At 38.4% G+C, this 138,184-nt stretch overlaps 3 protein-coding genes across 3 annotated transcripts; 1 reads left to right on the top strand and 2 right to left on the bottom strand.

Annotated features, from left to right (window-relative positions):
• Positions 1–86,167: 86,167 nt before the first annotated feature.
• On the bottom strand, positions 86,168–110,919 carry MTRR (5-methyltetrahydrofolate-homocysteine methyltransferase reductase). Its single transcript, XM_069853467.1, has 14 exons — positions 110,740–110,919; positions 106,135–106,288; positions 104,788–104,905; positions 102,963–103,335; positions 99,932–100,054; positions 98,277–98,430; positions 95,222–95,310; positions 93,409–93,589; positions 91,607–91,649; positions 91,014–91,200; positions 88,638–88,756; positions 87,549–87,641; positions 87,283–87,462; positions 86,168–86,411 (listed from the first exon to the last, which is right to left on the bottom strand). The coding sequence occupies exons 1-14, from the start codon at positions 110,881–110,883 to the stop codon at positions 86,267–86,269; spliced, it is 2,103 nt and encodes a 700-aa protein (XP_069709568.1). The 5' UTR covers positions 110,884–110,919; the 3' UTR covers positions 86,168–86,266.
• Positions 110,920–113,846: 2,927 nt separating this feature from the next.
• Positions 113,847–125,291, top strand: FASTKD3 (FAST kinase domains 3). Its single transcript, XM_069853466.1, has 7 exons — positions 113,847–113,926; positions 115,119–116,582; positions 120,600–120,685; positions 121,208–121,370; positions 122,386–122,455; positions 124,465–124,579; positions 125,009–125,291. Exons 2-7 carry the CDS (start codon positions 115,148–115,150, stop codon positions 125,105–125,107), a joined length of 1,968 nt encoding a protein of 655 aa, XP_069709567.1. The 5' UTR covers positions 113,847–113,926; positions 115,119–115,147; the 3' UTR covers positions 125,108–125,291.
• A 3,018-nt stretch (positions 125,292–128,309) lies between these two features.
• On the bottom strand, positions 128,310–137,934 carry CFAP90 (cilia and flagella associated protein 90). Its single transcript, XM_069853073.1, has 3 exons — positions 137,700–137,934; positions 132,993–133,109; positions 128,310–128,552 (listed from the first exon to the last, which is right to left on the bottom strand). The coding sequence occupies exons 1-3, from the start codon at positions 137,835–137,837 to the stop codon at positions 128,373–128,375; spliced, it is 435 nt and encodes a 144-aa protein (XP_069709174.1). The 5' UTR covers positions 137,838–137,934; the 3' UTR covers positions 128,310–128,372.
• Between the last annotated feature and the right edge of the window lie 250 nt (positions 137,935–138,184).

Genomic DNA, 138,184 nt, shown 5'->3' with positions numbered 1-138,184 from the left:
GTAATTTTAGATCAAATTATCTAAATATTTTGTGGTTTGTGTTTATTTGCTTTACTGAACATGCTTAGATACAAAGAAAGTTTCTATTCTTCCCTGGAAGGCATGAGATACCATTAGAATATTTCAGAAAGAAAGAGGGAAAGTAAACTGTTTATTTCAAAGGCACCAGGATACTCATTTGGGAAGTTAAAGATCCAAATTCATGTTGTTGTTTTAAACCCACCAATTTTGCCTTTACAAGAGAAGTATGATAGGCACCACTCTAACCACTGTCTTATACTGAGGTGAGAAACTTTCCCTTTCATTAGGGATGTAGGATACACTGACAGAGAATCATAGAATTATAGAATAACCAGGTTGGAAGAGACCCACTGGATCATCGAGTCCAACCATTCCTATCAAACACTAAACCATGCCCCTTAGCACCTCGTCCACCCGTGCCTTAAACACCTCCAGGGAAGGTGACTCAACCACCTCCCTGGGCAGCCTGTTCCAGTGCCCAATGATCCTTTCTGTGAAGAATTTTTTCCTAATGTCCAGCTTAAACCTCTCCTGGCGGAGCTTGAGGCCATGAAGCATTTCACAGGATTAGTAACAGAAAACACAAATGTGGAAAAAAAATGAGAATATAAATAATCGTATTACTGACCTTTGCTACCCAGGTAAGGATTCAGACCACAGCCAAAAAGTGACATGAATCCAAGCTCTTCTACACAATTTATTTCAGGAGATATTTTTGAATGATATATAGAAATTTGAGAAATGATTCCCAGAAAAACTAACAGAAACTATGCTTCCAGTTCTGCTGCATTGCTTTGAAGGTCTTGGTCACTGAATTGTCAAAAAAAACCCAACCCAAGAATGTTTGAATCATTTGCAAAGAAACTAAATTATCTTCACAAGCTCATTTTCAAAGTTGAGAAGAAAAATTGAATAAAGTCTTTGGATAAAGTTTTCAATTAATCCTAATCTTTAGTAAGAGAAGTTTCTAACAAAGTTTTGGGATTTTTATAAAATTAATTTTTATTGATTTCAAAATATGCGTCAAAACCCAGCAAATTTAGAGACCAGTGACATCAACACCTGTTTCCCTGTAGAGACTGGGCTTCTCTCATTGCAATGATTCTTACGTCTATTCTGCATAAATTTTTTTCACAGCGTGTAATTATTTTACAAATAAAACACATTCAAAATATCTGGGAAACAAATACAATTTCAGCAGGATAAAAGCTCACGTACAAATTCTCCAGAAACTAAAACATTGCCATATGCGTAACACCTAAGAAAAATCTCTTTTCATCATTAGCAGATACCAGAGAAAGATTTGAGCAAACTCTGTCATTTAGCCAGTGCTCAAGTCCTTGACCTCAACAATTTTTATAATGACTTGAGTTAAGGTTACAACATTACGATTACTTCAGTTAATCTACTCAGTTAGATAAAACATACGAGGACAGTTAATGTGTCATCTCTCTTCAAGTGAAAATTTACATTACTTTCATGAATATTATTGCTTTTTTTTTAGGTTAAAATAACTTCTTGCGTATGGAAGTACTACATGTGTTGTCTCAGACGAGTGATTTAAGTTTTCTGTCTAATTATCTTCTTTTACTGGCCTTTACCACACCTCTTTCTACATTATACCTGACATTCCTCTGCTAATGAAGAAGATTAATAATTTGAAGGAGTTTGGGTATGTCAGCTCAGTAAGTTTTTTTGCTGACTTAGCACAATGTATGCTGAATTACTACTTTCACATGCTCGCTCGAATCAAGACAAGTGAACAGAAGCATATTTTGAACATTCATCATTTTTCTAGCAAGCTTCAGCCACATGAGAAACTGTTTATCATGCACAGAAAGGTTACAATTAATTTTTATATATTTGGTTAAGCTCAACAAACCCTTGCTTCACAGCATAATGTGACCACCTCTAAATTTAAGAAATAGTTAACGTACTTACAAGATGGATGCAAAATATAAAAATGGTCAAGCTTTCATCTTTTCCTAGTAGTGTCATCTACAGCAAGTTATAGCAATGTTTTATTTGCCCTTGAAAGCATTAGTGTCCCCTCCACTAGTCACTGCACTTTTGAAACCAAAATGAAGTGCACCATTGGACAAACCATGATATATCAAGGAAAAAAGTGCTGATACAAAGGTCAGATGCGATAGACTATTTTCCTTGGCTGAAACTCCAAAATGGTTTGGGGTTTTTTTACTGGGTATTTATATGTTTGCTTTTCTGAAAATGTACATGTCTTATTTATGATTGTAGCTTCCATCATATAGTCTGTAAAAAAACGCAGTTCATCTTGTTGAGGCGTATCTATTCCTTGCTTTTTTAGTTGCTTCTATAAATACAGCTAAATGCATGTTAACTTTGCACCTTAACAGGAATTACAAACAAATTTCATGGTGGTTCATCAAATAAGCAAAACTCATATGATGGGTTATAGTGGGTTCTGATGGAAATGACACTTACATGTTCAATTTTAGCTCAAACTGCTAAGTGCAGAGTAAAGAGGAAGAAGACGGAAAAGAGAAGCAAGGTTGAAAGTCATTGCATGCTGAGAAGAAGCAAAAAACATCTCCAAACTAAAGACATGGTTGTTTGTTTTTTTTCCCTTGGGAATATTCTTCCAAGGATAGGACTGTGGAATGATCTTTCACCTGAATCTCAACACCAACTGTGGTGTAACCCAGGCAACAGAAATAAACTCCCTACACAGTACGAGGTTTCGCTTGTTCTGATAGTAGTGACTATGGTGTAGCTGTGGGGTAGAACACTTAACTAGCAGGATGGGGGTGATTTTGACCAAGAAGGACAGGAAGGTGGCAAAAAGTGAGATGAGCTCAACAAAGCTCAGTAATATATATTTTCTCTGCCAGAGTTCTCTCTTTATATCCCTACACCCCAGGACAGTTCTTGGCATGGACCATAATTTCACTGTAAATCCTCACATCCTCAGGACTTTTTCTTTCCGGGCTGCTGAACACTTTACACCACCCAATGCCCTCCCCACAGGCTGATATCCTCCAGTTGCTCTTTTATTATCCCTAGTGTGTAGCACAGCAGAAGTCCAAATGGAAACAGGAAGAGGCAGCATCCCCCTTTCCAAGTCACTGCCACGTTGCTAAGCGGCTATAACACTGCCAATTTTAGCAGCATGAAATGGAGCAAAAAATAAATTCCACATATATACAAGTTTAGCTTTTGCTGTCTGTACTTACAGCCTACTCCTTCTTAAAAATAACCAGGCTTTTACTGTTGCTAAGGGTCAATACACCTTTCTTTTTGCAGAACAGTTGTTGAGGTAAAACTTGCAATCTGCTTTCAATCTTCCCAGATGCCACATCTCAAAGTAACATGGAATTTATAAGCAATGTAAAATGCTCAACAATTTCAGAACATTGAATATTTCTTATTATAAACTGCATAAGAGTTAAAGTTGCTTCACTCAAGGCCAAGTGTATCAATTCCTTAGAGACTAAATAAATGACACAGACAGGTCAGACAGATCCGTTGTCAGGATGAATTAATGGGCTTGATTCTTCTTTCATGATGTATTTACACAGCTTCTATTCATTGTAGTGGTTAGCCATTTCCCCTTACACCTATTAAAAAGAGCATTGACGTAAGAACTCAATGGCAATTTTATTTAGGGTACCAGGAAGGGAAAAAAAGAGAATTATTCTGAGCTCAGCAAGAGCCAAGAGACACTATCCTGAACGGGACAAGATTGTGCTGTCATGTCTGGAGCAATGCTTTGTATGTCTAGAGAAAGTATCCTATAGCTAAAGGTGATCCTATAGCAGATAAAAACCAGCAATATGACTACGAGGTGTGCTATGGATACTGTTCATTATGTTATCCATGCTCTGTGTGCTCCAGTATTTCTCAATGGCCCTGACAAGCCGTGTCTGGGGCCTTCACCCTTGTGTGTTCAGGGGCTCCATTTTGCTTCAGTTCTGCTTGTGCCTAGCCATGGATTTGAATATTTCAGCAAATGCATTTGCATCTGACCATCTTTTCCAGTGAAAAAATGTGACAGCAAGGGCGGAAAAATCTGCAAGACTTGGCTCACAGACTTACTGCTTCAAGGAAAGTAGATCAAGGGAGTGTAATATCTTTATGGACAACTGCTTTTTAAAGATATACAGGAGGAGGCTGAACTAGGACTATGAAGAGGCTGCATCTTCTAGAAAATGAGTATCAGTGAGGTAAACAGACTTTAAGAAATTCACTGTTAGTCCTGCACCACCTTACCTCTGGCAGCAGGAGACTTCATGAACTGTCCTGATACTATTGTTTCTAGATTTTGTTCCTAGGTCTTGAATAAGAAGATAAAGGGTGAAACCTAATGGCACTAAAATAAAGATTAATTTATATGAATTTTTCAATCTTCTGTTTCAGTAGTGTATTAGAAGCCAGAAACTAATGTCACATTCTGCGTATCTGCCCCTAACCAGCTGAGGAAAACAGTGTGGGGGTTCTTATTTGCACTTTGTTACTGGTACTTTGCCACTGTTCCTGTTGTTCAGTGCAATAGCAGGCTCAGTCAGAATAAGATTTTACCGTGTTGTGTCCCATAAAATCTATAAGCCAGAGTTCCTGCTCTAGAATTGATTTATTCAAAAGCTAAAATCTGACAAGGACACAATGCAAACATCACCACAAGTCTAGAGGCAGAAGTATTAAAATTCCACTTATCTTTCACTGAAATCATGTTTAATTAACAGCAATTCAGTTATTTGCTAGGAATCAGCTTGCAAATTAAGACAAGGAGTATGAAAAGCTAACAGAAATACTAATTATATATATATTGTTCATATCACTTTTCCAGACTATAAATCTTCATAGTGGTGTTTGCTCCCAAATTCAGTTCCAATTGGTCTTTTTTCAATGTCTGTAATGTTGCCTTGTTTATTGCTGTAAATGTATCACCATTTTCCTGCTCACTGAGATGAAATTGCACCTTTTTTTTTGTTGCTGCTGCTTCCCAGAAATATGAAACACAAATGAGTTACACCTCATCAAACCTCACATTTTTCTTCTGTGATATAACTGGTCATGTCTTCCTGCTGGAACATAATTCAACTTGCAGATCCCTCCCTCTCTCCTTGACACCTGTCAACTCTCTGTAGTCTTGGTGAAGGTGTTTAGTGCAGTATTACTCCAATCTGAGGCAAGTCCTTGGGAAGTGTCTGTCAATTGGGTGTGTATGATCACTGAAATATAAACTTATACCTCTTTCTAAGCCACTATTCAGAAATGATGACATGAGTCAGAATGTTAAGGCTATACTATAAATAATTATTAAATCCCTTATACATTAAACAGTCAAATCGTACTGTGACATGTTCTGAGTATCCTGATCCTGCAGTGAGCTCAATGAGTGTATGGGGAACCTTGAACTGCTAAATTTGCATAGCTGGCTGTAAGATTAAATTTTGAATTACCTGAACTCAGTGAAAATACTCAGCAAGTGACCAAAATGGTGTTTTTTATTTCATTCTCTGAAGCAGGGCCTCCAAGAAATATTCTTCAGCATATTTATTACCTGACATGAAAGGCAGAAATAGGAAGTGTGAAAAAATAGTAAAGGTTAGAAAAAGCAAAGGTAAGATAAGTTAATGACAAGGACTGATGGCTTAAGCAGAAACATCGCTGAGTCTTACAGATAAGCAAAGGACAAATGCTGGACAAATGCTGACAGGTGAGATCATCACATTTTTGACAGAAAATTAGGACATTCAAGATTTATGCAGTAACTTTTTCTAGGCATGTGATCTCTCCTAAAGTTAATGCAGCATTTCTGAGTTATGTTAGATTGACAGGCACAGAGAAGGAAGTCCTCAGCCCAGAAAACAGGAAAAGCAGTCTGGGATCAGGGACCTCAGGCCTGATCTGAAATGACTGAGTCTTGGAGCAAAAGAACCATTTAGTCTCCAAACTGTTTCAACACTCGACCTCTGCTGAAATTGCCAAATAGACATCAATGCCAGTTGTAACATCTACTTGTAATGTAGACAACTGTGAGCTGAGAACTAGCTACCATGTACATTTAAGTTGTCACTAAAGCGCCATCATTCAGCAGTCTGCCCAAGCCTCAACTGAAATGTACATTAAGTTTGCTTCAATGGGGTTTTTACCATTTCAAACAAACTAAAAGATGCTGCGTTGAGTATAAGCAAACAGAAAAAAATGCATCAAACAGCTCTGCAAAGAGGAGTAGCCACAGAGGGCTTTAAAATTGAGAAGATACAGACAAAGATGTGAGAGACCATTGGAAAACAAAGGAAGCAAAGAGGCAATCAGATCAACATGACCTCAGAGACTGAATTTTACAAGGGGCTGGGTGATGGGTGCATTTGGAAAAGCAGCAAGTAGAAAAGGTGATGATAGTAATTGAAGAATAGTTTGACAGCCTAAATGAGAGATTTGGAATAAAGTGATAAAGTGAGGAGACTTGGAGAAATGTTGAACAACAAAAAGCAGCTGCACAGGGACATCTCATGGTTGTCTGATGAATATAAGCAAAACACAGCCTTCAAGTTTTGTTGTTCAAAGTTGTTAACTGGAACAGAGACAGAGAAGAAGAGAATCTATGACAGATATTTAAGGCATTAATTTTTAGTCATACCAAGTTAAAAGAGATGATGACTCATCCCAAGTGAGATACTAGGGATGCCAACATCAGCATTAGAAAATTCATAAATCAGCACTGAGCAGATGAGTATGGATGAACTGTCAGAAATAATGTACTTAGCTTGAGAAACAGAGTGAATGATAACATTTTAGAGTACCTTAGAGACAACCAAAGGAAAGGGATGCCACCAAAATAGTTGATAAAAGATAAACAGTTAAAGGAAAACAGAGTGAATAGGCTATAATCTGAAAACAAGTGACCTGCAAGAAGCACCAGTAACCTTGCTAACAATTCTCAAAGAGAAGAAATAAAGCCAATTCTCCCAAATGCAATACCTTCTGATATATTACCAGCTTCTCCTTCAGCTTAGGGCAGTACTCAGATATCCAGCAACAGGAGGGCAGCAGAAAATCAGCAATATCCATCTCATCTGAAATCAAGAAAGATGACAGTGTATTTGGGGCTCTGACTTTTGGGCAGAAATGAACATTACAAACAGTAGATATGTGTAATGAACGTTTAGAAGAGGAAAGTCAGCATGCACTCACAGTGCCTGAGGAACAGGCTGGAACACCATATGAAGAGGCTGTACTTAAACTAAAATATTTTTACTTGTTTTTAAAGGAAAAAACAGAACTCAGTTGAGTTGGTTGGTGCTATAACTCAGTATTTCACAAATTTCAGATAATAAACAGCACCTCTAAAAGTATTCATCTATCTATTGCATAGCAATAAATGCAGTTTATGAGTATGTGCATCTGTTTGTATAAAAATATATCCATTTGGTCCACATTTATGTCAAGAGAATAAATGATAATGTCAAAGGAAAATAGCTTACAGGTCACAGAAGAGATTTTAACGTGGTTATACAGAAGGACAACTAGAAATGAGTCTGGAGTTTTAAAATTAAGGATGCTTGTGGTCTTGAAGCACTTGCAGAGTTGGAAAGAAGCAGAGTGTTCTGTGAAGGGAATCTTAACTACAGTAGACCAACACAGTTAAAACCTTGCGTTTCGCTCTGCTTGTTGCAGAAAATTACTATTTGCTCCAGAAATGTTTGACAACCACCTTGCCTGAATTCTGCATGGCTCTAGGGCCTTCACAAAGGAGTTTTGTACTTTTGGTACTATAGAAAATGAATGCTAAGGGTCATCTGTGACACAAATTCAGCTTTCTGCAGTACTGTGATTAGTCCTAATTTTGTGCTGGAAAAATCCAGAACAGCCTGTGTACCAGAAACTGTTCCACCTGTCAGGTGTTCTACTATATTATTTGTAACTTCTTGTGTATTTATACTCCGAGTGCCTCTCTCCATATAAATTTGTTCTACATGTGTTACATTAAAATAAATTCTTTTTTTATCTCAAAAAGTATTCCAAGACTACTCTGTCTAAAAATAAGTATTTAGTATCTTCCCCATACCGAATAGAAAAGAATTATAATAAAATAGTATAATTCTTCTTAACTGAAAGATAAAAGGACTATGGAACAACTCCACAGGGCTCTCACTGCTAATCTTCTTCAATTTAAATGCACCCTGCCTGTAGCCTCAGCTGGAGCAACAACAAGCCTTCAGTTATTTCTTCTCAGTTAAGGTTTCAATAAAGTTTGATTGGCATATGTACACTTTTCTGAAGTCATCAGTACAGCATGGTAATCAATAATTGTGTAAGTAAGCTGCTATTTTAAAAACACCTTCCTGTCATAACAAATTTTAAATATTCTTAGAGAACAGTCTGTTCATTTTGAATAGCTCTGGAAACAAAAACTCAAGTTGCATCTATCTGTTTATTTTTATTTAATGTGAAACACTTGAATAAAAAACATTTCCAAAACCTAAACAATCTCCTATTCCTTATTTTCATTATACTAAAATTAACTTTCACTTTTCAAGATAATTCTTGGAAAATGCAAGCAGTTGTTATTTTATCAAAATCACTGAGCAAAACTAGATTTGAGTATTAAGTTTAGAATACAAAGCCAAGGGAAGATCAACACAAATCTATCCCACAGGGGATTTGCACAGAATGCTGAGCTTAGACACACGTCATGAAAATTTCTATGCAAGAGACGTACTGTGAATTGTAAACACTGTATCACAGATCTGCTAGCTTCAGCCTTCAGGCTTGCTTTCTTTTTTGATAGGCCATTCACTGGTAGCTTCAGAAGACAACATATTATTCTCTCATATCCAGTCCAGTTGAAAAGTTAGCCTAGACACGGCGTTCTGTATCATTTGGGTTTGAGTCAGTTAATTCATTTAAAGCTAACAAAGTCATTTAATGAGCAAATACCTTGGTATGCGTGGGTTAGTCAGCCTAGTACTCAAAAAGCTATTGTGGCTTGAATGCTAAGGACAGTGTCACCCCAGCATGAAGAAAGGGATAACATTCTTCTCAACTGATCTACTGCAAAGCATTTATAAAGAATGATTATCTTTCTCTGTAATAAGAACACAAGAGCAAAGCAAGCTGTTACTTCTGTGAAATGTCTTTGGATACCTAGGCAAGAATCATAGAATCATAGAATCATAGAATAACCAGGTTGGAAGAGCCCCACCGAGTCCAACCATGACAACTTTTTTAATGACAACTTTAGGTCAAAGCCAAAATAAGTTAAAACCTGCTCCAAGCTTTAAGATTTTGAGACTAAACTCAAATAAGTAATGAAATGTAAAGAATGGGTTGTGATTTTTTTACTTCTAAACATACTTCTACAGCTATGTACTTCTATCCTGTAGATAAGAATAATAGGAGGAATGTGGAGAATATCAGAAGAAATCTTCTGTTCTAAATACTGTCAATAAGGTTATAAGTGATGGTCACACCTGATTCATGGTCCAGGCAAAAAAAGAGATAAAGTAGCTCAAGATAAATCCCCAGAAACTCCTCCACTTGAGCACTTCATACAGAAATTAACTAATGGCTTATTTTGCCAAGACTTGCTTGAATCCAGTCACTCCATCCACCTATCAGTGCTTGACTTGCCTAGGACCTTCCCAAAAGAGATTAAACTAGGAAAAACTTCTCTTGAAAATCAGACTGGCTGGCACAAACATGCTTTCATCAGCTTCTTAGCATCAGTAAATGGGGAACATTTCTTTCAGCAACTATCACATAATTAATTGCAAGTTGGTATGCTAACATTAATCTTAAAATACCTTCCACTCTAGTGTAAGTGGACTGCTAAGGGCTAACCATCAAAGAAAAATGCAAGATTGTAAAATGTGAGATATTTGTCAAGTGCTAGCGCTCAGCAAAGAGTTTTGGGACTCTAAGTTTTGGAAAAAAGATCAGAGATCTTTGAATTTCTTACTTTTTTAGTCAGTGTGATCTTTAAGTAAACTGAAAGATTTTAGTATCATCTAATCAGTAGTCATGGGGAAGCTCTATATAACCAGCTATGTCCTGGACAATGTGTATTCATAAATACTTATAGGCCATCACAGCCTATGAATGTCAAATTTTGCCCATTCAGTTCAATGGTCAAAAGCATTTCAGATACACAGACAAATTCTTTATTAGACTGACATTTCTGGATGTAATTGTGACCACACTGTATGCTTTCAAATCAGATCTAAATGTGGAGTAAATAAATCAGGGATATGAATTATACTTAAAGAGAGCCTGATATTGATCCAATGCATTTTAACTTAATAAGGTCATAATGCAGAAGCAATACGTGCATTCTTGGAAATCTGGGATTCAACATTCTCTAGGATGTAATATTTAGAGTAATATTTTAAATAAAATATCCCAATTACATTTGACTATCTATTCCTATTATGTTTAATGAGGCAGGGGAAATGAACATAAACTAAAAGATAATAATGAAATACAGCGTTATATATATTGTATGTGTTATTTTGATTTTAAATGTCTATACACGAGTTCAGCCTGAAGCAGAAGATTTCACTGTACGTCATATTTTCCAGATAAAATATTAATAATAAATATGTTCATTAACTGGACAAATAGAAGTTGTCTTCTATCAAATTTTTTTTTATTCATGTTCTGATTTACCTTAATACTCACTATCTGATTCCCAGCCATCCAGTGTTTTGCCTTTCCTTTTTTTTTGTCTTTCAAGTTAATTACTTGCAAATTAAGTTGATATGTTCTTAACTGATAGTCGAGCTATTTAACAACCATTTTTTTCCAGGACTGTGAAAAAATAATATAAATGAAATCAAATTCATGCTGTCTTCCAAAATAAATCATAAACATTTTTATTTCAGAACAAGGGGGATGACGTGATTGAGAGCTGCCCTGCATAGAAGGACTCAAGGGTGCTGGTCAATGAGAAGCTCGACATGAGCTTCAAAAGAAGCATGGCCAGCAGGGTGAGGGAGGTGATTCTGCCCCTTTGTTTCTCTCTTGTGAGACCTCACCTGGAGTACTGTGTCCAGTTCTGGAATCCTGAACATAAGAAGGATATGGAGCTGTTGGAACGGGTCCAGAGGAGGGCTACAAAGATGATCAGAGGGCTGGAGCACATTCTGTATGAAGACAAGCTGAGAGAGTTGGGCTTGTTCAGCCTGGAGAAGAGAAAGCTTAGAGGAGATATTACTGCAACCTTCCAGTACCTGAAAGGGGCTACAAGAAAGCTGGAGAGGGACTATCCATAAAGGCTTGTGGTGATAGGACGAGGGGCAATGGGTATAAACTGGAAAGGGGCAGATTTAAACTAGACATTCGGAGGAATTTCTTCATCATGAGGGTGGTGAGGCACTGGCACAGGTTGCCCAGGGAAATTGTGGATGCCCCATCCCTGGAGGTGTTCAAGGCCAGGTTGGATGGGGCCTTGAGCAGCCTGACCTAGTGAGATGTCACTGCCCATGGTAGAGGGGTTGGAAATAGATTATCTTTAGGGTTCCTTCCAACCCTAACTATTCTATGATTCTATGTGCTCAGTAACTTCCAAAATTAGAGGAAATTTTAATTAATGCATTTCTTTCCACAAAAATATTTTTGGCCATTCCAGAAAACACATCTAATGATTTTCTGTCTCTCTTTTTTATTTTAAATTTATGTGTTTCTTATAGGTAGGCATATGCAATAGCAATGAGACAGTTACTAACAATGCAAGCTTTTTGTCCCCGGTAAATTCACTCTCATTGCTGATGGGTATTTTCCATGGATCAGGAAAAGTAAATATATATATGAATGACATCCCCTATTGACTGCTTGCAGCTGAGAATTGCCACATGACCCAAAACTCGTAACAGTCTTTATGGACCCACCTTTACATCAGGCAATAGGAGCTTCAGGCATGACTGACACCAGTTTTACAGCAGTTTTTACGCTTCTCCTTACTTCAAAGTACAAAGAGCAGCTTCAGGTCTTTAGGCTCAAACAGCTGCAAAATCTTATAAAACAGAACATTACTTCAGTCCTTCACTAGGAACTACTATATGCTGAAGCATTTGGAAAAATCTATATTAAATTTGCCTATCAGAATCTTATGAGTTCTCCCTTCTGCCTCAGACATTATGAAACTTGGTTTCCTGCATACATTCCTCAAACGCTTTTCTGGCAGATTTCGCCTGATGGTTTCTGTGGTGATATTGAAGAATGAGACAGCTTGAATAACTTTAATTTTTCAGATGTGGTGTTAATAAAATTGCCTACCACTGATCACTATAAAATGTCTCTGGATTTTTCCTTTTTAATTTGCTTAGCTAAATTAATAGCAGCTAAGTTCGCGTCCTGATTAATTTTTTTCTGTTCTCACAACTTAATACATTTGCATAAAGCAAATGAGGAAACATTGACTAAACTTTCCGCAATTTTAATAACCCCTGAGGTCACGTTATGATTATGCTAAGAGACTCAGGGGCAGGTGCTAATATTAAATAATCATATTCATACTATATGGGCCACAGATTCATGTTTGGATTAATCTCTCACAGGAAAACCAAGGAATAGACTTGTGTGATTTTTTTCCCCCTATAATAATACAGATGCAATTTTTAAATATTCTCAGCTACCAGTGAAAGAACACTTGTTTCATTTTGTATCCTTACAAGCTTTTAAATATTCATGTCTCAATTTATGTACAAATAATTCAATCAAGAGAAAAGGCATCATCTGCCTTTGGAATACTCTATTCTCGAAGATTTATTTTTCATTGATAAACCAGATTAAATAAGAGAACACAAGTAGGAATACTGTTCTGGTTTCTTGGTTTGCCCAGTTCAGGTCTCTCCTGCACTCACAGATGCCTCTCATACCTGCCTAATCTCCTTCCTGTTCTCTTTCCAACATATGCATTCTCTGTAACTGTCACTTGTTCTGCCTAGTCCCAGTCTTCTCTGTAACCTATTTCCCACTAGCCAGGGAAATCTTTCCTCTCTTTACGTCTTCACACCAATCTCTCTTTTATGAGATTAGTAGTCTTGCTAACTCTGTCACTTCAGTAACAAGTTGGAACTAAAGCACCTGATTGAAAACTTTCGAACATTTCTACAGGTGAACATCCACTAAAGTTAATAAATGACCATGATTTTCTAAGCTTATTAGAATAACCTAATTTCTTGCAGCAAATACCATTATTTTGGTAGTAGCAGAAAGGGTAAACCATGTTGCGTGCTGTATTTTGGAAGTCATCAGCAGAGAATGTGGACTGTAAGACAGTCATTGACTTTTTTGAAGGTCCTTTATTTTTTACAAGTTTTAGGGTTAAGATCTTATGCAGTAGAACAAAGAAATTCCAGTTCTATTCAGGTAGAAACAATTAATTGATACTCCATGGTAGTGATCACAAACAATCATCATTATGATTTTTTTTTTAAGGGAATGATTTTCTATTACATTATCCTAATAGATGAGTGTTGCAATTATCTAGGGGAAGAAGAATATGAAGAGTGACCTTGTGTCTTTTTTTCCGGTTGATTTCACCATATCATTGTGCTATGTAAGTAGTTTCCAACTACCCATCGCATTATCTTCTCTCTTGTTCAGAAGCATGCCCTTCCATTCAGTGAACAATCATGTCTTTTTGTTGTGGTGTTTTCTGCTTTCTCTTGCTTACTCTTCCTGTAGATTTGTTATTGCTTCACTGTCTTTCTTTTCAAGAAGGGTCTGACCAGCTGAACCTATTATATAAGGCTATCATGTATATGTCAAAAACATGCTTAAATTAAAGCATTAATGCACTGCTTCTCACCAAAGTGAGGACATCTGTATTGTTAGGCACCCTGACACAGGGATCTATAAAGTAATAATTATTGTTTGATTCCTTCAAATCTATACTATATATAGCTCTTTCTTCATCCTTTTAGTTAGGGTTTAGGACGGTCTGTTCACAAAATGACAATTTATATGTGCCTTCTGGCTTTTAGTGGAGACACTAATGCAAATTAGCTTCTTCTTGCATAACTGCACTTCTCCGTTTGGCTTATAAAGGGATGCACAAATATTACTGGTTATAAAGGTATTAGGTTTGTTATCTCTCCTCTTTCTCAGGTTCAATTAATTGTTCTTTACCCAGTTTTTACTATCTCCTATATATGCAAGCAGCCTAATGCAGATTGCAGCCTGTAAGTTCCACTTTCCTTCCGCTGCTCCCCCTCCTTAATCTGGATGCCAAGCCTGTACTATTACACAGTCTCAAGTAATTTTCCTAGGTGTTGCAATCAAATTTCTGCAGAGCTACATTGTTAGAATGGTCCCTGGCATAGTTTTGGTCTGGGCCAACTAGGACACTTCTGAAAAATTCTGGTGTATGGTTCAGGAATTAAAATGGATAAGTGGCTACTCCTAGTAGAGTGTTTGAAAGTGGTCACATTATTTCAAAGACTAGATTTCATCAGAATGTTTTTGGAGCCAGGAAGTATTCACATTTAATTCACTGCCATAGACATTGCAGATCTGTGGAAAAGTTCAGATCAGACATCAGTGGCAAGTAGTAAAAGTTTTCAAGCTGAATGGTAAAAATGCTGATTATTCTTCAAATTTTCAACTCAGCCAATGAATCATCTCTTTATAGCAGGCTTTGTGACATTCTTCTTTCCACATTATTTCAGTAAGAGCTGGTGGACATGATGGTGGTAATGAATAATATCATAAGTAATAGAAAGATTTACAAGAGTTCCTATTTAGGATGAGTGAAAGAGGTGCAATCATTTTTTGCCTGGGCTTATATGACAATATGTGTTTGTACGAGACATGAGTTTGTCTTTCCCCAGCAGACCAGGAATTCACAGACTGTATGTCTGTTACTTTCCTTTTATAAGGAACTTTCCCATACACTCTCCGCTAGCTTTGGAGGCTAGTGCTTATATATTTGTCTGTAATTCTTCCTATCTATACCTTCTTTTAGATGTTCAGAGTACTAGAAAGAGCAAGAATAGACTAGACCACAGCCGTGCATCAACTATAAGCCTTGTGCTCTCCCCCTGGCAACTACATACTTGAATAATGGAATCCAGCAATGATTCGTACAGTACAGGTACCAGTTCTGCCTTCATTAAAGGTTTGTATTGCAGCAAGTTATGGATTCTTCTGTTGCAGTGGGAAAGAATGCCTTCAGTTTAACACTTTCTCATCATTGGCTTCCAGAATTAGGAACTACTATCTAGCTGACAACAGAAATTTCCAGTCTTGTAATTTCTTCTCACCCAGGCTGCAGAGTTTCTGATTGCTCCTTCTCCTGAGAGATGCTGGGCTGATTCACGCTTCCCTGGTTGCTTGTCTGTTTTGTTTTATTTTGTTGTTTGGATTGGGTTTTGGGTAGGGTTTGTTCTTCTTTTTTTGAGGATAACGTGGTATGTGGAGGAGCAGGCTATCTGCATAATCATTCATCAGGTTTTTCCTTCTTGGACTTTCTGAACCTCTTATTTTATTCGTTCAAAGTTTTTCCTAGTTTTGAATATTTTGATTGTTCATCTGAATGTCTTCCATCATTTAACTGACAGCAGTCCTTCAGTGCACATTCACATTCTCTGCCTTACTTGTTGGACACTTCATAACTTGCCTTAGTTCCAGCATATACTGTTACTTTAAATTAGAGCTGCTGCAAGCAATTCAACAACAGGCTGGTGGCTGATGAAAAAAGCTTCCTCACATTCTTGTAAAATATGATTATGGCTGTTCTGTTATTTTCTGAGTGAGGGAAAATATGCAGACCACTGCAGGACGAAGGAGGGATCGAGGGGAGAATAAGTTAGAAATAAGCTGGAATCACTCTAAACAAGCTTGGCAAATCAAACTACAACAGTATGAAATTCAGTGAATCAGAACAACTGCCTGTACTTGCAATTACAGACTTATAATGTAATTGTCTGTTAATGGCTCAATTAAATTTTGAAGTAGATCAAAATATACTAGTTACAGAGATAATAGCAAACATCTCAGGCTATGAATTTTCTTTATATGTGGACTTTTTTCCATTACTTGGTCAATGCATCAGTACAAAAAGTCTTCTCAGAAAATAGTTGTTGAGCTGGTACCTCCATCATCCATTCTCTATTATTCTGTTTGGGAAAGAGTAGGACTCACTTCTTCCATGGATCATTACTGTTGCCTTTAGAAATGTGGCAGGGGTTTACTCAGTAAATCTATGCGTATCTATAATTTTCTCATGGACTTCTCTACAACTACCAGCTGATTAAAAGGTAGAGGTGGATCCTCTTACATTTACATCATTGTATTTGGTTTGTGATAGCCACCTTATTAAATTAATGAGGACTTTTATCCAACAAAGATACCTAGAGAAACAGATCATATTTCTAGGAGTCCCTTGAACACCACATAAAGAATTATCTAGCTATAAGGAAAAAAATCGCATCTAGCACATTTCATCCTGTCCTGGAACTTGCATGGAAAGACATTAAACAGTGCCTCTATTGGAAGAAAATCCTGAAAAGACATCTTTCCACAGCCACATTCCTGAGCCTTTAAACAGCTTCAAAGCCTCATGAAAACAATAAACAAAAGTAAATTCTTTATAGTCCCAAGTGTACTGATTATAGACTGTACCTATGCAGTGAAAGTGAGACTCACTAACATGTTTGTACTACTTTCTATGAATACTTCCTAAAGCAGAACCATGAGCTTCTCTGAATTCTACACCCGCACTTGGACAAACGTATTATAAAATGTTTCAGCCAGTGCAACAGATGTTATCAACGCATATATGTAGTTGATACTAGGCAACCATTATGCAGCAGCATGAAAACATATATCCAGGCTACGCATGATGTAAATATCCAGCTGTCAAGGAAAGACATATCCCGGAAAACAACTACCCCATTTCCACCTCTACAGAGACGTTTACATCTCCACAAAGGAAATATAACAAATACCTTCTAAAGACAGACCAAAGAACTGTATTTATAGTATATAACAAAGTCTCATTCCAGCATTGAACTCTCCATATTCCACAGATTACAGAGTATGTTTCTCTTTCTCTTAAATGATCAATAGCTCTCACAGCTTCCCTTGTTCTTGCTTTTCCTCTCTATGTTTCTCTCCCTCTCAATGTTCCCTCGTCTCCTTAGACAACAAGGTCTATTTTCTTCCAGGGATGGTTTAACTAGTAGATAATTAAGTAAACTCTGATTCTTAACATGTATTCTGCTTTTAAAACTGTTACTTCTATGTTGAGACTTGGCAGAGGACTTGAGTACATGCCCAAGTTTATTTTTTTAAGTCTAATAAAGAGCACTGTCACTGTCTACCAAAATTTGTCCTTTCTATGTATTCTCAGAAAATCATGGCAAATAGGTAAAATATTCTCCTTATTAGTTTTCCTAAATAGTAGATTTCCTAAATAAATTTCCTATGTACGTTCCATAATACACAATTTATGAAGTTATCAATTTTTTTTTTGCTTGTTCTGTGTAATATATTCATGATGGACTAGCAAAGACATGAATAGTCAAGTGAGAAATTTTTGCTGAAAGTATTAACTTATTCAAGATAATAAAGATGGGGAATGGTTATGAAGCAGAACTTCTTGATACTGAGTAAATGGGCAATAAAACAGTAGATGAAATTTAGTGTAGATAAATGAAAAATTATGTACATTGGTAAAAAAACACAAATTATCTTTATGGAGTGCTGCACTCTGATCTGATGAGATTGTGGGGTTGTGATAGATAGTTGGATTTAAAAAGGACATTCAGCAATAGTCAAGACAGAAAATTAAATGTTAGGGACTATTAAGGAAGTAATAGAGAATAAAATAGAAATCATCATTGTGTTATGGTGTAAATCCACAGTACACAGCCTGCTGAGATACAGTGTGCAGTTTGGGTCTTTCCATAAGAAAGGGTAAACAGAATTTGAAAGGGAGAAAGAAAATGTAGTGTGAGAACTTAAAGATTTGTAAGGTATTCTGTAAAAGCAATGATTAACTAGATTAAATAAGACTCTTCAGGATAAATAAATGACAAGGAGGAGAATGATGTGGCTATAAAATCGAATGTGACAAGGAGTCTCTAAAAAGGACTGACTGATGATAGAAAAATACATTGAGAGATATTGACTTCATCAGAGTTAACTCAGAACAGCTATCCTCTGGGCAAGTTATTTGTCAAGTTGATAATTTTTTAAGCATTCAGTCTCTTTTGATGGCAGCTGGAACGTTAGTCAGAATGCTCACATTTCAGTGGTGAAACCTTTAAACTGATAACCTTGCATTGGTAGTTTTATATTGCCTGGCTCTAAACCATCAGCACTCTAAGTCTCTCAGGAGTTTTAGCCCAAAAAGCTTTTGCAAAAGAGAAAGCAGAGTGGAGCCTTCCATCTTGCAAAATATACACTAACCACTTTGAACCAGTATGTATGAAGCATGTGTTTCCACAAGCTGTCACAACCCAGGATGGTTAAATACCTTTAAAAATTATACATGAGCTACAGGAAGGTGATGTTAGCTTGTTTTCCATAATATTTGCTGTGTCTTAGGGATACAAAACGTCCCATGCACATTTTAATTAAACACCCCATAAGGGCTTCAAATTAGAATTCTTAATGTACATTAATTATTAAAATTATTAATGTCATTAATAGGCTCAAAAAATGTTGTTCTTCAAAGAAAAAAATCCCAATACTTATGAGCTCATCTTAAACTAAAATACACTATTTGCATTTATATTAAGAGCTTAATTTTGTCTCAGTGACACTATTCATTACGAGAAAGATTAAGATTGCACTCAACAATTCTCTTAAGAGCCTTTTCTAGTCCATGGCTGAACAGTATGATTTTCCCAGTCCTGGAACAGAATTTGACTGCCATGCAGTCCTGCGTATATTCATGTGTATATTTATATATATAGGCACATGGGCACATAGCTGTATGGTTGTCCACTATTAACCCTGAGCTAACTATAATAAGGTCAGGAACCTCTGAGTCTGCCATTCAGAAGTCTTTGGTAAATACAAGAAATTCTTAAAACTAAACATTGTGAATGTTTAAGCATAGTATTAGGACATAAAGGACTTTCAAAACAACAACTGAGTTATCTTATCTAAATCTCCATTGTCCTGCAACCACGATTTAAGCAAAACCTCATTTCTTGAGGTGCCCTGCAAAATCTTATGTCTCCACCTCTTTTCTCCTTAAATAACTTCACTTTCTCCAGAGACAATCCTTTTCAAATTTCTTTTAACTTCTTTTAAAGTGTGTGTGTTCTATTGTTGGGTTTCTTTTAATTTCTGTAAGGATAGTTTGCACATTTTGTGGCACAGAAGAAAAGATGTCAGTAACAAATTAATCAGGCAGAAATACTTTCACGTTAGAGAGCTAATGGATGAATTCTGTGAAGTCACATATATCATCTAGATCTTTTCAGAGAACATCTTAATGGTGGTCTATAGTACTCCACCTAGGGAAAAACATAGCTCCCATGTATTTCTACCATTCTGTTCAACCCAGCTTAGGGACCAGGTTCTTGGTCCATGCACATTGAAAACATCTGCTAGTACTGAAGCGACTGAGAATCAGGTCTCCAAAAGTCATATCTAATTCCACTTCAGCCTCCTCTTTTTTCATGTCAGGGTTCACCTTTTTATTTCTTGGCCTCTGATCAAAAACTAGATAATTACCAAAGCAGCATGGAGCTTGGATGATTGGCAGATAACATCCCATGAGAGAAAAAAAAGCTGCATTTTCAAAGGATAAGTCGACAAGAAGTCAAACAGCAAGCTTCCAACAGGGAGTGCAAAAAGTCTCCCAGATCATCAAGTCAGAATGGGTCTTTGTCAGCTGGCTTCATGAGAAGTGACAACCTCAGCTCAGAGTATTTGATGTGCTTCAGCTCATTTGTTGAACATACGAGGCAACTGGTGCTCCAAGATCACCGCAGGAGAGGGGAAAATTTAGCAAGAGCCTTGCGGAATTGATTGAAAAATATAGTTGAGGCTTTGCTAGAGGCTGTATGAGAAAGGAGAGGTAGAGCACAATAAAGTGTTAAATGTATTTCTTTGTTACCACTTGGATTGAGCAAGGAATGTATCTGAAATGAGTTAACTAACACAGACACACAGAAAACACTCTCATACCTAAAACTGCATACAGGAAAAATACACTGCTATAATGAAGCATTCAATCCATTAAGCATGGGTTTCGGTATAGGCATTTTTAAGCCAATTCCAATAATTCTTCTTGTTTCAAAATTATATTTTAAATTATATTACGTGAGGAACACTAGGAGCAGAGGTTTTGTTTGTGTGGAATGCTGATTTTATCAGAAGTTTCTTTGTGGTGATGTTATTGCAGTTACTCATGACTGCAACAGTCAAAACAAACTGGATTTACTAATTTTACAAATTCAGGATGGCAAAGCCATCACAAGTTAGAAGTTGACACTCCATTCAAAATTGTATTTTCAGGACTGCAGTGGTCCTCTTTGGTTATATGTGAAAGAGTATATTTCAAATAAATCACTAGATCCAAAGCCAAGCTCTATCACTGCAGTCAGTTTTTTAATCAAACTGTCTATCCTTAATAACCTGTTGTGCCATAATACCTATAAAACTCTTCAGGACACAAATCTGTTTCTATCTGAGATGTTTGCATTTGAGAAACTGAATTCAAAGCAAAACTTCTGCTGCCTACCAAGTCCATTACATAATTGGAAAGTAAATAAACATGAGCAGAATAAGCATGCTCTTTTTATCCAGTACTAGCCAAGAGCTAGCCCGTGTCCAGATGAAATATTTTCCTTTCTCTACAGCAGAATAAGTTTTCTGTGATATTTTGTGAGTAGGTCTTAAAACAGAAAGAAACTTTTAGATGTGTTTTTGTTTCTCTTAGGGTATTTTAACCATGTTTTGGTCTGCCATGAAAGCTGTCTGATATATCACTAATGAATATTGTCTGGTTTGCAGGACAGCCTCTCATGTCAAACGATCTCAAGATCCTTCTTGGTTCATGAAATTATATTCCGTAATTGCAGCAGATTAAAGTTATGCAGTGTGCTAGTAACCATATTAAAACACAGTGTGGGCCTTGGTTTAGCAGATCATTTTCTGATTTTTAAAACGTACCAGAGCAAAACCATAAATGTGAATATATAGGACCAAACACAGCTCTGAGGAAATAAACACATTTGAGAAACCTGATGCTTTCTTTAAACCAATATTAAATTTCTATTTAACTTACATTTCGGAGAATGTACAAAATTATTTTGGTAATTCCCAAAAATTTGTTAGTATTGTTCCAAACACTAAAGAAAAACATATGTGAAACTGAGGTAAAGAAAACCAAAGAGGAACAGAAAATATATTCTGCAAGTCATCAGAAACAGTTGTACTGGCATACTGCTATAATGCTTGTGTATACATGGCTGAGGAAAAAACTCACTCAACTAGATTTCTTAACATTTACGACAATTCTGGGGAAAAAAGTTAACAGGGTGTGCCAGTATCCTATACCCCATTTGCTATTACATGTATATTTCCTGTTTGGAGCATCACCCAAGTGCAAGTATTTGCTTCTCCAAGTGCTTTGAACTCCTCTGACGCATTACTTACCTATATACAGAGAGAAAAGAGTTATGGTTAAGTATTTTGTCTTTATAATGAGAAAAGAGACATACTGGATTCATACACATCATAGAGGCTTAGGAGGAGGTCAAATCCAAAACAATATATGACTGAACTCTCAGTATTATTTCATGTTCTTTGGATGGTGCCAGCACACCTAAGAAGAATGAAAAATCACTACTTCTGTCACATTTTCTCTATTTATAAACCGGAGTAGTAATTTAACTTAAGAGCCAAATGCTATTCCTTATCCAAAGTATGTCTCCTAAATCTTAAACAGTCTTCATGCTGTTCCACAGGTTTTCTGCCCAATCTTCCAGTTAAAAGTCTTGGCTGAATATTCTGTATATTAAATTTCTTCTTTTTACTCAGAAGGGAAAAATGCCAGAAAATGGCTCCTGAACCTCATATTATTTGAGCACAAATTACATCTGTTGTTAAAGAGATGTCCAGGTTCAGGGATAAGGAACCTTATCAATGCTTGGATAAGAAGGGGATCTACTCTACTTGGAGTTCGTAATACTGGAACAGCTGTGACTTCTCTTCTCAACATTGCTATCCATAATGTGCTGAAATAGGAATCCCCAAAAAACTAAACTAGGAATAGAAGAACAGAAATAGAAAAAGTAGAGACTGAAACAGGACTGTCTATCTAGCATATGTATTGCTTTACAACAACTAGACCTAGCAGCACTACTAACAATGATGAGGTTTGTATGCCAATGAAGTTTTGAATGCAAATACAAGGAGCTTAAGATTTTATTCCCATTTCCCTATATTTTTTTTGTAAAATATAAATGACTTTCAGATATATCTATTTTTAATCTGAATAAAATACCTGTAAAAATTCTATGCCTGGCTTCACACAGTATCTTGGATCACAACAAGTAATATTTTACCTTAACATAGGCAGCCATGGAATTATAACAAATTAAATGATATATTTCAATTGAGATTGAAAAGCTGAAACAAATGGAACTGAAAAAAAGATTACATTCAGATTAAGGTGAACAAACAGATTTCAAAATCTACCCTGCACATAGAAAAACAAAACACAATTTTGCATTTTTTTTTCCTCAGCATAGTCACTTTGACCACTGTCACGGAGCCTAAATAAAGTTTCAGTAGGTTTGTCTGTCACCTTCATTTCCTGGTTAGAATAAAATTTGCAACGAGAGCTGAAATCAAGCCAACTGTTTCCCATTCTCTTCTATCTCCTCTCAAAAAAAAAAGTTATGCTGAACTCTATTCACATCATTCAGTTTTATTACATTCTCTCATGTTTGTTCTAGGAGGTCACAGCAAATTTTGGAAGTCTTAAATAAGATTTAGCGTAAAATAAAAGATTTTCACTTCATAAGTTGGATTTCTTACTTCACCTTCCGCAGTATTGAGTTTGGCCAGAGAAATTCACAGTGGTCATCAGAGCATAAATCACTCTCTTTGCCAGCAGAGCTCACATTAGGAAGGACTTCATCAGTATGTCTTTTCATTTCTTTCTACCCCAAAGATATCTGACAGATTAATAAATCTTTTTGCATTAGCATGTAAATTAGAAACACATGTATTATTCCAAAGTACATGATTCCATATTTCTTAATAATAGGCTTAAAATAAACATGAAAACATGTCCACAGTTGCAATTCCCCATAATGGACTCTTTATAATTCTCAAACTTCAACTTGAGATTCTCCTTACTGAGTCAATAACTCTCCCATCTTTCATATCTCTTCTAATAGCTGCTGACAAGAAATTACTCCAAAGCCTCAACCCAGTTCTGCATCCATAAATCACTAATCCAATCTAGTGTCATTAAGTCATAGGAAATAATCTACATGTCTTGATACAGAAAGTTACATTGGAATATGAGTGTAGAGATACTTCTCTAGAAACATCTTACATGCACTGGCTAAGCCTTCATCTGCTTCTTGTGGTGGTTCCTGACAGATGCAAGATAAGAAATCTTTATTTTTCTACAAAATCAATAATCTAGAACAGAAAATAGAATTTCATTGTTGCAGTCCTGATTTTCCCTTTAAGAATCATTTACACTTCCCTTGTGAGACTGCTTACCACAAAAGTCTTTCTTTCTATGGTATCTTTTATTATTCAGAAGCTTTCTTACCTTAGTACTATTTTATGTGTTTATCCTGAAGACAAGTCCTAAAGCAACTGATATATAGACAAACTGTAATACAGTACTAAAAGTTAGAAGTTTTAATTTCCGTTTCCTTTCTTTTTTCCAATGTTGTTCAAAATCATTTCTCAATCAACATGTCTATAAATTCTGACATCAGCTTTAGTAAAGATCCAATGCTTATCCTGTACAGTCTTCAAAGAAAATATTATATTTCATATAACCTGTAAGTTCTATTCTAAAAAGCTCTTACTTATTTAATAAAATAAAAATTACAATTGAAAATTCTTCAAGGAAACAAAGTCACTGAACCTTATTCTCTGCATTTGTGTCTTCATGAATGTATTCCAAAATGGCTTATGTAGCAATTGCTTTTGTTTTTCTCTTTGCCTTTTTATGTACTTTTAAAAAAAGACCAATTTCATTTTTCTATTGATACTGCTCAGGATATTTCAGCTAGGAATACAAGGAATATAACTTGAAGAAGTTATGAGAAACCAAAAATAGGGTTAAAGGTGAAAATGCCAGCTCACATATAAACTGCCATGATGTTGCATTAGCTCAACACAGTTGCAAATTTCTGCTGTGATGAGTACTATACTTTCTGTCACAACTGTTTTTTACAGCTGTTAAACATCATGAATTCAAAAGCAGTCTCATATTGACTGTAAAGTTATGCTGAAGTCCCATTTCCAAAGCAAACATTAAATAATACTGTGGTTAGCTTATTCATTAAGGTCTAATAGCAATAACAACATCAACATCAATGGAAATTATTGGCATAATTGAAGTATATCACCAATCTTAGAATTTTTTCTTGAAGATAGTTGAGTACTGTACCAAAGAAGATAATTCCTTAAGGAATACTACTTTGTTGAACACGTTGCAATAGTAAAGGCTTCTGAGGAGGCTGACACTAAGGAATCACCAGCCTGTCTTCGCTTGAAAGCACAAGAACTTGGAAATCTACATATATGAAAATTCACTGCCAGAGACACTAGGACCATAGTAGAGTTTCTTACTTCACAACTAATTTAAAAGCCTTTTTATTCATTAAGCCTTCATGTCAAAGGGACAGTAGAAAACCATATTAAATAATAATTTTAATATAAAAATGCTAAATACCTTCAATTTCATCTTGACCAGTAACTAGATAACCATCCAGCAGAAACCATTAATGGGAATGTATCACTTCAGCTTCAGTGATTAAGGGACTATTAAACATTCTGGCACAAGCGTTACTGAGTCAAACGCAGAAACTCTGTCATAAATGCATAAAGAAAATATCTCCTTTCAGAAAAAAAGTGTGTTGGTTGTGCAGTTCCACATAATATTCATTTTAACAATATATTGACTCTAAGGGAGCTTGTGAGAAACTCTGAAGCAGTGATGTCTTATAGTTTTAATTTAAATCTTGTTCATGTGTGTATATTTTGCAGCATACTCATGAAAACATTTACTATTTTTTGAAAGACAGCACTTGCCTAACAGTTTATTAGATGCTTTATTGAAACATTGCAGTTGTGTAGCACAGGGAAAGTTGCAGCTTTTCCAGTATTTATTACTACAATTTGAGGCAGATACATCCTTCAGAAAGAAAGAGGGGGGAAACATTTTCCCTGGAGAAATGCAGGACAGTGTCTGTCAGCAAACAGAAGCTTTTAGAGCACAGGGAGAAATGAGAGTGTAGTTTAGAGAGCAACAAATATGGATCTTTTCAAAGGAGCAAGGAGTAGGCGTTCCAAGAGACCTCCAGAGGGGTGGAAGAAAAGAATTTCTCCCAAGAAACTGTGTTCTGCTGCTACCTACAAAGACACTTATTTAAGAGGCTAAAAACAAATCCAGGAGATAGGACATGTCCAGCAAAGACAACAGAGACAGAGAAGACTTGTCCATGATGCCTTTTTTTGTTGTTTCTTTCAAGTGACTTTGTGTTTTTTCTGCGCTAGAAAATTCCATGGTCTGCTGCTGAGTAACCCCTGAGTTTTAAAACTCATGCAGTATTTTGATGTGCACACCATAAGGGAAGAGTTTCATAGAATAGAATCATAGAATACCTAGGTTGGAAAAGATCTTCGAGATCGTTAAGCCCAACCGTACTTGTACACTACTAAATCATATCCCTAAACCACCTAATCTACCCTAATGTCCAATCTGAACCTCCCTGCTGCAACTTGAGGCCATTCCCTGTCATCCTATCACCAATCACTTGGACAAAGAGACCAACATCCACCTCTCTACATCCTTCTTTCAGGTAGTTGTAGACAGTGATAAAGTCTCCCCTCCACCTATTCTTCTTTAGGCTAAAACCTGCCACCCTTCCAGATACTCGGTCGGATTCATACCACAGCTTCTAAAATGGCCAGAATTAGGAGAATCTTCCAGTCCTTTACTGTGCCACTTCAGGACCTGAGAAGACCAACAACTACTAGAGAGAATCATATCAGCAGAGAAACCCTTCTCAGATAGGAAGCATACCTTGTGCGTGCACATAGCAGTCCTTTTAAAGCCCCACGACAGATGGGTCAACATTCTTCCTAGACAATGCCACAGCAAGGATCTGCCTGTAGTCCCTTCCTCAGCGCTTTTCCTCGTTGTTATCCCTCTCAGTTTCCTACTCTGTCTCCATGTCTGAACTGTTGAACAAGCCCGTATTGAGTCTGCCTCCAAGCAGACTTTCCAGGACATAATCTGTAAAAGAAAGGCACCTCCAAAGGCTCAGAGTTAGTGCACTTGGACCTCAGATGCCTGCAGCAGGAACAGATACAGACAACCATACAGAGAATCGTGTCTCCAACTCTACTAAATATTATTAATTTACTATTTGGTTTGGTTCGATTCTTTCTTTGGTTTGTTTGGGTTGGTTTGGGGTTTTTTTTCCAAAGGAGAAACTTCTATGTTCAATCCCTTTCCAAGGCTGCCCCGGTTTGCGTTATGAGCTCCCTGAAGGCGAGACATGGGAAACAGAGGCTGAGCAATGCAGGGACACGATCAATATTGGCAGGACAAATGATCTACTACAACCTGGGAAGTAATGGCTTGATGCAGATTCTCTACCACACAGTTTATGGAAGCCAATATTTTTTAATGGTCAGTTATTTTTAAGTGCTTGCAATTTCTTTGAAGTCGTAAATACAGGACTTGTTATTAAATGATGGGCACTTCAGCCCAGCTCTCTATTTTGATCATTTCTCATAAAAATCCCTGAGGGTAATCATGAATATTACCTTAAGTAAAAAGTAACTGCTAGATGATGGAAGAGGCTACCTCTTTAAGAATAGAAGTATTAGGCAAATAGTGTTCATGAGTTCACACTGACATAAATTCAAAAGGTAATGTACGCATTTATTTGGCACCTGACAATAAAAAGCTAACAGGAGCAGACAGATAGAAATGATCAATTTATGGATAATCTCATTACAAAGTGTCCTTCAAAAAGAGAAAACAAAATTTACATTTTTATCTGCATTAACCTAATCAAGGCAAATAGTACAGAATTAAAAATCTAGCTTAGGCCAAGAAGAGAGTCTATGTAAATAAATACATTCAAACAAAAAATCTGTGAATTGGTTACTCTCCTTAGTAAGTTCTTTTTGCCTTGTTAGAAAAGCAGAAATCTTGTGAGACCTAGATCTTTTTGTCTTCAAAACCTCACCCTGTGTGTCAGGGGGGTATAAAAGGATCGGTGCTTAAGGAAATCCCAGGGTGATTATGACTTTCTAACGGGAAGGTTGAAGCAAGAACTACCTTCTATTTTCTCTACTAGCAGATTGTGTAGTATGGATGCTAGTATAAGTCCATCTTTGTTACATGAGTCTTGACATTTTTTCTTGCCAGAATATGAGTCCCTTGTGAATGTTGCCTGTGAGCCAGGTCAGTGTGCTTTGTATGGCAGGTGAAGAAAGAGCAGCTGACCATATTTTAGCTATGTCTCAAATTTTTTGGCAAATCTATTTCAAATCAATGAAAGAAGAAAGGAGAATGTACTGTATATTTCCCTCTAAAATATCTTTACAAGAAGATAAGTAAATGTCCCCCAAGTTGGACACACAAAGTTCGGTCTTAAAATCTTCCTGAAATAATGCTCGTGGCATTTTAAAGACTAAGGAGTTGGAGATTATTTATCTTTTATCCTCAAGAGCTATTTGATTTTTGCTCAGAATTAATTCCCAGGTTAATCTGCAGCATGCTACACTCCTGATTTCCAGCAAACACCTTTGATCTGTCTGGTGTTCTATCATTATCAGAGAAAATTAATGCAGATTTAGGGATATTTCAAAACTGGAATTTGTTTTAACTAATTAAATCTACAGTTCACTAATTAAATCAACACAAACTTACTCATATTAAAGCCTGACATTGATTTCAATTTATTTTATGCTTCTTACATAATTTTTTTTTATGTTACATAAGTATATGCTGACAACATACAACTGCCTTGGGGAAATATAAAAGGTTTAATGATTTGAAATTGTAAGTTTGTAAATGCTGTTGAACTATCCATATCTTCAGCTGCTGGTGAACTCAGCAGAAGAATTTTATTAGGGGACACGTAATTTTTGTGTGACTTTTTTAATTTGGGGTTTTCTAAAAATTCTTACGGGTCTTACTAAAATTACAGGGAATCAGATTTCTACAATACGACGGTTGAAAAAAGAGTGGTCCTCAAAATTTTATAGCAAATTATCTGAGATAAAGAGTTCCTGTAGAATGTGTATTATTTTAACAATTACAGTATATTATAAATAGTATTTATATAATAAGTTTTATTTATTTATATTTCATTAATTCATTTATTTAATATCAGTAACACTACAGCTAATGTAACAGCAAAAAAATATTGGTGTTTACTAGGCCATTTGTGCTCCAACCACATCAATGCAATGAGGAAAAGACTATAAATACAAGAAAATGTGATAAACATACCATGATAATCTGACTGTATGAATCATAATGCTTGGTTTTCATAACAGAAATTTAATTCCAAGTCTAATATCCACCTGCTCATAACATATATGCTGCTAAAAGAAAGTCCTAAAACGCTGGGAGTCACTTAGAGGTAGAGGTGGCCACTGTAAGGAAGGACATCCATCTGTCCGTAATGATGCAAAATTAATGAAATAATAAAATCAGTGGAAGAGTAATTTATCCCTATAGCAGTGTTCTGTCTCCTGTTTACCTTTGTGTGACACCTATCGCCTATAATCTTAGTTCCAGCCAAGACTGCTATCTGACATTTAAAACTCATATCTTTTCAAGGATAGAGTCTATCCTCAAAGCCAAAAGTATTCACAAAGTCATGAAAATTGACATTTGGTGGGGAAATAAAATGTGTCCTTTACTCTATGTGTTTTCTAAACCTTAGCTGATGGTGTGTATGGCCCCTGGAAAGCTTCTCAAGGAACTGCAATAAGCAGATACTGTTGCTAACTCATGTATAATAAATGGTTTTCATCTTTAAGTGTCCTAGAGTATTTCACATTAATTTTTTTGCATAGATTATTTCACTCATCAACAAAATGCTGCCATCTTTGTGGTAAAATATATTTTTTCCGTTAATATTACAGATAATATTTACAAAAGGATCTTTGCAAAGACAGATTACAGAAAGGCTTGCTTTTTAATAATCTAACTAGAGTGAGCATTTCATTAGCAGCATGGAGGTAATTATTTTAACGGTTTCAAAGAGGATTGAAAATAATCTTTTAACATCTAAATTTGTCTTAATGTTTTCGTTTGGTCTTGGTAATATTCAACCAGAGATTGCGGTTCAAGAGAACATGTTCAAAAGCATTAGATACTAAAAATCTAACAATGCACATCATCACAATGTTCTTTTTATAAAGTTAAAGTTACATAAAGTTACCATGCCGTCTCTAATATAAAACGCAGTTCTACAGAGAACTGGATGAGAAACTTTAAAAAAAAAAAAAAAAAGATATTCCTCACAGACTGGAAAATATCGATCCATCAGGAATAGAACATGAAAGAATGATTCTACAATTAAGCATTCTGATCATTCATCTGAATTGAAATAGAAAATATACTAGAAAACAGATGTTTCTAGCTAGCCAATGCCTACATGACTAAGCCTTTTTCATGACAAGAGGAATACCTAGAGTTGAGACTAAGAGCTGAGTTTCACAAAACAGAAATCCAAACGAGCAGATTGCATTCCAAGTGAAATTTCTCTCCTGAAGCTCATTGAGTCATCTCTGCTGTCACTTCCATTACTGCAGTCCTAACCAGGTTTTGGGCAAGCTTACTCCACAGCAGGCAAGTCCTTGAAACTTCAGTAAAGTCACATAAATTTGTAATAAATGTTTCTTTTACAGCTCTAGTTCCAAATATTTTCTTATAATCCCATCAGGAATTAGCAACCATTAAAATGGATTAGGTAAATCATACTTTATGCTACCCATTATCAAGACATGCATTTGCCAGCATTCACATAAGAGTAGTTTGATAGATATTCTCCACTAAAAGAGAGAAGCCCTCAATATCAACACATTTCTCACTTGCAAATCATACAAATTTATTTTACATCAGAGAATGAGTCGCTGGGGAATGAGAAATTAAATTAAATTCCACTTTTCTCATAAAAAAAGTAAATAAAGAGCATTAGCATTTCCCCTGATTCCTTAAAAATGTGCTTATGGTATAATTGATTAGTTTTGAGGGGGAATACTTAGCAAAATTAACCTTTAAGTTGTCAAAGAGCAAAATATTAAGAACACCCACATAAAATACTGCACAATTTAAGCTTCAGTTTTATATATTGTTACTGCATCTCTGAGCAGATGGGTAATTGTTTCAAATTGAGCTGGTCCACTGCTTTCTCAACAGATGTGCTTCTTTCCTTTAAAAAAGTTCTAAAGACCTGACAGATGGGAACGTCTTCAGAAAGCTAAATTTTCCAAAATCACAGTTGCTTTGATTTTTAAAAGCACAAATTTCTGAATCATTTGTTTGAAACTTATGTTTACCCTATGAAGTTATTAAAAGAGGGGTTGATTAATGTTCAACATGTTCAATGCAGGTCTAATGTTGGAAGGAAACTGAGTTATGTTTGATGAGATTTGACGGAGTTGATTAAGGCAGGAGAAAAAATTTATTAACGTTACATTTAGCTGAGTAGAGCTATTAACCTTTCTTTTTTAAGCTTGTCAAATAGAATGTTTTATTACATTTTTCTTTTCCAAACAACCTACACAACAATCACTTGATCACTACCAGCCTGTTTCAAACTACAGCCTTGAGAAGGGTGTCAAGTTATTCACCAGTTAAAATCTAGTCATTCTCTAATATGCCTTCTTTTCTAAGACTGACATTTCCTTTAAAGAAATGTATCTCTACTATCATACTGTTTTCCTCTCATGAGCATGACCTTTTTGATATGCTAGGAATGATTCGGTAATGACATATACATTAAAAAAGAGAAGAAAAAAGACTGATTCAATTTAAAACCCCTTATTGTCAAAAAAAAAAAAAAAAAATCAGTCTTATTCTCTTGCATGTGAGAGGCTTGCATTTGTGATTCATATTTTCCATGATAGACTCTCAGACTGAAAGATCAGAGGATGAACTGGCCCTTGTCAGCAGTATACAGGAGATTCCTTTTGTAAAATCTTTCTCCATCCTATTCTCCCATCCTTCCAGAGACAACTTCATTATTTCCAGTTTCAAACTTGTTCTTCGGAAAAGATCCTACTTTTTTTCCAGGTTAAATCAGCTTTTCATCTTTGCTCTCTTCTCTGCCAGTGTCCTATGATAGGTCATGCCTTTCCACACCAAGAACTCTGAGATTTTTCCAGCAGTCTATGGAGTTTCTGTGGCTGTTGATGGTGGCTGTGGTAGCCTGTGTTTTTGCAGTGCTTCTTTGGAGGAGGAAATTTATTGCAGTAAAGAGAATAAAAAGTTAGCTGTGGAATAACTTCTGCATAGTAATGGTGTGTTATAGCTAAAGTAGGGCTGAATAAGGGTCTACATAGAGCTGGAATTTTAGGCCCTCTCTTTTTACTCATACTTATGTTAAGGGCAGACAATATAAACAGAAATCAGAACTAACATCTTCAGTAATGACTAACATGACAAGAAATTGGAAGAGCATGCGTTTCTGCAAACTCCAGGTTTGCAGGTCAAACCAGTCATTCTTCCCTTTAGCAGCTGCAGTGACTGAGAAATACCATGAAACAGTCGTTGAAGCACTTGCCAGGAACCAACAGCTGTCTCAGTTTCAGATAAGGGTAAAATGTTGCTAAAATCTGCTTTAAAATTTTGCCAGGGCTCTTGGAATAACTTTGTACCCCTTTGCTCCTTTCAAACCAGAATCCTTCCCTGTCCAGCCTGGATGCTTCATCAGCTTCTTCTAGCCTATTCAATTAGAGACACTCATCAAAAAAAACACATGCAAGCCACAACACATTTAGACCTCTTAGTTTGTAAAAAATCTAAGTGATGAGCAAGGCAGAATTTTTGTGTTTTCCTTCTGTCCCCTTCCCTTCTCAGCTTTCTGCAACAAGAGCCAATTCTCCTTTTTGTTCTTCTCAGCCTACCAGTCAATCTGTATTTCCACAAGGAAGGTAGCTAGTGTCACTTACACAAAAGACTACATCCTCATTCATGTTTCCATAATGGTGACACATCTAGAAGTTCCTTCTTAAGTTCCCTGGGAAATATTTATATTTGCAAGACAGAAAAACAGGTTCAAGGAAAGCTCCAAGGATCTCCATTGTCCCAGTGCCTGACCAGCTTCATGCAGATATTTGAGTTAAATGTTTTTAATATGCAATGTAGGCTGAAAGAACAAATATATAGGAGGCATCCTCTAGAAAAGATGAAAAAGCATTAATTTATTAATGCACAAATTGGAAAACTTGTTTTGCTTTATTCTAAGATTGTATTTAAATAACTGAAAAGAGGAAAAGGATAGCAGAAATTATAGTTCACTCTAAACAGAAATATAAAAGGGAAAAGCATTCAGAAATGACCCAATTTTTAGAGATGAATCCCAAATCCTGCCTAAGAACACTCCTCACCTCTAGCAGGATTTGCCTTTTCAATCTGTCTAATCTTTGTAACAAATGGAAATAGCGCCTAGTCCCTAAATTAAACAAAACTCTCCAGCTTTTACGGCTCTTGCTAAGTTACTACAGTCTGTCATAGCACTCTCTTTTATCCAGCACAAACTTTTAGATCTCGTGTCCCACCTGGGCTTTTAGTGGAACAAGTTATTGATTTTGTCTTTGTTCATTATTCTAGAAGACAATTCTTCATCTGTACTGCTGTATTTGAGACATCAAAATCTGATCTCTGGACGCTGATCATCACTGAGGGCTGAGTTGTACTTCCCCAGCCTCCTGCCACTCACCAGGTAACTCTGAAACACAGATTAAGTGTTTGGGAACAACAAGGTAAAGTGAGGAGGATGAATTTTTTAATTTTCTTACCCCACAAAAAAAAACTCTCCACATATCTACCAGCATAAAAGAGTTGCAAATGCTGGTGAAACACAGACATCTGAACACAATTTCTTCTTTTTCCTGTGCAGACAATGCTTGAGAGTTCTGCCTTTTTTGTTGACATACTTTTAGAAATAGTAAAGTCACTTTTGGCTGTTTTCTTTATCAGCAAGCAAAGCCTTGAGAAATCCCTGGATGATTTGACTCTATATCTCTCTGTAAGGTGAGAAACACCCATGCCTTCTACAGTTGCGTTATACATCACAGCGAAGATAAACTCTTTCCAATCTAGACCTGTCTTCATCACACAGCACAAAGAACAATCAGGGGCAAAGAGAGTTCCAGCCCTCATTGCAGGTTATGGTAATAGACAAGATTCTCAAAACAGAGTTAAATTTGCACACGGAAAACAGAGTTAAGCTTGCACACAACTACTCAAAAGGCTGTCATGCAACTGTTTCGGTGTTCAGACTTAGATACAGGTTTGGGTATGATCTCACTCCATCAGTTTCCATTCAAGCACAAATAACAAATCAGTGTACCCTTCCTCAATTAAACCTTATTCTCTGACAATTTTTCAAGTGTGTTAATGGTAATGACTCTTGATGTACCTGCAATAAAATAGGAAGACATAAGAAATATCTTAGGAGAATGAAATAAGTAGCAGCTTTCCTTAAGCTGACATACATAAATTTAATCCTCTAAAAGACAGTTTGAGTGAATCTGGAAGGCAAAAGAAGGTACCTTGTCCTATGGCATCACAAAATCATTGTCTGAGACGCTTTGTGGGCTGCCTTTTAAAAAAGGGATATAGAAATTTAAATATAGAAAGAGTTAAAGGAAGCATACAAGTACAAAATACAAGGTTGTCGTCTGGGGAAAATTGTTGGATGAATCATGACTACTGCATATGTATTAACTTCAATGATACTGCTTTGGATTTCTACCTGTTTAAGCATGACCAAACTCTGAACTCATATCCAGGAAAATTAATATTAGTCCAATTTTGGTACGATTTGTACTGATTGGACTGTTTTAGCAGAGTCTTCCACTTCTCAAATTTCTCAGTATATGTTTCTGGCACTATTGAACACATTGGAAACTCCACTTTGGCATCCCATTTCTCTCTAGTTTGTAGGACAGGCTGTAGATAAACTTTGGATGTGTTTTGCTGAATAATTTTCATTAAGCTACAGAGACAAAACCTACAGGCTAAAATCTAAAAGCTACAGATTAAAACATACATTAATGTGTGTTCTTTTGGGTACCAAATATAGAGGAAATATGACATTTTTACACTATGCCTTCTCTTAGGACTCTAAGTCTCATCAGAATCTGTGAGAAGAAACTTCTGAGATCTGCTGTGGGAACATCACTGAAGCAAGAGGAGAAAGATTTACTTCTCTCTTTCGCCTATCTCTCCCTGGGCATATATACTTAAATATAAACTTAACCTTCTATACATATGTGTACATTAGCGAAAAAAATACAGAAATGCTGCTGCTGAATAACATAGAAAATCTTTAATTCATGGGAAAACTGCTGGCAGACATAAAACTGGAATGAGGGACATTACTTCTAGAAACCACATCCAAGAGAATATAGGCTTCAAAATGAAGATAAGCTAAGTTCCAAAAGAATAATAACATAGGGTGCAGAATGAAGTTACCCAGGAAGCAGGCAACAGTAAACTTGGAATTTCAAAAGGTGCAAAGGAGTCAGTTTTGACCTTACACAACTGCTCAGCATTCAGCTGATGCCTGTGGTGTTGCTCCTTAATTTGCCAGTGGCACTGAGATTAGGTCTGACCTCAGGGTAGTAATTTTCATTTTATCTTCTCCATGAATTTTTTCACAAGCAGCAGAGAAGGAACTATGTACACAGTGTTCTCTACACAACAGGCTGCATTGGGCTGGAGTCACAAAGGTTCACCATGTGAGGAACATGTTTATCAATAAGTTTATTCCTGCACTTGAGGTGTATGTTCTTCACCTAGTAGCAGGGGCAGGTTTTTTGGCGTCAGTTTTAGTGAAAAAAAACAAAGCATGAAGGGCTTTGTAGTGGGAACAAAATAACACTCCCTTTACCCTTGGTCTAACTTCTTATTTCAGAGAGTGAGCTATTTATGACTCCAGTATATATTTCTCTTTTCATCTAGATGATTTCTGCTCCAGCTGTGCCACAGGCTTATAGACAAGGTCACAGAATACACTACACATCTTACTGTTTTCTAGCCACAAACACAATCTGCTTAATGTCAGTGATCAAGTATGTTAATAAAGCTATAGATACTGCTGATATTATAGACACTGAATTTTCCAATTCCTTTTCAGTGAGACCATTAGCTTCTTATGGCCAAATAACAATACTGTTAGAATAAGAAAAAAATCCACCTTTCATTCATTTATTCAGCTGTGAGTTGGGTGGTGGTTTTTGGAGGGGAGAGGAGGTTGTGATTTTGGTTTGCTGGTTTGGTTTGGTTTTTTTTTTTTTCTGCAGGTTCCACTAAAAACAGCAGGAAAACTGTGGAATACACTATTGAACAACAGTGCAAAGATGTAGTTTTGTTTTGCTTTCATACCTTTGCTGCTGGCCATTGTTCTTCTATGACATTTGAAAGCTGCTCAGAATTATTCACAGCAGGCAACTGTCTGGGCTTCACTGACTGCAATTCATTTGATGCAGGGACCAGACCACTAACTGATAGTGGTTTTTTCCTCATTATATTTGAGTTTAAACATTAGTTTGGGAGAATAGAGACAATCTGAAAATAAAAAATTCAAGATATTAAAAGAAAATTTTTTCCAATTATTATTTTATCAGAGAGCTCTCAGAGCTCTGTTTTATCACACAAAGACCCAGAATCTGTTAAAATCCAGACTAAATAGAGTGAAACATGTAATTAAACTGGGAAATGACCTTAAGGTTTTAATCATAGAAATATCATTCAAGTACCTTTTAATTAAAATAGAAAGTATACTATAAATTGGATGAGGAAAATATGAAACTCTTAATTATCACAGTTCTTATCCATTCATAAAACAGCAGTTCCTGTATCTTAAATTTCTGGGTGCTCTGTTCCTTGGGGGTTTTTTTTGGTTTGGTTATTTGCTTTGGTTTGGTTTCTTATTTCTGTTGCTCTTTCCTGCTGGTTCTGTATTCTGGTTAAGTTTTTATTCTGAAAGTCTTTTGTCATTACTCCAATTATCTTTTCGGTCATCAAACCTGTTTGCAAAGAACAGGCACAATATCATTTGCTCCTATTATCTTTGTTTCCTGACTGGCAAAAATACACCACCAGCATTCCCTAGGCAGATTGTGCATGTTGTCTCTGAGATAATTGCATTTTTAGTTTTCCATTTACTTTTTTAAAAATAAAACATAATCAATTAACACGTTTTCTGCCTAAAAGATTCCAATTTTTTTCTGAAGGACTCTGTGTGGGCATAACTGTGCATAATGAATAACTTTGCATTATGTACTTAAAACAAATATCACTAATAATTCAGTGAAAATATTCCACAGATAGACTTATGGGAGGAGGCTAAGAGAAAGAGATTTTCTTCAACTGGGAAAAAGAAGCTGGATAGAGATGAAGCCATACTTTTATCAGAAGTGCAGAGAGTAAAAGTCAATAGTTGCAAATGAAAAATTTCAATTGGAAATAAAAGTGGTTAATTGCTGGAAAAAGCTGCCTGCAAAAATTGTAACATCTTCATCCTTGGGGATTTCCAAAACCCTCCTGAACAAGGCTATAAGCCACATGATCTAGCTTTGGAGTTAGCCCTGCACAGAACAAGAGATTGGACTCAATGGCTTTCAGAGGTCTCGCAGGGTTATAGATAAGCAGTGATAGAACTGCTAACGTAAATTGGGGAGAATAGTTTTTGTTACAGAAATCATAACTGCAAATAGTAAGAGTAACTTCATACAATGCTCAAGTGCAACTTACATTAAATAACTCTAACATATTCAGTTCCATAGGCCCATTAAATCCACCTGGATCTCCTGCTAACAGCGTTTGCTGATAGACTTATGCACCTGACATACGCATCCTGTTTCAAGAATTTTTATAAAACCTTTTCTAATACATGTAGCAAGGCTTCAATGAAGAAACAGAATACACTCAGGTAGTAAAGTGCAATCTGAAGAATAATGCACAAAAAATCGGTTTAATTTTAAAAACAAACAAAAATGCCCTCATAAAGATCAACAAAAATGAAAGTTTCCCAAAGAGAGCTCTTGACCAAATCTTCCTTTGCTCCTCTTGTGTTTGGACTTCTGGCAATAATTTACTTTTGCTGTAATTAGGTGTCCAGCTAAAAGAGTGTGGGCATATTTTAATACTTTAAAGACACTTCAGAGACTGCAGAAATTTTTAGATACACTATGGTGTTCATCCCCAAAGCGCAGACTTTCAAAAAGCTGTTTTGTCCTAGCGTCTCTGCATTAGAAGTAGGAAGGTGCTTCTTAACAATATATAGCTACTGCTTTGCAACACCTTGAAGGTAGTTTCTCCTCTATGCTCAAATTCCTGTAGGATCAATATAGTGACTTTTCATGCAAAAAATGAATGTGACAGTTTGGGAATGCAATTGTCACTAGCTAATGTGTCCATCTTTCCCTTAGTTACAATATCACTTTTTACCTAAAAGACCAATAAGAAAAGATAACTTTAAATTCCTCATCACCTTCTTAAACTCCTTATCTGCCTATGTGATGCCTCATCAGATATATTTGTTTACATATTGATCTGGCACAAACATCTCTTGTGCACAGAATATTTATGCCAATGGAGAAAAACAGTTACAGGGGTTTCTGAGTCTCAAAACACTTCGTTTCTGGTCATGACTTAAACATCCAATATTCTGAAAATTAAAGTAGTTTGTATCAGTATTATTACAGGTGTGGCAAATGCCACCATTGAAATGCCACCTTTTTATATCAAATTTGTAACACAGATACCGTTGTGAGACATCTGGAAAGCAGAAGTTACCTAAATATTTTCTGAGTATATGCCACTGAAACGTGAAAAAATGTAACAAAAACTGCAGTGCCCTCTTCTGGAGTATGGTCATGATTCTGCACTTTGAAGAAATACTGTTCTATTCATAGGTGATCCCACAAAGGACCACAAATTGTAATGGAATGCTAAAGAATGTGGTAGCTCGGGGTTGGTTTTTTTTTCCTTTTTTCCTATTTCATGTTCTGTTAGAATACAACCCACTTCTGAATTCTCAATTTCTGTTCAGTTGCTACAGAAGTACATGCTTTTAGCAGCCCATTGAAAATCAACTTCAAGCTTTATCCTTTCTCCTTTAAATACTAACCAAAAAGCAAAAATTGTGAAATTATGAAGAAGTATGGTTTGATACTAGATAAAAAAGGAACAACATAAAAATGACTTTAAAGCAGTATAGCATGCCTTGGAAACACAAACTAACCTTTTGAAATGTGGAACATGAGTTAATACCTGATGTTTTCTTTCATAGCTCTAGGTGATCCACAGTGAAAACACACATTGAAAATATCTATTTTAGCAGAATAACCTTAAGAGCTCCCTGCATTTTCTTGTATATCCCAAATTTCCTGGGGTGAAAACCCAACTATATGTAATTTTGGAGGGTCTGATGAGATATTGGAGAATTACCACCAAATCTGCTATGCTGAGAAAACAGAGATACATGCCAGTCTGTGTTCTGGGAAGTCCTAAAGAAGATGTCTCCCCTCTTCTGGCATAGGATAAGGAGCAGAGGCTGGAAAAGCACGTCCTGGGTCAAAGAATCCCAGAAGAGATGGTTAGATGTGACCTGTGGAAGTCTTTAGTCCAAACTCTTGTTAAACGCAAGATTAACACCAAACTACATCAGGTTAGCTGTGGCTTTGTGTAGCCAAGTCTTGAAAACCTCCAGGGATGCAGATTCGACAGTTTCTCTGGGTAACTGAAGAAATGTCCAATCTAAGTTACAACTTGTGGTTGTTGTCCCTAATTTTTTCTGCCACTACCAAGATTTTCTTTGCAACTCCCCCTCAAGCAGTTTCAGACTGCTGTGAATTTAAGTTGCCACTTAACTTTCTGTTTTCCAGATTAACAAGCGGAACTCTGCCAACCACGCTACATAACTCCTGTGCTCTGGGCCCTGACCATATTGATAGCCTTTTGCTGGACCCTCTGCAGCTTGTCCATATCCCTCCACTGCAAGCTACCATGGAACATATGACCAGTTCAGAAGGTGCTAAAGAAAATCTTTTAAAAGTGCCTGACACCACACAATCAGTTACTGCTTACTGAGAGAATGCAGCTTTGGGAGTGGGGTAGAATAGATTTCCGGACACAACAGAGGCAAAATGGAATATATATGCAAGATACTGTATCCAGTGAAAACACAGAGAAGACAACAAAAAGGTGTAAAAGACAGTCACAGTCCTTATAAGAATGGGGTCAAAGAAAGAACAGACAGACAGGAATTACTCCAGCATCATGACCCCCAGTTAAGGACGCTGTTCCACATGATGACTAATTAAGCCCCAACAAGTTCCTTTCCCTTTAGTAGAGTGAAAGCACTGCTGTTTGACTTGCCATTTACTACATTTTGTTACTGCAGTCTCAGCAATTCTATTATCTTTTCCTGTATTGTTGGGTTTATTAAATGGGATTTTTAAAGAGCTGTGTGTTTTCTGCTCCAGCCTTGTTACATGACGAGGTAAATGATACTGCAGCATCCAGTCAGAGTAAACACATTGACAACACCAGTAGCTCTGTTTAGTATTCAGAGTGAAAATAGTCAGTCTGTTAGCACTGCTGCTGTGCTTTTAGATGCCACTTCTGCCTTCATGCTGTTACTTGTGAACCAAAACCTGCGGCCCACCACTGGGTTTCATTCTTTGCTGTTAGCTGGCCAGGTGTCATTATGATTCTGATATGCGCTTTTTCCAGCAGTCAGTGGGAGACTTCCCAAAGCCCTGCATTATGTTGAGAAATGCTTCATAATGGTAATATGAGACTTTCTGTGGGAATTGTAGTCTAGCTAAAGACAGACACAGAATGTAAATTAGAGATAGAAAGAAAACATAATTCCCTAGAAAGTTTAATAAAATGGGCAATAAAATCAACAATATCCTAAAAAAATTAAGTTGCAAAAAAATGATAATACATTGAACACATCCCTAATGTATTCCTTTTTCACAAATCTACATCTCATCACTACAAAACATTAGGAAAAATCACCACTTCTGTGTATGAAGAGCACATTAAAACATTTTAATTTGTTGACATTTCTATTAACTATATAGGTAGGGGAAAGAAACATGGCTTTATACATACCATCTTTCTTGGCCTTTAAACTCCATTTTTCCCCTCCAAGTTTATGTAGTAACTGTATATAAAACTCACTTAACTAAATAAATCACTGATTGTTCTAAGAATTTAACATCTCTGTGTTTTGAATTTATAATTTGTCTACCGCTCCTAATTTTCAAACTACTGTCATTCCTGTTGCATACTGCTTCCTTAGCAAAATGTATAATAGCATAAAACACTTAAAAAGGGTCATAGCTCTTTTTTTTAAAACAACAGATATTATTCTTAAATATAGATAGCATTTTCTGTATTAGAGAATAGACCATAATGGCAGGTTCTTTTACAGACCATGTTCTACTACATGGCTCACTAGAGAAAGTGTAATGTAATATTTTTCTACATTTCTTATATATTTCTCAATTAGAACAAAAGGATTAAGGCTAAAAGCATGTTCAAAGCAAACCAAGTAGAAAGCTTTTCTTTTATTAGATCATAGCTATTTGGAAATTCCGTGTGTTCTATGCACCTCATACCTGGTTCAAATGTTCGGAAAACGTGAATTTCTTTTATTCAAGACTGAAAAGTACATTGTCATACAAGTACATAAAAATAATTCAAGAATTCAAATAAAAGAATATTTCTGTAAGCATTTGTGTGTGATACTTATGCATATTTATGCTGCATTGTTCTGTGAACACCTTGAGGAGGAAAAGGTAGCAAAAGAAATGACAGGAAAACCAGAGTAACTGAAATTACTTTGTCTTTTTAAATAACTCCTGATGTTGTGCCAGTTTGCTGGAACTATGGCTTGTTCATGATGCAGTCTGAAAGACCGTCATATTGCCTATTCCTTATGTAAGAAGGACTTATTAACCTATTGTGGATAAAGAATGAATACTTCGATGCTACTCAGTTTTGAGCTCACTAACTTCTTTCTGGGTGATTAGGGAAGAGTCTTCTATGTCCAAATGTTACTGTTCTTTGCTTTCTATATGAAAGCTGGCTTGTACTCACTCTTCCACATCACAGATATCTTCATACAGCGACCCCATGTGTTACGTTATGCAGACGACTTTGTTGCATTTAACACACTGACTGAACCATGCACATCTCAGAAAACCTCAGAAACAACACTTTCTTTTATTTGGAAACTTCTGAAAGTGACATTATAATCAATGGAGTGAAAAATATGGAGGAAGCACAGATAATTGGAAAGTTTTAAGAGGCTGGTACTTTTCAGAGAGTAGAAAATAGTGTAGCTCTCCTGACCTTTACCTTTAAAGTTGTAAGATCAGCAGTGTGGGAAAGTAGAGTGCAACCAGAGATGATTTTAGGTAACAGACAAGAGAGAAAAACAATAATTGGAATCAGTAGTGAACCTGGAAACGGAGAATGAATTCTACAAAATGGCATGGTTATTGATGCAAAAACACACCAGCATTTATGTTTGGCTTTGTGAACAGTTGTCCAAGATATTTCTACTTCTTTCCCCAAGACTAGATCAGTCATTTGTACAATGAAATGTTAGTTTGGGGAAGGAAGATGTGGTACATTGGAGGAGACCCAGCAATCTTTGTTCTAGCAAATGTCAAATTTCAATTTAAAACTGGCATTGAAAATTGAAGCTGAACCTTCAAATACCAGGTATTAAATTTCACGGCTCTTAGAAAGGAGTGGAATACGGTGAAGGGAATATAATGACATTCTAGTTTCAATTCTTGTCCTTTTCAGTAATTTATATATTTCAGATAAATTATCGTCAGTCAGTCATATACTCTATAATCCAATTAAAAACCAGCATATTCTTACAAACACCGTTACAAACATAGTCTATTCAACATCTGAAAGTGGACTTGAACATATAGTCAACAACTACAGTCACATTTCTCCATAGCCTAATAATAGTTCAGGGTTTTTCAGGCTTTTTAGATGTAAAACCACTACATTCACCAAATGACAGGGAATCTGCAGATATAAGTAATTGAAATAAAACTGTTCATGGTCTTTACCATAGGCTACAGGGGAATCTGCTTTGGTGTGTGGAGCACCTCCTCCCCTTCCTTCTTAACTGACCTTGGTGTCTGCAAAGTTGTTAGTCTCAAATATTCTTAGTTCCTCCAGCTGCAGTTGCACAGCCATATTGTCTCCTTCTTAAGTATTGATCACAAAAGCTCTATCACCATTGCTGATGGGCTTGGGCTTGGGCAGCAGTGGGTCCATCTTGGAGCTCTGTTGGATGTAGGGGAAGCTTCTAGAAGGTTCTCACTGAAGCCACTGCTGTAGCCCCCCAGCTCCTAAAACGTAGCCACGCAAACCCAATACATTCCACCTCTTCTCTCTGTGAATCCCACATTTATGAATTATCATTAAAACACACATTCCTCACACAGTCTTCATGAACTTCACTTATATCTACAAAAAAATTCCCCATACAGAAATCAAAATAACGTTATCACAACATCAAGAGAAGTGAACAATTTACACATAATCCAGCACTCATCACTTCACCACAATCAGAACAACCAGAATTCCCCAGGATCATTCCACAATTCTTCTCTACATGCTCAGTCCATGTTTTGCCTGTTAACCTGTCCCAGTTGCTATCCTTGTCTTGATCTATGACCTTTTGTTATATTTTTTCTCCCCTGTCCCGCTGCAGAAGGGAAGTGATAGAACCTCTTTGTGGGCATCTGACATCTAGCCAGGGTCAACCCATCACAGTAACTGAGGCATTTGATACCTAAAAAGGAGTGATAGTCATCTCACATACATTGCTCAATATGGTGTGTGGATAAATATAATATATACATGGCATCATAGGACACAATAAAAAGCTCCACCCAAACCCACAAACAACATACTTTTTTATACATCTATGACAAGACAGTAATTTCTTGGCCATGCTGATAAAAATTTTGCTGCATAACGTACATATCTGGCTAAGAAAGTATATAGCAGGTTTTGAGTTCTCAAAAATTATATACGAAGGTTAACTTAAAGTAAAGTTAAAAAACCAGAAGTGCAAGTTAAACAAAATGTGTATAGTTTCAAACTTCAATGCATATAGCTTTTTTTCACAAACAATATACGCAAATGCAAATGTTTTTATGAAATGCAGTGAGGCTACTTAAAGCACAAAACTGAGGCTGATTTTTCTCTAAAACTGAAAAACACATTCTGCATGTGAATCAGCCTGATGCTCATAAGATGTAGAGCTGAAATACCTTAGGCCTGCTTGAAGCAGCTAAATTTTTAATCACTTTGGAAAATTAATCTGTTATGTATATTTTTATTAGCACATTATATTGCAGCGATTCTCAGAGAATGTATAATTGCATTAAAATGACTCAGGATAGTCACAGTCTGAAGACCACTAGACAATTCTGAACACCAGCCTTAGTAACAAGGCAGTTTCTTGCTTCTTAGGCACCAGCAGCCTGAACTCCATTCAGGGCAAAGCTCTGTTTGTAATAAAATGAGAGTCTATTTCAATTATACTTTTAATTTCAATTTGCAGCAACTTCTGCTGCAGGTTTCTTCTTTCATTGCTGCAGCTACGGAAGTGCAAAAGCACAAAGTCTCAAACTGCTCAGTCTAGGCTAAAGTTGTGGTTTTCAGTGGAAATTGGAATATCAAGGCAGACAGAATTTGCTGCACCAAACAGAGAGCTAAGCTCCACAGGCTTAGCATTCAAGTGCCCTGAAAATGTGCATAATCTCAGAAGTAGAATGCAAAATTGCTGTTCTGATTTATACTGTACTGCCCTAGTCTGGTTTTTATGTGGCCAGTTCTACTTGGGTTCATAAAGTGAAATCATGTGGGAGAGAAATGAGAAAGTAAGAGCAGGTTATAGCAAAAAAAACAAAGACATCAGAAGAGAGCCATTGTGTCCATGACCCACTAGGCTATCATTTTATTTAAGGATAAACTCTCAGTTCATAGCAGCTTGCTGTGTCATTGCTTTTAATTATTTAACCAGTTAACTTCCTTTATAGCTCAACTGGAAACTGCTTTCTTATTATTGCAAGTTCTTTTGTCAATAAATGTCAATATATTCTTTTATAAATGACCATAAAGAAAGAAATCAACTTTAAAAGCAGATATGCACTTCATTTAAACTTTTCACTTACACTGAAAAAGCTGTTTTAATGTGCAGAGGGCATCAGTGAAGCAGATGTCATTTCTTATACAAAATTAGAACTCAAAGTCTGACAAATGAAAAAAAGTTAAAATTTACACAGCATTTATTCTGAAGAATCAAATGCTCAAAATTCAAAAGAACATCACAGCAATATGGCATTGCTTGAGTCCTGTGGTACACAGTCCCACAAAATAAGTGGGATGTGGAAAATTGCCTCAGAGGTTTTCAAGATTCATCTGGACTGTCATGATTGGCCTGGCCTTACACTGGCAGAAACCTTGCTGCAAATCAGAGATTGGATGAGCCACCCCTAGTGGTCCAATCATAAAATGTTTGTGATGCAATGAAATATGCCTGAGCACTGTAAGTTGCTGCTGACATTGGTGCTATCCAGGAAAATAAAAATGAGGATCAGAGGTGATGAATGGAAGGAGCCCAAGTGTAGGAGTGAAATATCCAATGCTTCATATATCTATTTTTTTAATTGTCTCATCGTGGTTCAGACTTCTTATCTTATTAAATCTGAGAGGAAAATGCCTGTAATTAGTCAGTGCTTAACTTAACCTAACTACGAAATACAACAAAGTAATTTTTCCTTTGAGAACAGAGCTGCCTATAGCCTATTGCCCAGTTGTTCATGCTTGTGTTAAAGGAAATGAAAAAAATGTGTTTTGATGATTCTGAATAGCAAACTAGTCTTCAACATCGTGTGCTCCAGCCTATAATTGCAGGACAAAAACCATGACAAATACGACACGAACTACAGCATGCCTGGGACTGTATTTTCAATAGGGTGTTCCGAATGAAACTTTGAGTTTTGTGACAGGTATTAATCAAATTGAGCCAAACAAAAACCTGGCAACACACAATATATACACCAGGGTGATTTTTGTACAAATAAAACGATGTTTAAAAACAAATCCAATCTTTCTCTTCTGATGGAGACTAGTACTTAAATTTACTTTAGTTGCTGTTGAAAAGTAGACTGTAGCCATTCATGCCTAATACTCCACGCAACCATCAAAATATAACTACTGGCAGCATTACCACTTTTAGAACAACCTTTATAAAAATGTATGCCTCTTGGTACTTTCAGTACATGATCTACCTAATGAAATGCTAATGCTCTAGTTTCTGGTTTCCTCTGCCTGTCAGCCATGACCTTTAAAGGTGAAATTTCAATCAACAATGTTCTTCAATAAAATTATCAATATTATCTTACATTATCCGAAAAGATCAAGAACTGTTACTTATCCTAATTTATAGAAATGTAGTCTGTCACACAGAAACATTGTAAGGGTTGATACAGAAAAGAACAAATGTTTAGAGTGGAATCCAAAGTGTACTGAGGTCAACAGAAATATCCTGTTGCATTTTTACCTATGTTCCTAATTTGCATATATCTGGCCTTTAATTTTCCAGCCAATTTTATACACGTAAATGTAGACACCACAGTTTAGCTAGTACCAGGTAGAGCTATATATAGCTAAGAAGTACTGGAGATAATTACACCTACAAATAGTTCTACATTGACTTTTCATGAACACCTTTTAAAGCTAATCTACGTATGACATAACAAACCACAAAAAGGAAAAAAAATAATAACAAGATCAAGTCTGGAAAACTGAGCTTCTTTTTCCCCATTTTATCCATTGAGGTTTCTACCCAGTGGATTTGTGAAGGCGTGGTTACTAGACAGTCCGTTGATAATTTCTGCAAATATTCTTTCTTTAAAATAAACAGATTTCCCTATAATCCAAGTGTGTGTGTAAAGCCCATCGCATTTTCCTACATACCTCACTATCAGAACACTGTCGATACTAACTCCTTACTTTGTACATAATTTTACTAGATCTTGGATCTGAAAGCGAAGTGGCAGGATCTGATTAACAGGCCTGAACCAAAATAGGTGAGCCATGGATAATTCATAATACATTCCTATGTGTACTGTTTAATCTGTAACTTCTCACATTGCTACTATCAGTAAAATTGTGCTGTGCTGTTTTTAATACATAGAATGTGAGGAAGTGCATTTTAGTTATATTATCGATAGGATTGGGCTCTGCCACATTAATTGCAGCTTCTCCGGCATACGTAGGAGGTGAAAAAGAACAACAATTCCTGGCTGACCAGTCATCATGAGCATGAGCACTGTGTGAAAGAACAGCTACACAGGAATTCTGCACCTCAACAGCCCCTTAGTTCAGAGATAAGAGATATCCAGCTGTCTCCTATCTCCTTTCTTGAGCTCTGGCCAAAGCTCCAAGAGGGGGTGGCAACAGGTGGCTGAGACAAGATTCCACATTTTTAGAAAGATGTAAATTGTTTATTTAACAATACGAAAGCTGGACTCCATTGCAGCATCTTTCGAGACGTCATCTACGAGAAGACACATTGTGTAACAACTCCCAGTTGCTGGGAGAGGTTCTCCAAAGCCTCCCTGTAAAAGGGGCTCCTCTGTGACTGCAGATCTGGATGATGATAATAGGGCAATTGGTGATGTGTCTTTCTTAATTACTATACTTATGCTCTTGCAGTAATGAGTAGATGCATTGCCTTTAAAGCTGTTAATGTTAACTTGTTGTTAATCACTACTAACCATTTGTTACCTTTCTTGTTTAAAACGTTAAGTAAAATGTAATTTCATGTAGTAATTGAGAGTCTGGGCTTCTTGTGCTGATCATACTCTGTGGTTAGCACTTGGTAGCAAAACAGAAAGTGATGATATAAGAGCAAGTATAGGCCTGTATTATTCTCATTTTGAGTATTTTCTTCTTTAAAAGATCAGGTGACTCAAATTATTTCTGAATTTAATATTTTCTTCTAAATAGCCTATCTTCTTATTTATTGCATTTTGCAAAATTTTACGTATCTCCATGGGTGAGAAGGGATATGATTACTCTCTATAAATACATGATTAGAAGCATAGACCCTGGGAGGAAAAAAACCACCTACTTAAGCAATGGGGCATGTTTTGACACAGGAGCAAATGATTCTCTGTTAATGAATAAATGTACGCTTGAATCTAGAGGTTTAATTCCACTAGAGTGAGTTCTGGAACAGTTTTTTAAGTGTCACAAGTGAGAAAACACATAATTGATGTTACAAATGGAGTTTCTATTGAAGAGATCAGGTTGTGTGACTGCAATAGCAGGAAACCAGTCTCAGTGAGTCAGGTGACCCCTTCCTAGAGTCTATTCCTATTCATTTTGACACTAAAATTAGGCAAGAAAACTTTAGCCACTAAAGTATTAGCACTGCAAACTTTGGAAAGCTTTTCATAATGAAAGACATTTATATTACTTTGTATGCAAGTAAAAATTGCTATATTACACAGAATTTCATCTCATGGTAAATATATCATCTTCTGGCATTTTACATCCCAACTACCATTAAGTGAAAGTGTAGAACCAAGATTGGAATTATTTTTCCTTAGTATAAACCTGTTTTGACGAAACGTGTATCAAAACCACACACATACATTACTGAAGCAAAGCATTTGAGAGGAGGAAAGATGTATTAATCTGATTTAAACATTTCATGTTAAAATGTAAAAAGAATCATCTCAAGTTACCAGTTGGTGTTAGTTTATGGATGTGCAACTGCACAACATGGAGTGGAACTTCGAATTAAATTTTCTTCTGAGACTTCTATTTCAGCAGCATACTAGTTTCATTTGACTGATTTGACTAATTTAATTTTGGGTGAGCCCTTGTCTCCAGTGAAAATCTGATACTATCTTTATTTTGTCCAGGAATTTTAAGGGAAAAACGTGGCTGATGCTTTATATCTTACTCTGTCTTTTAAGCTCTTTTATGTACCTACTAATTCAACTTCAGGAATGCCCTGCCTGAGAATTTGCAGAACATACAAACTTTTCCTTTCAGTTGCATACATCACCACTGGCTCCTTTAATTGTTAAAGTTCCCTTCATTATTTATACTGTACCATTTGACATGAGAAACCATTTAAGATGTTCTACACAAAGCTTACTCAATGCTCATTTGGTCCAACATTTTGGAAGTATGTCATAAGAAAAGGAGGCTGCAACATGACCAAGACTGAAATGCCTACAAAAGCTGCGGTTTCCTCACACAGGATGTTGAAGCGTAACAGCACGATGATCACTACTGAATACTGTAATCTTGCAAATCATTCCATTAATTCACTGCACCAGAGCTCCTGTTGAAGCCTTTCTATGCTATTAGACTTTGTACTGTTGAGTGTAATAAACAAATCAAAGAGAAGTTGTATATTTGATCTGTGATGTATTTTAAGTCAATATAAGCCTCTAGGCAGAGTTGTTAATTTAACACTTGTAAACAGTGAATCAGACAGGACTTCATTAGCAGAGGTAAGGGTAAGGACCACTACATGATTTCAAGGATGCTCTTGCCTTCATTCCCTGCAACAAGCAGAATGTCATTCATGGGGAGAAAAAATAGGTGATTATGAGAGAAGCTGACTCAGAATGTGGGGTCTTAAGAGGTTATCTAAGAGGCTTTTTGAAAGCTAATTGTGACTGGAAATTGTGGATTTGATTGTCCAGTATTTCCTGTCTTAAAACTAAGACACATTTTGTTCATGAACTTTGCAATAATGATTCATTCTTAATACATTGCATTTGTATATTATGATAGAGAACACACTGGCTTTACTTAAACCTCTAATTGTTCCCACTTATTAACCTCCACTGGAGCAATTACTAAGCCTCTATGAACTTCCATTCCCAATGCTCACATTTGGTTTCAAGCTGCACCTAAGGAAACAATATTTTGTGGGCAGGAATCTGATTTCACTAAGTACTTTCCTTATTTATTATTTTCTTATTTTGTTTCTCAAATATACGAAAATTGAATAGCATATTCACATGTAGGGACACAAGGATGTCATGAGACATTTTCCTGTATGAGTGTAAGAGCTACTAGCAGCTGTATCACATCTAATTTTACAGTAGGTAGAGTTTAACACCAAACACAGTATCTGCAGCTCGATAATTTGATGATGAAAGCAAATATTTTGCGATCATTTGAGAATATTGGAGAAGAAACCTTCTGTTGGTATGCAACATTTCTGAAAGAGCAAATAGATGTGCAAATAACAAATCATCTATTTTGATACCCAGCTACCTGAGTAAGTAGGTCCCAAGTTCTGAATTACACTTCATGAGGGAACATGGCCAGTATTAGTCTGGATGGATTGTGCAATTAGTCTTTACTCATGGTTGCTCTGGGTTGTGTTTCTCCTGTAGGGACACAAATGTTTTCCTTCTTCAGGCTGCTGTGCAGAATGCTCTGTGATGCCCACTGGAATAGCAATACCTCGGAGCAGCAGTGCTTGGGATACAGATGTTTCCAGACCAATGAGATAAAGAAATAGATGGAGTAGGAAGCTTTTAACCAGCTGGAAGCCTGCTACAGAGCCAGGGGTCTCCAGGCTGTGCAGGAGAGCAGAGCAGACCTATCATCTCAAAGTGGTGGAAGAGAGGTGGGGTGGGGATTTGAACCATCCAGTATAGTCTCTGAACTGGACTGAGACAAAACCTACCAGAAAAAGCCGTTTGAATGTAAAGGTCCTTTCAACGACGCAGTCCACCCCAGGCAATTAACATAACATAAGATCCCACCACAGTACCTGTAACAAAATATAGCCTGCATGACTGTAGCCCTCTCTGCACTGTGAGACAGTGTTCATATGATAAGCCTACAAGCAGGTTTCCAGAAACACAATAATATTGCTGCTTACATCTTAACCCATCTTTCCTCTTTCAAAGAACTTAAACAACTTTCCCCAGTGCACCTAGGAATTCAGTTCTGTACAGGTAAGCACTGTTAGCACCCACTCCTTGTTCAGTGTATCTGTCGTGTATTTTTAAAGTAAATAAATGCAGTTGCAGGTCAATAACCATTTTTACATCAGCGTGGAGTTAATTCATCTAGAGATGCAATACACTAGCAACACAAGCTATGAAGCAATAACACAGCAGGCAACTTGCATACCTGTCTAAAATGTGTTGCCTAGGTGTGAGGAAAGTGTCTTTTTTGTCTCATGCAGATGTTGTGTTCAACCATCATTTCACTTATTGTGGTTAGTTTAATGAGAAAAATGTGATATTTTATGTTGCTGTCAAAAGTAGCTGTTATTATATTTTTTTGAGTGCTCAGACTTCAGGGCTGTTTCCTTGATGACTTCGTAGAGTTATAGAGTGTCACTAAATGTGACTGGTTTTGCCCCTTTTCCTCTGCTCTGAAATCGCCGTCATTTTAGCTCTTAAAAAGAAGGAAAATACTAAGAGGCAAAGTAAAAATCTATTCAAAATTTGATTAATGGTATTTATATTTATTAGACACATGGCCAAGAACAAGGGCACATTTAATGTCTGGCTGAGAAAGTGTTCCATTACCCTTATTCCATTTAAGACATCCTTCACATCAACAGTCCCTCTGTTGTGATTGAAATGCCAGGTTTTAGTAGAGCAGTATTAACACGCTGCTTGTGGGGAGGGGAGAATACAGTGCTTTATCATATGGTCTCACTTTTATTTGTTTATGATTTTAATATTCATGATGGGCTGACAAGTTTATGCGTTCAATTCTGTGGATGAAAAATATGAAAAGAGCCTGTGGGAACATAGATCCTGAAAGATTTCACTTTAAAATTTTGCAGACACAACTTACATTCATCAACACTTCCAAATAAATGATCAACCTTTAAAGCCCACAGGGATGGTTTCAAGCTTCACTCTATTGTAACAACATGTCAGCCAGAGAGTCTTTATTGAGCTGATAAAAGTGTTGCAGTTAGTTAGATGTGAAGGTCTCAGGACTGAAAGGTATGAAATAAGAACTGTAAATGCTGCAGCTGGAATTATCTAGGCTAGAACTTACCATCTTTCAGAAGTACAAGGTGAAAATGGAGAATGTGGTAACATGATAAATGGAACTGATCATATCTGTGGCAGTATTTTGATCTTCAAAAGCCCAAAGGGCTTGAATTTTGCTGATAAAGCTTGCTATAATTACTTCATGTCATTCAAACTTTGCAGCACAAGACAGGACAAGGCTGCAGGTGATACTGTTATGGAAAACAAAGGCTTGTGAGCCTTCTGATCACCTCTGCATCCAAGATGACAGGGAAAAACAAGCTTCAACTGATGAGATTTGCACTGACAAGTAGGTTTTCACAGTTTCTCATGATTCTGGGATTTCTTGGGTTTCTAAGCAGCTTTTGGAAATAAGGCTCATGTATCTTTCAGACATACTGCCTTTCAGAGAGATTTAACTTCTCTAGTTCAGTGAGGAAAATATGAATTCTCGAGTATTAAGTAAATTCTATTGTAAGTTTTTAAGGCCTGTGTTGATTTGCTACAGTGATTTGACCTGTATCTTCTAACCTTTATTTGTTGATGTATGACTTTAATCTAGTGATTACAATAAGCAGGAGCACATGAAAAAAGTCCCTTCTACGTAAAAAGCTAAAGCAGGGATTTCTGTATGTGGTGTCTGGGATCATCAGACCTACTCAGCAGCCCTCTAAACACGCTCTGCTTTAATTTCTGTTTGTATAGGCAGGTAAATACTGTTAGTTAAGTCATGCAACATCACCTGGACCCCTTGAGGACTAAGAAAGGACTCTCAGAAATGGGATAAAACAAAGTGATGCAGAGGCTCCTCTGCCTCTTGAGTGAAAGGCATTGTCTGGGAGGCAGCAGCTCCCACTTCCCAGAGGGTTGTCTCCTGCCAGAAGGAAGAAGTATAGTGCATGTACAAAATTCTCACCCCAAAAAAGGAAACAGGAAGATCTGGAGTGTTAACCCAGATTACATGAAGTATCTGGAGTAACTACAAATTAATATCGGGTAGTGTATCATTTCACAGGCAGACTGCACTATCTAAAGAAAACTTTCCAGAAGATGACAGTGAATCCAAGTCAGACTGAGTGAATGCACTTGACTACTATTGGCTAGCAGCAAAAGGTTTCAAGATACCTTGAATTCTAGCAGAAGGTAAATAAAAAAGGATAAAATCCAAATCCTCTGTTTAAATTTCTCCCTGCATATTACCAATCCATTTATTTCTAATGGGAATTCGGAGCGAGAAGGATTCTCAAAATGCAGAGCTTCTGTAAGTTAGAGACCTACTGAAGAACCATCTCAAGGAGTTCTACCATCAGTACACAGAAAAGATAAATGAACATATATTCTTCCAGAAAATGATAACACAGCTTTTCTATGACTTACACAGAGAGGCAAAAAAGAGTAAACACAGGAGCACTGTTATGGTTTATTCTCTGCAGTAGGAGTATGCAGTTCTTTTGGATGCAAACAAGCAGTGATTCTTAAACAGCTGATTAAACAAAACCTTACTGTCTAAGGAACCTGTGAAAAGCATGGATTCTGGAAATAGCAGCTCATGTGAGAAAAAGAAGAGTGTTTATTCCTGTGTTCATCTTGAAACATACTGTAATGAATTTGACAGACCACATGGTGGTCACTTCGTTCAGCAATGGTATAAAAGAAAATCAGGAGAAACTATGAAAAAAACACATTTAAAACATCAAATACTGTAAGAAATTTCTGTTCCTAGGGCCTTGGAGTAAGGCAGTGAAGGGCTTGCAAAAGCTTCAGCAAGTTGCATTAAGTTATGGCAGCTGTTTCACAGAGTTTTCACTCACATTCTAGGTCAGCATAAGCCCATTCAAACATAAAAATGAACACATAAAACTTATACTTTCACTGACAAAAAAACAAGCACCTCTCAAGACAACGACGAGAGAGAACAAGCTGAGGCAAGACAGGAGGAGCCCTTAGGAAGGAAGAACTGCAGGATAAAGTATAGCAGAGTGAATGAACTGTGCATAAGAGGACGGAAAGCTGGAATAACAATCCAAATTGCTGGCTGAAAGCCCCAAGTCTCTGTCTGATGCTAAATGTCTGAACCTTCTGAAAGTCCCCAACACTGAATCCCAGCCAATAAAATGATTGCCTGTTTGAACTTGATTGAAAATTCCTATCTGTTTTGTTAAGCCGCTCTGATTTGATCTTTATCCATGCATGTTTCTGCAGTTTACTACAAATGGAAGACTTTTTTATCTTGCCTGTGCCAATGAACATTGCCCGACAACCCAGCAGATGAGGCAAAATCATTTACAATTTGATGTCAATCCTAACAACAGCTGAGTAAGAACAACACAATGCTTACAGTAAGATTACGTTAGTATTTCAGAGGTTGAATAGTGGAATGGAGTGAATTAAACAAGCAGAGATCTAGAACCTGTCTGAGAGACTGAGGGTTCACATCTCACTATTGATAAAGCAGTCAGAACTGGAAAATTGGAAATGTGCCTTGTAATAATTCAGTAGACTGAAATGCACAAAACCAACAAGAAATTTAAATTGGTTGATATTTTACTGTACTGGACATTTATTTACCTTTATTTCTTTTTTTATGTGTCCTATTATATGTTATGTGAGTATAGTCTACTTATACTTGGATTATTTGAAGAACAAATAATTGAAATAGTTTCATGCTAATGCTCTTGCCATCGATAAAAGTACCCCAAATCAGCTACAGTTTTGAGGTGAACTTACAGTTAAATTCTGTAAGAATGCCGTGTTTTCATATGAGACAGAGAAAAAAAAAAAATGCTTTCTATACAGAGAAAGTAAAAGGTGACAAAACCCCCTGAATTGTAAAAGTGGGCAAACAAGAAATTTCAAAACCTCATAAACCACTTCTCCCCCTGTCTGTTGTAGTCTTCCTTTCAGTTTAATCATGAACTTTTTGGGCTGAATGAAATTCTGTGCGATCCTTTCAGGCTTTTGGGTTTTCATCTCTTAAGGTGTGGGTTTTGTCTGCTTCCTATTCCTCCCTGTAGTCTCCCCCTGTGAGCTGCAGGTTCTAGTTCTTTGCCTTTGCCCTTAACTCTGTGGGCTCCAAGAGCCCTCCCAGGAACAGTCTCAGATGCTCACAAGAGAAAGGACAATCTGCCCTGTAAGGTCAAATCCACTTATTCGCTTTTTGAAGGAGCTTAACATACAAACTAGAAACAAACCAAATTAGTGGATGCTCTCCATTGCACTCTTCAATTCGTCATTGCACTCTTCAATTTGCACTGTGATCCACTATAAGCAATACCTGTAGTTCACTGTTCTTCATGTACGCAAAAAGCTCTTTAAAAAAATAAAAATGCTATCCTTTCTGCCTCATAGTAAAATCATATAGGAAAAATTCTTAGAGCTTGGAAAGTAATAACTATTTATTAAGTTGTATGACTTGTCTAAAATGAACATTTTTCCCCTACTCTCCACTGTCAATAAGTAATAAAATAAACTTGTTGAGTTGTATTGCCTTATTTTCATCAGATGTACCTGCTAATTTATTTATTTATTTACTTCTCACTTGGAATGTTATCTTTTGAAAAAGACACAACATCCCTGAAAGCAAAGGAAACACATGTAGAAAATCTTAAAACAGAAATACATCGTTTCTTATATTTAAGTAATTTGTTCTTGATTCAAATATTCTATAAACACAGTGCTGGCCTCCTGGACAGTATTGCTATAAATGGTCTTTGAAAGAAAGAAAATTTAGCAGGACCTAGAGATAGAGCAGCCTGAAGGGAATTAATCTTTTTTTGCCAGCAGCACATTACTGCCCTCAAATTTGTTTTCATTAAACACTAGAACAACTGCAGAAACATTGCACAATATTATTTTTAAGAACTGAATTGTTTGGAACTAGAGATGAAGTTCAACAGGGAGTGAGGAGACTGTATCCACTCATGTAGCCATGAAACTGTCTCAGATGCCCTTCCCCTCCCCACAACTTTTAGTAAAGCAATTTCAACTTTAACAAAGGTTAATTTCATCAAAATTATCTTTGACAGGCTCTTAGTAACAGCACTAACAAGTACGCTGAAGTGCACCAATTCCAACGAAAACCTCTCCAATCCAGCAGATCTGACTGATTCCAAGGAATTGCAAGCAAACACTCAGTGCCATTGACATCACAGAATCACAGAATCACTACATTGGAAAAGACCCATAGGATCATCGAGTCAAACCATTCCTATCAATCACTAAACCATATCCCTCAGTACCTCATCCACCTGTGCCTTAAACACCTCCAGGGAAGGTGACTCAATCACCTCCCTGGGCAGCCTCTGCCAGTGCCCAATGACCCTTTCCATGAAAGATTTTTTTCTGATGTCAAGCCTGAGCCTCCCCTGGCAGAACTTGAGGCCATTCCCTCTTGTCCTGTCCCCTGTCACTTGGGAGAAGAGGTCAGCACTCTCCTCCTGACAACCTCCTTTCAGGTAGTTGTAGAGAGCAATGAGGTCTCCCCTCAGCCTCCTCTTCTCCAGGCTAAACAACACCAGCTCTCTCAGCTGCTCCTCGTAAGACTTGTTCTCCAGCCCCCTCACCAGCTTCATTGCTCTTCTCTGGACTCGCTCCAGAGCCTCAACATCCTTCTTGTGGCGAGGGGCCCAGAACTGAACACAGGATTCGAGGAGCGCTCTCATCAGTGCCGAGTACAGAGGGAGAATGTGCTGGTCACACCATTTCTGATACAAGCCAAGATGCCACTGGCCTTCTTGGCCACCTGGGCACACTGCTGGCTCATGTTCAGTCGGCTGTCAACCAACACCCCCAGGTCCCTCTCCTCCAGGCAGCTTTCCAGCCAGACTTCTCCTAGTCTGTAGCACTGCACAGGGTTGTTGTGCCCCAAGTGCAGGACCCGGCACTTGGCCTTGTTAATCCTCACGCCATTGGACTCTGCCCAGCGGTCCAGCCTGTTCAGATCCCTTTGCAGAGCCTCCCGACCCTCCAGCAGATCGACACTTCCATCCAGCTTAGTGTCGTCCGCAAACTTGCTCAGGGTGCACTCGATGCCTTCATCCAGGTCATTGATAAAGACATTGAACAGGGCTGGACCCAGCACTGAGCCCTGGGGAACCCCACTTGTCACTGGCCTCCAGCTGGATTTCACACCATTTCCCACCACTCTCTGGGCCCGGCCATCCAACCAGTTTTCCACCCAGGAGAGTGTGCGCCTGTCCAGGCCAGAGGCTGACAGTTTCTCAAGCAGAATGCTGTGAGAGACTGTGTCAAAGGCTTTACTGAAGTCCAGGAAGATACATCCACAGCCTTTCCCTCATCCAGCAGCCGAGTGACTTTGTCATAGAAGGCGATCAGGTTAGTTTGGCAAGACCTGCCTTTTGTGAACCCGTGTTGACTGGGCCTGATCACCTGGTTCTCTTGCATGTGCTTCATGATAGCACTCAAGATCACCTGCTCCATGACTTTCCCTGGCACTGAGGTCAGACTGACAGGCCTGTATTTCCCTGGATCCTCCCTGTGACCCTTCTTGTAGATGGGCACAACATCAGCCAGCCTCCAGTCAAGCGGAACTTCCCCAGTCAGCGAGGACTGCTGGAAGATGATGGAAAAGGGTTTGGCACCAGCTCCTTCAATACCCTTGGGTGAATCCCATCCTGCCCCATAGACTTGTGAGTGTCTAGCTGGGCAAGCAAGGCTCTGACCGCCTCCTGAGGCGGATGAGGATCATGGGATCCTCATTCTGCTCCTCTAACTCCTGGGTGTGTACACAGAGGGAATAACTTTCCTTACTATTAAAGACTGAGGCAAAGAAGGCATTAAGTACCTCAGCCTTGTTCTCATCTTTTATCACAGCTGTTCCCTTTGCATCCAGTAGAGACTGAATATTCTCCTTGGTCCTCAATGGCTCACAGCATCTCCCAGCAGAGCTATCACCCTAAAGCTTAAAATCAACCTTTCTAGGATTGGAAAAGAGTCACTGAGGGCTGCACCTTGACTGAGAATTCTGTTCTCCAAGGTGCCTTGATTTTTACTGCTGCCTATAATCTCTCCTATTACAGGCCTCAATCAGGCATCAGGTACAGCAGGAAACAACTGATGGGAAGATGTGCAAGATGTGTTGAGGAGTAGTGGAAGGGACTGGGGCGGGAGTAGTGGTGTAAGTTCTGAGTACAGGATCTATGAAAGACAATAACTTTGTGGGGCCTGAAACAGAAAGGGTTGTCAGAGCTCAGAGCAGACAAGAACGATGGATGGAGTTGGAGAAAGAGGGCTTGTATGAAAGCGGCTTATCAGAGGATAGCAGGGGGACTGTAATAACTCAGGAAACAATGATTATAAAACCTAAAGGAATGAAGAGACACAGAGATAAATACAGAATAAATCTAGAATGAAGTCTTCTGAGAGTGCAAAACAGTAAAAGATAGGAAACTGGACATTTCAGATAGGCATAGAATGTTCATGTCAAAGCATAAAAATATTATTTATTTGGTTTAAACTATTTCTACAGCTTCACTGCAAACTTATCTCCCAGTCTCAAAGACCACATGGCCAGTGAAAAGAGAGATTGTGCAATATGAATACTCATGTTTGTTTAGTAGGTGTTCTTTTTGACGTTGGGGCTGTTTCAGCCTCTGCCAATGCAAGTATCTTCTTCCCAAGTTCAGGCTGCCGCCTTAAATCCTTCTCATTTATCACTCCTTGCTCAGTCTCCCAATTGTCTCCTGCTACAGATGCCAGAAATTTAGTCAGGATTTCTTTTCTGGTGGTCCTCAGGTATACAGAATTGGAGGAACTCCAGTGCTATCCATGTTTGATTTGACAAAGAGCTACACACTTATGCATCAACACCTCCTTTTCTTTCTTCTGTCTCTGTCAACAGCAAAACAAAAACCCTCTCAAAAATGCAGAAACCTTTGAAGTCTAGAATCTTGTGCGAGTCAAATGTTTTTCTAGACCATGAACTCTCTCAATGAGTCAAAAAAAAAAATTTGTGACTGCTCCCCTAATAATCTTCAACTACTACAGCCTAAAGACTTGAATATCACACAGTTTAGAGTTGCTAGTTTAAAACCAGATTTATAAGTATTTCAGTCTTCATTCTACCAGAATATTTCATGCAGAATGTCCTTCAGAAGCCACCAGGGCTCAAGTCCTGCCTTGTCAGCCCTTGAAGTTGCAATAAGCGATGCCAAATTTTGAAAACTCCTTGATGATTTCTAACAGTCTGAGCCAGACAAGCAATTGCTCTCTCTCCACATGGGTTGCCAGAGTGGAATATTAAACTAACCTGAACATTTGTTTCTGGTCCACTTTCGTCAGAGTTGATTTGTGTGTGAAAATTCCCAATTCTCAGCCTGCATATTGAATACATTTCATCAGTGAAGCGCTTTGACTGACCTGCTAAATAAACAGCTGTAGGGACTTCTTTAGATTCAGGGAGAACAGCATGAATTCTCACATTTTGAAAAACTGGGCAAACCCCCAGTGATCAGTATTTCTGAATATGCAAGCAAAGCATACAGGGATCTTACTTCATGTCAGATGCTAACTGTTCACTTCCAGGAGTCAGGAGAGGCTATTCTAGCCAAGTGGGGGTTGGTGTAGTTCTCCAGCTTTTTTATTGCTTTTCTAGTAAATAGCTATGACAGCTGCTGGATATGGATGATGCAACAAGTCAAACTGATTATTTTAAAGTAACTTGAAGTTGAAATTTTTTTTTTCTTATTTTCTGTTTGAATTTGGGGAGCTTTCCCCAAAAATTAGGAAATTATGTTTTGGGTGTAAAACTACGTATTCCTAGCAACACTAATGCAGCTTTATTAATTTTTGAAAAGGAAAAGATGTGGAAAGTGATTCAGTTTCATTCTAGAGCTCCAGGTGAAATTAGAAACAGAAATTAGATCCCTTCTTTTCTGCAGGAATTCTACTTAGTAATAAGACAGATAATTCTCGCAACATGAATTTCTGACATTGGGTATGAATTTTAAGAAGGGCACATAAAGCTTGTAGGTGCTGTCCCCAAACTGGCAAACCAGGGACTTGTTTCATCCTTCCACTCACTCTACACACTTACAGCACTGTCCTGGTCCAGAGGACAGCACATCATCCCTGACAAAAGGTTAAGAAAGGGCTGTCAGTTCAGACACAAGTATGTTCCACCAATATTTATGCGTGATTGAGTCTGATGAGAAAATGTTTTCTTCACCATAGATGATAGGGAACTAGAAATGACTGTTGTGTGTGAGTCTAAAACACTGATGCCAAGCCTACAGTATAAGTCACAGCAGGCTTACTGGTAGTTTTCAATTCAAAATATGCAAAAAGCCCAATGATTTGTTGCTTCTAACACTATTCTTGGTGTTACTATAGACCACTCTTCTAGTGCAACTGCAGTAAAAGTTATAGTGTTTTCTGGAATAGCAATAGGAAGGTAAATACAATGTGTAGGAATTATCATTATCATGTTTATACAGCTTGGATTTTGAACCTACACAGTTTTCCAGAGGCCACATAAGAAGTGTGTGGCAGAACCACAAATTAAAACAGATTTTGTTAAAACAGATCTTTGTACAAAAGCCTTTTTCACAAGGCTATTCTTTCGTTTATGTTTTTTTTTCTATACTCATCAACAAGAGTTGATGGCTTTTAAATACTGAAGGAGTGTGCAATTTGCAAGTCATGATTTTCCTGACTGGTGCTTATTTACGAAAGACAATGCCTACAAAAGGTCAGCCAAACAATAAATAAGTAAAGCATGTGATGACAGAAATAATCACTGGAGATAGAGAACTCTGGCACTGGATGGAAAATCCTACCAGTAAATCATCCCACTAATACAAATACACATGACATGCTTTGATAAAGCCTCTGTGTATAGGGATAAGCTTATTCCAAAACACAAATCATTCAAACAAGTTATTAGTTTAGATAAGGGGGAAGGCAACTAGATGTAAAATTAAATGTAAGGGATTTGGTTTTTCTTTCAAATAGTAAGTTCTCAGCCCTGGAAAAATCTCTCGTGAAAGTGCCAGGTAAACCAAACTGTCTCCAACAATCTACAGGTCACCTTCTATGAAAAAAGTAGCATATGGGTGAAGGTAGTGCTATGGATTCCATTTATACATTAAATGAACAATACTTCATCTTGTTCTGCAACAGCTTCTACTTTCTAGATTTCCATCTTCTTGTTCTTTAGGGGCTTCTATCACTTCATCACCTCTGGGCTAGACATAAAAGAGTAGCACAGAAGAGCCAGCACCCATGAAGTCAAACACAACCAACTTCAGTAATTTTATCTAGGAAAAGGGGAGACCAGGCTAAGAGGAATTTGAAAAAGTATGACATAAATTGTGGAGTATAAAAATGTAAGCCTGTGAGCAGATAAATGCAGGTATCATTGTGCAGTGGGGTTATGCACCAGCCTGTAACTGAGGAGCAGGGCCACAACTGTCCAGGGCTGGATACCTCATCTATGGAGGGTTCTGGTGTTCTGTCAGAAGGACCTTCCGACATCACAGCGTCTATGAGACCAGTGGGACCTGCCAGCCTGACAAAGAGGCAAGAAGTCAGCTAAGGTAGATGCAAGCTGGGCGTTGTTTGTTTTGTCACAGGCAACAGCACCCGGGCTGACACCTGGGACTTTGGAGCTCTCATGGAGGAGGTAGTGAGTGCAGCAGAATGGAATTTAGAGGAAAAGAGCAAAATGCATTATTTCCCTCTAGGTAGGTCCAACAAGTCCTGTGTAGAAAGAATTGGTGGATGTTCTCCTTTTTAGTGATACTTGAAAGCAAATGGACATTTCAAGCTTTTCTGCTTTCATTCTCTAGCTTACTAGATTTCAGATATGCCAGATTTTGAATGGTTGAGAACTAAGTTTCTCATTTTATCCTTTCACAGGAAGGCAAAAGATGCTGCAGCAAGTACTGCATTGAATCAGTTCAGGGTTTTCATTTAGTCCTGTCTTTGGCCAAATACAACTCAAGAGTGTATAAATTGTGGAGGAAAACATACGGGACTGAGGAATCTGTGATGTTTTCTGCAACAGGACACTCAAACTCATAAATATCCACCAGGCAATGAGAAACAGAAAAGGAATTTACAGCACTACAGAATGATACACAACTATTGAGACGTCACAGTGCCAGTGACCTCTCCTTGTAATACAATTGGCTAAGACTGAATGTCTCTGAAATAAGTCAGTCTGATAGGATTTCAGCACATAGGATCTCTCACTCAGAGACAGGCTCAGACCATGGGCTGCTTCTGATCAACTGATTATGGGAGTTGCTAGCAAGGTAAATGGCACCTTTCCAGGAAATTAAGAACTTACAAAATATGGTTTCGCACAAAAAAAATTAGTAACAGCTTAAAATAAAGAAATCTGTTGTCTCTCTTCCATATGCTTATCCCTTGTTTTGGTGTTTCTGATGTCTTTTCTTTATGTCCTCTGTATTTTTTCTTCATGTGTTTTTTTCCTTGTGTTCCACTTGTGCCCTTTTAATCCTTCTGAAGAAATTCAGCTAACATTTTAGCACTTAGATGATGCATATTCATTCTTGCTGGTTTGAGGTTTGACTATCTTGGATCAATTCACTCAAAAAGAAATCCATAATCATTTGGGTGAAATTTAGAAAGATGAACAGACTCAAACAATGTACTAGAGAAGGAATTGAGTCCAAAATGCTGACATTTCACAGCTCAGCTGCAGTTGCCAAATACTGATACTACAGTGACTTACTAGGGGTCCCAATGGGGATCCCTTCTTTACTTCCTGCTCCTTTTGTGCCCTTGACCAGGAGCAATGCTTGTGCAAATGAAGGTGCAAATAGAATTACACCCACCAGCTGCTTCACACTGTCACAATACAATGGTAATTTTTCCATAGTGAGTAGTCAACCAAATCTACAAGCACACAGAAAGGGAGATAAACCAGTTTGCAGAGATCATGGGCTTTCTGTTTTAAGAAAAGCAATAGTTCAATCTGTTTATTGCATACTTATGCAGAAGTATGAGACAACAAACCTCATACCACCAGCAGGTTACTCAGATACCAAGGCAGGTTATCCTAGCACATAATGAAGAAATCTTTGATGACATTTTAATTTTGCTTCATTCTTTATGTAAACATATAATTGTAAAGGGGTTAGTCTGCAGCAATTCATCACAAATGGACAAAACATGTTGTTTGTTTAGGACAAGCTTGTTTATACAGTTTATAAATAATTTATGTTAAGATCTTTTAATTCAAACATTGTCAGTGGAATGTGACCCTAAACAGTAAGTATTGCCTGAAGCAGGTCACTCAAGGGGTGGGGGGGAAGGAGTCACTTTCAACAAGTCTAAGCAGTGCCATAGGATCCTGTGTCTTAAAACTACTCTGCTCCTTTCTAGCTGTCATCTGAGGGCAAAGTTAAGGGTTAACATTTGGCTTTAGGGCACAAGAAGCTTAGGTTTTATTTGCTTTCTCTGGGAAGTATATTTAAGAATGTGCTACACCTCTTACTTTCCTACCTCTTTTCCATCTTTCCCTGAAATGCTTTTCCAACACAGATATCCAAAGAAAGCTAATATATTTTTATAATTTTAAGTTATACTTAAAATATGTATCACAAAACCAATAGATTCAATTTTGTAATTATTTTATTATGTATTCAATCTTTATGGAATAACAGCTATTCCAAAATGAAACTCTGTGTCATACAGCTCCAGTTTTTAGAGACTGTGTTCTTAAGGCATGCCCACTCCCTTCACTTTCCAAAACACTGAAATCTTTCAAAATTATTTGAATTGAAAAAGAAGTAATGTCACATTTCTCCACAAATTCAGTTCTCAAAAGAACACAGGTTAAAATAAATCACTGTGATTTCTACTTATTCTCTTGCTTTGATTTTATATGCTATTTTATAATTTAAATTAGAAAGTAAATAAATAATCAAGGTAAATTATAAAAAATAAATAAAAACAGATGAAATGAACACAAATTTATTATGCAAATCAGATATTATTTTATTATTACTATGACAAATACCCCAATTCCTCAATCATCTTTGTGTCTCTTTGCTGGACATGCTATACCCTGCTTGCACAGGGAAGCCAAAAACCAGGCACACCAGTATGTCTCACTAGCATTGAGCAGAAGGGAAGGATCACCTCCCTTGACTTGCTGGAAACACCTTTCCTAGTGCAGCCCAGGATGTCCGTGGCAGGGGCACACAGCTGTCTCATGTTCACCTTCCTGATCTTCAGGGCCCCAGGTTGTTTTCTACAGACCTGCTTGTCAGCTACTTGGCCCTCACCATATGCTGGTACATAGGGTTGTTCCTCCTGGTGTTCAGGACTTTATATTTCCTGTTGTTAAACTTCGTGAGGTTATTCCTCCTACTTTCAGGACTTGGCATTCCCCTTCGCTAAACTTCATGAGATTCCTGCTGACTCCATACTCCAGCCTGTCAGGGTCCCTCTGAAAAGCAGCACATTCTTCTTGTTTATTAACCACTAACGTCCCTGGCCCAGCCACATTATCTGCCAACTTGCTGAGCGTGTGCTCTGCCCAGTTGTCATTAATGACATTAAGCAAGCTTGGACCCAGTGTCAGCCCCTGGGGAGCACCACTAGTGGCTGGCCTCCAGCTGAGCTTTGTGCTGCTGAGCACAGTTGTCTCAGCCCAGCAGTTCAGCTAGTTTTCAATCATTGTCTATTCATCTACCCTATATTTCATCAGCTTCTCTAGGAGGGATGTTATAGGAGGCAATGTTGAAAGCTTTTCCAAACTCAAGATAAACAACATCTACTACTCTCCTGCCATCTGCCAAACCAGCCATCTCATTGTGGAAGGCTGTCGGGTTGTTCAGACATGATTTCCCCTTCATAAATCTATGCTGATACTTTCAGAGTGCCATTACAGTTCTTTTGATATGGGTAAGAGCCCATATCTCTGCCTGCAACTGCAGCCACAGATTCTCTGCTCCTTTCTGGTGTGATATTTCCCTGTAAATTTTTGCAGACAATATGATATCACAATCTATAAAGAAATCTGTTCTGAAACAGAGATCTCAGGACAAAGTGGAATTTTACAGGAAAGTGTCCAAAGACTTAAAAGAAACCTTCTTTCATTTAACCCAGAAACTTACTTCTACATACACTACCTTAAAAAGAGCCCATTCGAGAAAATCACATTGTCCGAATACCAGGAGAATGTCTGCAAGTGCTGACATGCTGATAACAGGCTGTCACAAAATCTGTTCTATCGTGCTTCTTTCTGATGCTGTTACAAAAACAAGCTTCATCCTTTCCATTACAAATATTTCACTTGCATGGATTTAATGTACTTGCAATTTCCTCCTTTGCAGTGGAGTAAAAGGGGCAATTTCTGAACCAGTGTCCATACTCTTTGATAATGTTTTTCTGGTTTAGCAAGAGATGACAACAGTTGATTATTCTCTAACAATTAATGACCTTTTAAGTAGAGAAAATGAATTGTTATGCAGTAAAAATACCAGCACATGCCACAAAGCGTAAAGTAACATTGTCAGGAAAGAGATGGCATTCAGAAGGTACAATAGACATGAAGATTGTTCCCTAAGAATAAGCAATGCTTCTGAGAGCAGCTCTTTACATAAATCAAGTCACTGAATGATTGTTTAAATATTAAAATTATGGAAGTTAAATCATATCTAGTGAGATCTTCAGTCACGAACCTCTCTTCTGATTATTCATAAGACAGGCAAGAAATCATGCGTAGTCAGTAGTATAGACATATTCAAATATTAGAGTCTTATAAATTAATTTACCTTATCATTTTCTATTAACCAAATAACATACCTAAAAGCTCACTTTTTCTTTATGTTCAAAAACGTCTCCTGTTTCAAGGACTTAAAATTATGCTGTCTATTATGCTGTTTTTTCCATGCCTAAGAAAAAGAAGAATAACACAAACTATAGGAAAACATCTCCTCTCACCCTTTCTATTGATTTTATGTATGGTGGAGAGTAGATCAGCCCATGGAAGCTCTGATCAAGTCCTAATCTCATACTTGTTGACATAATTACACAGGGTGTTTTACATTTGGTGTGTCAGCAGTCTGGGGTAGAAATGCACCTGTGTGGAAAATTTCCACTTATCCTAAAGCTGATGGCTGTGATAACACTCAGGTCTGCTCTTTTCCCCTGATGCTTCCTGATATTAATAGGGCTTAGATCAGATCCTGAACAATTTGGTGGAAGACCACCAGCAAAGCTGTGAAACCTTCTAAAATTAAACCAGAATTTATTAAAAAGAGACCATTCTCCACTCTTTTCCATTAATCTTCTCTGTATAACTGTAATAGTCTTGGAATTTGAAATGGAAATCTAAAGTCCAAAATATTATACCAATGTATGTACAGACTTCTGTACCCTTAGCAGCCTTTAAAATTCAGCTGGGCAGCGCTAGAGCTGACTTGAGGTAGTGCTTGTGGTAGGAGTGCTGTGAGCAAGAGGTTGGCCTAGAGACCTCCAGAGAAGGAGGTCTTTCAGCCAAGAATCCCCAATGCTGCCTTACTTTTATTGTGGGGAAAAAAAAAATAAGTGTTGGAAAGGGAATCACTTGCTTAAACACCTCTGAGTGGTGCTAGAAGAATATATCATGAGATAATATCTTCTGAACACTGGAACAAAAGCCTCACTAAAATTAATGAACTGTTTTACTGAACTGTAGCTTCCAATATAAAGGAATTACATGAAAATATAATATAAAATCAAATTAATTTCACAGTTTCATTTAAGTACAATTCAAAATAATTATGTATATTTCCTTTCAAAGCCAATGGAGACTACACTTTTCCAGTTAGTACATCGTTTTAACATGAATGCAGTGAAAAATTTTCACTTAAATCCGAGAATATTTAGTCAACGGTAAATATGCCACAGGTATGAAGAAATCAGTCAGTGTTTAGATTTAATTATTTATCTGCTCTAAAAGTTTCCATGGCATGTAGCTTGACTGTCTCAGAGAAAAATGGTCTGCATGGGCCAGATAAAGTCACAGGCTACAAGGAGAGAGATCATTATCTCAAACATTTTAAATTGAATCCTACTAACACTTGGCTTGCAAGCTGAAAAAACAAAGATCTGCCTGCCAGTGTTTGTTAGTAATTTGGATTCACTAAATCCCTTGTGCATTGGGAGAAATAGAGAACAAAATTGAAGTGCACATTTAAATACATAAATTTTTCAAGACTGAAGGGTGAACTTAAAAAAGTCCTAGTATAGTACAGTACCGCACTTTAAAAAATACTTTGAACACTGTTTCTGAATTTCTATGCAACTCATAATGGAAATGCATTCCAAGTGTAGAAGAGTTAAAAAGATTTGATAAGAAAAAGAGGTCCTGTTGTTTTTTGAGACAGCAGTGCCATGCACGGTGCTTCCTTCTTCATCACTTTGGATGTTAGACTCCTAAAAGTGCTAATAGAGTCATCTTAGTCAGCCTTGACCAGTTCCCCACAGCAGCTTATAGGAAATCTGCTCAGTGGTACATATTCTCTACACATGACTTACCTCTTAGCCATATATATTGTCTTTATCATTAAGAATTGCTATTTGTTAGTGGCTTTTTTTCGTCTCCCAGCTGCAGAAAGGATAGCTTGCTTATTTTCTTGCTCACCTGGGTACATGAATGCATACAGGTAACTGTGTTTTGAGTTACGTAATTAGACATGATCATTTCATAAGATCATCAAAGGATTTAGATTGAAAAAGAACTCAGACTCTCCCTCCTTTGCTCCAGACAAGCTAAATTACAAAGCTGGACTGGGCTGCTCAAGGTCTACACATTTCAAAAATTCTTGACAATAGAGGTTCCACCACTGGTCTGCACACTCCATCCAATGCAGCATTTGAAATGCTTCATTCATAGTTGTAGTTTTCCTTGCCAATGCAGAATCGGGCTGTAACATCTCTTTTTCAACTAGCTTTTAAACTTCTCACACCCCTGTCATTTCCCCAATCTGATGGAACATAGTTTCACTGAACTGCAGAAGAAACAGCAGCCTCTGAGACAGGGAAAGGAAAAGCTGAGGATATCAACGTGGGAATCATGATCTCATGGAGAGAGAGTGCAGATGTTAGCCTGCGCTTAAACAGTATGACCAGCTAGAAACCATCAGGATTTCCAATGTGATAAAGCTGATGGTTCCAGCAGGAACATATCTATTTGATCCAGCAGAGCATAGCTGCAGACACTCAAGCAGTATATCCCAGACATATCACTGCAAATATGTGCTCATTATCCCTGAGGCAGGGAAAGATTCATTTGTACAGTCCCACACACAAGCTCAGACAGCACCAACACTTTTGGCAGCTTAGTCAGTCTGGTAGCCCAATACTGCACAACTGAACATAACTACCTGTAATGCAGAAAGAGAACATAGCTCAGGTGTGAAACAAGAAACAACAACTATCTGAAAGGAGGTTGTAGAGAGGTGGGTGTTGGCCTCTTCACCTGAGTGATAGGTGATAGGATGAGAGGGAATGGCCTCAAGCTGCACCAGGGGAGGTTCAGATTGGACATCAGGAAAAAATTCTTTATTGAAAGGTTTATGAAGCACTGGAACAGGCTGCCTAGGGAGGTTTTCAAGTTAGCATCCCTAGGAGTATTTAAAAGATGGGTAGATGCAGTGCTTAGGGATATGATTTAGTAGTGGACTGGTACGGTTGCAGTTGATGTTCTCAAAGCTCTTTTCCAACCTAGGGATTCTGTGATTCTATGAATATGCTATGTCAACTTAAATAGTTTATGGACTGTGGTGTTAAACTTTCACAAATAAAGAAACTGTTACAGTAACATTTTGTATACCTGTGAAGCAAATTGTTAGCAAAAAGGCGACAAGTTTCTGTGAAATTTGGAAAGTTTCATGTTACTTGGCATTTTCAGGGCTTCTCTCCACAGAGTTTTCAACAGTGAAGGTTGTTCTGCTACTCAGGGATACTCTGCTGACCTAGACTGAATGCACCTGCCACTGGCAGGAGGATCTGGAATTGGCAAACAAGTTGTTGATGCCTAGAGCTCACCAAAAGAGCAAAGTGGGTGGAGAATTCTCTGGTTACAGAGAAAACTGGAGGGATACAATGAAATGTTGTGATGGAGAAATCTCCCCTTGAGTAGTAGAGGCAGCATGGTTATCTGTGGCTGCAGCAAGCACCGACACTGAACATATATCAGATTTGCCGATTCAGTAGAGCAGATAACACAGAATACGAAACCTAACCAGCCTCATTATACAGGCTGCTGACAATTACTGACAGCAGCAAGTTCATACTTGAGATCAGTACAGAACAGAAGGTTTACTGGAAGATTTTGATCCAGTAAAAAAGGCTGGTACATTCTTGGTAAACAGATGAGAGGAAATCACCATGATCTATTTCTGTGAATTAGTTCCTGATATCCATACCACAACCATAAATTTAATATTATTATTGCAGTAATCACCTAAAAACTGGCTTTGAAGATGTTTTAGCTTCTCATGTACCACTGTAAGCCTGAGCTGTAAAATTTTCTTCTTAGGTATTTTATTGTTGACTTTATTCAGTCCTGGTGTTTGTCTGCATTATGTAAAAATTATGAAAATAAAAAAGATATCAGAAGTCGAAAGCACAGCAGTTCCTATCAGTCCCTTGCAACGAGTCTGACAGAGCAAAATTAAGAGATGTGGGTTTGGATGAGTCGGCACAGGCACGTTTAATACAGGAATGGAAGAAGCAGCAGTCTGTATGCACTTGGGGGACCAGATTTGTTACAGCTGTCTGAAGACTCCCTGAAGAGCTGCTTTGGGAAATGGTCCTGATTCTGGTGTCACATAACACACAATTGCTAATGGCTCTTACCAAAGTGTAAAGAACAAACATTCTCCTTTACTCAGAAGAAGCCAAGCTAAGTTATTATGATGGATATGAGATAGTTTTCAAACTGTAACCCTGAGTAGAAGAAAACTCCTAGAGGAAATGACAGCTTAAGAGCTCAAGACTTTCGAGTTGAAGCCTTGACCTCAGAGCAGAAATCAGAATCAGGAGGGACTTTTCCTTTAAGACTTGCATTTGTTCACTGGTCCTCTGGGTGAAAGACAACTGCAGGAGGAGCTACTTTACATGACATACTCGGCTTTTCACTAGAATAGTATAACTGAATGCCCTAAAGGCACTTTTTCAAATTATAAATGCTAAAATAACAGTAGCCATTTCAGACACCTGAAGCTTCTAGGCTTTTCACTGAGTGCTTGAGGGAACATCCAAGGAGATCAACAGAGGACTTTCAAAGCTTTAAGCTTTGGGTCAGTTAGCAAAAATGACAGCTTTCATAACAGCACAACATAATAGGTGAATGAGTTTATCTCCCATCCAGTTTCAGCTTTTATATTTTAACATAAAGGAAAAGTTATTACTTAATTTATCATATTTATACACAACATTTTAAAGAGATCAACTTGAGTTTTATGCTGCTAACATTACAACTGTGTGCAAAGTATTTTTTATTATTTCACAGACAGATCAAAATGTTTACTGAACCACTGCTGGAACAAACAGAGTCTGAAATACATAACGAGAAAATCAGAAAGAGGAAAATGTGGTTTACTAATACAGTTGCCATAAAAACTAAAACCCATAAAGAAAGTCCGAACAAATAAATACAAAGTTGATGGATGTCTTCAGGTTATTAAGTGACCAAACTCAAATTTTTAGTTTTAGCTAATTTAGGAATATTTTAAAATCATGCAATTGTTGCTCTTCCAATACATATACACACAAATATTCAGTCTTCCGTACCCTCCATGAAACTCAAAATCCATTCTTTTCCAAATACTGAGCAAGTTTATTACCCATTCTGCATGTGAATAGAAGCAGCTGTATAAGCTTTACCACAAAAATTATGTTCAATATCTCTAAATTAAGATTTTTGTAGAAAATTGAGAACACTTAAATTCCAAAGTCATACTTAAAGAAGCTTAGATTATATGAATGTTTCTGGGTTTTAAGGGTAATTTTAACCCAGGCTTTCAGATCAACCTCTTACATTTCAAGGAATTGAGCATATTGCTTTCAAAAAAAGCATAAACATGTGAAACTTCTCTCTGCTAGCTGTCAAAACCAACAGAATCATGTGCTGCACAAAACTATTACCATTACATTGATGAAGTAATTGAAGGGAGATGACCCTTAACAATTATACTTGGTAATAAAGCAGATTGATCTATTTAGAGATAATAGAAGTAGAATACATTTTAAATACTTGATTTCTCTATTCCAGTTCTCAAACTACTCCTGAAGAAGGTGCTTCTCTCTGTAAACTATCTGTTTATTTTCTGGCAGCATCTTTCTTCTTCATGTATTATCCAAAGACATAACTGAGGAGGTAGCAGGTTACATTATAACTGGCTCTTTTAATTTTAATTTGTTGGGTCTTTTTATTCCACTCAGAGGCAGAAAGCATCTGATTTTCTCATATGTCCAAAGAAACAGAATTGACAATCATTCCTCTGGTTCTTTTCTGCAATGAATGACTGGCTTTTTTTTCCCCGTACCTCTGAGGTCACCTCACTCTAAATGATGATCTTGCAAAGTGAAAGGACCATACCAAGTATTCAGCTCAGATAGGTCAGGGCAGAGTACTTCAACACTGAAAAAGCTCCAAGCATTTTCACCAGAACTTTATGCAATAAAGGTCTCCTGGCTAGCCTAGGCAATCTGCGGGAAGGCAAGTCGAATGAGAATCTAAGTACTCTTCCTAAATCCTCTCATGCTGAAGCCTGGATAAATAACATTTTTGGTCTCCAAAGACTTAATACCAACTCACTTACTGTACACCACAGAGATTTGATTTTTGCACTTATGTTTTTATTTGCAAACCTACTGGGCTCACGCTATCTAGGAATCCAAGCAAGAACTTCATGGATTTCTAATGTTAACAGGCAAGTACTGATGTGAAGCAAAAATTATACCGTCCTTCAGTCTGAACTAAATGAAGAGTTCCCTTCATAAGGAAATCTGTTTATTTAATCACTTTTTTGCTCAAAAGAAGAAAAATTATGAGGAAAAAAAAATAGAGAATGTCTAGTATTTCACTATGTTGTGGTTTAATCCCAGCCAGCAACTTAGCACCACACAGCTTCTAACTCACTGACTCACTCACTCCCACTTGGTTGGATGGGGAAGAGAATCAGAAGAGTAGAAGTGAGAAAACTTATGGTTTGAGGTAAATGTCATTTAATAGGTAAAGCAAAAGCTGTTCTGGCAAGCAAAGAAATATCAGGAACTCAAGAATTCATTCACTACTTCCCACCTGCAGGCAGATGCTTAGCCATATTCAGGAAAGCAGGGCTCCATCACATGTAATGGTTACTTAGAAAGGCAAATACCATAACTCTAAATGTCCTCTCCTTCCTTTTGCTTCCCCCAACTTTATATGCTGAGCATGATACCAAAAGGTCTGGAATATCATTTCATAGAATCATAGAATCATAGAATAACCAGGTTGGAAGAGACCCACTGGATCATTGAGTACAACCATTCCTATCAAACACTAAACCACGTCCCTCAGCACCTCATCCACCTGTGCCTTAAACACCTCCAGGGAAGGTGACTCAACCACCTCCCTGGGCAGCCTGTTCCAGTGCCCAATGACCCTTTCGGTGAAAAATTTTTTCCTAATGTCCAGCCCAAACCTCCCCTGGCGGAGCTTGAGGCCATTCCCTCTTGTCCTGTCCCCCGTCACTTGGGAGAAGAGGCCAGCACCCTCCTCTCCACAACGTCCTTTCAGGTAGTTGTAGAGAGCAATGAGGTCACCCCTCAGCCTCCTCTTCTCCAGGCTAAACAACCCCAGCTCTCTCAGCCGTTCCTTACAAGGCCTGTTCTCCAGCCCCTTCACCAGCTTTGTTGCTCTTCTCTGGACTCGCTCCAGAGCCTCAACATCCTTCTTGTGGTGAGGCGCCCAGAACTGACCCCAGGATTCAAGGAGTGGTCTCACCAGTGCCAAGTACAGAGGGAGAATAACCTCCATGGACCTGCTGGTCACACCGTTTCTGATACAAGCCAAGATGTCATTGGTCTTCTTGGCCACCTGGGCACACTGCTGGCTCATGTTCAGTCACTGTCAACCAACACCCCCAGGTCCCTCTCCTCCAGGCAGCTTTCTAGCCAGACTTCTCCTAGTCTGTAGCACTGCATAGGGTTGTTGTGCCCCAAGTGCAGGACCCGGCATTTGGTCTTGTTAAACCTCATGCCATTGGACTCTGCCGAGCAGTCCAGCCTGTTCAGATCCCTTTGCAGAGCCTCCCTACCCTCCAGCAGATCCACACTTCCACCCAGCTTAGTGTCAGCTAAATTAGTTAGTTTCGGTTAGTTGGTGTCAGCTGTTCCTCCCAACTTCTTGTGAACCCCTAGCCCAGTAGCTAGTGGGGTGGTGAGGGAGGCAGAAAAGGCCTTGACTCCGTGTGAGCACGGCTCAGCAGTAACTAAAACATCCCTGTTTCCAGCACAAATTCCAAACATAGCCCCATACAAGCTACTACAAAGAAAATTACCTCAATCCCAGCCAAAACCAGCATGTACTAGTTTTTTTAATTTTCCCCAGTGAAATATTCGAGTTCTTACCCTCAAGGCTAGTAATAAAATCTACGGTTTCTCCACCTTTGGAGATAAAGGAGGGATCTCCCCAAGGCACAATCTTAGCCTCCAGCACTGCCCGCTGCAATGACAGCACCCTAGAGCAACTTGCCTTTGTACAAACATAAGCAGAATCTCGGAAAGGAAACACAATGTATTTGACATTTATGCAATTTCATACCTCATATTTTTTCCTTAGACTTTTGTTTCCCAAAAATTAAAGCAAAAGATTGAAAGATCAAGTGAGTTGGCTTTTTCATTTAAAGAAAATTACATTATACTACTTAACAGGTTATTAGATGAACTTTACTTAGTCTCCTAGGCATTCTATTGTCTGGATTTAAAAAATGAAAGCAACACAGACACACACACAAAATCCTTTTTATTGTCTCTCAAAAAACAAAAAGCAATAAATGTAGATAAATAGACTTAAGGCTGAATGTTCAATTGCTTTTGTGCAGTAGATACACATGTTTTATTTATACTAACTACTAGTATCATGCCTGGTTGTTTTGCATCAGTGCGATCCTGAAAACATACATCAAACATTATACAGAGAGTCTGTAGTTATCTAATGGCCCTCAGGAGGCATTCTAAAATTGTATCAAAACTGATTTGTTCTGGTATTTTGGCATTTCCTACATATGGTGTTCTAGGTAGAAACAATGCTTGGGTAATAACACACCCACACACTTCAGAAAACTGTTTTCCTCATAATGAAAAAAAAAAAAGCATACCTAATTCCATCCCAGTAACATCTTGATAGGGATTCAAAGTCACCTCCATCATGCTGTATTTTTCTCACATGACATTTCATTACAAACTGTCACTAGGAGAAGATATATTAATGCATCTTAATTCATACTTCATCGTAGGAAACGAACATTCACGTGTACGCTCGCATGCACACATACTACTATAAAATGAACTCCTAACTGAGCCCTTTTTCAGAGAGTAAATGGTGACACTGGTCAGCTGTGCCTTTCCACTCGAGAAACAGTATCTACCGGCAGCTGGAGTTCCTAAAAGCTCTTTGGTTTTGTCCTTCCCTTTCTTACTGCGACATGTCATGCTACCCTGCCAAGACTGCAAGGTTAGCTGCCCTGCTTCAGGTGGCTTCTCTGACTTTTAGACCTAAAGATGAATTAGGCTCTGCAACTTATATCATGTTCATAGCATCATAGGATAGTTTGAGTTGGAAAGGATCTTAGCAGATTTCTAGTTAAACTTCCAAGTAAAAGCATGGTCAGCTGCAGATCAGGTCTTTCTCCAGTCCAAACTTGAAATAAACCAAAGATGAAGACTGCACAGCCTCTCTGAGCAACTCAATCCACCGCATGATATTCCACACGGTGAAAAAGCCTTTCGTTGTGTTCTTCCTGGGTCTTCTTTCTTTTAATTTATGATCCTTGTCTTGTCTTCTTATTATTCAATACCACTTTGAAAATTCTGTTCCCATATTTTACTGAGTCATAAGTATCAGATAGCCACATCCCCCTATTACATCCCCCTAATACAGTCTTTTCTGCAGTAAGGGGCCAAAACTGTATACAATATTCTAGACGTGATCATACAAGTGCTGAGTAAAGGAAAATTTCTTCCTCACTCAGCCTACTTGCTCTTAACATGATCCAGGATGCTGCTGAGCTTTCTCTGCTGCCAGGTAAAACTGCCATTTCATATTTAGCTTGGGTCTACCAAGATCCCTGAATCTTCTTATGCAGAGCTGCTCTCCAAACACTCAGTCTTCCAAGGCAGTTGAGAAACTGTCTGGGCATTGGTCTGCTGGTGAGAGGTGGTGAGTGATTGTCCCACTGTTGTGAACCCACTGTTGTGGGTTTTTTTTCCCTCCATCTCTTTGCTTCACATAATAAACTGTGTATTTCTCTACTGATGATTTATTTTTCCTCTTTCTATTCTCTCTCTCATCCTACTGAAGGGGAGGAGGGGACTATGAGTGAGAGGTTGTCTAATGCCCAGCTGCTGATCGAGGTCATCCCATAACACTTAGATACAGAAATATTGTGCACAACAGTGACAAAAGTCTTGCTAGAGCTAAGATAAATTATATCCACTGATCTCTCCTTATCCACAAATACAGTCAATTATTCTAGAAGGAATTCACACTTGCAAGGTATGATAAACCTTTGTTAAACCCATATTGACTTTCTCAATCAACTTCTGCACAGAAATGTATCCAGGAATTGCTCCATGATTTTTCCAGAGAACAAAGAGAGGTTAATGAATCTGTCACTCTAGTCAAGTGGTTCTTTTAGTTTGTATGGAAGCTGGTGCAATGTTTTCTTTCCTTCAGTCACTTGGGATCTTTCCTGATCTCTTCATGTCAAAGATGGTAGAGAGTAGCCTCACTGTGACGTACATCAGCTAGTTCTCCCAGCACTTTAGGACAGAGTCTGTCTGATCTGGGCTTGGATGAGTTGAATTCTTTCAAGTAATTCGTAATCTAATCAACATCCACTATTGGTAGTTCCTCCTCTTTAGAGAGAGGCATGGAATACTTTGATGGTGAAGGCCGAGGCAACTGAGTATCTCAACCCCACTATGTTACAAATGACACCACTTAAAAAATGGACCATATTTTCTTCTCTCAGCCTTTTGTTACTAATCTAGGATATTCGTGAAGCCCTCAGCATCCCTTGCAAATGTTAACTCCTGATGACCTTTGAATTTCTTGATACCATTCCTACATGACTTGGCAATGTTTCCAAAATCCTCCTTTGCTGCTGAAAAACAAATTTAACACATATTTAAACACTAAAGCAAAGCAATGCAAAAGAGTGGGTGGGAAAGGAAAGAATAAAAGATAAATAAATAAACTGATAAAATGCTAAAGACAAGGTCAGCTTTCTAAATCCATCCAAGACAATTAGAAGTGTAAATAATTAAGCTCACTTGAAAAAATTCTGCCAAGCTCTGATATGTGTCTGTCTCTGGGAGAGCAGAACACCAACATTCATCAAGGTTTCCCTAAACTAAAGCTCACCCAGGCCTAGAAATTCAGTTCCCAAACTCCTTTACCACCTGGCTACTTAGTCATTGCAGTTGTCCGAAACTTAAACACAACAGTTAAGCCATATTAAGAAGCATAGATCCAGGCTTGAAACAAAAACACCAGTTTTGAAAAACAAGTTGCTGCTTTTAAAAACACCTCAAAACTCATTAGTGGATTTCTTGTGGTTTTTTGACACCTTATTAACAGCAGCTTCATTACAAAAGATTGTATCTCTTAAAAAGAAAACAGAGTATCAAGATTGATGAATGTCTTTTGTAAGATGTGATTTTGTGGCTACACTAAGATTTTGCCTTACCTGCTATTGGAGATCAGACCTCCCATAGGCCAATACAAAAGATTTCTGCTACAAGGGTTTTAAGAGGCTATTTCAGGCCTCAACCAAAATATATCATAAAACAAGAAGTCTATCTGTCATTGCTTCTGAAATGAAGCTAATTCTACCAACCAAAAATAATAAATAGAAGTCCTTGTGGTTACATTTGTTGAAGTCTTGCAATAATTTTCAGCTCTTCTAGAACTGTTCCGAACTTAAATCAATGGACATCCTCATTATCCTTTCTCAACTACTGTTTTCTTTTCAGGTGATCTTTCATTTCATTCTGAACATTGTCGTGATACTTTCAACTCTCTTTATAAAGGTCATCACAACAGCTATCTCTTTATATGTGTTCTTTCTGGTTGTCTCTCTGTTGGTACGGTACCGATACTATTGATGCATGCCCACATGAGCAGAACAGCACAAAAAATATAGCCATTGAAATCAAAAGAGTAAAACCAGGCATAGCTCTTACATCCTCTGATCCAATCAGTAAAAATAAATCTGTGGGAAGACAGTAGAGGAATATATGAATAATAGTAGGTAAGTGGAATGGACTGAATGTAAAAATATGCAGAAATGGGATGTCAGGTACTACCTAGACTAGAACACAAAAAACAGGCAGCAATGGCTCATAATAATTATTCACTGTGACACAAAGAGGATGACACACTGTAAACTTAGCACTTGATCATCTGAAATAAAGACAGAATGGATTTCTTTTATATTTCACCCTTAACATTATGATGTTTTCACTGATGATTTCACAAAAACTTGGGTTACAGAGAGTTTGTGTCATCCACTCACAATCTCTAACATAGGATGTAAGAGCATCATAATGATGCACAAGCACAGATTTCTGCTGATTGACAATATTATTTGCTTGGAAGTTCCATCACTTTTCACTCTCATATAACACCATATTCTAACTAGAGTAGCAATTTCATCTAAATTTCATGCCCAGGGGGGTGGTTGAGTCATCTTCCCTGCAGGTTTTTAAAAGACAGGAGGATAAGGTGCTCAGGGGTATGGCTTAGTAATTGATAGGAATGATTGGACTTGATGATCTTGTGGGTCTTTTCCAACCTAGTAAATCTGTGATTCTGTAAAAAAATTAGACATTTTTTTCCCTGGTAAATCTGTGTTATCTTTATTTTTTACTTTCTACAAGATAATGTCAGACAACTTCTTTTAATATCATCCAGGCTGCCATTTCCAAAAGCATTTTGCCCTTTTCATCCTTCCCCACCTTAAAGAAAGCAGGTATTATGAACACCATCAAAATGTATTCTTTGGCACTCAAGCTGCCCATGGCCATGGCAATGAGCATTCAGTGATGTGGTCCTCATGGAAGAGAGCAAGAGCGTTTGAGGAGTACATGCAGCTACTGTTGATATACTCAGTATCATGCAACATGTATGACACAAAGCAGGACACACTCATCTGAAGATGTGAAAGAATTCACTGAAGGCAGATGCACATGCCACTCTCCAAAAACAACTCACAAGGAACAGAAAAGCATTCATCCTTTAAAGCAGGAGATTGAGAGTGTTAGTTCAAAGTATTTCCCACATTGCTGTATTTGGTGGAAAGTTTATCTAATTTTGACTGCAAATTAAAATTGACTGGAAGACAACAGTCACCAGCAGCTGACAGTAGTGCAAGTTTCCTCTGCCTCCTCAGAAAGCAAGTCCATTTGTGGCAGAACTGTGTTTATTGTATTTCTCTTCTGCAGTTTGCTAGTGGACATAAACTGGGCAGTCTGTCTCAGGAAAGCCACCGTGTTTACTCTGAATGATACAAGCAACGAATCACAGGAGGCCTGTCAATAAATCTCAATCCCAGCACACAGCAAGGAGAAAAAAAATCTGACACTGAAAATCAAGTACACTGAAAACTAATACTCATGGCTCTTCAGATACATTTTTCCTAGTTTCATGATCCTTCTCCTCTTTTCTTAAGAAAAAAGGCTGATACATATGCCATGGACAGATTTACAGCAACAGAAACCTGTGTATGCTATGTTAAACACTAATTGCTTATTTGCTGTCCTGCCAGGGGCTGATTTCCACACATATACATCCTACTTGGATGATGATAAGAACAGGAAGAAGAGGGTGCACTCTCTGTCATCTTTCACACGACCAATGCTGGAGGCGTGTATATTATGCATGTATATTTTTAGTTTCCCTTGACGGAATACATTTGAATACAGAATTAATTAAACCCAAGGGATGACATCACTATCTGCATCATATCCATTATTTCACCAATAAAAGTTATAGAGAAAACAATAACATTTCCATTGCTTTCTCTATTTTGAGTGATCTATCAGAGACCTCTGCATATCCTCTGCAGAGGACAACCCAGAATCTGCAGATATCACCTGGTATGAGTTCAGAGAACCGAATCAATTTATTAAGAGAAGAATAAAGTATTAATCCTATTAAAAAAGCGGGTATTTCATAGCAATTAAGTTTGAAATACACAACAAGGTAGGAAAATGTTCTCCACTGCTGACTCTTGGCCTTCAGCCATTTCAATACACTTCTTCACACTTTATGGCAACAGAAGTCCCAGATCTCTGTGAGAGGTAAAAAAGACAGAATTCCAGCCTAGATGCTGCAGTTGGATTTGTTGCCATGAAACACAAAAGTGCATGGAAAATATGAGATACCTTCAGGAGGGCAGAATCACCTTTGGAATAAGACATGTTCAAATGCAAATACTCAAACTGTCAACAGGATACCTTCTGGAATGAGAAACAGACACAAGTATGTGCAGAAGAGAGGTTATAAGAAAACAAGCAGATGACAGAAGTGTATACATGAAGGTGGAAGGACAAAGTAGCAAGCACAAAAATAAGAAATTAGAAACAGAAATTCATTAAATTTTCAAAGATTCTACACAGTTACCTTGCAGAAAAAGACCTCTTTAGTCTAGCTTTTCCACAAAATTCACAGTGAGAGCAGACACTAAGGCATTATGAAAGAATCAAGAGGCAAGGAGGTGGTTTGTGCAAACTGACGATGAAGGGTTGCATGACACAAGATAAATTGTTAAATTAAAACATGCGTAATACCAGAAGACATTTGAAACACTCTGATTTGCAGTGATACAAATTTATACTCAGAGCTACACAGAATGTGAAAACTAGTTATGTAAAGAGTTATATATTTTTTGATATTTTACAGATTTTAGTGGGAAAATAATTTAAAGCAACTGTCTTGCCCCAAGTAACCATAACTCCTCAATGAGGGGAGTAAGAATTTCATGTTGATTTTTGGCAAAATGAACCAGAAGCCATAACAGTATTTTTAATTGCTATGTGCTCAGATATGATAAAACGTGGATTGTATGCAGCACATACAAAGTGATGACAAATAATTTGTGAAAAACTTCCCTTTACTATCCAACCGTTACCAGGTCATAAATGAAAGAATTTACAGAGTCCCTCACTGACAGGAGCACGTGCTTTCAAAATCTGTGAGTTCCTTGTTTCAAAGTAAAACATTGTGGGGTAGCCCTAGTAGGCTTAGCTGTAAATTAAAATGTACTTTCTAACTTGAAACTTCGAGACTTATCTACCCTGCACATCAACATTACAAGTAAGTATTAACCATCCTCTTCAGATACATTAGAAATCTAATTTTAAGTGATTATTTGAACATGATTATTTGAACATCTTTGTCCAGAGCAAAGCTGACTCTCCTTCAGTGCTACAGGGCCTCAATCCATGACTCAAAACCCATCAATGTACTCATTCTTTGTACAAGACCAACAGTAAATATACAAAATAAAATTTTGTTTATTAGGCTAGATGGAATGTATATTTTGCCTCAGTGAAGCCTGTATGCATCCTTTTTTGCAGCCTGATTCACAGTAAGTCAACCAGCTTGTTTTTAATTTAGCTGCCCAGGAGTACTGAATGGCAGAAGTTCAAGTTCTGCCTTGAATATTCTCTTTTAAGAGATTAATCTGGCCTTGGCACAAAACAAAGCACAAAACAAATGTGGTCACATACCAGCATTTAAGATGTTGCTGAAAATCTTATAATGGGAAAATACTGTTGAACTTTAACATAAAGTTTTACTAGGAAAAAAAATGTGATCACTTTTAATGCAGGCATCAGGGAAAGGGAAGCAGCTTTACTGGAAAGACTGCAGCAGTGATCCATGAAATCCCATCCCCTACCTCATCCATTCCAAATATGTGTCATATTGAATATTTCAGAAAGTGTTAAATGTCCAGAAAACAAAATGTAGACCATAGACCATCATATAATTCTGTAGATATCAGAGGCATCGAAGAGCCTCTACAACGCCTTAATGTACAAGCTTTGAATAACCTCTACAGGACTCCCTCTTCATTTGCAAGTTTCATAAAATCATAGAATCATTAACATTGGAAAAGACCTTTCAAATCATCAAATCCAACCATCGACACAATACCAACATGCATACTAAACCATGTCTTGAAGCACCACATCTACACATTCTTTGAACACCTCCAGGGATCATGCCTGTACCACTTCCCTGGGCAGCCTGTTCCACTGCTTCACCTCTCTTTCCCTAATATCCAATATAACACACATGCCCTCAATGAAACTTGATGCCATTTCCTCTCATTCCATCACTTGTTACTTGATTGAATAGACCAACATCCACCTCACTACAATCTCCTTTTAGGTAGTTGTAGAAAGCAGTAATGTTGCCTCTCAGCCTCTTCTTCTCTAAGCTTAACAATCCCAGTTCCCTCAGACACTTCTCATAAAACTTGTGTTCCAGACCCTTCACAGCTTTGTTGCCCTCTGGACACAGTTCAACAGCTCAATATCTTTCCTGAACTGAGGAGCCCAAAACTAAACACAGTATTCCAGGTGCAGCCTTACCAGCACTGAATATAGGGGCACGATAAGTTCCCAGCTCTGACTGGCCACTCCATTTTTGATACAAGCCAAGATGTCATTGGCCTTCTTGGCCACCCGGGCATGCTGCTGGCTCACGTTCAGCCTGCTGTAGGCCAGCACCCCCAGGGCCTTTTACACCGGGCAGATTTCCATTCATGCTTTGCCAAGCCTGCAGCATTGCATGGGGTGGGTGTGATCAAAGTGTAAAACCCAGTACTTGGCTTTTTTGAATCTCATAGGAAGATTTCCTTGGGGAATATCTTTTCATTGTCAGAAATTTTCTGTCTGAGGGATACTGAAGTCCACATAAGAGAGGTGCCAGCAGTCAAGCTGAAGACAAGCACTAGCTAAGGTCACTTGTGAGTGAGATTGCTGCTGGCTTTGTGCTCCACCCTGTCAGGTTCCCTCTAAAGGGCAGTACACATATTTTGTCTATCAACCACAACTAAATTCCCTGTTCTACATCATCTGTCAACTTGCTCAGCCCCATTCTCCAGGCCATTGTTGAAAACGTTAAACAGGACTTGCCCCAGTGTTGTCCCCTGGGCCACACCACTACTGACTGGCATCTAGCTGAGATAATCACAGTTTACACAGCAATTGAAATCCCACAGTTCAGCCAGTTTTCAATGAACAACACTGTTCACGCCTTTAGTCCACAGCTCATCTATAAGATAGCACTGAAAACCTAACTGCAGCTGAGATCAAGTGACAACCACTGCTCTCCCCTGATCCAGTAAGCCAGTTTTCCTATTTCTGAAGGTTACTACATTGGTCAGCCACTATTTCTTCATTATCCATGACGACTAATCTAATCCAGGACACTATTTTGCCCTTAGATGTGGTTTCCAGGTGAATTTGCCCCATCAACTTCCTGAGGATCAAGGTCAAGCTGACAAACCTGTAGATATTCAGATCTTCCTTTTGGTCCATATTGAAGACAGGAGCGACAATTACTTTTCTCTAGCCCCCAGGAACTTCTCCTGGTCATCACGACTTTTCAAAGATACTCTAGAATGGTCTTGAAATTTACATATTGAATACACAAATAGAAATATTGGATAGTAACCTATTTGCAAAATACACCGGTTCTCTTATTCCCTTATATTTTTATAGCAATGTTAGCTGCCGATATGCAACTCCACAAAAGCCTTTACAGTTAGTGAGATTAATATGGACTGGATCAGTTGTGTTTCTTCATGTGTTTGAAAGTCCCTAGCATGCTATAAGCTCTATAAGAAACAAGGAATGAAGGAAATAAATATTTCTACCACATCTGTACAGCAGTTCACAGATTTATCCTTTTTATTTATATTTGTGCACTCAGGAGTTCTTTATCTCTGTAAAATGAAGAAGTAAGGAAAATACTATTTTCTTCTGATAGCACTGAATGAATAGAGGAAACTACCAAGATGTTATTTTTTTTCTTGAAAATATTCATTTGACATTTTCTGAATAAAAGTCTACATATATTTTAACAGTAAAACACAGCTGTGTAAACTGTTATCTGGACAGATATTTCAAAATAAGTCATATCTGTAAAGCAAAGACAAAAGCTAAACTGAGATCTTGGTAATGTATAGATATAGATATTTATATTTATATACATGCATGTGTATGAAGAAAACAAAGATATTTTAAACAGCCCATTAAAAAAGAAAAAGCAAACCAATTACAAACCGTTGAAAGAATTATTGTTTTTCATGAGTTCTGAACTGACTTTTGTAGGGAGTTTTACAAACATGAAAAATGTTTTGATTTACCTTAAAATGCAATATTCTCCTTGTTCTTATGCATTGGTAAGAAATATAGCCACTTCTACTTTGGAATTAGCTTTCTGTTTGAGAGTTTTACAAAAATAACTTTTTTAAAAAAATCAGTGTACTGTGCTTCTCATAGGAACAGAAGTTTAAAAACCGGCTTGTGTGAAATTCTTGGACACGCAATTATTTATTTGAAAAATTTTACAGGAGTCCTTTCTTCCCCTTCTATCTGTGTTTGCTCCAACTGTTGTTGGGCAAGGAAAATCTAAACATTTACAAGCACCAAGTTGTGCTTCCATTAGCATCAATGCCATGCCTTCCAGCATGTTTAGGAACCATAATATGAAAAAGGGAAAGAGATTCCACCTTTTAAACAGTGTTTTCCAAGAGCCACAATGTGTTATCTGCCTAAAATTTCAGCAGCTCATATACTGATCCTTTCTCATCTTTTCAGAAAACGAAAATGAGTGACATGGAGTGGCTTAATCTATAGGAATCTATTCCCACCAAAAGTGCAGTATCATCCTAGTCTCAAGAAGCAGTGGCCTGCAAGAATCACAAGCAGAGAGCTTGCATGTAGCTGGAAGACACAGCAGTTTATACTAGCAAATGGGAAAAGACACATGTACACACAAGAGCCTATTTCAACAGCTGGACTTACCCAAAATTGCTGAATAGCCATAGCCCTGTAATTCTCTTTGGTTTGGTAATGTTCATAAATCATGGGCAATTGACACTGTTTTCTCACACAACCTGGAAAACAATCAAAAAGTACCATTGTGCCACCTTTGAGGAGACAGGATGGGAAACAGCCCTCCTGATCTTCTAGTATGTTGCAATAAAATGAGTTTTTTTAAAAAAATAAGGAAATGCACTTGATCATTTAAGCAATACAGTTAAGAGTGGATTAGAAATTAATATCCCTAACTGATGGAGCATTACAAAATAGCTGTTTTCAAAATAGCTGCAGAACCTATTCTTTTTAATAAGCACAATTGGCTTTGAGTGCTTTGTCAATGTGACAAACTCTTTCCACCAGCAGTGGAGCAGCAATTCAAATGCTAATGAAAGTGAATGTAATTTGTAGTGGTGCTGAATCAACTTCTCAAGACTGTGATTTGCATTTGTATAAAATTCAATTTTTTTTCAGTATGAAACATTTGAATTGGGTTTGAGAATAAACAAATTGACATACTGCTTTTACCATCAAAGTATTTTGATTTCTTTATTACAGGCAACCCTAATAATACGGAGTAGCTTTTTATATTTACGTTTTATATTTATATTTCTTCAACTGCAGAGAAGGCTCTTGAGATTCATTAAAATACTCTATAACTCTTACATTAAACCATGGTATCAAATAGCTCAATTTACAGATCCAAACCAGTTGTTCATACCATTCTGCTAATCTTCCTGTGGTCCTGGCTGACTGGGGAAGTTCCACTTGACTGGAGGTTGGCAGATACTACTCCCATTTACAAGAAGGGCTAGAAGGAGGATCCAGAAACTACTGGCCTGTCAGTCTGACCTCGGTGCTGGGTAAGATTGTGGAGCAGGTCATCTTCAGTGCTATCACACTGGCTGGATTGATAGGCAGAAGCCAACGGGATGAGGTTCAACAAGGCCAAGTGCAGAGTCCTGCACTTGGGACAAAACAACCCTGTGCAGTGGTACAGGCTTGGGGAAGAGAGGCTGGAAAGATGCCTGGTAGAGAAGGACCTAGGGGTGTTGGTCAACAGCTGACTGAACGTGAGACAGCTGTGTGCCCAGGTGGCCAAGAAGGTCAATAACATCTTGGCTTGTATTAGCAGGACCAGGGAAGTGATTGTGTCCCTGTATTCTGCTCTGGTGAGGCTGCACCTTGAATGCTATGTCAGCTTTGGGCTCCTCACTACAAGAAGGACATTGAGATGCTGGAGTGTGTCCAGAGAAGGGCAACAAAGCTGGTGAGGGGGCTGGAGAACAAGTCATATGAGGAGCAGCTGAGGGAACTGGTTCAGATTGGATGTTAGGGAAAATTTCTTCACTGAAAGGGTTATCAAGCAGTGGCAGAGGCTGCCCAGAGAGGTGATTGAGTCACCATCCTTGGAGGTATTTAGAAGAAGGGTAGATGAAGTACTTAGGGATATGATTTAGTAATGGACAGGTACAGTTGGACTTAACGATCTCAAAACCATGACTTATTCCAAGTCTTGTGGTTGTCTGGTGATTGTTAATTAGTAGACAAATCAAGATAAAAAATATGGCAAAAATATGGTGATAACTTAGAAAATTTTTTTTAAAGAAGAAACATTCTAGTGAAGTGTCCGGATTTAAGTTTTTGATATTAATTGTGTAATGACTATTTAAATATCCTTGGAAGGGATCAACTACAATTTTGTGCAAAAATTCTTTAGCAGAGCAGTTCTATAAAATAACCCTCAAGTAATCTTAGCAGAGCAGTTCTATAAAATAACCGTCAAGTAATCTCTGCAAAAACCCATACAGAGAGATGGCTTACAGTAATTGCGAACTGTGCATTTTTTTCATCTTTGGCACACAGACATTCTTTGAAGCTAGCTGGCTGGCACTGGCTTTATCAGACACAGGGGAAGCTTCTAGTAGCTTCTCACAGAAGCCACCCTTTCAGCCCCTCCATCACCAAAACCTTGTCACACAAAACCAACACACATTCAAATAAACCTTGGCAAGTCAGTAAAGTATTTGATGACATGAAGATTGGTGTGTAATGTCAGATTTATTCTGTAGCTTCTTTATGTATACATTACAGGAAAAAATAAATGACACAATGTAAATAAACAATTGTACTTGAACAAATGCAGAATTTTTTTTCTTTCTACGCAAAATCAATCTTAACATGAGAAAATCAAGGCACTGAGACAGTCCACTATAATACAGTTAAAAAAATATATGCTTCAATAGGTAGCCTGATTTGCTGTTGTTTAAAAGATTTTATATTCCTGTTTGAAAGGTCAATAGAGAAAGTTGAGATTTGTGTGACTACAGACAGCACTTTTGACAATTTTTAGTCAAAAGCATAAGTGTGAAAAAATATGTTGTGTTACAAAGGCATAGGAAAAGCGAAATATTTAACTCCAAACATCCTGCAAATATCGTTTTGCTTCTCGAAGCGTGGCCAAGACTTTCATTGCTTCCAATTTGTCAACTTCCATTTCCATGCTTAAAATGTCCACTACAGCATCACTTACACCATCAGCCATGTGCTTCTTGTCTCTGGAAAAAAAAATTAGGAAGAAAATGCTTAGCGGTGTATTTTTCCTTTTACCAATAGCTTCAGAAGCAGGACACTATTGGAAAAGAGACATTGAAAAAATTCCAAACACAAATACAGTTTGTATGTCATAGACAAGATTCTCACCGAGTTTTCATGTTGTTTAGCATTGACAGTAACAAAGGTTTCTTTCAATAAAGTGTTACAAAGTTTTCAGCATGGTGTAATTTATAAGAAGAATACCCTTGGAACCCTAGCTGAGTTCTCACAGAACAGCTCTTTCCTTCATGGGAAAATTGGACTTGAATTTTTTATATCAACATATAGTTCCAATAAAATACCAAACACAAACTCCTCACTTATTAAGAAAGCTAATTTTAATACAAATAGCTCACAATTATCTTTGCAGGAGAAAGTATTGACTTTGGGCTGTATATTCAGTTTGATCATTTATCAACAAACTCCTAAAAATCTCAAACTTTCAGGTAAGTTAGCACCCACAAATAAAACTTCCCACTTTAAAATACATTACTGTCATGGAGCTTTAGCATTCTGTCCCATATAACCTAGAACACAGCAGAAGACTGCTGCTATCTCACTGCTGTGCAGTTCATAATCACATGTATTCAAGTATCTCAGTTTCTCAAGAGAAATCTATCAGATTGAAACCTCCTATAGCTTAATTAAATACCAAAAAAAAACCCCAAAAACATGACCAAAGCAACAGAAATGGACATAGCGATGAAATTCAAGCATTCCAGGAACACTATTTCAGCATTATCTTGGTCCTTTCTTTTGGGCAGCTCTAAGCCCTCCTAAAGCCTCAAACTTCCATTTACTCAGTTCTCTTTCTGAAATAGTCCATCTACTCACCCACATACATAGAAGTAACCTCTCTCTTTCAGCAGGACTCTGGCAACGTCCTTAGCATAAAGCCTAATGACATCTTGCACATATTTAGGTGGGGCTGCTTCTGTAGTTGAAGAGTCTCTTGAGAAACAAACCTTAAGATGAGTTAATGTGCCATTTTCAAGAAAACATCTGAGCTCATCTCTGAAAGACAATATAACCCGTTAGTAATGACTCTGACACAAGCACTTTCTCATGAATACAGAATTAATGCTAAATAGCAAACTTGCTTGAACAAATAGTCTCGATCTTGATGCCGACAACCAAAAAACAACCACGTCTCTCCAAATTCCCAGTCTGTATGTTCTTCTCTAAGCTTCTGCCTAAACAGACAAGAAAAAAAACCACAATAACAACATACTGATAGCATGTAAATCCAACCCTTTTTTAGAAAGTGCAGGATCTGAAACTCTGATAACCTAATTCTCATATAAAGTTGTGGTTTGGTAGACCTCTGTATTGGTAGAAACATGAAATCACAGTCAAACCCTCCTCTGAGTTTCCTGAGTACTCATTTTCAGCCCAGTTCAAAATCAATTAACTTCAAAGGTTTCTTTTTTGCCACAGTTTCATATTGAAATAGTTACGTAGGAATGATATAAGATGTGTTGATTAGCTTGCAACCATTCCCACCCGAATATTCCACTCTTCCGATCCTTTGTTTCCTCTGAAAAATCATGTTTTTACATGTTCTTGGTGATGAGGTACCTTTCACTTTTTGAACAAGCATCTCTTTGCCTTGCAATAAAATCATGTTGCTGGAATTGGAGAGGGAACAAAGGGATTTAACTTCCCTCAAGTACAAACTCAGAAAAAACATTACTGCTCATTTAGTGGGTTCAGGTGCCAAGCTCCTGATCTTAAAATATCAAAATCTGTAAACACACATGAAGAAGGGAATGTGAGAGAAAACCTGACAGTCAGCATGCCAATGCTTTTAATAGAGATACCAGTTCTGAAAGAAATGGTTTTGAACAGCACAGTTAAGCCAATCAATGCTGTTTCCAAAAACTCCCAATCACTTGCAGGGCTTCCACTAGTAATACACAGATAAAAGATTTTAAGCTCTTATTAATATTGCTGCAATCCACCCAACACCTTGTATACTACTGGCTATTAAATACAGTCAGTCAGATAAAAGCCCTGCTTGTTTGAAACTAGTAAGATTTTCTACACAGCACTGCACTGCTACAAAAATGTAATAAATAAATAGATAGATAGATAAATAAATAAATAAAAATATCTATATTTGTACTCAAACCTGAGGTTGTATTTCCCTGAACAGAAAAAGGCTGCTTTTCAGGTAACATGCTACATACCTATGTTGTAGGAAACCAATAAATGGTGAAATTCCTGTTCCTGGACCAACCATGATAAATGGGACAGATGGGTTTGCAGGCAAATGGAAAGTATTGTTTGGACGAGTAAAAATAGATATCTAAAATTAAATTAGATAGAATACAATTGAATAATATTCTTAAGCAGTGAAAATGTCATGAACATTTTAGACTTTTCAGAGTATTTACATATTGTATCTATCCACACACTGTTCCAAATCTTGAGCCTTAGAGTTTATTTTTTATGCCATATAAATATCTGAAATAAAATTTCACACAAGTTTCTGAAGATAACCCAATACCCCCCATTATATTTGCAGACTTATTAATCAGTCGGGAGAAAAAATTGACAAAACCGCACAAACATAAAGTTTCTAAGTATTAAAGTTGACCATACCATAAATTTGGGGAATATTGTTAGCAAAATTCATGGAATTGGTGTTGGTACTCAAAGGGCAGTAAAGCTCATTGCTACTGTAAGTAAGTTAAACCTTGTGGACATCTAAAATATTTCAGAGGAGGTGAAGATTTGTTTATAGTGAATTGAAGACTGCTGATACTGAGCTTGCTTTCTTAATTTTCATAATAATTTTACATGGTCTCCGAATATGCACACAGGTGACGGGAGTCAGGTAACTGCTTACTGACCCTGGAAACAGCTTATAGCATTCCATTCTAATTCTGATCTTCAGATGTGTGTCTGAAAGAGAGTCTAAATATGATTTTCACAGGAATGCCACAATTATTCTCTGAGGTATGGCTAACATATAGAAAATGAGAGATGATTGGTTTTAATTCTTTAAAAGATTATTCAAGACCAAGCAGCATCCATAGCAAAGCTTCATCCACTTAAGCCTTAAGCAAACATCCAATTTATTTTGCATACTAATTATGATCAGATTTGAATTTACTTTTAAGTTTAAGGAAGGAATGAAGCACCAGACCAAGGTATTTAAACTTTGCTCTGTAAACCTAAGAGGTTTAGTACTACTCATTTCTTATAATTTAACTTGCTATAGATACTACAATGTAAAACAAGATTACTTTTCTGGTTTGATGATAAAAAATTGGTATCATTCTTGCTGCAAGAGGCAATATTTGTATTTCTGTTATACTTTTTACTGCAAACCACACTTGAATTAGGAGGTGATTTTCTCTATTAATGATTCCAAATTGGTCATTCCTCTAAAAAATACTGCAAATGGTAAACACATTTATAATGCAAAGTGTTTTCAATTACTTCAAGGTATTTTTGCATAAGATCACACTCATCTATTTTGTTTTGGTATTCCACGTATTTCTGCAATTTATATGTATTGCTACACACTTATCTATGCTGAATTCTAGATTGTGCAGCAGATGCAAATAGTTCTGAACTTTATTCAGACTCATTTTGTAAGAATCCTTTTCTTCTTACTCCATCTCCTTTTCATTTTTGAACTTTAATATATTGCAAATGACTTCTATTTTTAATAAAGAGGAGATGTGAATATCGGAATAAGATATACGATGCACATAATAATCAGTGTGGGTTTCGAGTTAGTTTTAAAAAATTAAGATAACTTTTATGGGTTTTCCTTCCATTTCACCAGACCAACATCTTGAATTACAGGCACAGTTTTCTTGTGGCCAAATTCTACATTTGTTTCCATTTTTCTTAATCAAATATAGCTTAGATTGGCAGTAGTTCTTTTGTCATATTAACTATATAGTAAATTCGAAATTTTTAATAATTAGCTTACACCTAATAAATTTGAGACTGATTAATTACATATTATTCTCTGCTGCAAAAGGAAAGAGGAAAAAAAAAAAAGTACCCTCTCCTAATAATACCCACTATGCCGAACCATCTTTGATGCACATCAGAAATACCACAGAAGATTGTCTGCTCTGTTGTATTCAGTAAACGTGGTCTTTACAAACTGTGTGAGACCTGACAAGATTTGATTCGTCCCCTGTTATCTGCTACCCTTTCCTAGAAATGACCAAGGGTCTCTCTTCTACAACAGTAACAGCCATAATCATTTAATTGCACAGTGGTATTTTAGTCCATGAAAATATCTCCTGAGACTTGCTTAAGACTGCAGGGTGATGGAAAACAACTATGGCCTTTCACCAACAGGAGGTCTAACTGCTCATATTTTACTTTACGTACACTTTAGTTTAACAACTTAGCAATGAAATTCCAAAAATATTACACAGGGAAGTGTAAACTGATGGGTAGGGTAGAACTGCAAGCTGAAGATGCATACTGCCAAAACACCTGCATTACATCAGAGTAGTGAGCAAAAAAAACCCCTCAGTACAATTTACTTGTGTAAATTTAACAGTTAAGGAGTTTAAATCTACTATTTATACCTTTTCACTTGAAGGTCTTCTGCCTTTTGTATCCAGAGTGCTTCTAGTGGGATGCAGGAGAGGTGCAACTAAGTCAGCAAGCCAACCTGTACATACCCCTTTCCGTGAGGCTGGTCTAGCGGGACAGGCTGGAAACTCCACAATATTAAATACAAAACACAGTTTTCCTGGCTGATATAAGTTTGAACTGCAACAACAAATTATAAAAAAAACCAACAAACAAACCCTGAGAGAGAGCTGTACAATCTTACAGGTCCATGTGCAGCCCAAACTACCTCAGCTGAATCAAGATGACTCTGTGATAATTATATATAGTTTGAAAACACCTTAGGGATGGACACAAAGGCTAGTGCCTACAGAAAGGAATTTAGATTCCTACTAGATCCACAGATGTTTGAGCTTATTCTTGAGAACTCTACAAGAGTCTTGCCAGTTACTTAAAACAATGTTGTCTGAAATAGTAAAACCCTGTGGTTTTTTGCATTTGGTTTTAATTTTCATTCCTCTTTCTTCCTTAGATCATAATACACACACTCTTAAGGAAAAAAGCATACCTAAATTACTAAGAAGAGAGAATTTGAATATTTCCTTACCTTGACACTGAATAGTATCTGGATTGTAATTTAGGCAGATGTTCTGGAAACAAAAAAAAAAAACAAACAAAAACAAAACCAAGAAGCATATATTATTATTTGATAGAACCCAATGAAAATATCCTATGAGTGCTTATGCTACCAAAGATTACAAGCTTAGTACAATATAACTGTAATTTTCCTCTGTCAACATTCAGTATCTGTGGTTCAGAAGTATGCTATTGAGACCTGAAATCTATTTTAGATATTTTTTCAGACTTCACAGAACATCTTTTTGAGATCCCATAAAACGAGGCCACAAAAGCTAATTAATTGGGTTCTTGGTAGCTAGTGGACAGGGTGAAGCCTGACATTTAATTTTTCTTATCTTCCACCTAAGAGTGCTTTATAGAGCTCAAAAAGCCCTCAGAATAGGAATTGCTTGATTGAAAGTTTCCTATATATATTGTGCTAGAAGGAGATGTACCAGCTCAATTTCAAACCACTAGGAGTATCTATTCAAATTTTTTAAATCAGATCTAAAAAAACAGAGAGAGGAGTTCATTAGGCATTTTTTTCAGTGAGAAACCCAATATTTATATCACACACAGAGTCACATTTATACCTATGCATGTATGTACATAGAAAGAAAAGGTCAAACTCATGGTGCCTTCAAAGGAACAACTTGCATACAGGCTGCATATTTTGGCTGAGGGGAAGAGCATATTGAAAGGACACAGACACACCACTAGGTGAACAATGTGGTGGGGCACTGTGACAAAAAGTGAGCAACATCAGAAACACTGAGCATAGCAAATGCCAGAAAACATACAGTGGAGCAACAGGGTAACATACAGTTCGACTGGTTTTTTAGTTGCTTTTCCACATATACCACCATTTTGCACATGTTCCAACCAGTACATGGACACCCAGACATATTTTAAAGATGTTCTGCTACATAAGATAGTTGCAAGTCGGAGCTAAGAAAAGTTAGTTCAGTAAAATCACTTAAAGAAGACAGCAAACCCATTCAGCACATTATTTTCCTAGAGGAACAAGTTTAAAAACCTTCAAAATTTCCTTTTATTCAGTTCAGTTACTACAGCATGTTCAATGCAACCTTTGAAAAGCGAAGCGTATATGCTTCCACTGTGAAAATGCATATATGTATGGAGTGAATCAGAGCTTCATTTATTTATTTATTTATATTTTTTTATATCCCCACATTGTACTAAGAAGAGACTTGGGGCAGGCATGGAGAAGACAACTGCAAGAACATAAAAAGCAATTTTTTCGTTTGATATCTTGAAACGTATTAAGAAATTATAGTTTTTAATCTGGAAAATAACCGCCAGTATTTTCAGGTGTATTTGAGATGGTTACATTTGGAGTCTCATTCCTTTAATGTCTCATGTATTATATACACAATGAGTATATACACAGTGAGTGTACTGCATATAACATAAATACAAATATACCGGGAAAACAAACACTTCTTTACTTCAGCTGTAAGTGCTGGATGAATTGTTGCTTAAAGGCTCCGATCCTGTAAACGCCTTATGCTTATTTTTACACACAGGAGCAATCCAGCGTGAATTGAAGCATAAGTATGTACCTTAAGTGCTTACAGAATGAAGGCCAAATACTATAAACTGGAGAACAGAGCTTTGTTCCCCAACAATTGTTTCAGTTTGATCACTATGAATACTGTAACATTTCTAAAGCAGTTAACTGAACAGTTAATCCACTTTCTGATAAACTGAACATTTAGATCAATGCATTTCCAGAAACCAAATCTAATGAAATCTATATTAGTCACCTACCAATTAACAGGCTAAGTGAAGGCTTGCAGCTTGGGAAAGCACGAAGTAAATCCAGCAAGCAAACATTACAATCTCTAACAAAGCGGGTGTAATCAGAGGCTCCTTGTTTGCTGCAAAGCTCTTGAAGTCTCCTTTTTTCTCTCACATCACTGGTACATTCTACAAGAGCTCGCAAAAACGCCTGCAGGGAAGAAAATAACAGTGAAAGGTAAAAAACCCTATGCATATGTGAAAATGGTCAGAAACATGGGAAAAACTTGGGATGCCTGGCGACAGGAAGCAGTCACCTGACAGGTTAATAGATATTTATTTTCCTATTTGTTAATTTATTTTCCAATGCACACTTTCACCTACTATGAAAAATTACACTTCTTTTTTTCCTTTGGCTGCTCCTCTAGTGTGCAGGACCAGTTCAGAAAATCCTACTTACAACAGCTTGGGAAGAGACAAATAAGCAGGCACAACCTAGTCCTTGATAAATCCTATATTTATGAAAGGCTTTCTTATTTATGTATTTGCACTTTAGTTAACAGCTTCATAACGCAAATTAATTCAAGACAAAGCCTTATTTGATAAGTTACAGAGCCAGGAAAGTAATAATAATAAGTCTTAGTAGAGGTATTACTGTAAATAAAATATGGTATTTAATGAGTCATGTAAATGTCACTGTGGTGTTTTATTCCATACTTTATGGCAACATAATGGTACTGCAAGCTTTTCTTAAGGGAGAATTAAATTGAGCATTGTTAAATAATGTAAAAAATCCCAGATGTAAACAGGTACAAGCTTTTTTTTCAAAAGCAAGGTGGAAACAGACACAGTGCATAACAGTGATCCAAAATATCAAGATGACATATTCTACACAAAAGAATACTCAGAAAATAATTTGAGTGTTCTCAGATACTGAGCTTCCAGACAATAGTTTTGAGTATGAAGTTACATAAAGCATATTCTACTCTGAACAAGTAATAAAGCAGATCAGTTATAAAAAACTGGTTTAGGCAATATTCCCTAGACAGCACTCTCTGCCTACTCTTATTTTTGAGACAAATTTACGAAGTTGTTAAATGCAGACTTGAAAAGGTTGAAACAATTGGAAGTTTCTCTTCTCTTCTGCTGCAAAATTTACTAAATTGAGTTACAATGTCCTTCCAAAAACTGATTTCCCTCAGCAACCCAATGAACACAACTGCTTAGCTTCATCTTTCATACAAAGTTAACTTTAAAATGTGTTTTGACAATACCAGAAATACACACATGTTTGTAGTTGCAAGCTTCCAGTTTTTTGCAGGCACAGAATGCAAGGAAAATAATATTCACACACTGTGAGAAAAAATATTATACAAGTAAAAAAATTTCTTCAAATTCTGCCATGTTACTGAAATGCTAAAGAAAAGGTTTAAAATAATTTAAAAGACATTATGGTATGTCTGTGTAGAGCAACACGCATATATTCAGTGACAAAACTTTGCAGACATGGGTGTCGGATTAGAATGATTTCTCCAAAATGCCTATGGCCAGCTTCAGCCAGCCTTCAGGTTATGTGGTACCAAATATCTAGAACTTTTCTATTTACTTCCAGACCAGTTACCAATGAAGTTACTGCATAACAGGAATATAGGTTTCAGTATCTCATAGTTTGCCAAAGCACTACAAGCCAAACTTCTAAGAACAAACAGCAGCATACAGACTAACAATCTTTATTCACCAAGCAACATAGTAACTACATACAAAGCAAGGATAGAGCTATAAAAGCCTCTACAGCATAGGATTACTAAGGATCTCCCTTTAATAAAAAAGAAGATATAAACACCTTTTTTGGAATTGCTCTTATTTCCAGACACCAGGTTAGAATGAATCTCAAAGTGCTTCTTTCAGGGATGTGCTGTGGACGAGCAGCTCCTAGTTCAAGGAGAGGAAAAAAAAAAATCAAAACATTAAAACATGCATCTATTAACATCTAAAAATGGCAAGACAGTTTTCCAATGAAGTATCAATTACAATTTTCCACAGAACAGTTAAAACTTATCAGGAAAGCAGGTGGGAAAAAAAAAAAACAAAACCAAAAAAAAAAAGAGGGGGTACAATAAGTGAGTGTCAGAACACATTTTGTTGCTAAACCACTCAAAGCCTCGTTGCCACTTTCCATTTGGTAGAAGTCCAAAGGAATGCTTACCAAGAAAAGGAACATCCACTTTTTTTTTTTTTTACTTTCCATCAATAAGGACTCCTGAAAATCAGAACATGCTGAAGTTCTCTAATGATCTAACCAAAGATGTATACAGCCAGCGCCAAGCTGGAGATTCTGAAGTCCAACAGATCCACGGGCTTTCTATACAAGCAAATAATCCATCCTGTATTCTCTACAGGTTCCACTTCTGGGAAGGAGGCACGCTGACATCATCCCAACTATCCTTTTATGGAGTCAGCTTGATAAACAGGCATATGATATATGGGAGAACTTAGAAAGAACTTAAAGAAGAGCTTAGCTCACTGGAATTCACACTGTTTGCTAGTAAAGGCCTTGAAGACCCTGGGTGTTGATAAGGAAGGAACTCATTTGCAGACATTCACTGATGCAGGAAAGCTGGAATGTCAGCAACAGTAGAAAGCCAGCTGCATCCTGCTCTGTGGTTCTGGAGCTCAACCAGAATGAGACTGTGTCTGCGCACAGATTGAGTTCAGGGACAATTCATGAGGATGATGAAGGCTACTTCATCCCCAAGACCACCAGGAGACACTGCCCCTGCACCAGTATGGGAGAAGCTTCTCGAATCCAATTATAATAAGAAGCAGGGAAAGGTCATGAATATGTAATAGGCATTTATGAACAGGCATGTCTTTACACTATAACTATCTGCTTGTTAGACCATACGGTGTGCGAGTTAGGAGGATTACCCCTCGCACCCGCTGGCAAATAAACACACACCTACTTTATAACCCTTAATTAGGTTATAGAGTTTGATTCCGCAAAACAAGCTAGGATGAAGCCAGGCTTACCAGCCTTATGACAGGTCATGCTAAAGCAGCTACCCTCCATTCTAAGCTAACCCCAAAAGCAATATAAGAGCCTTTATGTGAGAGAACGCCTTTAATTAATAATGCAAGTCCCAAATAGCTTCATTACTAACTCAACTTGCATGTTGATATTTCTCTTGATAATTTTTCTTGCCTTCAACTTCCAGCTACTGATTCTTAATGCTTTTCATAGAATCATAGAATCCCTAGGTTCGAAAAGACCTTTGAGACTATCAAATCCAATTGTACCTGCCCACTACCAGATCATACCTCTAAAAAATTCATATACCTGTCTTTTAAATACCTCCAGGGACAGTGACTTGATCACCTCCCTGGGCAGCCTCTGCCAGTGCTTGATAACCCTTTCAGTGAAGAAGTTTTTCCTAATGTCCAATCTGAATCTCCCCTGGCGCAGCTTGAGGCCGTTCCCTCTTGTCCTATCACTTAGGTGAAGGGACCAACACCCACCTTTCTACAACCTCCTTTCAGGTAGTTGTAGACAGTGGCCAGGTCTCCCCTCAGCCTCCTCTTCTCTGGGTTTAACAACCCCATTCCATCAGCTGCTCCTTGTTCTCCAGCCCCTTCACCAGCTTTTTTGCCCTTCTCTGGACATGCTCCAGCACTTCAGTGTCTTTCTTGTAGTGACGGGCCGAAAACTGAGCACAGTATTTGAGGTGCAGCCTCACCAGTGCCATTTTCTGCCACGTGGGGACAGCCTGCCCTTGCACCGCCAGGATTTCCTTCTAAAAGAGCATCCAGCCCTCTTGGGCTCCTTTGGCCTTATAGACTGTCTCCCATGGAACTTTACCAACTTTTCTATGCTCAAGATCCATTTAATACTACAGATTTTTCATACCAGGAACACACCTATATAACCTCTTCATATTAACATATACTTGACTGAACCCCTGGTACAAAGAATAAAATTTACTTTTAGAAGAGGATTGGCATAAAAGTAACACAGGAAAGAGGCACTTTCACATTTAAATAAACTTCCTTTTCTTGAGTATTCTGACAACACGTTACAAAAAGTACTTAATCCTCTTTCTAGGATGCTCATACATACAATTAGAAAAAATATAAACCCAGTATTTGAACAATAGACTTTGCATCACATTGCAAATAACTTCTCTGTTTTGTCCTCTCACTTGAACAAGGAAAGGTTGTAAACAGAATTCAGTGGACTTCCTGGTAAAGCCTATGTGGATATGTTCTACTGAATCTTACAGTCCCACATGCCAGAAGTGGTAGCTGCAGGTTCAAGATTTGCCCAGGTACTGCCAATTGGACCTGTAAGAATTACTCTCCTTTTGCCTTGTAGATGGCGTCTTAATAGTGCTGCTGAGTTGCACTTTTAGTTCTGCAGGATTGGGTAGAACTCTTTTTTGTTCCAGTCTATGGACAAATTGGCAAGATTTTGCATATCATATAGGTACTTTGCAGCAGCATTAAGTCTTCTCCTTCAGGACTGCGGCCCTCTTTGGATGTAAAACAGATTGATGTGAAGTGTTGTGCAAGGAGAGATTTTACTTTCAAGTGGGGGATTGTTAGGTTATGTGATTAAAGACTCAAATCTATAAACAACGAAGGAGCACAGAGGAAGAATGAGACGGATGAATGCCAATGCTGGGCTTAAGTTCCCAGTCAAAAGCTAACTCATCTGCAGTAAAAACACCAGTGACATTCTCTGTGTCCACACCTTTTTTTAACACATCTCTGCAACTTCCAACATGCCTCCCTGAAATTACAGCTGTGTTCTAACACTAAAAATAAAAATGTTCAATATTACGTATACCGACTACTGACACAGAACAGAGTTATTTTTTCATGATCAGTGTATCAAATCATACCTTTCTTTTTAGTGCCCTGCTTAACTCTTACAGAAACGAAGCACTCTCCTCTTTCAGAGAGCCCCAAGATTTGTAGAAGTTCTTGCACCTCGTTGGTACTGTTAGGACATATTATACAGAAGGCATCTCCAGGCTGGTAGTCAAACACTGTATCCTGTTTAAAAATATGAGATCATTTCTATTAAATAGCATCATAAACCAAGGCCAAAAGCATCCCCATTTCTAACAGCAATCTTCCTACTATCGCAGTCAGATGAAGTCATATGTTCTTTTACTCCGTACTAGCATTTTACTGTTTAGCTCACTTCAGAAACTAAATACTCATGTTTTCTTTTTAAGTTTAACCCCACTAATTAGAAAAATCTTCTCCTATCTGGATTAAATATTTGGACACTCTTTAATGTAAGAACTGCTGCGCAGCCTAAACAAAAGGAAAATAAATATGTATTAAAAGGATGTGTTATATAATCAGCCCAGACCATTAATTTTTACTGCTGTGCCTTATTTTCTGGTTTGAGAAGAGGAGAGAAAAGAAGTCCTCATAACGAATGCAACTTTGCATAAAGACACATTATCACTAAAAGAAAATTTGCTAGTTAAACTATTTGATGAACAGTGAGTGTACTGACTCCAACTGTTCTTATTTTCTGGAGGAAAAAAAAAAAGGAACAGCAAGGGAGGAGCACAGTGAAAATTAAAAGGTATCTCAGATCTTAAGACCTAGAACATCAGCCAACTAAGTAGAGTCACGTGCCCAAGTGCTAAAGCATTACTCAAGATTCTGTCTGTTATAGAATCATACAGCATTATACTTGCATAATTGTTTCCCTTATGCATACACAGGTTGTTGAGAATGTGAGGAAAAAAAGGCATAAAATGTTCAAATTTTCAGTGTGAACTTACGACAGTATAGATGTATACATATAAATATATTTTAAAAACCCCCATATCATCTCAGAGACTCAGTTGCTTAAAACTTAATAGACTTTCTAGTGAGATTTAAGTATATCCATGGAGATTGAGACAGATTAGGCCAACAGAGTCCAATAAAATTTAGTTCCAAAATCACAATATCCCAAAGGCCTAATTCAACCAATTTGGAAAACCACTCCGAAGCAACCCATATTTCTTTTAAAGATTTCATGTAAAGTAAGTGTGAGCACTTCCTGCCTTTCATCTTCAAATCTGTATACAAAACATGATCATCCCTGAATACATGAGTCTTTACATCTAGGGTAACAGAGGTTGACAGTTTGAGTAGTATGTTAACATGTCATGATTTTCTATGCAGTTTCTGAATATTTCCTAATTTGTATAATTACAAGCTGAAAGATTATTCATTTTCAATATTCCCTGCCTGTTCTTCTCCACTAACAACCCTTCAGAAAGGTATCTCAGTCCATGGAACAACAACAAAAAAAATAATTTGACATTTTATTTCTGTTTTGCTTTCCATGGTGTCATATCTTTCAGAGAAAAAATCAAGCTTAACATTTACAAAATGAATCAGCCTTAGCTGACACCCTGTTCTATGAGGAATTATTTTTTCTTTTTCAATAGTCAAATAAATAATTTACCCCCAGTTAATTAAGATAATACAGATACACCTCACACTTTATTTTAACCCACTAAAGAAAAAGGCATCATTAACTTACTGCAATATCAAGTTCTAACAGCAACGCAGTTTTTATTGCATCTTCTCTAGTGAGCTGAACTGCTTTTGTAATTGGCACTTCAAAGGTTGCTCCCTCTGAAATCAGTGAGGACAGATGTGGATTCTGAAAAAGAGGACACAAAAGCATATACTAAAAATGCAAATCAGCTGAATGACAGCTTACTATGACATACAGGAATTGGTGTTCATAAAAATTTTTTGAAACAATCCTAGAAAACAATTCAAAACAATGAAGAAAAACATGAACATTCTATATACAGAGTGTTTTGCTCTACGTATTCAAAAATCATATCCAAGCAGTAACAGGCACATATCCAACTATAAAAAGTCAGTAGGCTTGAACAGTCTAATGGGCCTAAATTACTACCAAATGTAGCTAGCTGTTTGCTTTTGCAAAAGGTGCCTTGAAAATAGCCAATTAGTGAATGGTGCTTATGTTAAAACTCAAAAAACCTCCCATTTAATTAAAGGATTACTAGGTTACAGAACAGACATAAGTAAGAACAGAAGCTATTGAAAAACATCACTGCAGATTTACAGGTTAAGACTTCAGGGTGCAAACGAAGCTATTATTACAGGCAATTTATAAGAGGAATCTTAAAAAACACAGTTAAATGTGGAGCGATTCATGAAACTCCACATTACAGAACAGCATCGTGTTATATTATGCAGGTGAAAAATATGGCCAAAGGATTGTTAAAGAGCACCAAGAATAATTCCAGACCATCTCTGTCAGAGGCTGTCACGTGAAAATCAGACTACAGCTCTCATTTCTCTATCACTATTGTCTGGAAGCTTCATTTAAGATCAACACAGACAAAAATGAAAGAGGTGGGAGAGATATCAATTTGTCCGTAACAATGCTCTAGCAAATGGAAAGCAATTATCCTACAATAAGAGAACACTGGTTAATCTAAACAGTTTAAAAAAAGATGCCAGGAGAATCACTTGAGACCAACAGTCAGAAGTTTTTTTTTCTCTTAAAATTTTGACAAGGTGATTAATGAGTTATATCAAGTTATTGTGCATCAGCTGGACTGTGATAACTGTCTACATCCATATTTCCTCCAAGTCAAGTTCAAGGCATAATGAGATCAAGATTTATGCTAAATCGTATTATCTTACAGTTGCCACTAAGGCTTAAGATGCAGACCATTACTGCTCTGCTACTAATAAGCAGCATCTTGTTAATTCAACCCTGAGATTCAACAGCCCATGAGATGGATCATAAAAGTAACTAGAGAGATTGTGTACCCAGCCTTCATTAAATGGCAGGGAGTCTCTTTTTGGCAATATCCAAACCTCAAATTGATGCATTTCAAAACAAGTCAACTTAAGTTGTGTTTGGCAAAAAATACAACATACCTGTGGTTGTTGCAATGCGAGATACTAGAAAAGGACATGAATTGCAAGGTCACGTTTGGTTTTGCAAGTACAATATATGGGGCCTCCTTGTTGACAAGGTCTAGAAAACTATGTCAAAAATCGTGGCAAAGGGAAAAAAAAATTCAAACCTGCATTTGATTCTTTCCAAGGCTCAAGACAACCATCCGGCTTTATAAATGAAATCTGGATGATAATCACTGAATCCCTGATTAGCAGACTCAGCTTTTTCAATTTGTTGTTTGAAAGTAAAAGTTACTTTTTTTTTTCTATTTACAGAGAAGTTTAGTCATCAATATTAGGACTTGACCAATTATTTAAAGAGATCAGCCTGAATCTATGCAAGGACTTTAAAATAACAAAATGGGCTCTTTTAACCACTGTAGCACCGCTTTCAACACAAGAATAAGTCATTAATTGAAGAGTGCCTCTACATCTTAAATATTTGTTTCAGTAATTCAGATTATTTAACTCAACAATCGGAGGTTAAGAAAAGCAAAATTATCCTGTGTTTAAATTCATACACTCTTACATAATTATATTAGTTATATTAAATGATTCTTTCAACATTACCATTAAAAACCTCAACAGAGAGAGTCCCAGGATGCTGAAGATACATATGGAGTCCTCACCAGAGGACTGCACCCCTACCTCTGCTTGTGGGCTGGGGCGCCCCGTCTCAGCTCAGCTTTCAGTCTTTAGTCCCTGCCCAAGCTACATCACAGGAGTAGCTGGTCAGCAGATCAGCCACAACAACACCCATAGCTGGCAACAGATGCTGCTGATCCAGTCCTAGATCTGTAGACCGAATTCCTGGCTTGGCACCAGACCTGCCTCATTCCCACCAACTTGCCTGATGGTCTGCACTCTTGACTGACCCTGGCTGCTATCTCCTGGCATTGCTTAGGTATGGGAGAATGTGTCTGGCCATCCTCAGCTCCTGCCTCCTTGTCCCTTAAAGAGCAGCCAGTCCTTACTGCTCCCTCACACAGATAACCAAAACATCTGCCCTTTGGCAAGCAACCAGAAAAGTTTGATTCACACTTTCCAGCTTATTCTGAACACTAAATATGCCACCTGGAGCTGATCGCCACCTCATGCTAACTTTTCTCTTTGTATAGTAGGTTCAACATGGCTTCATAGGAAATTCACACTGGCTTTTTCCATTTCCAACAGTAAAATTATGATCAAGTTTTTACAATAACAAGTTTCTCTGTTATTAAGTATACAGTAAGATTTTCAGTAACTTTACACACTCTTAAGGCATTCTACAAAATACTTTTTCAAAATACTAAAAATCTGAACAGAAATTATATTATAGGCCTTTCTACAGGAAAGTGCTTTCACTGTCCTAACATAAGACAGCGAGGATTTTAATTCTTCTGCTCCTGGCACTGCAATGCCAAATTATTATTTAGCTAAATTATACTTTGACATAAGTGCCTGTAGTAACTATAGTGGTAACTATATTTTCATAATATAAGTGGACCTTTCACTTATAATTCAGAAACCTCCTGCATTCAGAGATTTATCTCCATTCTATAAATATTCACTTGCTGTATGTAAGGGTACGTAGTCATGCTCCTAACAGAGCTGGAGGCTTTCATCATTCAAAGTGAAGTGCTTACCTCACCATGAGTGTCTTGAAACTGCACCTCTATATATTCTGGCGGCAAGGGAGGAATATTAAGAGCAGACTGAGAGACAGGAGGGACAGAATGAACAAGTGAAGGTTCGGTGTCTCTAGCTGAAGGCACAAGATTGACGTCAACCAATTTCTGTGACAGAACATCAGAACTCCTTGCTCCTTCATCTTCTAGCTTCAAGTTCTGTACTTCTGAGCTTAAGTTTAGTTCATGCACATTATATGGGGCTGTAGAGAGAGAGCTAGAAACAGCATCGACACTGCTGCTCATGTCTTCTTTTCCTTTTTGCAATAGAAATACTTTTCTGAGGGCAAGCCAAAGTCCATCAATCCAAGGATCAACCACTAATTCCAAACTGGGCATAGAGAGAAAAAAACGGGAGAAAGAAATGAATGAATGATTGTGACTTACTGGTCTGCTAATTTACAAATAATGAAAGTAAAACAAAAGCTTCTAATTTTTAATATATATCTATAGCTGTTACCAAGATGCTTTTTTTCCAGAAACAATATTTTCATTTAGTTATTACCACTATGTAAATTTATGGAGTCTAAAGTGTATAACAGCCTCACTGTCCTTTCAGTTTCTCATCTTTATTTCATTGTGCTGAACTTTATGACAGGAAGCTGAAAAGATATGCAACTTTTCATTGTGCAACAGCAATAGCTTGCATTAATGTTCCATTTTAGAACACAAGCTATAAGTTCTATGTTTATGTCGATGTTTGTCTCCAGCTCCCTTGGATCATCATGCACAAACTGATATAATCTGCAGTTCATAATAAATAAGCCAAGACTGCAGCCTACTGGCCAGAAAGAGCAACAGAACAGGAACAGAGTTCTTTTCTTACATTACTCGTTTACAGCAACCAAAACCAAATCCTCTTACACAATTCCACTACTACAGTGGTCACAAAAAAAATAAACACAGGTAAAAAAAACAAAAAAGGGGATATTTTACAGAACAGAGAAAAAAATATTAAAAAACATTGTAGGATTTGCTTAAAGCAGCTCTACTATAAGATGTGAGCCCAGATAAAAGTCTGATATGAATGTAGAAAGAGATTTGTTACCTAGTGAAACAAAGAAACTTACGTTTAATAGTTTAATTTAACCATTAAGGCAAGTACACTTTAGACGGCGCTGGAGAAGACTCAGGATTCATCCTTAGAGTGCTTCTACCCAACAGTGATTTCAAGGAACTTTATACACACAGGTGTTTTCATATTCATATTTTTCCACGAACTGAGAAGCACACTTTATTCCTGGAATCTCACTGCATATCCAGGGGCTATGAGATTAATGCCACACAGTCGTTAAAGTGTAGCCGTATCTGTCTGGTCCATCTCAACAACTCTCAAGAAGATAAGGGTCCTTATCTTAGTCATAATCTTAGTCATTAATCTTGTTTTTTAACACATTGCAGTTGATGTTCCATCTCGCCATTTACAAATCACCATTTCACTAGTACCACACATGCTGGAATTGGATTTATTTTTATTAGCTTCAGTAAAGAGGTTGCATTTTAAAATAATCCCTCCACTTATTCTGAACTACTGAAGTTCTGAAACTTCTAAATATCCTCTGTTTTTCCAGGAATTACAGGTGTTTGCTCACACTTTAATAATGCCGTTCTATTTAACGGCAGTTGAGACTGAAAAGGCATACACTGTTGAGATAGGACTCATTCCTACGAGGTGCTGAGTATTCAGGTTCAACTGATTTCAGAGAGTTCAGAACTTATATCCAAATCCACACATAATTATTGCCTCTTGAAGAAATTAAATCCAAAACCGTTCAGCTCTTACCCCACACAATCATCTGCTAATCCTGTGTCATAGAAGTGCTGGGCACCGAGTTCTTGAAGTAGTCTGTCTACTGTCTTCCCACCGTTACAAAAGAATGTGTACTCTGAATCTCCCAGACCTAGCAAGTTCAAGGAAAGAGGAATCATGTCTATAACACTACACAGACAAATACCTGCAAAGACAACACAGGATTTTCATGCAGGCAAACAGAAGAATCTGATATAGCAAAGGGCATGTTACCAGGACACTTCTATAGCATTAAATTTGTCTGTATGAAAGTAGAGCTGAGAAAGTGGTTCCTCTTTCACCAACATAAGACACAGAACTTCTCTGAAAAAATCTTGCTTTCAATATTTCACATTTCAGAAGAATATTGTTTTAGTTTGAGGTTTTTAAGAAATACAAAACCACTTTACAGGAAAAATGTAAGGAACCAAAAGAATTATAGATATTTAGTATATTTATATACTATAGTTAGACAGTATAACAGTATCTGTTACAACAAAAATTAATATTAATACAATGGCTATCTTCATATGTGCATTCAGTCAGCCATGAATAAATTGCCATTTCACAAACTGTAATGTGTTACTATGCAATAGCATAAAGTATTCTTAAAATGTTACATGGCTAAGATGCCTATATTCCAGACTTCAACATTACATATCCACTAGAAATTTCATTCTTGTAGGTACTTTCCTAGAATCTAGAAGTTTCCTCACTCCTACCTATCAACTTAAACATGTCAGGTAAAAATAACCTAGGTCCAAATAGAAGTTTCCAGAGTTTGTTTAAACACAACCTAAAAATTAAAAAAAATTACATTACTATCAGTTCAAGATACATCAGATGCATTTTGCCAAATCAGTATTTTGCATATCAGTCTGATCGCCTGAGGTTACATTCCTCTGTTGATAAGTATGATATTGAAAGTTATTGCAAATTAAAAGGGATAGGATGATCTTAAAACCTTATTTAAAATAACATTTTATATTGCCTTTCCTCTTGTAGCCAAAAATGTCCAATTATCTGCAGTCAAGAAAACTCATCTAGTCAATACAGAATAGGCAAAAAATTAAAACTTCAACAATTATAGATCGCTTATATCATATTTTGTTTATGCAAACAAAATTAAACTATTAAAAAATTAAATTGGTAGCTTACATTCAGATTAATTCTATGACGCTTTGTCTTTATTTCTCATAGAGAACATTACATAAAAACTGTTCACGTTATAACAATAAGTTTTCATAAGCACCTCCTCCCCCCACAACAACCTATGTGAAAAATACATAAACTATTTACTGAGAGACAAGTGCTGCAATAATACAGAAAATACTAAATTACCTAGCAATCCATACTGGAGATGTGCAAAATGATCAGGTGGCAAGGTCGTGTCTCGAATTTTCTTTACAAACTTGCGGGCAGTGTCTGGTGGGTCTCCATTACCAGTAGTAGAAATAACAATAACTACAGGATCCTTTTCTGTTTCCAGGTTATACTACAAGTAATAGAACAAATAAGTTATAAGGTACCATTTGATGCCTATTTGTGGCCTTAGATATTATCTTCCACCCTTCCTTTTCCCAAAGGTACACAGAAAAATGTTTCACTTCATCTTACCTGTATTAAACCACGGCACGTCTTGCAATCAATTACATGTCATTTTGGATATGTAATTTATAATCTAGGTTGGAGTTTTCAAGACCAGGCTGACTGGGTAAAGTCCTCAGGAACCTGCTCTGAACTCAGCAAACCCTGCTGTGAGATCACCTCAAGAAGTCCCTTCCAACCTGAATTATCCTATGACCCTACACACAAATACCAAGGGACAGCACTTTGAGAGGTCTACTACACACCCAAAGAATATTCCACAACTACACTCAAGACAGCTTAAATACATGGTCCCTACAGTATTTGCTCTGTCACGCAGAAAAAGTATTTTTGTGTATACAATCACAATCATACAGACATAATCCCAATAGTTTCACACAGATAACTAGGGTGTGGCTGTACAAACTGTGGAGACCATTTCTACCTTCCATTAGGGATCACTTTGTTCTACGTCTGATAACTTTTGTCACATTTGACCTTAAGACAAAAAAAAAAAACCAAACCTCTGCACTTTGAGGGAACTAAGATAGCTCTGAACAGAGAAAAGCTGTCACTGTGCTCTACAGTCTGGTTCATTTTGGCTCCTTCCCCCTGTCCACAATTCATTTATTTCCTCTTTCCAAATACCAATCTTTCATATTTTCCACAGTTTTACGAGGGCTACTCCCATCATACTAGGTCAACAATAACTGCCTGCATTTGGGATTGTGAATCAGTTCCATAAATTCAGGTCTCATGCAAGAATTTCTTACTTCTGCAGTAAGAAGCGTTGTTTCTTTGATTATTCCAGCTTTCCACGGACAGCAGGCTGCAGCACTATGACAGTGTCACAGTCAGGTCACCCACGCAACACGCTCTTTCACAGCATCCCTACGTGCTACAGGGTTTTGAATCTATCGGACAGCTACCAACCAACTTGAAAAACAGCTCCACAGATCACAGATATCTTCTCTTTCAGACCATAGGAGGTCATCTAGTCCCACCCCATGCTTCATGTGGGACTAACTACCAACACTACGCCACATCAGCTACGACTCTAGCTGAATCGTGAAAATGTCTAAGAGTAGCAATTCCACTTTCCTAGGCAGCCTCTTCCATCCAGAAGAACTTCTTCCATTAGCATCAAATTTGAGTTTATCAGGCTGCACTCAGTGGATTTTGCCTCCCACTCTGCTGCCAAGAAGAATTTGGCTCAAGTAGGCTGCTATTAGGCTAATCCTTAGCCTCCTCTTTGCCATAGTAAGCAATCCAAGCTCCTTTTACTGCTAGGTCCCAGCAGGTTTTAGTTTAAAGTCTTTCCCAGCATTCCAAGTTCAATAAAAGAGTAGGGTTATGAGAAAATATAAATAAAGATAGCAAGAGATGCTGCGTTTCATTTCAGTTTCAGCACTGCAATTCAAAAATTCAGAGTTTGAGGACTTATCTTGTAAACACTTCATTCAATAAACTACTCAAACCTTAAACCCTCCTTGAGGCATATAGGGAATTACCCCTTACATCTTCAACCCAAAAAGGTAAGAACATAAAGAAAGAGTATTGAGGGGTTTTGCTATTGTAAATTTTCCCAAAGCCTTCCTGAAGAACCTAAAGACAATTGCATGGAGCAATTATCATCTGGAACAGTGTCCTGCATCTGACAATGGCAAATAATAGATGTCTAGAGAAGTGTAGAAGTGAGTAAGCATGCAAGGTTATTCATGAAGTTCTTTGCCAGACTTCACCGAGTTGTGGCCCAGGAATATTACAGAGGTTTTGTCTTTTAAAGTTCAGACAAACTCCAGGTACCCATAAATTTTCAAGACTTCCAAAAGTGAACTATCAGTTGGGTAGAAAAGGGCCTTAAAGATCCTGTTGCAATAACCCAGATCTTCAAAGCTGCCACAGCTAATTTTATAAGTATAAATACAAGAGCTTCTGCAGTGTGCTGTCACAGATGACTCTTGCTTTTACAAACAAAAGCAAACTCTTGAAGTACAAAATGCAACGGTTAATGTTACCACATAAAAAGTTACACTAAATAATGTTCCAGTAAAAAAATATAGACACAAACTTAGAAAGTAAAAGGTGGTATGTTATGAGAGAGGTATGACAGGTTAACTGAATTCTTACTTGCTTCACTGCATATTCTCCTCTGCAAACTGAAAGGCCTTTTGGAAGCAAAATGACTGTGGTCAGAGTTCTCAAGAAGAAAAGTCAAGGCCATCTGGCATGTGGAAGGACAGAGGCCCTGCACTGACCTGTGTCAGTTATTAGGAAATCTGACGTATTACTAGACCTACAGGAACCTCTCACTTGCAGAGTAAAAAATAAATGTGTTTTTTACCTCCACCTTCCACTTCCTCCTATACCCTTGGTGTTACACCTTTGTCCCATTCTTTCCGCTTTCCTTCAAAAATACTCCCTAACTGAGGACAGCAATGGCACACAATGGCACAGCAGCCTGCTCAAGCCGTGAGTGATCGCGGAAGGAAAAAGATGGGATCAGACACCCAGATGATGTCTTACTCAGAATAATATGTACTGTGGCTTGTTCAGGTAACTTATCCAAGGCTAACCAGGTGCACTGTGATACAAGATGATCTTCGTTTAGATGCCTATTTTACTGCTCCTACCTTACTTCATTTCATTCTTTCATCAAGCGTAAAATCAATCACAGTAACAAACCGAAGACTTATGGCCTTTTCTCACCTACGTGAGTCTAGGTGAGAGACACTACTTGGAAACTGCTAGTGTTTCCAAGACTTGAGCAGTATTTGACCATTAATTTTTGCATGGCAACAGGATCACATTACGTCTGTTGATACTGCAGCCACCTATTCTATCCATATACCTTCACAGCAATCTCTTTAAGTGGTGACAAGGTCTTAGAAACAGCCAAAAGCTGCATAAAGTCAGGCCTCCTAACTGACCAATATGGAAAAAAACCAGGAACCTCTTCCTTCCTCACCTAAGACATACACACACTTCTCTGAACTGTGCATGTAGTACAATAAACTCCTAGCTCTAATACGCCCAAAAGAATTCACAGGAGGCACCACCAAATTCAAGCAAGCTCAGTACCAGTACATTATGGCAGCCTGCCTTCCCCTCCCCAGTTACACTTAAGCTTCACAAAGTTTCCTTTATTTACAGGTTAAGTAAAAGTTTAAGTAATGAAATCTACAAAGCTGCAGAAATTACTTTTTTCCTCAGCAGCCAGTTCTCACGCTCTCAATTCAATACATCTTTCTACCTCATCAATAACTCGTAGGTCTGGGTTGTCTTGCCAAAAGTGACAAAATAGATTTATTCCAGTGGCAGGCTAATAGCAGGCCTAGAAATATCCTGCCTATCACCTTCCTGAAACTAATCTCCAAACCTATCAAACGCAGAAGAAATGAAATGGAAGAATATAAGGAGAATCTTCACATTCCCTTCTGGCTGCGTAGAAGTTTCTTTGTAACACTTTGCTACATATCCAGTGAATACTCCTTCCAAAGCAGATGTCTGGCTACCCGACATATAGTGTATCCAAAAAGCAACTTGCTAAAAGGGAACTAAATTATTTTTATGAACTTCTCACATCTTCAAGTACATGAAAAAAAACCCTCTTTCAGGTACTATTTTCTGCTCATTTCACATGAAATACCAGGCTATCAAGTTTTCTTTTTTTTAATGTTTTTGATTGAGGATATACAGTTGAAAGTACTTTGTGAAGGAAATTACAGTCCATATTGCTTTTAGTTGCAGACACTAACAGCTTTCAGATGCTTACCCTTGAATAACAGCAAATAATAAAAAGCCAATTCCTTGCTCCAGTCAAGCTTTTTATTTCTTTCTAGAGCGTATCCTGAGAGTATGCAGTGTGAACTGGAGTGAGCGCATATGCTAAGTAACTCAAGAAGACCCCACAAAAGCTCAAGGTCATGCTGGATCCCATGCTTCTTAATAAAACACAGGACCTCAATGCAACACAAAAACAACAGGAAAAAAAAAAAAGCACCATTTCTAACAACAGGAGAGATGAATACTAAATACAGAATTGATTCACTACTGCATACATAAACAGTTTTCAAGAAGTAACTGCACTGTTGTTAGAACAGATCAAAGCTATATTAATTTAACGTTCTGTAAGAGCAATCACAAGGAAGATATACCTACGGCAGGAGGCTATTAAGAGTCTGTGAATATCGGTCCAAATTACTGATTCATAAGAGACAAAAAATTAAAACAAGATGGTATATTTTAGGTGGTTGCATGTGCTCAGCCTCCATGATTTTTAACAGCCACCACTCAAGTACATGAAGAAAAACGTAGCTCTGAAATACTTATTATTCAAAACAGCATGGAGTATCTCACCTTGTCCGTTTCACTTATACAGTGCATATCAGCTTCAAATCCATGGACACCTGCTTGCTGCCATATTTCCTCAGCTATGGCTTTTGCCTGCCCCTTTTGTGTTGCATAGAGGAGCAAAAATCTCCTTTTTAAATCACAGCACATTTCCTAAAATAGAGCACTTTTTTTTTTTTAAAGACACTGCAGGGGAAAAAAAAATAAAAAAGAATTTATTGCAAACAGAACAGTAAGATTTTGTTTTGCTTATTACTTTAAAAATAAATACTTCAAGGGACAGTGATATTGGTGTCTTAACTTGGAAATGAGGCATCTAGTCTGACAAGAAGACACTTCTCACAACCAAGCTTTGCAGGCCAGGTTGCAAAGGGCTCATGGTATTGGTCATATGTGCTGTACTGCCTAGATATTGCAGTAATATTGCAGTATGCCCAGTATCAAAAACCTAATTTGTAAACGACATAAGAGAGAAACTAGTTCAACGAAAATAAATACTATTTTTATTACATAAGTTACATTTTCCACTTCAAGTCAGTTACTGCCTTGGTCACTTTTCTAATATGTACTCAAACATAATAAAACCTCACAAACTTAATGAAGTCAAACTACAAAGAAAAATTAAAATTCTGTTTCTTCTTCTCTGAAAACGGTATCTTTGCCTGAATGTCTTTATGCTTTACTGTCCGACATATCAGTATTTTAGAACACAAACATTGATTTTCACTTCATATTTCAAAAAGGATCTTCTTACACAAGTGCAACTGCAGAAGAGACTGGGTTTTTTTTTATTCTCCTAAAACCAAGACAGCATCTTAGACAAATCTACTGTAGTGTAAAATACCGCTTCTTCACAAAGTCTGGCAAGCAGTAGGAACAATGACATGCATATCCTTACCCATTCACCTGTCTCATGACAGTTTGGATGCAAGAAGTTTTCTTTCATGATTCTGACATAGACAGAGCACAACAGATACAAGGACAACTCCAAGAAGCACTGAACAAAAGAGACAAGCAGAATGTCTCACTTACGTATGTTACACATTAAACTTCTGTCAATACTGTCAATATTTTGTCACTGCTAGGGAGCTGCAGTAGAACTCAAATACTTAGATTCAAAACTGAGTAATTTTCAGTTCCAAACTTAAGATTTTTTTTTCACACGCCTAGGTCCATTTTGTTGTACTTCACCTATTGCTCCCATGGATTCAACTACAGAAAGCATTCAGCATGCCAGTCATACACACTGATTTATGGAAAACTGTGGCTAAGTAATTTAAGGCATATCTCTTCCATTTCTCTCAAAGGAAAACAAACACAGATCAACTGCAGAAGACAAATACTGCACTCTACTGACGTGGCATGATATTTCTCTCCACAGTATAGTGGAAAGTTTCTCCTATTACAATTTATGGGTTTTTTTAAAGCGTACTCATTAATCAAAACTGGTAAAACTAAGAGACAATACCTTAGGGTACAATGCCTGTATCATACATGAATTCCATGAAAAATGTAATTACAAGGAAATTTTAAGACTTCCATTGTATTTTGTTCTACTACATTTTCCATGACAGTTTTGACTTTAAATCGATTACATTATGCTACATAAAAATATTAACAATTACCTTAATGGGCACTTTAAATACATTAATTTAAATAACTGATTTCATGTGCAGCTGATCAGAAGATGCACAAGCCAAAGAAGTCCACGAAATGATTTTTCACCCTCCTTTTGCAAAAGAAATACAAAGAAACTCGATGACACAAAAGTTTTACCAGTTCATATGAAATACAATTTAAATACCCTCAGATCCCTGTAATACAGATTTGTCCTAGTCATGTGCTATGTTTGCACCCGAATTACTCTCGTCAGCAGGTGGCAATGCCTGGATACAAATGGAAAAAAGAACAACGAAGATGAAGCAGCATTTCATTACTACATTCTCTCTCATACCTCATGAAGGGAGAAAGATAACCAGTTTTCCACTGATACTGTACCACAGCACAGAAGCCTTCTATACACAAAAAGCTGAGGGTTAAACTGCCAACATTATGCCCAGGGGATTACCAACAGTCTTCAAACAAAAGTCAGCTTTGGAAGATGTATAAAAGCAGCAGGAAAATTTGCAATAGCAGGGAGAGAGAAGAGGACAACAGAAAGAGCAGTGGTCACGGTATCGTCTGACATGCCCAGATGTTGCCCTAACAGCCCTGTCACCTCTGCCTAGACCATAAGACAGGGGGAACAGCTTTAAACTGGAGAGGTGGGGAGATTTAGACTAGACATTAGGAGGAAATTCTTCACACTGAGGGTGATGAGGCACTGGCACAGGTTGCCCAGGGAAGCTGTGACTGCCCCATCCCTGGAGGTGCTCAAGGCCGGGTGGGATGGGGCCTTGGGCAGCCTGGTCTAGCGGGACGTGTCCCTGTCCATGGCAGGGGGGTTGGAACTAGATGATCTTTAAGGTCTCTTCCAACCCATGTTATTCTGTGAGTCTTGTCTGTGACCATCTGCCCCTCTCCAATTCATACTCATTCCTCCTAGTCCTATCACTACAAGCCTTTGTAAAAGTCCCTCTCCAGCTTTCTTGCAGCCCCCTACAGGTACTGGAAAATCACTATAAGGTCTCCTCGGAGCCTTCTCCAGGCTGAATAACTCCAACTCTCTCCCTGTCCTCATATGGGAGGTTCTCCAGCCCTCTGATCACCCCTGTAGCCTCCTCTGGACCCGGTGCAATAGTTCTTATCCCTTCTTATGTTGAGGATTCCAGAACGGGACACAGCGCTCCAGATGGGGTCTCACAGGAGCGGAGCAGAGGGGCAGAACCCCCTCCCTCGCCCTGCCGGCCACGCTTCTTTCGATGCAGCCCGGCACACGTTCGCCCTTCTGCGCTGCGAGCGCACACGCCGCCGGCTCGCGTCGAGCTCCTCACCACCCAGCCCCCCCGGGCGCTTCTCCGCAGGGCAGCTCTCAACCATCCCCCGCCCCGATCACACCGCAGGCCGCCCCGAACCCGTTCCCCTCCCCAGTTCTTACGTCCGCAGGGCCACGCGCGGCGCGGACCCGGGGCGGGGCGCTCCGAGCCCCGCGGGAAGCGGGGAGGGGCGGAGGGGGGCGGGGCGGTGTCCGGCGGCGCCGCGGGAAGCCCGGAAGCTCCCGGCAGCCCGCGCGCTGACCGTCATGGCGGCGGAGGTAGCGGAGCTGGGGAGGGGGGCGCCTCGGATCGTGCCGGGCAGCGCTGGGAGGGGAGGGAGGGAGGGAAGGAAGGAAGGAAGGAAGGAAGGAAGGAGGGAGGGAGGGAGGGAGGGAGGGAAGGAGGGAGAGGAGGAGGGAAGGAAGGAAGCAGGGAGGGAGGGAAGGAAGAAGAGGGAAGGAGAGCGGCAAGGGAAGGAGGGAGGGAGGAAGGAAAAAGGAAGGAGGGGAGGGAGGGAAGGAGAGAGGGAAGGGAGGGAAAGAGAGGGACGGGAGGGAATGAAGGAGAGGAGGGAAGGAGAGGAGGGAGGGAAGGAAGGAGAGGAGGGAGGGAAGGAAGGAGAGGAGGGAGGGAAGGAAGGAGAGGAGGGAGGGAAGGAAGGAGAGAGGGAGGAAAAAGGAAGGAGGGGAGGGAGGAAAAAGGAAGGAGGGGAGGGAGGAAAAAGGAAGGAGGGGAGGGAGGAAAAAGGAAGGAGGGGAGGGAGGGAAGGGGAGGGAGGGAAGGAGAGAGGGAAGGGAGGGAAAGAGAGGGACGGGAGGGAATGAAGGAGAGGAGGGAAGGAGAGGAGGGAGGGAAGGAAGGAGAGGAGGGAGGGAAGGAAGGAGAGGAGGGAGGGAAGGAAGGAGAGGAGGGAGGGAAGGAAGGAGAGAGGGAGGAAAAAGGAAGGAGGGGAGGGAGGAAAAAGGAAGGAGGGGAGGGAGGAAAAAGGAAGGAGGGGAGGGAGGAAAAAGGAAGGAGGGGAGGGAGGGAAGGAGAGGAGGGAAGGAAGGAAGGAGAGGAGGGAGGGAAGGAAGAAAGAAAGAAGGGAGGTAGGGAAGGAAGGAGAGGAGGGAGGGAAGGAGGGAAGGAAGGAGCGTGGCTGTGCCTGCCCGCCCCTCACTGCTCTCCGCGGCTTTACCCCTAGGTGGGGGTCACCCACCCACCCCATCATGTCCCAGCCTGGGGAGTGGGTGTCCTGTCCTGTCCCATCCCCCGAGGAGGCCTTGCAGAGACTCGTTGCCACACATCTCTGCCTGCTGGCACACGGGTCTCGCCCTTCCCAGCAGTTTCTTCTTCTCTCTGCGTCGGCTTCATGTGAGAGGGATCATCTTGGTCCTTTCCAGACACCAAAAGGGCGTTTTTTTGTCCTGCTGTTTTAAGGACTCTTAAGCTGTTCTTCCAGCTGTTTATTGATGTGTGTTGTTCTCCTAGGTGTCTTCTGAGAACCCAACTGATTCAGAATGGCTTTGATTAGCCAAAAAAGTTTCCAGTTTTATTCATCCAGCACGCCAGCAAGCAGGTCCATTTGGATGACTCTCAGCAAAAGGTTGAGCTTTATTGGTGGGCAGCAAAAGCCCCAAAACTGCTGCTCCGTAGCCACAAGGCTGCTGTATTTCAAAGATAAATCTCAGTATATGTTTTGTAGGAAAAAACACATGCAACTGCGGATAGAGTCTCTTCCTGTTAATGAGACTACGCATCTTTGTGGAGATGCTGGGAGCAGTCCTAAGTCTGAGAACAAGTGGATGGATGAACAACTGTTTTTCAAGAAGTTGAACAGCCTTTATACATCAGAAGAGATTTTTGACTTTCTTAGCTCTCTGGGAGTCATGTCTGATACTGTTGCGTCAGGAGCCCTGCAGAGGATTTCTGAAGTTGAGGTGGATGACAATGGTCTGAAAAACCCTGAAGGAGTGTTAGAGAATGAAGTTTTCAGGGCGTTATGCTTTCAGTTTGAGTCTGAATCTTCAAAACTGTCAAACACTGGGCTACTGAGTGCATTGCAAGCTTTGATAAAACTGCGTATAGATCCTGAGAGTACACTGATGGCAAACTTGCTGTCAGAGGCTGAGGAACGACTTGGTAAAGGACAGTTTACTGTTAAAAATCTTTGTGCTCTTGGGGAGAGTTTACTTGAATTGGAAGGCCCAAGTTACATGACACTGAAACAAATTGTGAACCGCCTACAAGAAAAAGACATTGAGAAGTGGAGTCCTAGGGAAATGGTGATGGTTTATAAGATGCTGCAGGTGACTGTGAGGGAAGGAGAACAATATCAAGACTTGCTAAACAGATTGAACAGTGTCACTTTAACCATAGTTTCCCAGCTAAGTCCAAAGTTCACAAGTATGATATTGAATTCACTCGTCATTCTTCATCAGACCCAGGCAGTTCCCTTAGTCACAGCACTGTGTAAACATTCTGTGAAGCACATTCCCTATTTCACAGGTGTTGAACTGGTAAATGTGCTGGAAGCCTTCCTATACTTTGGACATCGTGAACAAATTTTTACAGAGGCACTGGAAACACATGTTCCCAAGTCCATCTTTAACATGCATCCTCAAACGGTCAGCAAAGTCATGCAGTATTGCTGCCAAAAGATGATCCTTTCTAAGCCCATATTTGATGCAGCCGCAGCAGATTTCATTTCCAATGCTGACAGATTTACCACTGACCAGATTGCTGAGTATATTATACCATTTGGGACTCTTAACTACCTCCCTTCAAGTGCTGCTTCCTTGTTTAGGAAGCTTGAAACTGTACTGCATGCTCGCTTTAATCACTTCCAGCCTCGTACCTTGGTGAACCTGCTGCACTCCTGTGTCCTTATTCAACGCTATCCAGTAAATTTTCTACCAAAAATATTTAGTCCCTATTTTCTACAACGGCTTCAAGGTAAGGAGCACTGTTTCCCTTGCTATAAGTGCAGCCTTAGCAAGTTTGCACGCGACACTAAACTGGGAAGTAGCGTCAAACTGCTGGAGGGTAGGGAGGTTCTCCAGAGGGATCTAAATAAGTTGGATGGCTGGGCTGAGACCAATGGCATGAGGTTCAACAAGGCCAAATGCCGGGTCCTGCACTTGGGGCACAACCCTGTGCAGTGCTACAGACTAGGAGAAGTCTGTCTAGAAAGCTCTCTGGAGGAGAAGGACATGGGGCTGTTGATTGACACCCAACTGAATGTGAGCCAGCAGTGTGCCCAGGTGGCCAAGAAGGCCAATGGCATCTTGGCTTGTATCAGAAATGGCATGACCAGCAGGTCCAGGGAGGTTATTCTCCCTCTGTACTTGGCACTGGTGAGACCGCTCCTCGAATCCTGTGTTCAGTTCTGGGCCTCTCACCACTAGAAGGATGTTGAGGCTCTGGAGCGAGTCCAGAAAAGAGCAATAACGCTGGTGAAGAGGCTGGAGAACAAGTCTTACATGGAGCAACTGAGAGAGCTGGAGTTGTTTAGCCTGGAGAAGAGGAGGCTGAGGGGAGACCTTATTGCTCTCTACAACTACCTGAAAGGAGGTTGTGGAGAGGAGGCAGCTGGCCTCTTCTCCCAAGTGACGGGGGACAGGACAAGGGGGAATGGTCTCAAGCTCTGCCAGAGGAGGTTCAGACTGGATATCGGGAAGAAATTTTTCATAGAAAAGGTTATTGGGCACTGGAACAGGCTGCCCAGAGAGGTAGTTGAGTCACTATCCCTGGAGGTATTTAAAAGATGGGCAGATGAGGTGCTAAGGGGCATGGTTTAGTGGTTGATAGGAATGGTTGGATTCGATGATCCAAGAGGTCTTTTCCAGGCTGGTGATTCTATGATTCTGTATTTCTGTTACGCTGTATCTCTTACCAAGAACCCATTTGTTACCAATTAAATCTGCCAAATCAATAATCACTTGGTTAAAGTGACTGGAGAATAGTGGTCAGGAGGCTGAAGATTGTTGCTTCCTAGTCACAGTTTCAGTTTATATTCTTTAGAGGTGTTTGAGCATTGCAGTGAACAATCTTATACCTAGATTTGAAATCTCTTCACAATTCTGTTAATCCTTCTGACTTTCCAAGAAAAAAAAGCAAACCCTGACTCTCTGTCTTTCCCATGTTTGCCATAAAACCATACAGTTTTTAAATTCTAAGTTATTCTGTGCAGGAAATGTGTTACTTTTAACTCTGGCTGTTTAAACTTCTTTGCCTATGCAGTGGCCAATGTGAATACTGACACTGAAGTGAGACTGTGTTACAATGAGACTGATAACACTAGGAAAGCTAGCGAGGCTAGTTACTGTGGAACTAGCAAGGCTGATACCAAAAGTGGTAGAATTTTAATGACAGTGATACTTAGAATGATACTGGAGTGACAGAATGTAATACAGTGAGTCTGTGTTCATTTTTCTCTAAATTGTTGTGTTGACTGTCACATGAGGGGTGTGGCATAAAGGTGGAACACTGGATAGTGATTTCTGAGACCTGACTTTTATTCTGGGTGTAGCCCTCCATTTGCTTTGTGACTTTGGGCAAGTCACTTCACTCTTCTGTATCTTTTCCTTCCCCTACAATTTGCTTTGCTTACTTCTTAGGACTGGGACTGGTTCTTAGGCCAGTTTTATTTGGGAGTTAGTCCAAGGGAGAATGTATTTCAAAAAACAATAGAAATACTAAGTACTGATTGTGAAAGTAAAACAATTACCTCCGGCTTGTGCACTGATGGTTAGGTTTAAGATTTCACCACCTAAGTCTTCTGTGACTTTGCGTAGTCCTTATTTCTGGATATTTGCCTAAGCATTCAGACCTGAGGCTCTGAGAGCAAGGTACATGATCATAGTTGTCAGAAAACCTGTTCATAGCCTTTAAAATTGGGACCCAATTATAACATGCAAGGGAAGTTACAATAACTCTTCCACAGCTTACTTATAGATGTGTTACTAACAGGCTCACCTATTACTATGGAAATAATCTATTGTTATAGTTAAAAAAAAAATTTAAAGATCCTGATAAACTTTGGTCAAGATTGGTACAAATTCTAGAGAGAAGTGAGGTGAAGCTTAGCATTGGAACAAAAAAAATTTGAATTACTATTATTGATAAGAATATGTTACAATTACATATGCAGAATTTGTAAGTCTCAGGCAGTACAAAATGTGTTTTTCAAATACTGTTCTGCTTTATGATTCAAATAAGGTCCATTGCATGTAGGTGTGTCTGGCTTTTCAGGTGGGGCTAAGGTAGAACTGAGTCTGGACTTCTGCTGTCATCTCTACTCTTCTGTTAGGATAAGGATTATTGTACTATATTCTTGCTTCCAATCTAGTAATACAATATGAAAGAGAAATACAACTATCAGCTTGTGAGAGCTGAAAAGGGTAAATGGGCAAAGCTGAAAAAAATAATTTGTAGTGCATAATTGTTAGCTTAATTAAAACAGAAGTGAGATCTGAACCAGTAAAACGTAACAGCATTATAAACATAAACAATTAAGGATAGGCTGGTATGAGTTTTTTAATTATCTAGGTAAACATGTAAATTGAATTTTAAGGTTTTCATATGTTTCAAGAAGGCATAAAGATTGGTGCTTCATCCTGGCTTTTAAATTACTTTTAATTTACAACCTGATGTGGTTATGCGATGCTGCTTTCCATTGGCATCCTCTCTGCTGATGCTCCTCTGGTGGATGCTTCCTGTGCCTGTCTTTGTTCTGTGCCCTGAGTTCTTTTCCTTTCTGCATCTGAACTGGCACTACAGTCCCATATTTGGCCCCATGTCTTACCATACTGCTAGTAACATTATGAAATTCAAAAATTTGTCCCATGGTTTATTCCATTTTGCCTAGGAGATCTCAGAGTGTGCCCCCCCACAACTTCTAAGACTGTCGTGTCTGCAAGGACTGCTTTCACCTGTTTTTCTTCCCTAGTCTAGTAAGCTTCTAGAACATCACCCAGACTGTTGCGTAACCCAACACTTTTGGATGCAGAATTCATTATGAACGCCACAATTGTAAGCTATAGATTTTAAGTAATTCTGTGTTAGACAGTAAAGCATATTCAGTGGCATTGTAGGGATACATAAGCTGTGCCAGTCAGATGAGAGACTTCTTTAGATCTTAGCTAAGATTGCTCTGTTAATATAACAGGTCAAGTTTTCAAAGTGATTAGAAGCTTTGGTCACTCAGTTTTCAGCTGTTCAACATGTACTACCCTAAGGGTTTGATTTTTAGGAAGCAGACATTCCTCGTGTGCTAAAAAACAGAGTGTCTTTTAAAGTTCTCAAGCTGATACGTATAAAATGAGAAACGTCATGGTACAAGTTATTTTGAATACGTTCTTTTAAATCAATGAAGGTATTCTTCTAGAGCAGTCAAAGTTCAGAACAGGAACTCGAGAAGATGACCTTCATTATTAGCATCTTACACTACAGCAGTTTTTTACTATTCTGTAGTAATACTTCACACATAACATGAAAGATGCTTCATGAAAACATTTGTAGACAAATCTCCAGAAATTATTCAGTATTATCCACTACTTTCATATAAAATACAAACACCTGAGTGAAACAATGAGATCCTGAGATTATAGCTTATGGAGAAGAGGTTGTATGAAGTAGGAAATAGGGTATTTCTACAAGATGTCAGCTCAAACTTATTCCTTTCTGTAGAGCCTAAGTTTTTTTTTGTGAAAGAGTATGACAGTCTTAACTAAGATCTCACTAGCTGTATATTTTTTAAATTGATATTGCTGTAAATAATTTCCTTGCTTTTCTAACTATATCATTTCACAACCGATATTTCTGTTCATTCAAACAATTTTGAAGAATGATAATTATCAAGTAGCTTCTCTGCGGGTTAAACTGAATAGCTTTTCCTAACTTCTGCATAATGATTTGTGTAAAAATACTGTGTTGAATTTACACCTGAAAGCCTGAATATTGTCGTTTCAGCTCAGCCACCTGGTTTGGACAGTATTGTTACCTCCCAGCTAACCCAGCTTTTTCTGACTGTCACCCTGGAGTGCCCGTTTTATGAGGTATGGTACATATGAAACCAGAACTGATGCTAACAAGAGGTGCTAAGGTGAAACAGCTTTTTTTTTTTTTTTTTTTTAATCCTTGATGAAAATATGAAACATTTCTACCCGTTTGATTGACTCGGTGTATTTTGACAAAACTGACTAGCTCAAAGTTAAAGTGCTTTTTGTGTTTTTCTGAGTACTTTTGCAACAGCTATTCATTTATTTATGTTTGGCTTGTGAGCATAAAGGGGATCAGGCACTTCAATGTCAGCCTGACTGCAGAGGAATGGAAACAGTTGTGCATTTCTCATGAGCAGTATGTTCAGCTTGATAGCATGGAAGCTTGCTGAGGATGTTCAGGTGGTTTGTTTGTTTGCTTGTTGTTTTTTTTAAAGTTTCCAGGAGATCATACCTTAGACTATAAGTCTCTCAATAGACATACAAATGCACAGAATACATTTTTCTGCATTAATATGAGGTAATAACAAAAATGTTATCTCCCTTTTTCTTTTGTTTGATTTTTCTGTCATTATTTAGGGTCCCAAACTCGTTCCGAAGTATCAAGTAAAGGCCTTTGTCACACCTCGCAGTTCCCTGGATTTTCACCTCCTCAAAAGGGTGAAGACCGGGTTACTTTATTTACTGAAAAAAAGAATTTATTTTGCATCAGAAGTATCAACACCATATTTCTATGCAGTTGGTAAGTAACATTTAGATTAATAGAAAAATGTGTGCTTATGCTGTCAAAACTTTAGGGTCAAGTATTTTGCAGAAATAAAAATAATTGTATTTATTCCCTTTGTGGACATTCTAAATTGTGCAAATGCAGAAAAAGTAAACTGGAATACAAAGCTCTGTAGAAGGTCTGAAATGAGGAAGCATCATGGGAACGTTAAGTAAATGCATTTCAAAGTCAGAAAGAAGAACAGGGAGAGAAAAGAGCTGCAGTGTTACTTGGAATTTGCATAGCCAGTCTGCAGTGAAAATAGCTACTAACTCTTGTATCCTGTATTTTTACTATCAGCTCCTCTTTTACTTACCCTGTAAACAATTAGCGCTTCCCCTTAGCAAGAACTATTGGCTATGTATAGGCAGTGGGGATTTGTGGGCTGAAAGAGAGGAGTGAGCAAAACAGAGTGTTCATGTGCCAGGAAGTGAAACTGAGAGAAGGTAGTGATGAGGAAAGATGTATTCCCAGAAGCAGTGGATGATAAATAAGGTAAGAGAGAGAAGGATGATTTGAGAAGTACTCTGCATTTCAGCTTCCACATGGGGTTGAAGTTGGCAGGGTTTAGGTCCAAAGCTCTGTTAGCAAATTGACATGATCTATAAAATTAGGGAATTAGTAAGAAAAAATAAATGGCAAGGGGGAGGGCAGAAAGAAAGAGTGTGACTCTGTGTGTGTCCAAAGCCCTCAAAATTCCAGAGGATCTAGCAGCCCAGCAAAGTGCCATTTAAATACATCATGGTTTTTAGTGGGCTTATATTACTTTGCTGTTAACATTCTGAAAGGCTGAAGTGTTACTTAATTATCATTCATTTGTGTTAAATAGTCTATATACATCTTTTGCAAGCCACTGTGAATGAGAAAAAAGTATTGCAATAGTATTTTAGTTATTCTATAAAACAATGAACTGTAAGAGGATGAGAATTACAATAAACAGTTTGTTACATGAAATCAGTTTTAATGTCACTTTTCTATTCATTTATACTAGATATTGAGATTAAATTAGATGAAGAAGGTTTTGTATTGCCTGCTGCCCAATGTGAAGAAGTACACAGACGGTAAGAGAATAAAAAGAAATAGCTGGTAAAATGTTGATTAACATTGACAAAGAGCATCCAGAGTGAAACCCTGGCAAAATGTAAGCTAAATGGAGTTTTGCTGTAAACTCAACAAAGTTTATCTTTCACGTTGAAACCACCGATGAAAGGACAAAGTTGGCAAAATAAATGATATGTACTTTTTCTTCATTGTTTTGCCTCCTGACTGTACAGTGTCAGACAGTTAGTCTTCTTACAGTCAGGATCAAAGTGATTCTGATTTGGCTTATAGTAATATATTTTCATCTTCTATAACTAATTTTCAAATTAAAAGCAAATTAAATCTAATTGAGTGTGTCTGCATAGATTTAACACTTAAGTTCACCAATTTACTTCTCTAAGGAATCCTGTGCAATGCAAATATTTGCTACAGATGCTGATTTTTATTGAAAAATGCATAGGTGTTTAAAAATACATTAAACAAGCTTTATTTTGAGACACTGTGGATACAAATCTAAGCAACCTGCCTGTGTGGTATTTGCAACTGCACATCTGTGGATAAAGTAGAAGTCTTTGAAAATCATAGAATCATAGAATAACCAGGTTGGAAGAGACCTACCGGATCATTGAGTCCAACCATTCCTATCAAACACTAAACCATGCCCCTTAGCACCTTGTCCACCCATGCCTTAAACACCTCCAGGGAAGGTGACTCAACCACCTCCCTGGGCAGCCTCTGCCAGTGCCCCATGACCCTTTCTGTGAAAAATTTTTTCCTAATGTCCAGCCTAAATCTCCCCTGGCGTAGCTTGAGGTCATTCCCTCTTGTCCTGGCCCCTGTCACTTGGGAGAAGAGGCCAGCACCCTCCTCTCTACAACCTCCTTTCAGGTAGTTGTAGGGAGCAATAAGGTCTCCCCTCAGCCTCCTCCAGGCTAAACAACCCCAGCTCTCTGAGCCGTTCCTCATAAGGCCTGTTCTCCAGCCCCTTCACCAGCTTCTTCTCCGGACTCGCTCCAGAGCCTCAACATCCTTCTTGTGGTGAGGGGCCCAGAACTGAACACAGGATTCGAGGAGTGGTCTCACCAGTGCCGAGTACAGAGGGAGAATAACCTCCCTGGACCTGCTGGTCACACCATTTCTGATACAAGCCAAGATGCCTTTGGCCTTCTTGGCCACCTGGGCACACTGCTGGCTCATGTTCAGTCGCTGTCAACCAACACCCCCAGGTCCCTCTCCTCCAGGCGGCTTTCTAGGCAGACTTCTCCTAGTCTGTAGCACTGCACAGGGTTGTTGTGCCCCAAGTGCAGGACCCGGCATTTGGCCTTGTTACACCTCATGCCATTGGACTCTCCCCAGCGGTCCAGCCTGTTCAGATCCCTTTGCAGAGCCTCCCTAGCTTAACCTTCACAGGACTCAGACTAATATAGGTTATTTCAAAAATACCATCCTTAAATGTTTAAGAATGGACTTTGATTTTTTTTTTTAATTACAGCTTTCCTGTAAATAAGGTCACAAAATGCTTAACAGACTGAAAATTTAAGCAACTTTTTGTACAGTGAATATTATTTTTGGTTTAAGTTGATGCGATTTTTATCACCAAGTAGAAAAAATACACTTTTAATCTGTAATGCTGCCAATTACACATATATGTTTAACTTAAACAGATTTAGCTTAACAGGTACACTAATAAGTTGAATAAATTTAGCTGCTGAAATGTTTTGATGCCAAGTAGTTGTTTATGTTCTAGAATTCAAACCAGTTTACCAATAGTAGCATTAAAAAGATCAAACTCAATTATTAACTTGTTATCTTTGTTCAGAGCATATAAATAAGCTTTTCAGATCAGTTTCATTAAGCTCTAGCCTTTCCTCCTCCCACCTTTTAGATGAGCTAGGTTCTGAACTAGGTAACTTCAGTCCTACAACATCTAATTCTAGGAGGTATTGTCTCATGCTTCTTAGGAACTGCAGGAATTGTGGCAACTAAAGTAACAGATTTTTTTCGATACTACACTTGTGCATCATTTTAGGATTGCCCTCTGTGTTGATGGTCGAAATAGATTTTGCGTTAATAGTCGTAATCTGCTGGGAGAAGAAGCTATTAAGCGGAGACATCTTTGCTTACTTGGCTATGAAGTTGTGCAGGTAAAGTCCAAAGACAGTGGTTTGCTTTTGCTCTGGCTAACAAAACAAGAGAAAAATGATTATTTTGTAATGTTTAAAACTGTAGTTGCAGTTACTTCCCAAGGCAAATCCAGTCTTGTCCATTCTATATTATGTTTTCTCTGCCTAACTTTTGCCTTTTTGAGGATATTACAGAAATTCCTTTCTATTTCTGCCTTTGTTTTTTGCCAAATTGTGGCTACTTGAAAGAGTACTTCTCTGCAGTACTCTTCTCTACTTCTCTGTTCAGGCGATTTACAGATTAATAATATGTTTAGGATTAAATGTTTAAGTTATAAATGGAAACATTGTTGATGTGTGATTTTATATGCTTAATGAACATCAGTCTTACCCAGCTGTTTTTAATATATTAAAAAGTATTTCTAGCAATCATTTTTGTTTCACTTCCAGATTCCATTTTTTGAGATAGAGAGTCTACAAAATTGCAGAAAAATGGCAGAATATCTACACAAAAAGATCTTTCCTCATACATACGGACTCAGCTGCTGACACTGGAGAATAATACTAAATCACTGGTTGGGCTCCTGGACTATAAACTGTAAATACATAGAAGAAACATTTCTGTTTTCTAAATATCTTCACCTAAGATGATTTGAGCTTCTGAATGTGAGACCTTGCAATATTTGGAACAATTGACATGTAAAAATTAATAAAGAGCAACATATTTTCTTAAGTTTTGTGTAAAAATTTATTATAATTTAATAATCTAATTATAAGTGCCAGACAGTCTGTGCTGTGTTTCATTCATATTTGCATTGGTTCTGACACACAACTGTAGATGGACAGATGTGACTATTCAAGGATATTGGCTGGTGCTGAAAGTCCAGGATGTGCTGTGCTCCTACTCACCAAGGATTTTCCTGACAGTATCAAAAGAAATTATGCACCTAACTCACAGCTGTTTGTGTGATTTCCCAGGTATTTCATTAAACTAAAATTTGCAGTAGTTGCACAAGCTTATTGCTCACACTTAAGAGACACAGAGTGCTGTTTGCTAAAGCAATGCCTTACAGAATATGAGAGTTTCAACCCTACTTTTTAAAAGAAAAACTGCCACATGGTAGTGGACTTGCACAGCTGTCTCTGTGGGAGCCACCCTACCTTCTGGGTGTGTATTATTCGTAGTATTTGGTGACAGTTTTAGCTAAGCTGGCTAAGTGTACGCACTCCAGAGTTCTGTCAGTGTACAACCTGCCATTCAAGTCCAAACTGAAATCCATTATGCTCTCAAGTTCCGAACAACTGTCCTATGCAGTCCTTTTTTTCGTATGAATTCTGGCAGAAGGGTGGAACTGAGAACTGGAACCAGTAACTACTTCAGCTGAAACAAGTGTCCCCTAACTTAATTTAGCATTACTTTACAGATGGATGAAGGGAAGAGGACATAGCCTTAGCTCCGATTGTATAATGCATAGTTGATGAACTGTCACATAAAACACCTTTTCAGGCTAGCTTGTGAATCCTGTACTGCGTGGAATTACTATTTATGAGTAGCAAAGCAGAATTCCCAGCATCACTTGGTTTGATTTTAACCATTATGATTTAATACAAAAAAAAGTGAAAGTTCTATATAGTAAAGTTCTATATATTTAACCTATAGATACAAAACGTGGCTGTTTTTTCCTTCCAAGGCTACTGTTACTAATTGGTGAGTTGCAGGTGTCTGTCAATTGCCCCAACAATCCCTGGAAATTTTTGGATGCAAAATCCAGATCCAGAATATGATCCAAAATATGATTGTGTCATGCTGTGCATTCTGTTCATGTTAATTTGTTGCATGTTTAAAAACCTTACTCACAGTAGTATGAGCATTGAGAGGTGAAGGTGCACAAAGAGATAATGAGATTCTTTCTAACACTGTAATAGGAAGCTTTTACAGCACATCATTAATCTAATAGTTGTCATCCTAACAAAAGAGAAATTGAAGGAGAATGACTAAAATGTCTTTGCAGACATTTAGAAGGAACTTGTACCCAATACAGAAGAAATAGTCAAGGTATCTTTTAACACTAACTGAGCTCTGAAGGGAGAAGTCAGCAGTCGTAGGAACAACCTGTGAAAAGGTTTCAGAAGTGAGGACGGATGAGAAGGGGGTGACAGAGAGGGAAACTGATGCTGACGTAAACGACTCATGCCTTTCTCCGCCGTGGAAGCAAGCTAGTGATACTTGTTTCTCACACACACCAGAAGGTGGCGATGTTCTCAAACAGATTGGATTTCCTGTAGTTTTTCACACACAGATGGTTTGTAAATATAGTAAAACTATTTAGAAGTAATTTGTACTGACTGTCCCAAACTAAAAATAACCTGTCTAGAATATGGCCATATTCCATCTTCATGGGTATACGTTTGATTCGGATTTTTGAAAAACGCTGATATTGTTAGAAAACAATTTCTTCTCACTTTGTTCTCACTGTGATTCCTTTCATTTAATGCTGCTGGATTTGGTTATTAAAGTATTTACTGTTGAGAAGAAATGTAGCAGTTACTGCCCTCTTGTCCCTGCCTCATTGAACACGGAGAAACTTTCAGGTCATGAGTAATGAAAGTAATAAACACTCTCAGAATGGGCTGCTCTGTGTGCTCTCCTTCTAACATCATTCTAAACAAGTGATACTGATTGCCTAACTTCCTACTTATCCAGAACCTAGATGAAGAAGTTCTTTGGTTTTATTATTTTTTAACTAGGAGACTCACTGTGTTGACAAATTATATAGGTTTCCCATGTAAAATACTGAAAGAACTCATGTCAAAGCTGTGGACTTGCAGTCCTTGGTCTGGTATGACCAGTCTGGCTGTTGTTCCTTTCTGCCTCAGCTTTGAACAACAGCAGGAACGATGGCTCTTGAGAATCAGGCTGATGCATACCCTGCAGGAGATACTCCTTTTCCTGAAATTACTGTATAACTTTAGTACTGGATTCAGTCAGAATGCAAGGCTTGAAATGTTTAAGCAGGTTTAGGCATTTACCCTAAACATGCTTTTTAAATAAGTACTACTCAAATCTTTGTGTTTATTCCATCCTTTCTACCACACTAATTAGTGCTTTTTCTCCTAATGTTACTTTTTCCTTTTTTGCAACATTGGATACAGAACCAAAGATGATTATTCTTGTGCCGCTCTTGAACGGATCAATCCCTCAGACACCGTTTGAGTAGTGAATGTCAGCGAAATGGATGTCTGAAAAGAGCTAAGACCAGATTTTATCTATACAAATGCTAACTACTCAAAAGTTCTCTTTAACTTGAATTCCACTTGAAGGTTACTGAAACTGCTAAGCACTTCTCTAAATCAAATCATTTCTCTACTTGCTCATTTATGGGTAAGCCCATCTACTTTGGAAAATCGGAGCTGAATCCCTGTTTCAGCTGTTATGCAGAAAAAATAACGCTTAGCAATTTTGTAGCAATACTGTAAAGATTAAGAAGTCAATGACCACTTATACATTGAGGAACAAGCTTGCTTGAATGTTAGGTCTGTGAATAGTTAATGCAGAAGCACCGTGTAAAACAGCAGAGACACAGCTGTTGACCAATAGGTCTCATTTTCAGTCTTGCTACCTGAGGTTTTTATGAGACTGTAAGGGGAAAATATGCACTTGAAGTAGCATGAAGAAAAGTACAGCTGTTATTTCATCTGAATCATTCTCATTAACTAAAATGTAGAGGAAAAGGCAAAAGCACTACATTGCTTTTTGATGCAAGGTGGGTTTTATTCCATGTAAATATTGCTAGTGACAACAAATACAAGAGATTTAACGTGGATCCAGACTTGAAGAAGGTTTTTCCAGTAAGCAAGTGATGCCATTTTCCCTGTAGGATTCTGCCCACAAGTGATTAAATCTTGCATGATCTTTGATCGGCTGCTCAATGGGTTTATTTATGTGTCTCCCATACTCTGAAGATGACAAAACAGCAACAGGTCTTGCCATTTCCTGTGAAAATATAAAATTCTCCTTATAAGTAAATCACAGAGCAAATACTTGCCCGTTATCTACAGCTAAATTTGCTGTGGCCAGGGGCAAGATAACAGGCAGAACTCTACAGCATCTGCTATATGGAAGTGTATTTATTTAGCAGTGATCTGCACTCTTACTGTTCCATCCCTGACCTAGTTTTTCATGTATATTAATAAACCATAAATGTATCACTAGATGACAAGATGATAAGATATGGAGCTCTGCCATGAGATACTGTGGACTGATAATTTTTTATATACTCAGACACACGCAACACACACACAGGTGATTGCCTTGTGATTACTAGCAAACTGAACGCTATGTCACTGGAAAGTGGCAGATTTTATTTTCATTCTCTTTTTTTGCTGTGCACCGACTTGCATGATTCATTGGAAAAACAGGAGAGATTTAATTTGCATCCCCTGTTACAGGAACACCTACCCTGCTTGCACAATTCAGTAAAACCATGGCATGAAAAAAATCAAAGGCTAAATAAAAACCCTGAGCAACTACTAGTCTTTGCAAGATTCCCCCCAAAGACATAAAGTACTTTTTGCACAATGAAAGATTTTTTTAAAATGCTTTAAGGGTCAGTCAAAGGATCGATTTCTTCCTCATCAGGTGCTAAGCCTCAAAACTTGACTGTATAAATCACAGATGCAGGCCTTACAAAAATGGCCAAAGCTGGTTCGGAACAAATGTGTTGCACCTGCCAAATGCTTTGCACCTATCTACCTGTACCTACCTCCTTATCTCAAGAATGTTTTGTACCTGTCTCCAAGCCTCCCTGCTCCCTACCATTGTGAAAGATCCATGAAGCAAGGAGGAAAAAGACATGAAAATTAATGACGGGACGTACCACAGACCCATACCCCAATAGAGCATACACCAACTTCAACCAGAGTTCAAGGTGATGATGACTACTGGCCTTCATCGGGAGACCCCAGGTTGACCACTGGCGCCAGGAGGAGCACATGTGCAAGGGGAGGAGACCTGCAGACACTCCTCTCTTGGCATGTGTGGCCTGCTAGGCTGAGATTGGCACATCTCCACAGGCAAAGGTGGGTCACAGGTGTATCGACTAGCATAAAAGACAGCTCTGGAGCAGCTGAATTTTGAAGATCTTCCCCACCATGAGATCACATAGACTGAAGACAGAAGCAGTGGAACGCCTTCTGGCCCAGGACCCCCAGAGACGCCAGATGTTTGTGGACCTGCGGTGGTAGCTATAAACCCCTTTTCTTCCCTTTTCTCCCCATCTTTTTCCTTATCTCTCTCTTTCTATCGTAAGACGCTTTACGGGCACAATTAATAAAGTTCCAGTTTGGATTGAAATTTAGCTCCCTTGACTTGTTGAATTATTGCTTTTTAATTTGCACTCCGAGATCATAGCTGGAATGAACCACCACGCGTCCGCTTATGAGTGGACCGTGACAAATGCTTGTCGCTGTAAGATTACCAAATTAACCACTCTGCAATGGTGGAAAGTGGAGCTGGTGAAAAATAACCTGACTAATAAAAGATTATTTTAAGCTTGTTCTTCGTAAACTGCACTTTAAGTGACTGTGCAATCAGTCTCTGTAATCTGCAGTTCCTTCCTGTGCTACAGCAGTAGGGAGCTCTGCAGTCGGAAGGGAAAGACAGGATTTATTTGGTTTCTTTTCCCTAGCCAAAGGTCTCAGATTTATCAGGCTGCTTGTATGTTTCCTCACTGGCTAACACAGAAAGCCTTGGTCCCCAAGGTGTTTACCTAGTCTTATAATATAAATAATAGCTACAAGGTGAATCAAAAAGCAAGCACAACACCACAGTTCAAATGCAAACAAATGACTTCTTTGCCACAACAGATGCAAGTCAGAGCCAGATCAGCACTTATGATAGAACTCGTGAAGCACACAAGCCCATGTATTTCGTGTGAGGATGCAGGTGGCAGCAAAGATCCAGGGGTCTCATAGCAGGGCGGTCAGATGTGGGACATTTCCAAATTCACGGACAAAAGTAGACGTGAGATTCTTGTGAAGATGCTGCAAACAATTTTTTTTTAAAAAACAAACAAACAAACAAAAAAACCCCAACAACCAAAACAAAACAGAAAAGCCCATTCTGAAACAACCATTCATCCCCCAACTCTCTACCCACCTTGCTCCACCTTGTTATATGCTATTCAGGACATCAACTTATAACCCCAGGAAAACAAAAATCAAGTCACAAGGAGTGGCAGGCAAAAATAAGACCATTTTCTTCCCATTCCCTGATGTGGATACATGTTGAGAAAGGAGAAATGACAAATTCTTTGTACCATCAAGAAAGACTTTGCTAGTGATACAGGGTTTCCAGGGCTAACAATGGCGAGCAATATGTAATTCTGATAGTTTGTGTTCCCTTTAAGTAAAGAAGATTGAGTTTTCAGCACCCTTTGTAGCTCAGCACTGACTGTACACGGTGTCATTTCATCTTTGCAGGTTTGGCATTCAGCAGATCTCAGATTTTCCAACAGTTGGCTGAGAAGTGTCCTGCTACACGCCTTCGCAGCATGCAATTCTATCACTGTTAATGCTTGAAATCAGCAATGGCAGCCTTGTGCAAATACTCTGCTGCAGTCACTGCACTATGTGTAGTTAAACTGAGTGTTTGTGACTGTATTGTTGGATTCCCTGGGTGCACCCAGGCTCTCTGCAGGAAAAGAAGGGCTCACTTGCAGTGGTTTGGTTTTTTCCTCCCTTCAGTTGTAGTAGAAAGATGTTGACGATGGCCTTTTTGTTTATTATGTTCTATAATAACTTGTTATTATTATATAAAGTCTGTGAGGGCCACTGAGGTAATTAAAGAGCAGGAGTTCAGTACATGACCTGCACTTAGGTGTGGGTAAATCCAGAGTTGGGTGTCATCATGTGCAGGAGGATCATGTAACATTTAACAGCTGTGAGTTTGATGTGTCTCCATGCTAATCACAGGGCTGGATTACAGGACACCTGTTCAGGCAGAGTCCCTTGTGCATACTGCCTGGCAGAGCTGGTATGAATTCTGGCCCATACACATTTGCTTTAGGAAGCAAACTGTTAGGAAAGTGACTTTTGTTGACACCGAAAGGACACAAAAGCTCAGTAAGAAACCTTAACTCTGCATTGATAAACTATTTCTACACAAATTTCCCAGCTGGAGACTGGGCATTGGTTGTATTTAGTTTAAATAAAAAGGCTCACTTTTAATTGGAGTACTCATTTACATGGCTTTTGGCCTCACGCAGATTTGCAGTTGAGTTACTAGGCATTAGCAGGTGATGATAAGGGGCCATCCTGGGAATCCTTAGGGAGCACCCAATACTCTCTGCATTGGCTGACAGAGCTGAAGGGCACCGTGGCTACGCACTGAAATGCCTGGCATATACAGCTTCTAGTGTGAGGAATCAGAAGCAGTGGCCTTTGCCCCAAAATCTCAGCAATTTTATCACACAGCAGTTACAGTAATTTTAACACTCATGTCTCTTTTCTCTCCCATCTCTATAATCATCAATACAGGCAGCCATTCTTAGCCTACCCATATCTTTTCATTCCACGAACCCATCATGGTCTTGAGGCCATTAACACATGGAGGTTGCATTTAATTTGGCTTTTTACATTCTCTGCCTCCATGTGTGCATAGATATAAATGTATATGAATAAACACATATGTTTGTGTATTATTCAGATGCTGCACGGAAAAATAGACACTTACATGTCTGTATAGTATTTCTGTTTTCAAGGCAGCTGTTTAAAATTGTGGCTGCATACTTCCTTAGCTATCAGGCAGCAAGCACACTAAACCCAGATTCTGTTGGCCAACATTTTCCAAGTATGTCCATGGTCTTCTGATTGACCCTTCCTTTGCACTAGCTCCTTACAAATTTCCTTCCTGCAAGACATGTTTGCGTAACAAACTCGCTATCTTCAGAGGCTTGAGGTCTTTCAGCAAATGTTGGCATAAGGAGGGTGGATGTCAAAGGGTAGTTGTTGAGTTGGGTTCTCTGAAACCACTCCTCTCAGAGAAGAGTTTTCAAGCATCACAGAAACAGGTGCAGGACCATCTGAACTGCAAATGCTCAAGAGGCACAGGCAGTTCAGAGGTTACTCTCCGTGACCCTGAAGCTCTGTAACAGAAGGTTTGCTTCCCTGTACGTATCCCTCTCCCCATGCTTTAACTTGCATATAGTTTGTGACTCGGAAATCTACAGGATGACAAAGAGTAAGAGCTAGCCCTCTTCAGTGGCTAATTCCTTCTCCTAAACCTTCAGGCTGAGGACAACGATGTCCTCCTTCTGATTCCTTTGCTGCATTAGGCTGCATTTTAAAGGATAAAAGAATGCTTACAGTCTCCAGTCAAGTAAAAAAGTACAAAATACCTCTAACACTGAGAATTATGAATTTATCAGAGGGTTACCTCCTCATTAAAGTTAAGACCACAACTCTTCGCGTGTTCTCTGTCACATCGGTGAAGATATTGGTTGTAACTCTCTGCTTTTTTAAAAATGGCATCATAAGTGAAAACATCTCCTGTCTTGAGAAAAGAGGAAAAAATGGCTAATTCACAGTATTGCTTAACTTTACAACTTACAAAATACATGCAGGCAAACCAATACTTAAACAGTGCACATACAGTGTTAAGATGATGACAACTGTAATATCACCGATATACCATTAACAAGTTTGAGTCACTATTTGGAAGAGCTTGCAACAAAAAACCGTCTAATGGCACATTATATCTTTTTTTTTTTTTAAGTCTGATCAGCCCCCAAATCTCCTTTGTCGTAGTTTACTTAATTCTTTTCCCCTGTAATCTGTTGTAACTTTTTCAAATTTAACTTCTTTGTGTTTTTTACTTTTCTGAACTACATATATATACTTAATAAATTTGTCAAATGATCTGGCACTGTAATGTAAAAGGAAAGAAGGCAGTGTCAAAATTGAAATGGAATTAAATAGATAAAGGTATCCTGCAGTGGAATCACCAGTTAATTTCTGATTAAAGCAGAACTGAGAAGAGTTCCAAAATACGCCTCAGTGGTAATCCTGTGATCCAGCAGTATGCATATTTCTCTTGAATATGAAAATACAGCACAAAGCCAGAATATTTATGATACCTGTTGACATAGTCACATCCAAGTAAGCAAGATAAAAGATGTGATCTGCTAACAAATACATTTGTGAAATCCAATCAAGAAGTTCTTTCACCAATGGAATCAAAGGAATTTCAAAATGAAAAAGGTTTTCAAGGAAAGAAAAGCAAAATTCCCTGTTCAAATATGATGTCAGTTGTCAATGAACTTCATTAAATGTCCATATTCTGGTAAACACATCAATCAGTCAGTGGTTTCATGCATGTCTGGCTACAACAAATTAGTAAAATTGTGCATTTTGTTGGGCTTTTTTTACCTCATTTTACAGTATGCCAAATGTTGGCTTTGAAAAACTCTTGTATTTTGAGCTTTTTTTCTACAGTGCTATCCTCCAAAAAATAGTCGAGTCAAGGCAGCTATAATGGTTCCATTAAAAGGAAATCACAGTTAAGAGTGATTAATCTCTTAACCTCTTAATCACAAGGTTTGTTTGAAGGGTGTCTGCATTACTTGTTTCTGCTAAGGGCAGAAATGGTTTGATATTTAACCTACCCATTCCTTCATTTCTCAGAAACCATCAAGCCTCACAGAATTTCAGGCACATTCAATAGCATCCTGCCTCTGATTTATCACTTCCATTATTATGATTAGTAGTAGTAGTAGTAGTAGTAGTAGTAGTAGTGTTTCTGTGCTTCTTAGCTAGTCTTTTCCTTCCCATGGTCCTGGTTTCATTCAGAATTTTAGTGGGCATCTAATTTGTAATCACCACTGGTGCTATTTGCTCTTCTGTTTTTCTTCATGTGGCATTATTTGTTCATTATTTGTTACCCGTATCAGAGCATATACTTCACTCTTACTGGAATTCACAGATAGGTAGCCAGCCTGTTATGTTAAAAACTAGCCCTATCCCAGATGATCTGTTCAAGATGTTACACCAGATGTGTTGAAGCAACTCTTCTGTACACAATATGCTAATGACTTTTTCCTGTTGTTTCTCTTTGTTCTTAGACAGTGACTTAGTTGGTTCAGGTGACAGTGGTGGTGAACTTTTTCTCAAACCCATCAGAGCAAGTGAATCATGCAGAGCAGACAATAAATTTGCACGCAGGGTGGGCATCCTCTGTGTACCGCTACCAAAGCTAAGCACTTCTTTAATATTCCACATACACATAAAATAGGCAACAGCATTCTCCATGTCATAGAGAGGAAACACTACACAAATGGGCTACAGAAAGCTACGCAAAGTAATCAAGTGAGTAATTGTCTGCTAAGAGAGTAAAAGGCAGGAATTTCTGGCTTCTGGCCATCTGCTGAGCACATCTTCCTCTAGTATTCTATGCTTCAATCTCTGACATATTGTTGGTTTTACGTATTTAAGCTGAAAAAAAAAAAGGAATAAAATTCCCTTTCCTTTATAAACAAAGAATTTCAAATGGTCTAATTCCTTAATTGTGCAGAAGAATGGGTCGAATCTGCTTCCCCCCCTGTGGCCAAGGTCTGCTCTGTGAGGAAAGCTATTACACAGCTGTTACCACTTTTTGTTTCCATGCGACTGGAGCTGCACTTTCTACAAACCAAGTCATCTGGAGTGTGAAAGCAGAGTTTAGAACGTAAGGAAAAGCTCTACCATACGGCTGCTAATTCTGTGCAGATGGGATAGACTATGAGCTCCACCAGCCCCAAGTGATCCACGCCAGCCCTCTGACCTGACCTAGCCTGACTCTTCTTGTGCTCTCCCTACTGGGTTTTGTTAAGCGTGGCACCAACTGTGCCCACTCACCTTTGGCTCAGAGCCCCTTCCCAAGGTAATGCTGAAATAAACACAGACATCGGGCACTGGCAGAGGCTGCCCAGGGAGGTGGTTGAGTCACCATCTATGGAGGTATTTAAAAGACGGGTAGATGAGGTGCTCAGGGACGTGGTTTAGTGGCAGATAGGAATGGTTGAACTCGATGATCCAAGAGGTCTTTTCCAACCTGGTGATTCTATGATTCTATGACTCTGAAATTAAGAATCTACCTGTCTTTTATAGCAGAGACACCCAGTCAATGCATGAAGTTTTCTGTTCCTTTAATGCCCAGTGCTGTGCTGTGGTCTGCACCCTGCCCAGATCCCAGGGCTATGCAACCTTCAAACTTTCACAGGCTGCCAGCCAACACTGCCCAGGGCTCTCCACATTCAGCAGCCAATCACTTGAGTGGGAAGGTATGTATTTACACATTTTGCCATAATACTGCAATATTACATTGCTATGATAGATATTTTGGAACTTTTTAATGCTAATCTTGAGGGAGAAAAGCTGCGAAGTTCATCTCTGAAAGCTGTGAAGACATCTCATATAACTGTTCAGAGACAAAAAGATTTACTACCCAGGAAGCATGGCCTAACTGAGGCTGAAGATGCAAAACTGTTTTCATTTTAATTTTAAATATGACAGCTGAGAGAATGAGGGAAAATCATGATACAATGCAGCACAGACTATAGGGGCAAAGCTCTCAGCTACTGCGCTTGAGTTACTACATGTTATGTGTCAGTATGACATCTTCAAAAGCATTCAGTTATCAAGGCATATATTGGTGTTATTGTTTGGAATAGCTCCATTGATGTTCTTTGTTAAAGCTGATCACGTTGAAAAATTTTTGCTATGCACATTGAAAACCTTTTCCCACAACTGAAAACGGAGAATTTTCTCATTAAAGGGCCCCTGAAAATTTGCATTACCAGAAAAAACACAGGCAATGCATCCAAGCTATCAATCCAGTCCTCTGCCCTTGGCAAACCATATCTCTACCTTCTCATACCACCCAGTTCAACACATTACCCTCATTTTCCATGAACATGTACCATCCATGACACTTCACAAAGGCCCCTGAAGATAAAACCTACTATTTAGGCTTTTGGTAGCCAGGCTTGTGACTAATGTGCAGAATTTCTGCTGGCCTCTGAAATATTACTGAGATTTTTTAAGGTACCAGCCTAAGCAGGTCCTTCCCCTGGGAAGGGTGCACAGGGACCCAGAAAAGGAACCCAGCACATTGGTGATACTGAAAACGCTGGCAAATAAACTCTGAGAGACTCATTTTGGAGTTTTAGAAAGCAAACACCCTTTAATCAGGGCTTGGCAGCATGAGGGACTGATCTCCATCAACCATATGCAGCAAGACCAGAGCTGGTTACAGAATGTATTTCCTGCTTACATGCACATGTATAATTTTTTCCCAGAAATCTTGTGCATGTTCTATGGCTTTCCAAGGTCTAATTTTAATGTTATTATGAACTTCACAGCAGTCAAATCTCTTGCTAATTTGGAGCTGGCTCCAGCTCTCTGTCTGACCTTGCACCTGAGAAAGGGAAAGACTGCATACAGAGGTGATTATAGAAGACACACCTGTTCAGCACAAATCACACAAGACATAACAGTGCTTAGAGAAACACTACTTGAAAAAAAGCAACCTATGTGCTATATAAAAACATGCTATAGAATCATTGAACGTTTTGGGTTGGAAGGGACCTTAAAGATCATCCAGTTCTAACCCCCCTGCCATAAGCAGGGACACCTCCCACCAGACCAGGCTGCCCAAGGCCTCATCAAACCTGGCCTTGAACACCTCCAGGGATGGGGCATCCACAGCTTCCCTGGGCGACCTGTTCAGCGCCTCACCACCGTCAGCGTGAAGAATTTCTTCCTTATGTCTAGTCTAAATCTGCCCCTCTCCAGTTTATACCCACTACCCCCATCCTATCACTACAAGCTTTTGTAAACAGCACGCCCCATCACCCCCGCCCCCCCCCCCCGCCTCACCCTCCCCAGCTTTCCTGCAGCCCCTTCAGGTACTGGAAGGTCGCTACAAGATCTCCCGAAGAGCCTTCTCTTCTCCAGGCTGAACAATCCCAACTCTGTCAGCCTGTCCTCAGAGCAGAGCTGCTCCAGCCCTCGGATCACCCTTCGAGCCCTCCCACGGGGAAGGCTCGTCCTTGCGAGCGTCCCCTGCCTCTTGCGGCTCACTCCCTTCCCTCCCTCCTTCCCTCACCTTGGCCTCCCGGTAGAAATAGCTGAGCTCCGGAGGCCCTTCCCTCCTGGCCGGGACGTAGCTGAAGGCGGAGAGGGCGCAGACTGGACGCTGCCGCCTCCCTCCCGCCTCTCCCCGCTCTGAACTCGCCTCGCCCATGGCTGCGGGGCCGCCGGCACGCGGCAGCGCGGGGAGCTGAGCCTGGGGCCGCCGGGCGGGCGCGGGGCCCCGCTGGGCCCAGGTGGAGCTCTGGGCCTTCCCAACTGAGTGGTGTTAAAACCTAGAATCGTAGAATCACCAGGCTGGAAAACACGCCCCCATGATCATCGAATCCAACCATTCCTCAGCACCTCATCCACCCGCCCTTTAAACACCTCCAGGGAAGGTGACTCAACCACCTCCCTGGGCAGCCTGTTCCAGTGCCCAATGACCTTTTCTGTGAAAAATTATTTTCTGATATCCAGTCTGAACCTTCTCTGGTGCAGCTTGAGGCCATTCCCTCTTAC

Source organism: Phaenicophaeus curvirostris, chromosome 3 (assembly GCF_032191515.1).
Source record: "Phaenicophaeus curvirostris isolate KB17595 chromosome 3, BPBGC_Pcur_1.0, whole genome shotgun sequence".
Classification (NCBI taxonomy): domain Eukaryota; kingdom Metazoa; phylum Chordata; class Aves; order Cuculiformes; family Cuculidae; genus Phaenicophaeus; species Phaenicophaeus curvirostris.
Note: the sequence above shows the minus strand (reverse complement) of the source record. Positions and strands in the feature narration are given on the sequence as shown.

Coding starts and splice junctions, on each gene's coding strand:
- CFAP90 (XM_069853073.1), bottom strand. CDS start 137,837: ATGGGCGAGGCGAGTTCAGAGCGGGGAGAGGCGGGAGGGAGGCGGCAG. Junction 133,110..137,699: donor ATTTCTACCGGGAGGCCAAG/GTGAGGGAAGGA, acceptor TCTTTTCTCAAG/ACAGGAGATGTTTTCACTTA. Junction 128,553..132,992: donor GTCTTAACTTTAATGAGGAG/GTAACCCTCTGA, acceptor ATATTTTCACAG/GAAATGGCAAGACCTGTTGC.
- MTRR (XM_069853467.1), bottom strand. CDS start 110,883: ATGTGCTGTGATTTAAAAAGGAGATTTTTGCTCCTCTATGCAACACAA. Junction 104,906..106,134: donor TCTCCAGTATGGATTGCTAG/GTAATTTAGTAT, acceptor TGAACTTGCTAG/GTCTGGGAGATTCAGAGTAC. Junction 91,650..93,408: donor TTCACTTAGCCTGTTAATTG/GTAGGTGACTAA, acceptor TTTTGTTTCCAG/AACATCTGCCTAAATTACAA.
- FASTKD3 (XM_069853466.1), top strand. CDS start 115,148: ATGGCTTTGATTAGCCAAAAAAGTTTCCAGTTTTATTCATCCAGCACG. Junction 120,686..121,207: donor TGGAGTGCCCGTTTTATGAG/GTATGGTACATA, acceptor GTCATTATTTAG/GGTCCCAAACTCGTTCCGAA. Junction 121,371..122,385: donor ACCATATTTCTATGCAGTTG/GTAAGTAACATT, acceptor CATTTATACTAG/ATATTGAGATTAAATTAGAT.